At 44.7% G+C, this 144,179-nt stretch overlaps 2 protein-coding genes across 2 annotated transcripts; one reads left to right on the top strand and one right to left on the bottom strand.

Annotated features, from left to right (window-relative positions):
* The first annotated feature begins 9,479 nt into the window (after positions 1-9,479).
* MAL (mal, T-cell differentiation protein) lies at positions 9,480-16,000 on the top strand. Its single transcript, XM_014964386.1, has 4 exons — positions 9,480-9,863; positions 13,568-13,735; positions 14,090-14,227; positions 14,457-16,000. The coding sequence occupies exons 1-4, from the start codon at positions 9,777-9,779 to the stop codon at positions 14,529-14,531; spliced, it is 468 nt and encodes a 155-aa protein (XP_014819872.1). The 5' UTR covers positions 9,480-9,776; the 3' UTR covers positions 14,532-16,000.
* A 4,488-nt stretch (positions 16,001-20,488) lies between these two features.
* Positions 20,489-85,576, bottom strand: MRPS5 (mitochondrial ribosomal protein S5). Its single transcript, XM_014964376.1, has 11 exons — positions 85,498-85,576; positions 77,618-77,755; positions 65,247-65,372; positions 64,667-64,900; positions 61,579-61,613; positions 38,647-38,737; positions 34,935-34,981; positions 33,796-33,853; positions 32,239-32,301; positions 22,977-23,113; positions 20,489-21,070 (listed from the first exon to the last, which is right to left on the bottom strand). Exons 1-11 carry the CDS (start codon positions 85,556-85,558, stop codon positions 20,846-20,848), a joined length of 1,215 nt encoding a protein of 404 aa, XP_014819862.1. The 5' UTR covers positions 85,559-85,576; the 3' UTR covers positions 20,489-20,845.
* Positions 85,577-144,179: the final 58,603 nt, after the last annotated feature.

Here is a 144,179-nt window from a genome sequence, read left to right on the forward strand (position 1 = left end):
AAGAAACTGGGCAGAATCTCAGTAAAATGATCTCCCGTGGTGAGCGGGCAGAAGGCTTTCCTGGCCTCCTTGTGCAGACACAGCTTTGGTTCGGCGCAGGACAAATCCACGGTGCGGGATCCACAAAGGCAGCATCTCGTGGGTCCCCGTTCCAGAGACACAAACAGTCGCGGATGGAGAGGATGGAAAGATACACATCCAGGAGCCTTCTATTAATCTGTAAAGCACTCTGTGTGCAGAAATGATCTGTCTCGACCACTTTGAGGTCTGCCAGTGACAAAAGTGCATCCTTTCGTCGTTTCAGCAACTAATCCGGCTCCTCCAAACCCCCAGGGACATGCAGGCCTGCACCTTCTTGAAGAACTGGGTCAGTTCTGCCAGAAACAGCTCTCGGAAGCTCCCACGTTCCAGTGTTTCCCAGAGTGTTTGGTCTGTCACGCCACCGACATGTGCCGAGCGTAGGAGAACCCTGAGGAGAAGCCAGGAGCAAAGCCCGGCTGTGTGAGGGGCTGCACAAAGAGCAGCCTTTCCCCAGGGCTGAAGGAACGGGGTGACTTGATGCAGTGGTTACCACTGGCACAGGGATGTGTGGCCAGGAGGGCTTCTGCCAGCAGGGAGACAGGAACCCCACCACCCACCTCTCCCCTCTCCTCCTGGTGGCTGGAGGGGCCTCCTGGGGACAGCAGCAAGGCCAGGCACTCAACTGTGAGGTCATCTGACGTGTGAAGGAACTGTCTCTGATGTCACCCGTGCGCTTCTTGTCTGCCCACCGCAAAGGCAGAAGGACCCTGGGTCGATAACTGCGGCCCTCACTAAACACAGCCCAGAACTGGCACAACAAAAGCTGCAGGAACCATGAAAACAAACGCTTGTGCTGAACGCAATCAGGCTGGTGATTGCTGTCTGAGAAGGAAAGTGTGCCTGTGCTCCAAGAACGTGCACCAGCCCCATCGTCCCCTCACCATCTAACCGTGGCCCCAGATCAACGGGGTTTGTCACAGCAGGGTGGTGAAGAGTTGATAATAAGGGGGAGGAGGAGCAAAGAAAATCAAATCCCACTGAAAATGCATTCATTTCCTTCAGAAATTAAATCACAGTATTTGAACTCGTTACTTAAATCTCCATTTCCAGCCACAAAAACACTCAAAGAAAGAAGTTATCCAATAGTTGCTGTGTATTCAGGCCACCACAACAAAAATACGACAACAAAGAGGGGAAATGAGTGGGAAAGGAGCAACAAATCAGTTTCCTTCTCTGACAGCCTAACATGTCCAGGGCAGGACCTGCATGGGGGCTCCATCCAGCCTCCACACCTCTCACCTGACATTCCTGAGAGCAGGCTCACGGGGCTCAGTCTCCATCCAATTACAGACAGCTGATGGAAAACCGCTCCCACAGTCACGACGGGGCTGGGGTCTCGGTTAATACCCTGCTGACACGGTGCCTGTTTCCAAGGATCACGTTTCAAGGAGGATGCATGTCAATTGGAGGCACCCAGAGAATACGGCTGGGAAGGATCAGGGGTTTGGAAAACATGGTCTCTGAAGAAGGATTAATCACAGGGTGACTGGACTTGTTGTTTAAGGTCAGGAAGGGAAGGCAGAAGAGAGCTGTGTAAGGGTCTTCAAATATCTAAAAGGATGCTGCAAGAAGCAGACTTCTCCCCAGGTGCCATGTTGAGGGCAAGGAGGAATGGGCTCAAAATGAAGCAAAGGAAATGCACTTGAGGTGTTACAGAAGAAGGTCCCTTTGTATATTTCCTGTCTGCCAAATGATAATTTCATTTAAAGCTCTCTGTTTCGGGCATCGTGAGGTGCAAACCGTAGTCTCTTCTTCCCTCCTTCTTTTAACTCATGATACCACAGATCTCTTTCCAAATGCCTCTGAATTCTCCTTCCATAACACCTCAACTGCCATTTGTTGTGTTGTATGTCTTGTCTCGTGCTGTAGTGTGTTCTCCTGTAGGATCCTGTGGTTTGTTTGTATTCTGGATGACCTTTGGCTTTGTACTGTCTGTATAGTATGGTAGGGGAGATGTTGCTTTGTATTTCAGGGAGTGTCTGGATCACAGCTTCTGGATGGGAATGTGCATTTGGTATCATCTTTGATCTTTGGTATTGTATGTTTTGTTTCATATTGCATTGGGTTTTTTTCCTTGTGTGTATTGATGTATTGTATTTTATTTATTGTATTTTATCCATTGTATTTTTTTCGGTTTCTGTACATATCGATTTGGGTGGCATTTATTGTATTGTCTGTCTTTTATGTGGTATTGTAATCTGGTTTTGTATTTTAATATCTTTTTGACGAGAATGTCTTTCTCTCTTGTATCCTATTTCACATGGTGTTTCATGTATTGTATGGCTTGTGTTGTCCTGTGGAGCATTGTATCTGATCCTGTAAGAGGGTGCACTCTTTTCTAGCAGAGTCTAGGTCTTATTAGAGCACTTCAGCACGCTCCCCCTGAGGAGTTCATCACTGTGCCTGTCTGGAGGAGTGCATCAGTGCCTGGTTTTCTTTTGGAACTCTCTGTTCCAGGAATTTTTGGGGCTGCTCCAGCCTGAGGCTTTTTGGGAGGTCTCCAGCCTGGAGCTTTATTGAAGCATTTCACCTTTTTCATATTTTGAGTGCTTCATCCCATTTCTTTTTTGGAGGTCTCCACCTTGGTGTTTTGTAGAGCTGCTTTAGACTGAGGCTTCTTTGCAGCTCTTCCACCCTGGGACTTTTTGGCAGCTCTCCACCCGGGGGCTTTTTGGGAGCTTTCCACCGCAGAGCTTTTTTGGAGCCCTCCTCCATTACACTTTTTTGGAGCCCTCCTCCATTACACTTTTTTGGAGCCCTCCTCCATTACACTTTTTTGGAGCTCTCCACTCCTGGACATTTTCAGAGCACTTCACTGTCAGGCTTCTTCACAGCTCTTCACCATCTGGCTTTTTCAGAGCACTTCATCATCTGGCTTTATATTGGTGCTTCACTGTCTGTTTTTTTTAAGTACAGTTTTACCCTTGTGGGGTTTTTTTGGTAGATTCACCATCTGGCTCTCTTGGGCAGCTTCACCACCTACCGTTGTTTGGGCTGCATCACCGTGCAACTCTGGATGAGTTCATCCCACCTTGCCCTGGAGGAGTGTTGTACTGTCCTAGTGGTGTGTTTTGTTACCCAGATGAGTACAGTTTATAACAGGAGAAAGACCAACTTGATGGTCTCTGAGAGGTCTCTTTCGTTCTGCGTTTGTGATTCATGAACAGATGATGTTTTTGTCCCTACAGGAAAAAGAGCTGTGGAGAAAGCTGGTGACAAAGACAATGCTGATGAACCAAATGAATACGACCTTAACAACAGCTTGATAGGTGATGAGGAAGAGGAGTGTGAGCCTACTGATGAAGACTCTGACTGGGAACCAAGTTCAGAAGAGAAGGATAATGAAGATACTGAAATACTTTTGCAAGGAGCACATGAATTTCTTAAGACCAAAAAGGAGCTGAGGGGAACACCAGTATGAAGGTCTGATCTGTTTGTGTTAAAAAATGGATACACAAAGAGAGGAATTTCTTTGAAAAATGTTTTTTCCTCAGTGATGTAGGCACTACAGGAAGATTGTAATGGGGGCGAGGGAGTTCAACAATGCCTGTCTTGTCTATATGTATTATTTTGGTGGTTTTTTGTTTGTTGCCTTAAGTAGTGGAGCCAGAGGGTGGAGCTCTGGGATTATATTCTGTGGCAACTGAAGTAGGACTTTTTAAGGAGAGAATTCTCTCAGTGTTATGGTTTGAGAAAACCCATAACGATTTATTGTCATTTAGACAATTATTCTATCACCCCATCACCTCTCCCCACTGGGAAAGGGGAATTGTGGAACACAAAGAAATATGAGGGTTGAAATATAAATGGATTTAATAGACTAAGACTAAATAATTAACAATAGTAATAAAGAGCCAGTATTAATCCTGATACTGATATAAGATGTACAAGTATTATACTCAGCCCATTCTCTCAGCAGGAAGCCGTGCGCTCCCAGCAGGGACAGCAAATGGCGGACACTGCCAGAGCAACGGCTTCAGGATGAGGGGAAGGCCTCAGGGGTCTGGCACCAGGACAAGGAGTTGTCTGGACCCGCCGCCATCAAGGGAGAGAAAGCTACGCAGCAAACTTTTCTAATTTATATTGAATGGGACATTCATGGTATGAAATAATCCTGTTGGCCAGCCTGGGCCAAATGCCCAGGCCTTGCTCCTCCTCAGCCCCCCACCTGGCAAGGCTCGAAAACACTAAGACCTTGAATCCCACAGAGCCTGGCTGGCTATGAAGTAGATATTTTCATGAAATCAGGCACTTAAGAGTCTTCTAAAAGTGCAGTTTCCCCCAGTATTAGAAGAAAAGTTAGTCCTGTGTCACTCAACCCAGAACACTTAAGTACTTCTTTTCCAGCACCTTTGGTGTCTCCTAGTTTGAACTACACTTTTAAAGGTTATTATTGCTTCATCTTCCAGTGCTTGGAATAAATATTGGCATTAGGGAAGTCTATAGGGTTTTGTTTTTATTACAGTAGTACTTCTTTCCATGCCTGTACATCACTGGAATTGTGTTCAGGTCACAAGAAGGCTGAAATGACTGTATTTTTGCGACATTAAATGTGTAACAGACTGTGGGAAAAACTGCATCTCTCTGATTTCTAAAGACTTTGTTGGAAGATCTTGCCTTCAGGGTGTTCACAGCTTTCCTAAGTTTTCTAGAAAGAAATATAGTCTGCCTTGAGTTAAAACATTTTAGTATGTTTGTGGGCAGATGCCTGGAGCCATGTGAATTTGGCACTTTTTGTGGACACAGTCTTGAGACTCTGGTGTGGCTCTGACTTGCCTGTGACCATCTGCCCAGTCGTGGTGGAAAAGGGGCTTTTCAGTTGGTGGCACCTTGCTCTCTGCAGCTGCCCTCCAGGGCTCCGGCCAGCGTGTGTTCCGCAGCTCGGCCCCAGCATGAAGAGCGATGATGCTCAGAAGCAGCAGACCTTTGGAGCTGCCCCTCCTGCTTATGGGGGCTGCTGCACAGAGTCTTGGGCCAGAAGGACTTTCTTGACTCTGCTGTCAACAGCCTGTCCCGTTGCCCACTTGCATTTATTGTGGGTGAAGCCAATGGGGGTGCAGGGGCGCGTGTATGAAAATAAATGGGCTGAAATCCAGGAGATCAGAGGAAAGGAGGAAAGGAACCTGGAGAAGTGATGTGGAATTCAACTCCTGCAGAAGACTGATGGTCAGGTTGGCATTTCAGTACAAAATAGGAATGAAGTTGTAGCCTTCAAGATCTCATAGTGCCCCTGTGATCCCCTTAAAGACTGCATACGGTAACTTCCTGCCTTTTTAATATGGTTTTGCAATCTTGCAGCTTTTAATCTTTTCTTTTTGAATATATGTATATCCATGCTTGAAGAGGCTGAATTACATCAGAGGCAAAAAGTCTACTGTTTAGACCTGCACTTGGACAGTGTAATGTTCTTGCCAGGTCTTCAGAAAATTGGTTAAATTAAAATGGACATTGCTGCAAACTGGCATTGGACTGTATAATCTTTTGCCAATTGTGTCACAAGTTTCTCTCAAAAATTGTACATATTGAAAAGAAAAACATCATGATGGGCAACTGCTCTGCCTTTAGAGAATACCAACATCTGTTGGCCAATGGCATACTGTTTGCCAAAGTCACTTCATACAGAAGGAGTCCAATTGGTGTTTTTCGCAGAGTCTGATTATTTCTGTGACCGTCACCTTCCTCAAGCAGAAATGCTCTCTTCCTGCAGTGGTATGTGGTGAATGGCTCTTCTGGCTGCTCTCAGGACCCTTTACTGTGTAAGCAGATATAGCTTTTTATCACTGGGAGCTCCCAGTCAGATACATAATCACAAAAGCAAACTGAGAAGTAATTCTGGGGTTTGCACGATAGATCAAGTGTTCTTACCGATGCACCAGGGCTGAAAAAGTGAAGTGTGATCAAAGCAGCACACTGGAAAAGTCAAAGCCATCATCAAGCTGCTCTATACTGGTAAACTCAAGTTTTCTCTGTTTAGGTGCATTTTTCTGTTCTTGAATTCTTTCCTTAACAGCAGGATATATTTTTATTCTTCTGGAGGGATGAACTTGAAACTCCAGGATATTTGACTATTGATTGAAACTACTCCATTTGAGGTTGAGATGAGACCACTTGGGATGTTTCCCAGACCCTCCAATGTTGAGTTGCCCAGTGTTTTTCCAGTGAGCTGGGAAATACACCACAACTCGTGGGCTGAGTCTAGGGATGGTCCTGTGGTTGGGCTCACTGTGGCTAGAGTTTACTCTGTAAATCTATGGTGCTGCCTCGGGAGGAATCTCAGTGTGATCTGGATCTCAAAACCAACATGAAGTCAAGGTCTGTCATCCAATGTTCTAACGCTTGGTTGTTCATATGAAATGTGACAAACTGAAACTGTAGCTTGACACTATTAAGGTTGTTGTGAGACCTCAGAAGTCAGCCAGAGGTTTGACTTGCCAGTCTGAGATGCAAGACAGTAACTTGTAAGAAATGAAACAGAAGCCTACATCAATTTAATGAAATTGTTCCTTTCTCTGAAAGAACTCTTGAAGTAGAGTGTGAAATACAACCCGGGCATTGACTTCATCTCTCTTCTCCTCCCTGTACTGCTGCCTCAGCATTCAAATTTTGAAAAAATAATTTATTCTCTGCAGACATAATGAGGCAAAACCTAAAGCGTAGTACAGAAAGGCTGTGACTGAATATTGGGAAAGAATCTGAGTCATGCCAGCAGAAGCTGCTCCCTCCGTGGAGCCAGCTGACTTGTCTGTAGTGTTTATAAATCCTTCCTGGACAGGAGCTGTCGTGCTCCAGGCTGTCATCGGGTTACGTCTCAGCTGGAGGACACTGCTTAGTGATGGACCATCCCGTGATAAAAGAAAAAGGGTGTGGGTGGGTGGAGAAGTAACAGGGAAAAAGGAGGCAAACAGTGCTGCTTCCTCCCCAGCAAGCCACCTGAAACCAAACCAAAAGCCACTGCAATTGCTTGTAAGAAGGAAAAGGTAAAATGGTTATAATTAAGCCCAGGAGAGAGAAGCGGGGGAAATGACATAGAACCTAACATTAACAAGAAATTGGTGAGTGATGTTGCTATGAATGTGGCTATTTAAATGGTATGGGCTGTTACTTCAGACTGAGACTAATAAATGTACACATCCCTTTGTAACATGCAGAACCCTGTCTGGCATGTCCTGCCAAGGTGCTCATTGTCCTTGCAACTCTTCTAGCAAGTCCTAGTGACGGTTGTTTTTCAGATGGGTTTGATACCACCTGGGCTCAGGCACAGGCTGGAGGATCCTTCTCTTTCTGATCACAGTTTATAAAATAAGGTGGGGAGGTCCCTGAAATGGAGACTATCCCCCTCACATAATCTTCTTATTAAAAGCATTTGCTCAATTTTTCTGATTTTGGTGCTTCCCTCTGTAAGGGAAAATTTTCCCACTGTTCCTTTCTTGCACTTGATGCCCCCAGCCTCTCTGTGTCCCTTGGATTCAGGGCAGGCATTTATTCCTTTCCTCCCAGCAGAGCTCTCCCCATTTCCTGCTGCTCCAAAACAGCCTAGAGCAAAAGCATTTTCCAAGAATGTTTTCATTAATGAAGAACAAAAGTTGGAGGTTTCCTTGACAGACTTGAGAGGTGGGCCTGTGCGAACCTCTTAAAGTTCAAGTGCAAGGTCTGAGGGCAAGTGTGGTTTGGGGCAAAACTCAAGTACAAATCCAGGTTGGGCAGAGAATGGATGGAGGGCAGCCCTGAGGAGAAGGACTTGGGGGTGTCGGTGGGTGAGAACTTCTTTGGTGTGAGGGTGGTGAGAGCCTGGCCCAGGTTGCCCAGAGAAGCTGTGGCTGCCCCGTATCTGGAAGGGTTTGAGGCCAGGTTGGAGGGGGCTTGGAGCAACCTGCTCTGGTGGGAGGTTGTTGCATTTAGTGAGACCACTTCTTGCCGTGTCTATAGTCCCAACACCGGGTACACGAGCAGCCTGTCTGCTGTAGGTCCACCTGCTTTTAAAAACAGCAGTCAGGTGCACTAGTAGTATGGTTTATTTTATGCAACATATGCAGATTCTTTAAGATTGCCAGTGATAAATGCACTAAGCTGCAGAACAGCTGTGTAGCTTTAAAGATACGATTGTATCTTCACAATTGTAAAGATTGTATTTCCCAGGTGAGCACTCAGTGTGGCCGAAGGAGCAAATCTTACCAAAAAGGCATATCCCTTTTTGAGGGGGCAGGTGAGGAGGACTATCCCATTGATCTTGGGTCAATGATCTTGGGTCCCGACAATTTGGCACTGGATTCTTGTCCCTCTGTTAGGTGTGAAATCAGGGTAATATTTATACCCCTGTTGTGCAGAGTGGGCGGGTGGGACTGTGGTCAAGGCATCCTTCTTTATGGTTGCACTGCCAGTAATTGCACAAAATGTTTTTTTTTTTTGTGAAGAGCAGAACCACAGAATCACATGGGGTTGGAAAGAACCTCTGGAGATCATCTAGTCCAACCCCCAAAGAAGAAAGAATGGGACCATGTGGCCTTCACTTCATGTCTCGCTCCTCCCTGGTGCCATGGCGACACAAACCACAGGATCTTCACCCAGTTTCTGTGTCTGTTCTGGGCACCAGGAAGGTTTCAGCAATACTGAGCCTTGCTACTGTTTGTGCTTCCAACAGAGGTGTCCCTGCCCATCACAGCAGGGCTGGAACTAGATGATCTTTAAGGTCCCTTCCGACCCACACTGTTGTGTGATGCTCTGAACAAGGCCGTCCTACCTCCTGCTCCAGACCATGCATGAAACCTTGTGGATGAGAGCAGCTGCGGAAGGGCAAGCTCCGTGTGTAGGTCCAGGCTGAAATGGGTCACTGCCCCACAGCAACCTGTGTTGCCACATCGCTCCTTTTATTGGCCTGATGTTTCACGTCTCTGGCCTTAGCTTCCAGAGTTGGGTGGTTTTACTGGTTATCCAAGTGAGCACGTAAAAAAGAAGCAAACATTCCATATTATGGAGAGGGGAATGACTCACTCCCATGGACTCCAGCGTAAAAGAGAATAATAGGAAAAAAGGAAGCCAAATGGCCTGGGAAATCTCATTATTTCAGGTTTTCTTTGTTACCTTGGCAGATCCAATCTCCTTCTGAGATGACGGGAAGCGGTTCGCCCTGCAGTTCAGCTGCCCTTGTCTCGGGATGAGTCTCCATCCATGAGACGTTCCTCAGCCCCGCTGTTTGCTGGTGGCACGTCCCAGCTTGCCCTGGCCGCCAGCTGCCCTGGTGCCCGCCGCTGTGGCCAGCTCATGTTGGGTGGGGGACAAGGTGACTTGCTGTGCAAATAAAGGGGATGAGAGGCTGCCCAACTGGGTGGGTACGGCTCTTCCCCATTGTCCTCAGGCGTAAGCCAGTGCCACCCACCTCCACCCAGGGACTTGCCCTGCACGCTCAGCTCCTGTAGAGACAGCTCTGCTCCCGGTGCCCCAGGGCTGCTCTCATCCCCTGGAAACCTGCCCGTGTGGTGCCCATCGGCCACCCAGTGACCCCCAGTCACGGGGCTCGGCCACACCTGTGCCATTCACAACTGTCTTCACCTGCCAGCGGGAAGGAGGAAGAGCAGGAAGAAGGGGAGGGAAGGAGGAGGAAGAGAGAGGGAGGGAGGGAAGGAAGGAGGCTGCATTTAGCACCTACCCCTGGGCAGCTAGAGCCAGACGGCTGACGGCCACCGCAGGAGAGACTCACAATGTCCTCAGCAACTTCCTCTGCCTCTTTGCCCAGCGGCCTGAGTGTCCTGACGACTTTCCCAGATGTGCTCTTCATTCCTGAAATCGTGAGTGCCGGCTTGTCCCCAGGGAGGGCAGGGGCTGGGGCATCCCGCGGGCTTCCTGCGGCAGGTGTCGGAGGGATGGGGCCTGACACAAAGCGTGTGGAGCATCAGAGTGGATATCAGGAAATTCTTTTTACCCTGGAAAGGGTTATTAAGGCTTGGAATGGGCTGCCCAGGGAAGTGGTTGAGGCACCATCCCTGGAAGTTTTCAACAGACAGGTTGACACAGTGCTTAGAGACACGGTGTAGTAATGTGTGGGGTTTTTCTGGTATGGTTTTCTTTTGTGTGTTTTGTTTTTTTTTTTTTTTTATCAGAGTTAGGTTGATGGTTGGACTAGATGATCTTAAAGGTCCCTTCCAACCTAGACGATTCTATGTGGCTGAGGAACCACACCAGATGCCCGAGCCATAGGGGTTTGGGGGCAGCCCCTGAAGCCCAGTGTCACCCTCAAAGCCAGGATCAGGGGGGTTCTGGAGTGCTCCTTTAGTCCCCAGTGGGATTTCCATGGTGCCTCTGAAAACCTTTTGTAGTTTCCTGCTTAACAAAGCTGGAGGGGTTGCTGGTGGGTTTAAACTAGGTTGCCGAATTGAGCCAATTAATTAACTGGAAGATGATTTTAGCAGCTGATACAGGCAGAGGATAAACTGCTTGCCTGAAGTAGGGGGCAAGGGCTGGCTGTTTGCAGCAGCAGAGCTTCAGCTGGAGGTGCCAAGTGTGGGACCTGGGTGTGTGGCCAACGGTGGGTGAGCCAAGGGTGAACAAACACCTCGTAACTTCTTCCTATAGTTTAATTTCATTGAGCAGGAGGAGATTATAATCTTAATAGATTTGGCATACAGCAAAGGAGTTGCTGTGAGCACTGACTGAAAATGGAAAGTTTCAACTAAAACATTTTTCCTGTGTCCTCTGTCCCTGTCCGTGAATCCTGCTCTCCTTGAACAGTTTGAGAGGCTTTTTCCAAAGCCTGAGTACTTTCATCCAGCCTTGAGGGGTTTGGCTGAGTGCTGGAGGAGGGCACTCAGATTATTTCATGCTTAAAACTTTGCCATCCGGGACCAAATCCTTCCCTGTCACCCAACTCAGTCCACCCTCCTGGGATTTACAGTATTTACTTCGTTCTCCCCGTGATGTAGTCCCAAAGTGGAGTTGTTGATTCCAGTTTCTGAAGTACATCAGTGCCAGCAGTCAAGCAAAGAGGAACTGGGTTAAAGCAGGAATTGCCGATGCGCGGGGAGAGCCTTTGCTTCGGCTCCTCCAAATACCCTCTGGGGACTTGGTCCCTGTGCCCAGGTGTCCGAGAGCGAGGCCCAGGTTTCCTGCAGGTGCACAGAGGGTGGCAAAGTCCCTGTGAAGGTTCTGGCAGGGTAACGCTTGCCAGCCATCCTTGTTGCATTAACCCTGGTGCCCAGTGTGCGTAGGGTACCGGTGCTGGTACCGACCCGCGCCTTAAACTGTAATCGCTGCCTCCAGCGAATTTGGCAAGGCAGCTTGCTTAATGAGACAAAAATAAGCAGCCTGTCCTTGGGTTTGGGTAAGATCTGGAAATGCACATCCTAAAGGCTCAGGAACCATCGGGGCTGAGGAAGGAGGAATGCTGCAGAACCGGATCGCTCCATCTCGGGAGGTGTGGGGCTGAGGTGGTGCTGCTGTATTCTCTCCCTGTGTACAAAGGAGGTGGCTGCCTTGAATCACAGCATTCAGAAGGATAAAGAGTTTCTCAATCCTTAGTGTAATCTGAGGTTTTCTGCAGCGGGTTAACATGGTAACAAAAAAAACGACGACAAAAAAAAATTTGGCATTTCAAATGCTAAGGCAGTTGCGAAAATGCCAGCAGGTCCTTCCTGGGGCTCAGATGATTGCCACATCTGATGTGCTGATTAAGAACTACCGTTTGTATTCTGTAAGGCTGGGTTTAATTCTTGTAATCTGTTTTATTTGAAGAGCTTTCGGCACAAATGGGTAGCCAGGCCTATGCAGAAAAGGTGAAACAAGCTGAAAACAGATACTTTTGCTTTGTTAAAGGCTATTTAAAAGATAATCTTTTCTGAGACTGCTGTCCCCAACCTGCTGGGGGTTTTTATTGAAAGACTCTTGAACCCTTCCTCATTTTTATGAGTCTGCTAAACAGTAACACTGTAGAACCAGAGTCGGTAAACAAACTATGTCAAACATACTGGCCTGAATGAGAAATCACATCCTGAGAAAAGAGAAACGGGGAGTGGTAAGAAACGAGAAGTAATACTTCTTCCCCCAACCCCGTCTCTCACCCCAGCTGTGATGGATTTTCATGGAGCAACCACAAAGTTTTCTCCAGGATCTTTAGCTGCAACGCAGTCATGGTGTCACCACAGGAGTTATTACAGGGACTGGATTAGGGTTTGAATGTCAGTCTTTGGTTGTTACAAGAGGCACCACAACAGCAGGACTTTGGAAGACATATTTTCACTCAGATATTTGCAAGGTCTCAGGCACCATCATTCATTAATGTTTCAGTTTGTGTAACAGAACCAGTGAACTTTCCTACAGCTGTGGGGTAACACAAATGATGTGACACTTTTTGAGTATCATAAATCAGAGACTTTTTTTTTTTTTTCCACTTGCAAAATGCCTCCAAGGAAATGGAAGTGCCGTGATTTGTATGAGTTGGCACTTGGATGCTGGCAAAGGCTGGCCTGGGCTACACTGGCGATCAGAATGACCTTAAAGTCAGTGAGGCTCTCCTACCTCTGGAGACCTGCCTGCAAAATCAAGACCAACCAGCGATGGGGGACAGGTCCCTGCAGCAGCACTGATCTCCACACGGTGTGGGTTCAGCTGAGGAGCTCCTCATCGTAGGATGCTGAGAAACTTTGCTCCGGTTCAAGAAACAGCTGGGCTGATTTGTAGCAGAGAAAAACTACTGAGTGCTTTTTAGTGCAAAGACACCACTTGCAGCTGGGACACTTCACAGCAGTGGACATCGTGCTCTCATCATCTTGGGTAGGAATCTGCTCGTGGAGAAAGGATGGAGTCTCAATATAGCTGTCCTTTTGTTCCTCACTCCACCAGAAAACCCACAGCAAACTCCTGAGGCTGAGAAGGATGAGGTCCCAACTGCTGCCTGACCATGGTGCCGGCATAGCCAATGAAGGATGATCTGAACCGCTGGAGCAGCAATACAGGTCCCCCTTCTCAGGAGGAGCTGGGAGCCTCAACCTTATTTGCCTTCCTCAGAGAGTAAAACTGGCCCTACCACCCCTCTGCAGCCTCTTCTCTCTCCTTTCAGGGAGACATTTGCACGTGGCCTTCATTAGGGCCACGGCTGGGGCCTTCATGGGGCCACATGGCTGTGCTGTCCATGCAGGTGGAGCTGGGTCTGACCCTACTCTTTTCAGGGATCTCGAGCTCTGGGTGTGAAGCAAACAGGCCCTTCTGAAATAAGCCTCCCTCTTCATCGAAACCAGCCTTCCGAAGTGCCCCAACCGGCCTCCCGAGCAGGTGAATGGCGGTGACACCAGGAAGCAAGGCTACAGCTGGGCTTGTTCAGGTCAAGGTCGTGGGCAGATGCTCCCAGCTAAACACCCAGTGGAGGCTGAGAAGAACTCGCAGGCATCCCTGGGCTGTTGCCATCTGCAGTGCTAGTGCCAGAGGCGCGGGTGGCTGGTGGCTCTGCTCTGGACAAGCCCATCTCCTCCATGCTCACCTTTTCCCCCACTTTTGCTTGCAGATCTTTGGGGGCCTTGTCTGGATCCTGGTGGCGTCCTCGAAGGTCCCGGCACCCATACTGCAAGGCTGGGTGATGTTTGTCTCTGTGTTCTGCTTCGTCATGTCCACCGGCCTCCTGTGCCTCTACATCTGCGGGGCGCACGGGGGCAGCAGCTCCTGGGTCGCCTTGGTAAGTGGATGTGATGAACCTCAGGGCCTCTCCCCCTCCCTGGTGTCACTGGTGGACAACCATGGTAGACAACAAACCCCAAATTCCAGGGGTTTGCTTGTGTGGGTTCCTTCTTTTTTTTTTTTTTTTTTTTTTGCTTCCTAAATAACACAACATATATCCAGCTAAGTATGTGCAAACGAAGTATGCTTTCTTCAATTTAGCAACTATAGCAGCTCAAGAAACTAGGGAATAGTCTTGGGCGGGGTTTTTTTTTTTGGTTCTTTTTTTTTTTTTTTTTTTTTTTAAATTTTTTTTTTTCCCTTCGCCATGTGCTTCTTGCTTGGAAATGACTGTGTGATCCTCCTCCCTTAGGATGCCATCTGCCAGGTGACAGCGGCTCTGTTCTACCTCAGCGCTTCCGTGCTGGAAGCCTTCTTCACCTATAGCATCGGCTTGTTTTCTGCCAGCCCTCTGGTGATGACCATCTACCAGGAGAACATTGCTGCTGTGGTGAGTGCCTGGCGAGGGAGGTGAGGGCGGGGGACAACCGTGGAGGGGCCACAAGGGCAAATCTGCACCAGGAGAGGGGAGAGAAACCGGTCCCAGTCCTACTACGCATGAACGTCTACAAACATGCAAGAGTCAATAGAGATATAACGTATCACAAGGTGTTTGCTGAGTGTGGGAACTTCTAACATCTAATAAAAATTTAACTGGCTGATGTGTTTTTCCGTTGTAGGTATTTGCATTCTTGGCTACCCTGATGTACGTGATCCATAAGGTGTACTCGCTCCTGCGATGGAAATCATCCTAAGAGCCTCCTCCCCTCCCAAGTGTGTCTTGTGGTCACCCCATGAATGCAAAAATTGTGCGACGACTGCGGTTTCCAGGCTGGGTTTGGGTTTTGATTTTTGATGTATATACTATAAACAAGCAGCTTTTTATGTGGGACCATGGCAACGAAGACAAAGGGTCTGCCAGAGAAGGCAATATCCTGGTGCAATCTGTTTCCCTTCCGTCTCTTCTGGGTTGGGTACAGTTTGATGCTGGTAAAATTGGGGCCCAAATAGAAAAATATCCAGTTTTAAAAAGATAAAAATAAAAATGTAGATGGATTCAAAGTGCTAAAATCTCCCTGAACCACACCTTTATGCCCCCAGGGTTGTTACTGCTGGTGGGGGAAGCCTGGACAACCAGCACTAACAAACAGGAGTATGAAACCTGGTCATGTTAATTGCTGCCCATCCATGTGAGCCTGTTTTCCTCCCTAAACCTGCTGTGCCAAAAGAACATTTTCATGCAGTTTCCGGAAAGGCCATCTATGACTTGTGATGAGAAACGGGGGTGATATTTAACTTGCCTCAGGGCAACAGGAGTTATGGCAACCCCTGAAAGGCATTGATGAATTATGAGGCGTGAGCATAATGCCAGCAATTAATTACCGCTGCCTTATAATCACCCCCTGCAAAATACCACTGGGAAGGTGCAGGGCAGACTGTAGGAGGGTTGTAGGGATGACTGGAATAAGAGCCAAACAACTCTTTGGTGCCTGGCTGCTCTCGCACACCCCAGCACTACGTTGCTAAGAGAGATGGGTTTGCTGTGATTTTGCAAACAGACAAGAGTCGTTTCTGCCATTTTTCTCTTTGCTGTGCAGCCCTGGGGGCACTGCCCTGGGCCACGGCGATGCCTGAGGAGGAGGCACAGGCTTGGGCAGGAATTCAGAGGGCTGTTCTGGGAAGGGGAGCCTGTGCCCAGGCCAGGGGCTAAACTAACTCGGGTTAATCTCAGTGACAATGTTCACCTGAATGCTTAAATTACTCCAGAGCGTTTACTTGAGCGAGCGTGCTGGTCTGGGCTGGGATGGAGTTAACTTTCTCCACAGTAGTGAGTATGGGGCACTGCTTTGGATTTGTGCTGGAAATTCAGAGATGTTTTCGTTATCCCCGAGTAGTGCTCTTGCGGAGCCAAGGCCTCTTCTGCTCCTCACCCCACCAGTGAGGGCTGGGGGTGCACAAGGAGCCGGGAGGGGACACAGCCAACCCACGAGATGTTCCATACCCTACAATGTCATGCTCAGCAACAAAAGCTGGGGGAAGAAGGAGTGACGTATGGAGTTGTGGCATCTGTCTTCCCAAGTAACCATTAGGTGTGATGGAGCCCTGCTTCCCTGGGGGTGGACAACCACCTCCCTGCGATGGGAAGTGGTGAACGAATCCCTTGTTTTGCTTTGCTTCTGTGTGTGGCCTTTGCTTTACCTATTAAACTGTCTTTATCAGCCCACGAGTTTTCTCACTTTTACCCTTCCAATTCTCTCTCCCCCATCCCCCCGGGGGCAGCGAGCGAGGGGCTGCGTGGTGCCGTGGTGCTTAGTGGCTGGGCTGCGACAGTGAGTTAATTCAAATGGGGTTTAGACCCAAGAAAGGGTATTTTCATGTTGGAGATGCCTGACTGTAACAAACAGTGGTACCCAATTAGCCTTCTAGCTTGAGGGGCAAAAAATGCTTCCATTTCAAGTCTGAAGTTCCTGGACAATAGCAAGGACTGGAGAATGGAAAGGAAATAAAAATTGACTTGGAGGCATCTCTGTTGCTTTTTGCCTTTGACCATGGGTTTGGGTTGAAGCTTCGTAACTGCAATGTCAGGAAACCATTTTATTTTTTTTCTTTTTTTTTTTTTTTTTTTTTTTCCCTTGCTGAAAAACCAGCCTGACCTGTTTTGCTTGTGTTATTGTGGGACAAAAGCAAGCTGATATTGCAACAGAGGTGGGAAAAAAAACCACTTTTCAGAGCAGGGAGGGAACTCACAGGAGCTCTGGACAATGGCACTTGGTTCTGAAGGTTTAACGTGCACCTGTCAAAACTGGTTTCAGCATCACGTCATCATGGGAGGTGTGTGTGGGGCGGGGGGGAGGGGGGGCTGGTGCCCAGATTTGCTTCTATTGATGCCTGTGAATATAATATTAAAACACAAAGACACCTTTCTGTTTGGGTGTCTTTACAAGGGCAGACGTTTGTGGTCCTGCCCTGGGATGCGATTGCTCTGTCCCCCCTCCTGCGTGGCCAGCCCCTCTGCGCCCAGCAGCACCATCTGCCCCCTCATCCCTGTCCCTTGTGGAAACCACGTTTGCAGCCCATGTCTTGGCAGGGTTCCCGTGTCTCTTCCCCAGTTCTTTCCGCATTGCTTTGCCCTTTCATTCTCCCTTCCCTGCCACACACCAGTTTACACCAGTCTGCACCAGTTCGCCTCCTCATCTCCTTTTCTGCTGGCTCCTCCCGGGTTGCTGAGATACCTTCCCCCCCAACCCCCCCAGCATGAGCCTAACCTCGCTGTAAACCGTCCCTGGAAAAACCCAGCTGGGTGCTGCTGCCACGGGAGAGCCCATCAGCCCCACCGTGGCCAGGGAGGGGGCTGAGAGGAGGTTGTGGCCATTGCCCCATGGCCCCAGCGTAACCTGGACCAAGGCAGGGTGAAGAGCATCCACATGAAGTGCTGCAAAGCTGTGCCAGCCCTTGGACACCCTCCCAGCGTGGCCCCAACATCGACCCCCCTGCAGCTGAGGAGCTGCAGGTGAATGAGCCCCCATTCGGCACCGGGCTGCTGTGCCCCAGCATGGGACAGTGACACCCCGAGCTGTGGCTTGGTCCCACCAAGCTGCTGAACAGCACCTCGGTCCCACCAGGCTGCTGAACGGCACCTCTGGGGTGCCAGGCGAGCTGGGGCGATAGGCATGGTCCCTGCACGGTGGAAAGATGAGAAACAGAAAATGCATCGAGCACCCTGAGGTCTCCATGGTCCAGCGTGCCCAGCCCTCCCATCACCCCAATGCAGCCATGGAGACCCACCTGCCCTGGAAGCTGGGCAGCCCAAGGCTGCTGCCTGGAAAATGGCAGGCTTGAAGGGAGAGATGCTGCATGGAACTCTGAGAACCTCACAGGACCTACAGACCATCTACCCTATGTGCAGCAGTTCTTGCCCCTACAGAAAGCCCTAAGGATAGCACTGGCCTGAGAATTTGCTGTTACCCCACTGGAACGTCCCTCTCCCATGGAGAGAGCGACTCATCTGGGGTTAATTGCCTATTGCCCTGGCTCCTCAGAAGGTGGGACAGCTGGCTTTGCCCGGTGCTGCTTGCAGAGGGTCTGCCCTCCAGGTCTGTTGACCCCAAGGCACGGGTCGTCCCTGCCCACGGAGCTGCTCCCAGGTCTGCTCCATCCCAGGCTCTGCATTTGCTCAGACATTTCCAGATCCCCCCAGACTGTCACCTCATCTCCAGCAGCATCCTCTTCAGGCCATTTCATTCATCCTCCCCACCCCTGGGATCCCCTTGCAGATGTAGCAGCCCATTTAAAAAGCCACAAATGAGCCCTTTTTTTCTGAGCACTTAGTCCCATCACACTGCTAAAACCCACAGCCACCACCAGATTTCAACTGATGGTGTAACTGGAGTTTCCATCTCCAGCTTCCTCGGCTAAACTCAGTCTGCAGGCATCTACTCCAGAGAGCAGGCAATTAGACTTTAGTTAAAACCATCCCCTTGAAGGCAGGAAAAACCTCAGCTCCTGTGATAGAAACAAGATGACAGATGTATCATTCACTGACCAGGCCCAGATTGTAATCTCGCTTGCTCTTGCTTAATTAAATACCTTCTTAACAGCCATGTTTGCTGTTCCCCAAGTACTTGTATCTCGGATACCTTGTCTCCAGTGATGCAATGAGTTAGAAGCACTTCCATCTTCTCCCGAATTGAAGCAGAAGAATTTGCTTTGCCCGTTAGAACATTTTGACCAGCTCCATTCAGGAGTTTCTGGTGTTTTACCGCCTGTGAGCGAACTGTGTGCTGAACCTGTATCAATATGAATAAACTTGTGAAAATGGGAAACCCACAAAAGATGACTTCTATGAAGGGATCAGGGCTCCATGTGGGTCTGTGACAGGGTCTGATATGTGGCTGGCTGGGGCTGCCTCCCCCTCTCCACACCTGACCATGGTCCATTCCCCACCTCTGATCTCCACACTCAGACCACAGCTCCCTCCTGCTCCTTGTTCTCCCTTAGGCCAAGAGATTCAAGCAGTGAAACCCCATCTGCTTGGAGGACAGGGATGGAAATGCCTTTTTCCTGATTGATGGAAGTGCTCAAACATGAGTTATTGTCCTGATGGTCCGAGAAGAGCCCTACATCTCCTGCAAGGAGCAGAGGCAAGGCAGAGGAGTCCCGAAGACTCTCGTGGGAGTAGATGAAGTGTAGGTGGTGCAGAGACCTTGGGGAAAGAGGGAGCATGGTGGTTACCACATTACTATCTGAAAAGGCAAATGGCTCCTCATTCTGGCTCAATTCTGCCATCTCATCCCACAATGAGGAGATTGCTGGAGACCTTGACATGACCCACATCCCCACGTTTTGTGCAGCAGTGGCCTTGTATGATCTCCTGTGGCATCATCACCATTCTTAGGCCAGAACATGGGGGGCTTTTGCAGGGAAGCTGCAGGACATCTCCAAGTGTGGATGCAAACCCCTGCAACCAACACGCGCCTTACTCCTGATCCTGAGAAGAGAGAAAACGATCCACCTGCTCTCTGCAGCTCAGGCGGCAGATGTGATCCAGATCCTCACTTCAGGCTCTCTGGACTACCCAGGCTGGGGCTGTTTTGGGCCAGCGGTGGAGCCAAATCACTTCAGCTCAGTGTTTCTGCACAGGCAGAGGCAAACTGAAGGTCAGCAGCGGCAAGATTTGACTCCTTTAGCCCAAGGTTTCTTCATTCTTGATTTTGCTCAACAGTCAGATGTCAGCTAAATGTGAGCATAGACTCTCCAGCAGCAGTGTGATCTGCTGCTTACGAGGAAGCTTGCAAGCACAACACTTGGCATCCTGTGGAGGGTGGCCTATGAATTAGAAAGTTCATTAAATTCAACTTGTCTCTTTGTATATACACAACCACTGTCTTCAGAAACCTGCACTAAAATCAGTGCAAAATATTGCTCCTAAATGTCTTCAACATCAGAACTTTGAATGTAAATTCCGAGGCTGGTCTTTAGTAAAACAGGTGGTACAAGCAAAGCTTCCTTTGGTGCACACAGAGGTGCCATGAGAAGGACTCACAGCACAGAAGAGAACTCCTGAATTGTTGTATCGTCTGGATTGCTGTAACACTCCATGATAAAACACCATTTGGGTTCAGTTCCACTGTCTCTTTTGCCATGGCCAAGACAACAAGATGGAGTTGCCAGGTAGAGCATTCTGTCCTCGCATACGATTGCAGATTCTGTTTATCTTTTGGTGGGAGGCTGGTGTGTACCATGGACTTGCTTTTTCCTTTCACCCTCTGACAGCTGACCCTCCTGAATTCTGGGTCCAAGACTCTACTGTGCTCAGTACCAAACTGGCCAAAAATGAAGCTAAGTCTTATCTCAGCAGACATGCAGAGGAGAGCACCGTAAGAAAGGCTGGGTTTTGGACTGGACTTCCAGTGCCGGTCAGAACACTGCAGTATCCCACAGGGGACTGTGGGGTGGCTTCCTCAGATATTTGGGCTGCCTCATTTGGGATAGTGTTTGCACAACTCCAGCTGCTGCCCACCATCACGTTACCCTCCCTCCCCGCCCCCCCAGAAAGCACACAATTTCTACTTTCTGATTTCACAGTTCCCCCCCCATAATGAGTGAGCCCAGGGGGTGACTTGGAGAGTGCACACATTAACTCCCACCACGGCTGCTTGCTTCAAGGTCTCCCAAGACACTGGCATTTTGCAAAAGAGGCCCCACACCGAACTCATTTTGAGGATTCTTTATTGCTTTCCCATCCTTATCTTTTCAGCAGTTTCCCAAGAGCTTGTGAAGGAAACATGGGATCTGTGGATTAAACATCATCTTCAGGAATTGAGTAAATGCATGCTTGAAGACAAAGTCGCGTTCCCTGGCTGCTTCCATCCAAATGTCCCTCGTTGAACAGTGGTCAGAAGAATTGTGGGAAAGTGTTACTGAAGAGCAGCAACAGGAGCAGCAATACGAATGGCACGAGAGAGCTACTGCTGCCCTCCTCTGAAATGTGAGCTGAGACAACCTGGGCGTTTGGCCTGGGCTCTCCAAGCTGCATCTCTGAGCAGAAGAGACAGAGGGACTGAAGTTTTTACCATATTGTCCGTCTGACATTTGCCCAGGGAGACTTCTTCATTCCCTGAGCTTCTTTCACATCACTCCACTCCAGCTTTGTGTCTGGAACCTCATCTTCAGGCTCGGGATCCTCGCGGACAGTCCCTTCAGGCAATGCCACGACGATGGGCAGAGGGCCCTGCTCCTCCCGGAACTCCACCACGTAGAGACTCTTCTGGTTCGCTAACTGCTGGTGGGTCTCCTGCAGCAGGAAAGAGAAAAGACAGTCCAAGCAATGATGCACAGTGTTGGTTTACTTCAGGTCAAGCCCTACGTGGGTAGGAAAAAAAAAAAAAAAAAAGGAAATTTAATTTACTAATAAACAGTTTAAACTGCATAAAATAAATGACTCATCAGGTTCATGCTCGTGGGTTTCAAATGAGCTGATTGCATAAGCAGCAGGAATTCAGGCAACCAGATGGCACATATATTAGCATTACAGCATCATCCTCGAGGAACACGCTTCTGGAAAGTATCTGGAAAGAAAAGGCACATCCTGCTACAAGGCTGCATGTTGACATGTTCGTAACATGCAGTTTTTACGTCTTTATTTGGATATAAATTTCGCTTTGACAACAGTAAAGTGCTTATTACTGCCCTGACAGGTAATATTAGCTAATGTAATCATATGAATTTAACATTATTTTCATTATTGGGTAGCGGCTGGATTTCACTCTGGGTAGAAGGTGCCAAAATTTTCAATGTGGCATCTAGGTTTTAACAGCCATGTGCTTCAGCCTGGAGAAGAGGAGGCTCCAGGGAGACCTAATAACGGCCTTCCAGTACCTGAAGGGAGCCTACAGGAAGGCTGGGGAGAACCTGTTTACAAAGGCTGTCAATGACAGAACAAGGGGTTAATGGCTTTAAACTGGAGAAAAGCAGATTTAGATTAGACATTAGGAATAAATTCTTTACTATGAGGGTTGTGGAGCACTGGAACAGGTTGCCCAGGGAGGTGGTTGAGGCCCCATCCCTGGAGATATTCAAGGTGAGGCTTGATGAGGCCCTGGGCAACCTGGTCTAGTTGGGGGTGTCCCTGCTGACTGCAGGGGGCTCGGACTAGATGACCTTGAAGGTCCCTTCTGACCCAGATGATTCTATGATTCAACTATACCTCTTCCTTGCATACAAGTTGTTTTGTTAACACCCAGAATTTAGAGAATAAATGCCTACTGGGAACAGGAGATTTTTCCCATTCAGGCAGAGCAGTCTAGAACTACATTAAGCGCACATCTCAAAGCAATAAGCCATACAGCGGGCCTTTCTTCTATTCTTCTAGTCATACCATGGAGGACTTCTCAGAGACAACGCATCGGAAGCACACGACAGACTTCCACAAGTCTGATTAATTAATCTCAGATACTGATAAGCACCTGTAACTATCTTACTAGGCAAAGAGGACCATAACCCCCTCCCAAGGCTAAACTGAGAAGGTTGGCCAGGACAGGGTGACAGATTCGACAACTACAGCTCTGCAAGGCTGTACAGCTACACCCCCGCAGCCACCAACACGCTACGACCAAATGAGGTAACTAGGAGTTTCCTCAGGGCTGACTCATCCTAAGGCTGGTGTTCAAAGGAAGTCAGATGAAAAGCTGCATGTTGGATCTTGCCATCAACCACAGAGAGCTGGCTCAGAGACATCTCCACCGGGAGCACTCTGACCTAGACGGAATGTCACCACCTCCCTGATTTATTTCAGAGATCTTAATTATACTAGTGATAGAACCAGCTGTGATGTTCAGGCCTTAGGCAATGAAAACTCGGGATGCAGACAAACATGCAGCAGCAACCAAAGCTGGGCCACGACTTCCTCTGTCCATGATGTTTCAGATGTCACCAAAAATACTGCAAATGAAAGCCCAGAAATTCAGATGTCCCATGGTGGCATTTGGCTGTGGAGCAGGCAGAGGTACATACAGCTGCTTCTGACTGGACAAATGCATACAGCTGCTGAGGAATCATTCACACGCTGATTTGGTTTGCTCTTTGGAAAATTACTTCATTTTAAGCATAGAATATAAACTGTTTAACCACAAACTATTACAATAACAATCTTATTCTGTTCCCTGACTGACCATAGAGAACCACTGAGAGCGCAAATTTACCTGTTGTGTCAAGCCTTTAAAGAGAGCTCTGGTAACATTAATCAAGTTTTTGGATCCAGAAACCTTGGCGTACATGTCTTTAATGCCAATTAGCTTGCAGATGGTGATGATAGCTCGGTGGCAATGAAGACCATAACCTGGGGAAAAAAAAAATACAAATTAGCATTATGTGACTATCTGTAAGCACAAAACTTAGCTAAGGAAGAAGACAGAAGTAAGACCTCTTCTTAGTTGTTTTTGTTACCTAGCAGGTGCTCAAACACCTTATATCTTAAAAAATGGCAAAACCATTCTGGGAAGACCATTCTTCCCTGTCTTGCAGCCACGCTAACATAAAGATCATGGGATTTTTTATATATATACACCTTACTTAACATATTGTAAAAACAAATGACAATGTCACCACCTATAAACTCCAAACAGAAAACCATAGGAAATGCAACCAGAAGAATTGTTTAATACCACAGGTTTGGGCAGTATTCCTCAGAAGTACCACTGAGAAGCAGCTTTAGAAGAATCTTCCACAAACACACCTCACCACCCTGCGAATATTCGCTGAACAAAAGGCACTTTCTTTCTCTCACTCAGCAGAAAAATAACACTCTAGTACTTCCTGAACCGAAAAGAATAATAATAATAATTAAAAAAAAAAAAAAGCAGAGAACTAAAGCAACAAGCTTACTTCAAAGAGTACTAAAAAGAAGCCATTCCAAGGGGAGAGGATCTAAATGCAACTGGATCCCGAACAAGATCGTATTTTCTAAGAAGCAATACTCACATAGCTTCAAAACTGCTTCCTTTGCAATTTCAGGTGACCAAGTACTGAGTGACACCTTCAATAACTCCTAATGATGGCAAATCTGACCTTAAAGTCCTGGTTCACATACATGATGGAGGGATTTAAACTGGAATCCTACGGCGAAAGTTTGCCAAGCCTTGGAACAGGCTGCCCAGGGCAGTGGTGGAGTCACCATCCCTGGAGGTATTTAAAAGCCAGGCAGATGTGGTGCTGAGGGCCACGGCTTAGTGGTGGTTTGGGCAGTGTTAGGTTGATGGTCGGACTCGATGATCTGAAAGGTCCCTTCCAACCCAGACAATTCTATGATTCTGTGCCCAAGCACTGCTGCCTTCCTTCCAGAAGGACCCAGCACTAGAAGCAATGTCAGCACCTCTCATTCCCAGGGAGACTGCTGCTGGATGAGAGGTCCACAGTGCGTTCTCCAGCCTGGAATTGTGCTCAAGACTTCTATCAGACACAGAGCAGGCAGAGAAACTGGTGAGGGAAGGAAAAGGAAAGTTCAAGGAAGTCCATGGGCAATAATGCTCCAACGGAAGAGTCTCATTTACACTGGGGAAAGGGTGAGTACCCACTGGCACTGGTGTCTCTTGCTGCTCACAGGCCTTTGGGTAGCCAAATAAAACCTACCACATTTTTATTTTACTCAGGTCTTGGTAGGCAAAGCTTTGGGCAATGAAAGTGGGGCTGAAGCCGCTGCAAATTGAGGAAGGCATCATTGCACCCACTCACAGATTCACACTTGGCAGCTGATCTTCCTAAAAGGTGAAGCTGTTACCCACCTCCTGACCCAGCAGCTGCCGTTCACCAGCTCTGCAGTCTGTGCAAAGTGGAGTTATTACATTAGTGACACAACGTGAAGGACAGAGAGAGGAAATAAAGGAGGTAACAGACTCAGAGTTAAAGCTGCATTGAAAAGACAGCAAAATAGTCTTTGTATTTCTAGAAAAAGTAATTATTTCAGTGAAGCATAAGTGTTGTGACACTCACAGAATCACAGAGTGATATGGCGTTGGAAGGGACCTCTGGAGATCATCTAGTCCAACCCCCTGCCAAAGCAGGTCCACCCAGAGCAGGTTGCACAGGAATGTGTCCAGGTGGGTTTGAATGTCTCCAGAGAAGGAGACTCCACCACCTCCCTGGGCAGCCTCTTCCAGGGCTCTGCCACCCTCACAGCAAAGAAGTTCCTCCTCATGTTTAGGTGGAACTTCTTATCTTCAAGTTTGTGCCCATATCCTCTTGTCCTGTCCCTGGGCACCACTGAAAAAAGACCAGCCCATCCTCCTGACACCCTCCCTTTAAGTATTTATAAGCATTGATGAGACTCCCTCAGCCTTCTCTTCTCCAGACTAAAAAGACCCACGTCCCTCCACCTCTCCTCATAAGAGAGATGCTCCAGGCACCTCGTTATCTTTGTAGCCCTCTGCTGTACCCTCTCCAGCAGTTCCCTGTCCTTCTGGAACTGGGGAGCCCAGAACTGGTCCCAGTGCTCCAGATGGGGCCTCCCCAGGGCAGAGCAGAGGGGCAGGATAACTTCTCTTGACCTGCTGGCCACACTCTTCCTGATGCCCCCCAGGATGCCATTGGCCTTCTTGGCCACAAGGGCACATTGGTGGCTCATGGTCATCCTATTGTCCATCAGGACTCTTAGGTCTTTCTCCTCAGAGCTGCTCTCCAGCAGGTCAGACCCCAACCTGTCCTGGTGCAGGGAATTATTCCTCCCCAGGTGCAGCACCCTACACTTGCCCTTGTTGAAGTTCATCACTCATTTGCTTTCAACTTACTGTTCAAAGCAATAAGATCATCGAAAAAATTTCCATGTGTGTCTGTGGAAACCACAAGCCAAATTACAAAAGCTTGTAATATAACAACTTGTAATTTGTAGGTGAGTGGTGAGGAGAGACAAACATATTTCAATATCCACAAACACAACAGAGGTTTGCATGTCATCTGCATCCATCTCCACTGCAGGGTATTACGTTGGCTCCAATGTATAATTATAGTACATTAGCATTAATTGCAAACGGTGTCTTAGACTTGCCTGATTTTAATGGAGTTATTTTTGGAGGAGTCTAATTTTGCTCTCTTGTTCCCCAGAGAGATTTGTTTCATGTGGCCTAGCTCTATTAATCTTTAAAAATTGGTTTGTTATAGTTCTCATGTATCTTACTTAAAAGCTGAAAAGCCAGGTTATTGATTAGTCCACTCTGTGAGACAGTCTTGCTGCTGAATATACGAGGAAAAAAAAAATCTATTCCATTGCTGCATGTTTTATTGTGCCAATATGTCCCTTTTTCTTTTAACCTATAATTGGAAAAGAAACTATAACCATCCAAAGCCATTTGTTCTGCCATTTGAGAAAAAATTCTGTTTCCTATGCTACAAGACGAAGTCAAATTTTGGACACAATTACAAGTGAATCACCTCTGAAAGGCCATTTGTTAAAGTTTCATTTTCAGTGACTTAAAGCATTTCATTTCTGCTGGTTTTATGGTTGCTTTTGTCCCATCTCATCTCAATTAAGTTCTGCAGATTCGTTAATACGTGAAGCTCAGAAGCCAGAAAACTGGTCCATCAGTCACTGAACAAAATCCATTCCAAACACAAAAGCAAAGGGTTCCAACTGCAAACACCAGCTGAAGTTGTGCTCAGACATTTTTTCCTTGTCTGTGGCACCCACCCTGCCTTCCTGCAGTTAAATTCAACCAGGGCTACAGAAGTGGGCAAGGTCATTTAAATGTAACAGATTTCCTCACACTGAAAAAGATAGAAAGGTAAGCAAAAGAAATATTTAAAATGCATCCTTCCTATAATCTAACACAATCTTCTGGGAAGCCACTAACAAGAGTCTGGAAATAGAACATCCACTTCACATCCACACTAAGGGACTACTCCGAGGGAAGGTCACATTCAAATGTTCATATTATGTTACTTTTTTAACTTGGATTTTCACTTGCCTCTAATATGTAATCCTGGACATACGACACGGGGTTTCTCCACTTTGCAGGGATTAGGAATACATTCACTGAATTTCACTGAATTTTTAGAGTTGGAAGGGACCATAGAGATCATCTAGTACAACCAGATGAAGTCCCCTGCTTCAAGAAAGGAACATTTAAGTACAACAGTGCCTTTGCCTCTCCTGCCAAAACATTAGGCTTCGTTGTAGTCATTCATTGAGAAAGCTCAGTCCTATGTGCAGGAACTGGAAATAAATTGCCAGCTGTAATTATGCAAAGTGGGAGGCTTCAGCATACATAACTATACAGCTGTAACGCCAGCGGCAAACAGAAGCTATCTTTTATACTTTAAGTGAAGACAGTCTACATATGCCACGGTCTAATGTGAAAGCTATGAATAATTGTAATTTTTTATACCTATTAATTACAGCTCAGTGCTGGGCTTCACAGCCACATAAACGTATTTGACAAACTGTTTTGCATTTCCCCCTATTAATTCACATTAGGAACTAATTTACAGTGCTTACAGGTGTATCAATGTGGCTAGCAGAGCAGTCTCATGACTACTTTAGCTGTTAAAATCAAGTCAGAGATGAAGATGAAGAGCTGCCCACCCTCCAAAAGGCAGGATGTTCTGCGGCACGGATAAGCAATACCCTGAGTGGTTTCCAGAGGCTGAGACATGCTGGAAACGTCTCAGGACGATGTGGGATGGGGGCAAACACAAAGTCCAGAGCCTGCGTGTAAGCAAGGCAGTGTCTGCAAGGGTCCATGCATGGAAAAGTTGTTTTCTGGGAACTCTGCATGCTGTGGTGCCTCTCTGCAGTGCCTGCACAGTAACACACACAGCATGGGGAATCAGCGTGAGGAACTACGAGATCTCTGTGCAGTTGCAGGTCTATGGTCTTGTTGGAATCACAGATACGTGGTGGGTGGCTAACAGGAATGGAGTGCCACAGTGGAGGGATACAGGCTCTTTAGAAAGGACAGGCTGAGAAGGCAAGGAGGTGGAGTTGCCCTTTATGTGCTGGGATGCACGGACATCTGCGCTGGGGGTGGATGATAAGCCAATGGGAACTTATGGGTAAGGATTAAAAAGGAGACCAATATGGGTGACACTGTAGTGCATGTCTGTCTGCTAAAGGACACCTGATCAGGAACAACAAGTGGATGAGGCCGCCTACTTGAGCTACAGAGAGGCCTACAGAGAGAGCTACAAAGGGCCTCATGTTCACAGGCCCTGGTCTTCATGGAGGACTTCAACCACACCAATAGATGTTGGGGAAACAATACAGAAGGGCACAAGCAATCCAGGAGATACCTGGAGGGCATTGAAAACTTCCTGGCTCAAGTGACAGAGAAGCCAACAAGGAAAGGCACTCTGCTGGACCTCATACTCTCAAACAAGGAAGGGCTTGTTAGGGATGTGAAGGTTGAAGGCAGCCTTGGCTCTTCATGGATTTGTTTGGAAGAGTCCTATGGAATAAGGTCCTGGAGGGACAAGGTGGCCAAGAAAGCTGTTCATATTCAAGGCTCACCTCCTCTAAGCTCAGGAGTGGTCCATTCCAACAAGCAGGAAGTCAGGCAAAAGTGTAAGGAGGCTTGCATGGATGAATAAGATGCTCCTGGCAAAACTCAAACATAAAAAGATGATGGAAGCAGTGACAGGTTACCTGAGGAGAATACAGAGACAGAGATGCAGCTAAGGAAGCTGCAGCCCAACAGAATCTGGCAAGGGATGTCAAAGGCTACAGGAATGGCTTCTGTAAGTATCTAAGTGGCAAAAGGAAGATTAGGAAAAACGTGGGCTCACTGCCAAATGGGGCTGGGGACCTGGTGACACAGGACACTGAAAAAGCTGAGGTGCTGGAGGACCCAGGGAATTACAGGCTAGTGAGCTTCACCTAGATCCCTGGGAAGCTGATGCAAGAACTCATCCTAGAAAGCCATTTTGAGGCACACAACGTACAAGAAGGTGATCACCGGGGGAAGTCACACTTGACCAATCTTCATCCTACGATGAAATGGAGAGCTGTGGATATTATCAGTCTTGACTTCAGTAGTTGCTGAAGACTATCCATCTTGACTGTCAGCTTTTGACACTATGTCCTATTAAGATCCTCACAGAGAAGCTGATGAAGTATGGGCTGGATGAGCTGAAAATGAGGTGGATAGAAATGTGGCTGAACAACCAGGCCCAGAGGGTGGTAATCAGCAGCATGAACTCTAGAGACCAGCAACCAGTATTGTACTCCAGGGGTCAATACTGAGCCCAATCGTGTTCAACATCTTCATTAATGATCTGGCTGGTGGGGCACAGTGTTCCCTCAGCAAGTTTGCTGATGATATAAAACTGGGAGGAGTGGCTGACACACCAGAAGGTCATGCTGCTGTCCAAAGGGACCTTGACAGGCTGGAGAAATGGTCTGGCATCAACCTCATGAAGTTAAACAAGGGCAAGTGCAAAGTCCTGCACCCAGGGAGGAACTACATGCATCAATACATCCTTGGAGCTGAACAACTGGAAAGCAGCTTGGCAAAAAAGGGCGTGGAGGATCCTGGTGGCCACCAAGTTGAGTATGTGCCAGCAATGTGCCCTTGCAGCAAAAAAGGCCAACAGCATCCTGGGCTGTGTTAGGAGGACTGTTGCCAGTGGGTTGAGGGAGATGATCCTCCCCCTTCACTCAGCACAAGTGAGACGTACCTGGATCAACATGTGCCCAGTTCTGGGCTCCCTAGTACAAGAGAGACATGGACATACTGGAGAGCCCAGCAAAGGGCCATGGAGATGATTACGGGACTTAAGCATTTCTTATATCAGGAAAGGCTGAGAGAGCCGAGCCTGTTTGGTCTGGAGAAGAGAAGGCCCGGGGACACCTTATCAATATATATGAATATCTGAAGGGAGGGTGCAAAGAGGATGGGGCCAGGCTCCTTTCAGTGGTGCCCAGTGACAGGACAAGAAGCAAGGATCCAAACTTAAACACAGAAGGTACCACCTGAACATCAGGAAACACTTTTTCACAGTGAGGGTATCAATGCAAGGGAGCAGGTCACCTTTAGAGGCTGTGGAGTCTCTGTCCCTGAAGATGTTCAAAAGCTCTCTGGACATGGTCCTGGGCAGCTTCTCTGTGTGACCCTGAGCAGGCGGTTGGATGAGACAACCCCCAGAGGTCCCTTCCAACCTCAACCACTCTGGGATAGCAATTTTTACTGTGTACGCTGAATGGAAAGGCCTCACTGGGTAGGGCTACAGGAGCATGTCAGCTACAAAAGGATCCCTCTTGGGAAAGGGAGGAGGTAGTGGAGAGGCAATTTGTTTCTCAAACCTAATAAAAAAATGGAAATAAATCAGGACAACAGTCTGGTGAGGTAATACTAATCATAAGGTGACCCCGATGGTTTTTGCTTCTCAGATTCATGAGTGTAACATGGCAGCTGAGGTGGGAAGGCATGTCTTATTCTATGTTCCACTACAAGAAAATGAACCTTCCTTTACCATTTAACACTAACAGCATTATTTGTTTATATACACATGGTCAAATGTCTAGTTCAGTTCTGCTACTGCTGCTACGTGCATGTTTTTGCTGCATTATATTGAAGACTAAACCGAAGTTTCTTTTAAGCAGTTAATTTAAAAATTATAGCCCAAATTACCTAAGTTACCACCTCCAGAGCTCCTTAAATGCAGAAAAACTGCAGAACTGTAAATGACAGGACAGTCTGACTCCATGTATGTTAACCTGCAAGGATTTTTCTAGGCCCACGCTATTACTTTACTGTCACATTAATTAAAAAACCCCCTTATCCCAGAACCAAAATGTCACCGAACAGAAATTGTGTTAAAGGTTCATAGCAATTTTAGATGCTTTCAAAATACATTAGTAACTCTGAACACTAATAATTATATTCTCATATTACTAATGTGACAGTGCAGAAGAAGAATACCAGATACTCAACATCAAATAGTATGTCCAAAGTGTCAACGCTTCAGCTTACTCAACGGTTGCAGAAATTGATGAATTAAGTGGTTGAACATGACAGTGTTCTGACTGAAAAATTATCCCAAGTTTCTGACTTATTATAAGCTAGTCATTAAATGCTCTTGCATTTTACATCTTATCATGACGAAACTGAAGCGACTTCCAAAGAATCAGCCATGTATTTAAATTAGTTTTCTATTTGTATATTAAAATTAGAGGACCAATTAAGGGCGCTCTGTAGCAAACTGCATGTTTTCTACAGACCAGCAGCTACCTTTATCTGTCCTGAAAGCAAAGCTAGGCTAGAAAGTCACATCAAACCTTTCTACATAAAGGTCTAACTCAAAAGATTCATGGAAAGAGATGACCTTGTGTCATCACTGCAAGTCTGCAAAACAGAAAGACCTTAGAAGGCGAAATGAATCACACTGGAATAAGCTAACCATTAGCTCCCCAAACTACCTCACGCGGTAAAACTTTTTTATGTTGCATCCTGAAGAATGTGACAGCAGTTTACAAGGTTGGCTCTGGATGTTTCCCTGTCGCTGCAAATGACTGGCAAAGCACATACTGCAACAGCTCCAAAAGTGAGGAAAGGGGTAGCAGAGAGTCAGCAATGTGTTTCCAAAAGGTCAGTGTTCCCATGGAAGCTCTTGGAGACAGCACTCACACAGCCGAGGGACAGCGTGAGGTGGGCTGTGGATCTCTCAAAATAAAAACGTGGAGGTAACAGCCATGGCCCTCCATCAATTTCCAGTCATATGTCCTGCTGGTGCAGCCCTGCTGATGCTGGGCACGCTGAGGTGCCACACTTCACAACTACTGACAGTGATTTAGTACTGTCTTTTTCAAGTCTTTTTAATGGCAAGTACTTCCAGTGGACTAATGGCTGTAAGGGCATGTCGAAGGAGAGTGACAAGAACACACAGGGACGCAAACGTGACCAACAAATGATAAGGGAGGCAGCGATGGGAACCAAACCTGGTCAGCCACGCTAATTGATGAGAGCATGTGAAACTGTGAGAATGTTTATTCCAGCAACGTTATCCGACTGGGGACCTTGGCAATCGGGAAATGGAGGGAAATGTCTTAAAAACAGCAATTAAAAATCACTGAAAAAATAACGGAACGAGCCCCAAAGCATGCATGGAGCATATGGTGGGAAGAAAAACCTGCAGGGTTCTTCTGCCTTTGCCTCCAACATCTATGCCATTAGATTAGACTTTTCCACACCTAGGTAATTTATAGCAGAAGGAACTACACTCAGGAAGTGTGAAAGAAAAGCAGGTAGAGAGCTCCCACCAGCGTAAGAGGGTCAAACCCTAATTTACAGTAACAAAGCCATGTCATCAACGGTAGGTATTTCTACTGAAAAATAATTTATCATCGTCAACATTTAAACATGCTAGACTAGCACCAAATGATCCATCTCGGAAGTAAACAGACATTGCACAAATACAACATCAAATAAATACCAGTGGGTAATTAATAAAACTTCAACATTTCCAGGCAGCTTTAATTACCTTTGTTTTGCTTCTTCATCCGGATGGTTGTGCTTTTAAATTTCACTGTAATGTCATGGTAAACTGGAGGGGAGAAATAAAAAGGCATTACAGCTAAATTCCTCCTTCTAGACAAACTTTAGGTCAACACATTTAAGGACTACCTTTCTTTTTCAAACTGTGAATAGTCAGTTTTACTCTCCTCTGAGTTCTTTAAAGAGAAGGGTTAACTTAGGTAAATTTCTGGACTACATTAGGAATGTTTACACATCTGTGAATACTACTTTACTACTGTATACAAAACCAAGCTTAACTTGAGAAATATGAAGTGTGCCTCTAATGATCCTCACTTAGCTTTGAAGTAACCTTTAACCTTCTTCCCCATACTCAGATTTTTGAAATAACTCAGCTTTTAACCTAAGGTTTCCCCATAGGCTTCAGCATTCTTGGGATTTTCCATACATAATATTTACCATCCCAGTCTTCTTGCTTTTCTCTGCTTCAAAAGGACCCCCAAACACTCATCCTCTGGTGGGGGGCTGTTTTATACATCTGATTCAATGCCTCAGTCTCTGCATAGTGGACTCTAGCACTGCAGGCAAGGTGGCTCAGAGAGGACCTCTATGTTATGTAGAATGGAAAGCACGGGGGAAACATCACCAGTTTTTAATCAAATCCCCAGTCTGTTAGTGTGAAATAATAATGCTCAAGGAATAGACTCATGAGGATAACTGCAGTTTTGTATTTGTAAGCTGAAGTTTTATTATACTGAATATCTACACACTGCCTTGGTTAAATATTCGTAGACTCTGTAAGGTACTATCTTTCAAAATTTTTCTGAAAGATAACCCAATATTTGGTATACTGGTACCATGTCTGACATCAGAGAAGACTTGTATGGTGTCAAATTGAATTAACATGAAACATCAGACTGACTTCTCCAGCCAATGTTCTCCCCAGCTGCTGGACTCCATCATCTTACATGGACTGAGTAAACAGGGATCATCTCTGACACTCAAAGGGGAAAAGCACGGAGGAGCTCACTGTAGAGAAGAGAGGCCCAGCCAGGGTCTGACTTCCTTAACTCAAATGATGCCAGCAGAGATCTAAGCTTGCTACTGCTCCCATTTTTAAAGAGCCTAAAATACTATTAAGTATCCAAGTTATAAACATGGCAAAGGAGACTAGAAGGGAGATAAATCTCTCAATATTTTAACAACATCTCATATTATGTAATCCTAACTTCTCTTCATGGACCCTTCTTACAACTGTTGATACAATCCTGAATGAAAGGAAAGAGTAAAGCACATGTTCATTCAATAGTGACTTATTTTACTCCAGGACTGACATAATGTGTACTCTGGAATTACCACTGTTGAGCTGGAACAGGCTGGGGGTAAGGTTTCATACAGCATGCTGAAGAAACAAAAGAATGCACCAAGAATAATAAAACAATGCAACCGATCAGAAAGGTGTTAGTTAATGTCTTTTTATGCTTTGTAACTAGTTGCAACCAGTTCTTGTTGGTATATTCAGTACTAATTGAAAGTTAAAGAAGTCTAAAAAAATTATACTTACTGGTGTGGTTCTGATACAGCTCTATAAAATGCAAGCAGCGGATTGCTTTATTCTTTGCCTAAGGAATAAAAGCAGGAAACATTTTTTCTTGAAATTTTCAGTTAGGTAAACAGAAGAGAGCAACAAAGGATACTTAGGAAAACAGGTTTACCACATCTGAACGATTTACTTTATGGAAAGAAAATGTTTGCTTTAAAGAACTGGTTTCTCCTAACAGATTAAATATTTTAAAAGATTTCTCCATATAGTAACAACTTTACAAAACTTTGTGTATTTTAGAATTGCTACTTGGATAGCTTAGTAGAGCATTATAACGAAAATGAGATTAATGTAGATGGACTAGTAACATTTTGAAGTTTAAATAGGAGCCTTAATAAGGTCATTATGCATGTGTAAGGAAAAAATTCCTACAGACTGACTGTATAAGCAGATTGTATGCTATATAGATATTGGAAACAAGGGAGCAAGAGGGGATAGGTATAGGCCACAGAAAATGAGACTAGAAAGAAAATAAAGGGTGCAATAACAGAATGTCGTTGCATGGCAACTTTATTGTGCGTGTCCAAAGAAGAGCAAGGATGTTGGTGAAGGGTCTAGAAAACAAGTCCTGTGATGGAGCTGGAGGTGTTCAGCCTGGAGAAAAGGAGGCTGAGGGGAGACCTTCTCGCTCTCCATGGTTCTCCTGAAAGGAGGGCGTACCCAGGGAGGGTCAGTCTCTTCCCCCAAGTAACAGACGATGGGACAAGAGGAAATGGCCTCAAGTTGCACCAGGAGAAGTTTAGGGTGGATATTGGGAGAAATTTCTTCACAGAAGGGGTTATCAAACATTAGAACAGGCTGCCCAGGGCAGTGGTGGAGTCACCATCCCTGAAGGTATTTAAAAGCCAGGCAGACGTGATGCTGAGTGCCATGGCTTAGTGGTGGACTTGGCAGTGCTGGGTTACCACAGTTGGACTAGATGACCTTAAAGGTCCTTTCCAACCTAAATGACTCTATGATTATTTGTATCAAGATTGGCAAATCGTATACATGGACTCGCTTCTTTGCACAGGCTACAAAAGATACTATTTTTTTAAAAAAAGTGTAGGTATGAATTATTTGAGCTTGTCATCAAGCAACAAATAATTCAATCAACATACTTTCCGTAAAGCGTTCATCCTGTCACCTGCTTTCCCCATTGCAAAACCTGCAAGACAGAAAAGAGCCATTTTATTACTGAGAAATACATGAGGCAGGACGTTCAGGAAGCAAATGGGAAAAACCAGACAACTTCACAACCACCTTCAGTATCGGTTATTTCCACTCCATTGCACAGACCATACTCAGAAAATGGTTGAGAGAAAACCACAGACACCATGGAAAGTGGCAGCTCTTTCTGCTGTATCAGCTGGGGCTATGGGTTACCTGTATCCACAAACCTAATGTAAAAATCAACGGGATTGGACCCATTGGCCAACACTGACACACAAATTTCATGCAGACAGTCGAGGGCAGTGTCTGCCATCACAACCTCTCGAGAGCTTTTCTGAGCACGCAACACGCACCCAGAGATCTGGCACTTTCTAACTTGTGCACAAGAAAAATGCAAGGAAACTGTGCTATTCTTTCAAACGCACACAGAGAACACAATGGCAGTGTATTAATGCTGTGAATTCATGCAATAGATTAGAAAATACCGAAAATGAAGTCACCTGGGCAACCTCAATTCAATCATTCAGCACACTCTGATTAAACTGATAATACATTTCATGAAAAAGCTTTTCAAAGAGGAGGTAGGAAGAATTTTTTCACAGTAAAGTGTCCTTCTGCTGGAGAACTACACCTTCCTTTATATATTAAAATTTTCCTCCCCTCCAAACTGCAATTAAAATTCAGCTTGAGGCACACATCTGAACTTGAATCTTTCACTTAAATGAAGTTCTGCAAAACTGTAGTCAACTGGAAACACAGTCATCTTATTAAAGCTCCCACATACAACCCACCATCAGAGATATCTATTCAGCTCACAATAAAAGCAGACTATTTACATCAAAAAGGGAGAGGCTCTGCATATATACTGAAAGCAAGATTTTCTTTACTAGAGTCATACAGCAATGCAAATGCAATTTCCTGTATTCTGCCACCAACACAATACACACCATATTCCTACCGCCTGATAGAGGTAGTAATCCTCTATTATTTGGCTTATATTATTTGGTTTATTTACTTCACAGCTATTTACTTTCTGTTTTTTTTTAGCAAATTCTTCTTTTAATTCTGCACAGCTGTCTTATGTCTAAGACCATTTGAGGTCTCAGGGGAATTTTAATGTACATCAGTTTATATCCACAAAAGAATGCATGAAAACTATCTCCTTATGGAGAAAAACTTAGCACATTCAGGGGTGCTTCTTAAATAAAACTTACCCTGCAACAAAAGAAAAAGTCTTTAACTCCTGGTATTTGAAAACTGAGGTAAAGACAAACACTATTTCAGAGTGGCTGCATAGTTCCTTTAGGGATGCCTTTACTTTCAAGTGGTATTAGCATTGTCTTTTATAATTCTGTCTCAGAATCTGACCCATCCCAAAAGCTGGCTACCACAAGCAAAGCATGTACCATCAAATGAAGGATGCCCAATAATTTTTGTAACTGACAAAGTAGAACAGAAAATCCTTAAAAGAAAATATACTTTTCTGGGAATATCTGCTAGCCTTCATAGATTTTTTAAAAAAGACAGTGACGGTTTGAGGTTTTGTTTTTTCTTTTTTAAAAAGACAGCAACAACCACATCATGGAATGTCTCCTTTTGCTTTATCAATACATAATATTGTTAAGTATCATATATCCAGTAATACCCAATATGTAAAGAGCTGGACATACCGTATCACTGAAGTACTAATACTAATACTTTTGGTTGGTTGGTTGTTGTCTTTTTTTAAATGGGACCTGATAACTTAGAAAATTTGCAAACGTAACACGGAAACTACTTGAGGCTTCTCTACGTTGTGTTGCCCATCAACAGCAATAACTCATTCAACTAAGAATTTTTCTTGGAACTTTTTACTTGCACACAACCCCCTAAAAAGCTGCAGTAGAGTGAATTCTTTCTTCCTAATTTTGTAAATTAGGAAGAAATTCTGATCAACGAATTCTGATCAACTGAAGGCTCTTCTGGCCAAGATTGCTAAATGCTTCACCTGAAAAAAGAACTGTCATTACTTAACTGCAACATTTTCCAAACTTCTGAGGAGAGGATCATGGCGGAGCATGCCAGGTATCCGTCATCTACGTCTTTGCTGTGAGTGATCTTACCAACATCAGAAGCACTACCATGGTATCGGCTGGGATCCAGGGCTAATTAATCCCAGTTAGATGCTGCACTGAGATGTTTTGATTGCTTCTAAAGATAGCTTGGTCATCACTACCCTGGATGTATAACCCTGCTTAGAGTTCGTTATAAGGAAATCATAATTAAACTGAATGCCTCTGACCAGTATTCTCTCCAGTCTTTGACAAGAAAGAAAAGGAAAAAGGCCTCTTTTCACAGCTTGTCATAATCTTACATTTCCTTTGATTTGGCCTATTTACTCCATGCCATAGACAGCATTTCTCTGGTTAAACTTCAATTTGCTTGCTGAAGAGACCATTATAAAGAGTCATAATGGAGAAAGCTGACAAACGGGTCAAACCACTGATCACTGAAGTTACTGTAAGACCAGACTCACAGGACCCCGAGTATTCTATTTTTCCTTAAAAGTGTAAATACAGTATTTGCAGGAAGCCCATAAAATGGAATTATTTTATGATTAAAATGATATTTCTAATGATTTTAAAAATTATTCTGTTATGATAAAATAAGAAAGCTTCCTAAAGAGGCTGAATCAGAAGGAAAATTAGGGTCTTCTGATTTGACAGATTCATTACAAATTTCTGAATCAAGATCCTAGCTGAGACTACCAGTAAACAAGGCCTTTTTAACTAAAAGCAGTGATACTTACAAGGGACCCTGCTGAGACTTAGGGAGGATTTAAAAATAATAATCAACCAGATTTATACTACTTCTACTAAACCACAGAATCGTAGAATTGTGTCAGTTGGAAGGGACCTTTCAGATCATCGAGTCCAACCATCAACCTTATAAAAAACATCCAGAAATACTACTTCTACCTAGAAATACTGACATGAGCTAGAAAGTAACCCAGGAAAGCACACAACCAGTCGCACTGCACAGGCACCTCTGGGAAGAGCACATAGCTCCATTTTCTTACACCATCAACACAAGGGGATGAATAATTCCCAAGTGGTTCCAGGCACCTTCTGCAGGTGCCTGATTATTTTCTTTAACTCGGAGAGTAAATAATTACACTCTGCAGCCAGGCGCCTAAGGGCAGGTGAAATAGATGCAGATACGCATAGCTGAATACTTTCAGGCTTTGATTTTTTTTTTTTAAACACATACAGCATATACAGCAAAAAGAAACTGTACAGGAAAGTGTAGATGATCCCTTCTGGTAGGATCTACAGGTAGTTAGGTCTATCACTCTGAAGTTAAATAAAAAACATTTCTACCACTGGATAATATATGCTCTAAACCTAATCACATATTACCACTTCCAGAAAATGCTTTTTTTATACAAAACAAAGTGTCCAATTCAATATAGGCATAGTTTGATTATAAACCTTACTTTTATAGATGAAACTTAAAATTCTTAGAGGTATTTCAGTATTGCCCAGTGTAAAAAAAGGGTAAGTATTCTTTTTTTTTTCTTTTTTAAAGTATAAGAAATCCCTTTAAATCACCATGCCTCACGAAGATTTATTACAAACAATCATTAATTTGGCATCTTTTATATAGAGTAAATGCACATACCTGCAGCCCCTTTCCCATTCCCAATCGCCACTAAGGCACGTATTGATTTTTTTCTGCCTTCCTTGGCGTTCATACAAAACACATTTTTCACCTGAAGAAAAAAAAACAAACACGAAGCATCTTGTTAAGCACAGTTGAACTGTATTTTTTTTTCTTAAAAGAGAGTCAGTTTACCAAAAAGGAGTTTGGGGCCTGTGATGAAACCTTACAACACATACTGTCTGTGTCAATGGTTATCATCTGCAGTGGGACACCAGCTTCAAGGCATTAAATGTGTAAAGGCTGCAAAAACCTATTCTCAGACACAGGAGTTACTTCAGTACAGTTTTGTTAAAACATTCCCTCTGTTATGTTTAGTCACACAACAGAAAATGCTCTAATGCCACCAGCTTCACGTGTGATTTCAATCATGATGAAAAAACATGGGAAAAAATGGAAAGTGACATTAATATCTCACTGCCCCCCTCACATTTTAACATATTTTAGAAGCACTCTCAGGATCTCCTCAGGGCATGTTGTTGCTTTACATAGGTTAAAACTTGGGATTGAAATCTACTTGCAGACTCCATTACTGAGACAACAGCTGCTAAAAGCAAGACTTCATTTGGGAGAGGGGAAGAAGAACGTGGTATTTCATTCCTGGAACTAGAAATGTTTACAGAAACTCTGCATGAAATTCAAGCAGAGAGGCAAGAAAGTTATTTATTTTGGAGTGGGTGGGACAACAGAACAACAACTGGGGAGATGGGTGGCATTATGGTTAGCACTCTGGTAATCTAAATTTGCTTCTGCCTCTGCTACAGAACCCCCTACATGACTGCTTTATAGTCTCCCACCTTAAATGGTCTTAATATATCATCTGAGATCATTTTTCCATCCAGCTCCTGTTCTGATTTCCTTGGTTTGGTTTATTTATTAAAATACATGCTTATTTAAATATATAGATATATATTTTAATATATATTTTATATACTGCATATAACATATAAACTAGATAAAAATAGAAAATTTAGTATAAACACAAATATATATATACATACAAAATAATATACTGGATATTGCTTGACTGTGTTAATATCTGTGCCTCAGAGTTACCAGTCAGAAGATACAATTTACTTCGTGGTTCATTTCTCCCCTTCCTCAAACACATTGATATCAACATTCATGAAGCCTCGATATTATTTCCATAGATTACAGTTAAACATGGATTGTAAAGACATGAATTGAGCAGTGTTTCCCCTTTGCCCTATACATGATTCTTCAGTAAGCTAGGCTGGTTGTAGCACTATAAATCTAAAATATACTATTCTATAAGAGACTATAAAATAGACTATATCTAAAATACACTACTCTAAAATTCTTGGTCATGGCTTAAACATTCTTACTGAAATTCACAAAAAAACCCAAACAACCAACCCCAAAAATTCCACTGACATCACTAGATTAGGAATGAGCGCTTCTGAAAAATTCCACCTTGCTTTCATTAAAATAAAGATGCTGTTAAATTCAAAGTGCACATATATTCTAGAGAACACTTTGAAGAAATATCAGCTTTGCTAATTGCTTATTCCAAGCTATTTTTCTTTCTGCAATCTTACTGCTTACAAGAACAAGTTAAAAAACCAAGCTCCCCCCCCCCGAGATGAAAGTGTGGAAATAGGCTATTTGCAGAAAATGCAAAGTAATGATGAAAGGAAGAAGAGGGAGTTGAAGTAGAGCGATCTCTCTAGGAGCAGCAAGAGCATACTGTTTTTGATTTGTACGTGCTTGTGCCAGCCTAAATAAGTACTTGAACCAAAAAAAAAAAAGTTTACATGCATATTGTCAAAAATAAAGGATGTCACGTTTGTAGAATCTGCTCCAAAATTACTAGTCTCCCTTTCCAGAAGGTGGCAATAAAGACTCATGCCGTGAGCTTCTCCAGAAGCCTTCCCAGAACTGCACTCGACAGCTGTTTCTGAGCAGCTCAGAAGGGGAATGTGTTCAGTCACCCATCACAGCGCTGCTGCATCTCTCCTCCAACACCGTGAAGGCTGCTCAAGCTCAATAATGTGCCCAGGCAACAACCACTGCTGAAACCACGGTGTCCTTAGATCCTCCTGCCACAGCCCCGTGCCTCCCCACACCAAAGCCGTGCTCTTCTGGAGCACGCTCAGCACCGCTGCCACTCCACCTCCCATACACAGCCCATCATTAAACTGCACTGAAATTAATTACAGAATCACAGAATGACATGGGGTTGGAAGGGACCTCTGGAGATCATCCATTCCAACCCCCTGCCAAAGCAGGTCGCCCTAGAGCAGGGTGCACAGGAACGGGTCCAGGGGGGTTTTGAACTTCTCCAGAGAAGGAGACTCCACCACCTCTCTGGGCAGCCTCTTCCAGGGCTCTGCCACCATCAAAGTGAAGAAGTTCCTCCTCATGTTTGGATGAAACTTCTTATATTCAAGCTTGTGCCTTTTTCCTCTTGTCCTGTCCCTGGGCACCACTGAAAAAAAGACCGGCCTCATCCTCTTGACACCCTCCCTTTAAGTATTTATAAGCATTGATCAGTTGCCCCCTCAGCCTTCTCTTCTCCACACTAAAAAGACCCAAGTCCCTCAGCCTCTCCTTGTACAAGAGATGCTCCAGGCCCCTCATCATCTCTGTAGCCCTCTGCTGTACCTTCTCCAGCAGTTCCCTGTGCTTCTTGAACTGGGGAGCTCAGAACTGGACCCAGTGCTCCAGATGAGGCCTCCCCAGGGCAGAGCAGAGGGGCAGGATGACCTCCCTCCACCTGCTGGTCACACTCTTCCTGATGCCCCCCAGGAGACCATTGGCCTTCCTGGCCACAAGGGCACGTTGCTGGCTCATGGATTGTTGCCGACCAGGACTCCCAGTTCTTTCTCCTCAGAGCTGCTCTCCAGCAGGTCACCCCCAACCTGTACTGGTGCAGGGATTATTCCTCCCCAGGGCCAGGACCCTGCACTTGCCCTTGTTGAAGTTCCTCAGGGAAATATTTAGATATCTCTCACTTAGAAAGCTCTCTCACTTTTGTTCCAGTTGTTGGATTGAGGACAATTAATACACAATGAAAAATGTGCCACTTTCAAAGCAGCATGACCACTGAAAAGTGACTGAAACAAAGGCATAATTACCTCTATTTACTAGATTGCCACTCAAGCCACATTTGAAACCAATTTTTAAAATCTAAAAACAGATGGATGCTCAACCCTAGACACAGTGTACCTCAAATTGACTGTCTCCCTGCATCCACTATACGGTGCTGATAATGCAAATTCAGCCTTCTTTCGAGAGCCGAGGGTAGGACAGCATCTCTCAAAGACAAAACGAAACCACCTCAATCATTTATTAAGAGGAGAAAGGGGAAGCAGCAGGTTCAAAGGCAGAGTTTAAAGTGTGGAAATAGGGTCCAGTGAGAGACAGGTTATTGTGATTTCAAGAACTTACCAGCTTTAGACAAAGGCAAAAACCCAACACTTCCCTGCAGGTTTTGTTCTTGTAAAAGCGGAACAAGTGACAGACCAAGCTGGCTGCCCTTGGAAAGTCCTCCTTTCTAGAAATCATATTCCAGTCATGATTTTTAGGAACTCACCACCTCCAGGCCACACTCTTGATGCTGCTATTTTTTTTTGCTGCTCTTGTGCAGAGGAGAGTGGCTGCACAGGCTGATCCCCTCATGGCATGAGGTCCCCCGCTCCTCATACTTCTCTAAGGTGATCCAAGGTAAAACGGGAGCTGAAGGAAGAGCAATTCTCTGCAAGTGAGTCCAGAGAGGCTCAGGAACCTAACTAAAAGGCTTGGGAAGCCAGCTGGCCAAAAGAATTCAGTAGTAAACTTAGAAAAAATCAAGCCTGTGTTAGCTAGATCATAGAATCATAGAATCATTCAGGTTGGAAGAGACCCTTGGGATCATCGAGTCCAACCATCTACCCTACTCTACAAAGTTCTCCCCTACACCATATCCCTCAGTACCGCATCTAAACGTCCCTGAAACACATCCAGGGATGGTGACTCCACCACCTCCCTGGGCAGCCTATTCCAATGCCCGACCACTCTTTCTGTGAAAAATTCCTTCCTAATGATCATGTCCATATCAGCCTTCTCTTCAGCACCAAAGGCAGAGCAGACTTGCATCCCAGTAACAGAACGTCTCCCAGTGGCCACTTAAACCTACCGTACCTAAAAATCAGAAATTGTACAAGGTGGCTGGCGGGCAGAACTAGTGTTGCTGACAAGGGTGTCATATGGTCTCCCTAAAAGTACGCAAATGGTGGGCAGTGACAAGGGCAGTGCTTCAGAAGAAGGCAAATTAGTCCATCGTCTGCTATGATTACTAAGATGTGACCTTCCCAAGAATGAGCCAGTGATTTTACCAGTCCATACAGATGTTTAATGTAAGTGTTAGGGATAGCTGAATTCAGTAGCCCACCAGAGGGAAAGCTGCAATAGCTCCATCCTCCCAGGTCCATCAAGTAGCAAGGTGTTAAGGCATGTCAGGTGTGGACGCCACCTCCTACACCTCTGGGACAGGACTTTGTCCCACCTGGCTGATGGAGCTCAGCCTGGCCAGCCCAGGCTGAGGGACATGGTGGCAGGTTCCAAAAGTAGCATAGCTGAGTGTGTATCCCTGGGACACACATCCAGGAGATCAGCATGTCCAGTTATAGTCTGTGACAGACAACGTCCTGCCTTCAACAGCATCTACACACAGGATGTAGCTGAAGCTCACTATTGCAGGCCTTAACACACCATTCTCTAGATACACAAGCTGCATGTCTGCAGATCCCCCAAGTACCACCATGGCCTCTCTGTCCATCTGGTACCACTGCCCAGGCCCTCTGAACTGCTTCATGGATCTTCTACTTGCCACCTGGTCCAGCTTGGTCCTCACCAGCAAATACACACACTCCCACACCCATCTCTAAGGCACTCCACATTCACAGGTCCTTCTCAATACAAGGAACTGGTCTGGACCTCAGGCTTCCTACTTGCTGGCTAGTCCAGCTTGAAGTTTGCTAGTAAAGTACACCACCCACCCCCCTCAAAAACACCCATCAGGTTTGGGGAAGACCCTCACCTGCCGGGGTCCTGCCCCTGAGAGGTATGGCCCCTCCAAATAGTGACTCCAGGACCCTCCCTTGTCCCAGCGGCTGACACCAGAGGCCACGGGGCACCCACACCTATGGTCTGACTCCACTTGCTGGCCCAGTGTCCACCCAACACCAGTCCTCCCAAGAAGCTCTTGCACTTAAGGTTTGTTTCTTTTCTCCCCTCCCCGCCCATTATGTCTGTCTGTCAGGTCTGTGTCTCTGTATATTTTGCTTACAGCTTCCCCCTCTCCCTTACCGTCCCACTAGACCTCTATCAGACAATCTTAGTGAAATAAACACTTTCACATTCCACACACTCTCAGCAATTAGTGTGGTCGACCCGGTTTGGTTCTCATTACCACCCGCCCAACAGTCTGCTGGTCACGGTTGTGTCTCTGTATGTTCTCTTCTATGGCTTCTCCCTTATTATCCCCTTTTTACATTGAAAAGGTCCTTAACCATGCACCCATAAAAGAGGAGATGCTCTCTCCACCCAGGTACCCTCAAAGAATGCAATCCCAGTGGGCACAGACATAAACACACCTAAACAACACCTATACGCATATATACACAGCAAGCCCTGCAGATCAACACAAACAGCATTGATATAAATACAAACTAATAGCCTCATTCTACTCCTCCCTCCGGCTGACGAGGATGAAGGTCCATTAGTGGGAAATATATCTACTCCGGTTGCTGGCACTTAGACCCGCACACGTGCACACAGTAAACAAAATCTGTGCCCCAAGAAAATAGTTAGAAATTGAGTTTAATAGGAAGTCAGGACAGACTGTACTGATCCGACGTGGGCCATGACAAGACAAGCGTACTGACCAGCCCTGCCTACATGTGAGCCACCCCTTCTATTCCCTTATCCCCCTATTTTCCCACACTTGTTCTTCCCCAGGTCACCTAGATCCCTCCCTTCTTGTCCCTTTGGTTCCTGCCTTAGACACTCCACAAATCTTGGGTAATGCTGCAATGCTCTTCCCCTGCACTCTGTGATGTGTCCCCTACCCCTTGGCAATAACCCCTCTCAGACTTGGGGTGCTGTGGAGAGCCTCATCTTGACAGACATCACCTCTGGACCCTAGGGCTGAGGCTATCCCAGTACAGCCCCAGGAGGAACCAAACAGGGTGTCTTTTTCTCCAAGTCCATAATTTGAGTTCCCTTGCCTGCCTCTGTGCAGAGAAGCCACCCATGAGGTTATGGCCCTCCTGGGATGAGCACTGGCAGGGTGTTACTGCAGTGCCTCTACCTCCTCTTGCCTCTGTGCTCCTTTGTGTGCGGACTGACAGGCCTTTTATCACATACCCCAACAGTCACACCGTCTCCACCTTGGCCTTCAGCAGAATAAAGAAAGTACTTCTCTTTTGAAGAATTTGATTCAGCAGCTATAACCTCTGAGAAGCAGGAAGATTAGCCATCCTGTCCACAGCGCATCCTGTGCATCCCCAGGGACACAGTAATAGAGAAACTGAAATACAGAAAATAATCTGGACTCCTCTACCCCTCACTTGGCAAAACAGATGAAAGTTTTTGCCCAGATACTTGAAGTGTTTTTTCTATAGGCTGACTCATCACAGCTCTGGGATAAACCCCAAGTGTAGTTCTCATCCAAATTAGTAATGAGCCCAGTCTGCAGAGAAATGATCCACTAAACCATGTTTAGTGCTGATAGTTTTCCCCTGTTGCATGTGTGAAACACTTTTGTAACTCACTAGGAAAACTAATATTGTTCAAATGCCCTACTGACACAGCGTGTGACTAAATGTGGCTTCATCCTACAGCTCACATCTGAGTACAGACCCTTTGGATTAACCCCACAATAACACATGGTCAAAGCCATGCTGCATCTGAAATGGCTTTGTTTCCTTTTCAAAGGGTGATCCGTAATCATGCAGAAATATAATTCACCTAAAGCTTCTGAGTGTTGCAAATGCCAATTATTTCATCCATACAGGCTGACAGGTAAAAGAGATAAAAAGATTTTATTACTTAATCAACAGAACGAATTGAAGGTAGCATCCCTAAACTCTACTTAAAAGGCAAGCCAAAACCCTTGAGAACTCCAAGAATATCAGAAATAAATTCTAGTGCACAGGCTCTGACCTCTGATTCTTTCCCGGGAGATTTTGCTTCAGGTGCTGTCTTAAAAACTGTTTGAAATGTTCATTGTCAGTCTAAAGACACTGTCAGCATCATCCAGGGAACAGAAAACTTCCCTGTAGTTCTAAAAGCAAATCTAGAGCTCAAATACCGCAAAAGTACCTTTGAGCCAACATCTCATTTGAAGTAAATTATTACCCAGACAGTATCTTGTATAGCATATAATTTTTCAGTCAAGGATGTCAAACAATGGATCTCAGACACTGTAATTTCATGCAGCATTTCCTTTTCACAAGGCTTTTTACTGCACCTGTTGCAAAACAATGGCTAGAAAACCATTTCCAACGACTTATAAAAAGAAACAAAGGTTTTTTTTATTAAGGAATATTTTTTGTCACAAGTAGCAAGTCTATCAAGATTAATTCTGTGGTCTTAAAACAAACCTGGGGGTGTTTTGCTACTTCATGAAAAGTGGAAACTACGGCCTTATATTTTATTAACAGTCACCCTGCTGCACCTGGACAATTTATTTTTGTTTAGTGGATGCACAACAAATGACTACAGAGTGATTCAGTTATTACTCTCTCCTGTGTTCCTATTCCCTACAGATAACTCTCCACAGTTGCATGGCCTTTTGCGACAATACATTTAGAAATACTTGAGACAAAGTCCTTCATAGCATTTTGACCCAACAAACCTTTGTTTTTCTGACTTTACCCCTGCTTTCCACCTGACAACATAAAGCTGCTGTTCCTATGGCAAATCAACTCCCTGTGGCTCAGTAAAAAAATGTGAGGTACCTAGTGCCACCATCCCTGAACAGTCCCAGAAGAGAGTCCCCACACAACCAACCTTCTCTGCTGCCCTGCTGATCTTTGCCAAGGGCTGGATTCAAGTGATTGAACAAGTACAGGTGACACTCAACTGCAAGAACATAAACCTTGAAACTTCTGCTCATCTTCTCCAACTAGGAACAATGACTGTTCACTCGACTCCTACTCAGATTTTGGCTCATGCTAAGGTCTGATGTATGCTGGGACCAGCTCCATCAGGTCGAAGAGAGGGCAACACGTAGGCAAACATGATGCCCAGGAAGGGCTGAAGCCACCTGCAGCTTGCTGTCCCCTGGAGCCATCATCCTTATATCATCATCATCTGGCACCTCCTTTGGAGTACTCTGCCTCATGGCAATCATACACACCAAACTTCCAAGTGAGGTGCTACAAATACATCAGCTTACCCAAAAAAGTTTTGAAGTGGATGCGACAGCAGCTGGTCTGCTGAGGCTCTCGTGCTTCCCAGTGTGGTACAGGGGACTCCCACACCATGGCAGAGGAGGAAGGATGAACACTCTTACTTCTCGGTTGGGCAACTATTTTGCTCACAGATGCATGAGTTACAAATTATGAATTAGAGAACTTTTGAGTTAGAAACCTCACGAGTGATGAACTAGTGAATTCACACGTTAAACTGGTCGGTACGAAGGGGACTGAGTGCTCGTTTGCTGTGTTTGTTTTTCTTCCTAGTAAACTCATAAAATAAAGTTTAATTTACGGAGTAAGTTGCCCTGTAAACTTGAGCAATCCAACCGGACTGTGACAAGCACACCTAACACTACCTTGCACATGGGCAGCACAACCCACATCAGATGCAAGTGGTCAGACTCTGATCAGAAAACTGCCTTTTTTTTTTTCTGACTGGTCTCTTCAGTCTTGCTTCTCCGAAGTGCCCTGTAACAGCTGAGGTAAATGCTGCATCCAAACAGGTCTGAGAATCAAAACAAGCATACTTGAATCCAGCTGAATGTCTGAAGAAAAACAGTGAAAGAAGAAGCAAATGACCAAACTCACTTGACAGAAATCACCAGCTTTAAGAAATTAGAGGTTTTGCATTAAGTCTTGGCACGTGAGGACTCAGACTGCCACTACTATCATACAACTCTGTGAAGCGTACCCAATCTCAAGCCAATTCAACTAAGAATAAAGTCCATAAACAATACTACTGGAGATAGCATGCCAAAAAAGAGAGGATATTTAGATGAGAGCCTAGAATCTGGCTTCATTTACTGCACACTGTCTTGATTATAAGACAAAAATATTTTTTCACAAAGGTTTTCTGTAGACGTCAAAACTAACTCAATTCCTAGGAAGATATAATCCATATGCTCTTCAGAATATCCACTCAATTATCCACTCAATGCAATTTACTTTGATTGATTCCAAGGAAGAACCAGTTATTTTTACTACACAAGTGTTAAAAAAAGATCTCTTTTGTCGTCTCTACTTCCCTCCCTGCCCACACTCTTAGAAAGTAAAACCAACCAAACAAAAACCACACGAACGCCCAAAAGAAGAAACTCCACATACAGTTTTACCTACAACCTAAGAAAGAATGAGAAATAATGCTGAACTAAAATGGGAACATAAAAATGATTTTGTATTTCAAGGACCAAAAAGGATAATACCAACATCCCAGTACCCAGCTCATGATATATGATATAAAAACCAAAACAGCAGTGGACTAGTACCTGCAGAGAGCAGCTTTTGCTGTAAAGACAGTATCAGTATCTGTCGGGTTTCTTCCTTTTGCACCATTTCTCTGTACAAATAGAGTGTATCACCTCACCTGAACTTCTTCAGCGAGCCGACACCTTTCTGTAATTTAACACTCAAACACAGATCAAGGGGAATTTATTTTTTTTTTAACAATGGCAGTACCATATCCTAGCCATCTTGCTGAAAAAGTGAACTATTCTGGCACTGGAAAGGTTGCATTGACCCTGTTACAACAGGGCCATGCTTGCAAGAAATTCAAGTGAAGTTATCTTTATTAGAAACAGATAAAGAAAACAAAAAAAAGTATGAATGATCACAGAATCACAGAATCTTCATGGTTGGAAGGGACCTTTGAGATCATCAAGTCCAACCATGCACACACACACAAAAAAACAAACAAAAGAAAAACACACAACAACAAAAAAACCACAAAACAGAACACCCAACCCAACAATCTCGGCCACTAGAGCATGCCCTGAAGTGCCATGTCTACACGTTTCTTCAACACCTCCAGGGATGGTGACTCCACCACCTCCCTGGGCGGGCCCTTCCAGTGCCTGACCACCCTCTCAGCAAAGTCACTCTTCCTGAGATCTCATCTAAACCTCCCCTGCCCCAACTTCAGACCATTTCCTCAGCTCCTGTCATCATTCCCTTGGGAGAAGAGGCCAACCCCCACCTCTCTACACCCTCCTGTCAGGGAGCTGTAGAGGCCAATGAGGTCTCCCCGTCAGCCTCCTCTTCTCCAAACTAAACATGCCCAGTTCCCTCAGCCTCTCCTTGTGTGACTTGTTCTCCAGACCCCTCCCCAGCTCGGTGGCCCTCCTCTGGACACGCTCCAGCACCTCAATGTCCTTCTTGGAGTGAGGGGCCCAGAACTGAACCCAGCCCTTGAGGTGAGGCCTCACCAGTGCCCAGTCCAGAGGCACCATCACTGCCCTGCTCCTGCTGGCCACGCTGGTCCTGACACAGGCCAGGATGCCCTTGGCCTTCTTGGCCACCTGGGCACACTGCTGGCTCCTGTTCAGCCGGCTGTCCACCAACACCCCCAGGGCCTTTTATGCTGGATCAAAAGGTGGTAAGAGATCAAAAGGCAGAGTTTTCACAACTGGCAGAGGGCGACTTCAGCATTGGACAAAAAAACCCTCCAAGATCTGTCTTCCGCAAAGGGCACTATTTATAACTGTTATCTTCTCCCTCAGAAAGCTCCCCCTTGTGACAGATTCAAATGCCATGTTACATGCTTTCACGCCTTACTGATTACTAGGTCTCACTTTCTAATTTTGATAGCGCTACAAGGCAAATACTGTCCTAACACAGGATATCACGTAGCCTACATTTTTTCCTATGTTACCATGTTGATTTTGGAGAGAGATAGAAGAAAAATTCATCTGAGGATGGACGATACACAAAATGAAGCCTTCCAGTTAAGTTAAGAATGGCATATGTCAACTACAGCTGTAAATTTTAATTACCACTATTACTACATTACATTAAACACCAGTAAGCACCAGTTTACGGTTATGACATCGGTTCCATTTACTCAAATTCTTCTTATGTGTAATATATGAGCCAAACAGGAAATGTTCCTTCAGGTTGGCGGGGAAAGAAAGAAACAGGCAGCCCAAAGTTACCTACTCTAAGTAACGCAATAGTCTATAAGAAAGCTAGAAAGAAACCCAAATATTCAGTCCCTCCCACTGTCCCTTAACACTCACTCAAGGCAGCTTTTTCTCTGTGACAACTTTAGCTCTAAATTACATGAAGATCTGACCTTGTCTGTACTCGATTTTTCCCTGCTTGTAGAATAAAGTTAGCTTTTCTGTTTCTACATTATAAGAAAACACTTCAATAAGCAATTTCTCCTTTTTAGCAAGGGAGCACAGCCTTTTTAGTAGCATAATCACAACAGAAAAGGACTTTTGTATCTTTGTTCAAAGACAGTCCTTTAAAAATGCTTTCAGTTTCTTGCTGCAAAGTATAACTTCCCAGCAAACATTATTTTAATCTCCTGTACTGTTGTGAAGATAAAGATAATGAAAAGGACATACAGAAATAGCATCATGTATGCCATCTATTTAAAATAAGAATGCTAAAAAAGATCTGTTTATTTCAAAACTTGTACTTGCTATCAGAAAATTATACGACTCAATTATGTTGGGCTCACTCTGACTTTGAATGTGGAAGTTTTTGCTCCTGCTGCTATTTTTCTGCAAAAACGATTCCTCTTCCTCAGTTCACATCTGTGGCAATCTCACATAACAGTAGAGGCCCAGCCTGCTTCTAAAGGCTTTTTTATTGTTTAGATTCGATATCAGGAAGAACTTCTTTGGTGTGAGGGTGGTGAGAGCCTGGCCCAGGTTGCCCAGAGAAGCTGTGGCTGTCCCATCCCTGGAGGGGTTCAAGGCCAGGCTGGAGGGGGCACTGGATGGTCTTTAAGGTCCCTTCCAACCTGAACCATTCTATGATTATTCATTCAGATATAACAAAGCAGTGAAACTGATTTCTATAGCACATGGAACCACTGCATAGCAACTTACTTTGTTGTTTAGTCTAATGATTTTGACCGCAAATAATTATGCCAACACAGAATGGGAAACTTTGGTAAATATCTACTGTAGTATCCAAACAGTCAGTTATGACATGTCACAGCAACAAAACAGTGGCCACTTTCCTGCAATGTGCCCTTTCAAATAACTGAATGCACTGCCAACTGCAGGGCTCATTAAGAAAAAACACTTCTTTTAGTGTGGTGCTCATGCAACTTGACTAATACAAGCTGCCTCCCAACACAGACACAGCTAAAGGCGAACTCGTCCAAACATCAGAGTCAAAGCCCAGAGTGTCCAGTCCACTCCAAAAACTCCTTTATTTAAAGGAGTTTTAAAAAAGCTTTAACTCACCACAACCATCTACTGTGTGTACAGCTACTTCCCATCTAAGATGAACTAAAAAAAAACAACAACAGAAAGCTTTTCTGATTCTTCAGCATCTCAAACGAAATGACACAATGTGTGGTTTTCAAACTAAGGATAATAAATTAACTTTGCATATTAAAATAAGAATGCATAAAAAGTACATGATGCAATTCAGGAGATCTCATTAGTGCTCACGTAAATGTTCATTGTTGCATTTATCATTCTCAACATAATCTCTCAAATACTATTAAATGGGAATTTAGTATGTAAAGGGATCAGATGATCCACTTACATATGACCAGATTTTTTTTCCATTAATACCATTAAAATACCATCCTTTAAAAGCTGTTTTGGAAAGTTGAGACATATGCACATCAGAATACGCAATAAGTGGGTTCTGTGCTTCTATATCTTATTATTGCAACAACCACCTGTAACATTAAGTGCAAGTTTGCTACTCATTTTATCTTCTGTCAGCTCTAGGCACCAATGGCAAATCTGACAAGAACATATTAGAGATACTTGAGAAAACAAAAAATCTTGATACCAACCTCATTTGTATATGTTATTCATATACAGATATGTATATTCATATCTGTTTTCATATACATGCCATATAGAGCATTAAATATGAACTACCAGTGAAGGCCAGATCCTTCGATAAATATTATCTTAAGATTTAGACTGAAAACATTCAGTAATGGAAAAGATATCCCTCCTTAAGCTCACTTTAATTGGATTTGTTCTTGTGCACACCAGTACCACTTCACACAGTCTGTTGAAGACTCTGAAAAGTCTGATCTTAAACAGCAATTTAGTTTTAAAATAAATAGTGATCATATCCAAAAAATAAAATAGCTTTGTCAAGATAACAGAAGGGATCCTACAAACACTCATCTCACTCTAAGGTCTAAGAGCTGAAACACTGAAAAATTTAAAATGAAAAAAAAATTATACTTAATTCAGGAAAAATAATTACTTGGGCAGCAAGGCAAAGAAAGGTGTATAAAAAAGTTTAAAGCCAACCAACAAAAAAAAAACTGAAAAAGAAAGTATTTTTCATTTGCAAGTATGTTATCATTGCTCTGAGCAGCAGACTTTGGAAAGTGATTTTGACCTCTTCATTGTCGCCGTAAGAGAGCACTACTGAGTAGCAGACACATCCAAGACAATGTTTGCACAATCCTGTTTCAGGCCAAATGGAAGGGGAGGATGAAACACGAGCTCGGGGATGGAGGGATTCACTACATTTACAGGGAGAGGGGACTCTAGAAATTGGGAGAAGGAAGGAAACATAATTTTAACTCAGGCAGGACTAGAGCCCTTTGCAAGTTGCAACAGGACAGCATTGTTCTCAAATGCATCCGACACAGAAAGAGAACAGTTCAGCTGCTGCAGATATATATATATATACATACACACATATATATATTTGGGCTAGATTACAGACTGCTGCCAGGGAGGAAAGCACTCCTCTTCTCTCTCATCACATATGCTGGGTACAGATCTACTTTCACCTCATGAATGCGCCAGATGAATACTCCTTGGGTGCTGAGTACATCTATCTGAAGGTAGATCTGCCCTAACCTTAACAATTATGCTACTTGTAAAGTAAAATAAAGTAGAATGCACAAAGATGCCTACAGATTGAATGAAACGCACCTGAAAAGTCTTAAAGAATCACAGAAAAATGGGTTAGAAGGTTACCGATTTTCTCTCCCCACTTCCTCTTGATAGATATTTCTAATTTGTTTTTAAAAACCTCCAGTGACAGACATCCCATATACTCCCAGACAATCCATCCCAGTATTCAACTTCCTATTTGCAACTCTGTTCTTTATGTCTAAATTTCCCTTTTTCATTATTTAAATCCATTGCTTCTTATCCTTATCACAGCAGGACACGTAAAACAGCTGATCCCTTTCCCCTTTGGAGGATTTTGTAAAATATATAAACCAACTCATGACTTTTAATTACCCGATCTGACATTACAACACAACATCATCATTTTCCATGTCTCAGAAGATATTCTAAACCACTACAACGAGCAAGGATTTTGGTACCTAGGAGTAACCTAGAAATCTTTCAAGCTGCTGGATGGATTCCCAACTGATGGTCATCTCAGCCAAAAGCAGGAAGATAATCAAGGACAAAGAAACCCATTTGCTCATTTTTCAGGACAGGAGAGAACCCTCAGAGGCTTTTCTGGAGGAGAGCTATCAGTCAACGTCTGACTTGCCTCATTATTCTTTTAACTGTCAAACTGCTGTGAATCAGGCCATTCTGTTTAAGGAAATGTTTCCCATAATCTCTCCCAATTAAACAGACTTAAAAGTAACTTGCTTTCCAATAGGTTATGCTTGTACAGAGTTTGAAAGAAATGAATGCTGCTCTGTTATATTAACTTTGTTCCTACTCTTGCACCCTGTATGCAGCATTTACTAGTTACTCAAGGTCATTTAAAAGGTATTTTGTCTTAATTCTGATAAAATCTAACCTTCTGTGGCCGCATGTATTTCAATTAAGAAAATGGATAGAGTCCTATTAAAATTCTCAAATGTTGATGAAAATAATTTCTGAATAAAACACTTCTTCATGGGAAGTACCAAGGAATAGCAAAACAATTTCAAGCAAAAGGCAAGTTGACCATCATTCCAAAGACAATGACAGGGAGTTGAAAGCTAAAAACAAAAAGACAGAAATATGTATCTTATTTCCACATGACAGATGAGGTACACGGCTGATATTCAGTGCTTCTGGTTCCACACTTTATCCTAAGCCTCTAAATAAGACACCATGTAAGGGTATTATTATCAAATGACATTATATCTTTCCCTAACTTGTAGTATCTCCTCTTTTTCTCAAAAGAGACAGTGGTGGAAAATAGGCACTGATGTAGCTTTAAGGTCTCTTGCACATTTTGCATCCTACTCCTAAACCTACACATACTTCGTGTTGCAATGTATAAAAGGCAGATAAAGGGACCCAGTTCTATACATTTGGTCCTGTTCTGGACTACAATCCCACTTAAAAAGCAACTTTCTCCTTTCTCTCCAAATCAAGTAAGCACTTGATTTCACAGTTCTTTAGGCAGCAGCTCTGATTTTATTCTCAAGGGACTGGTTTGCTTTTTCCTGTCTCAAAAAGGGAGACGTCTGGCCAATTTCCAAGAAAAATGCAATCAGACATAAGGTCTGGCAAGAAAATCAATGTTTGGCATGTATGGCTTGCTGAGAGATATGCAGGACACAAGAAAGTTGCAGTCTTAACGAGATTAAAATCTGAATATCAGATTTTACTATAACCACAATGCAAAATACCTTGAGACAGAGTAACTGTTTTCAAGTGCATCCCACTAATTATGAGCACGTTATTCATTGCCAGGTTTGTCAGACAAAGGATTTAAAAGGTTTTGCAGGAAGGAAAACCAGCTGTTCCAACAGTATATGACAGTGCACGGTAGTGGAGAGAGAGAATGTGGTGTCTTCCAAAAAGGGCATCACTAATGAACTTTGATAGTGGAACAGAAGATGATATGCTGTGAGTGAAGCTAAATAGAACCTCAAGCACAGGGACTTTGGAACAAATACCTCACCATCACCAACATAATATTGGCTAAAAATACAGGCAATGTTTCACACATCTGTTTGGTAAGTGAAGCTGTAGAAATAGAAGTAAAAGTAAAGCGATGAGCAGTATCTCTAGCCATTTAAAATTGCACAACAACTCAACAGACACTTGATTTTAGTGATAAAAGGGTGTCAACATTCATATTATGCAGAGAGCTCATGTGCATCTACGGGAGTATCACAATATGTCACAGAATGTGTATTGATTCAGTTTAATACCTTGGCTCTCAGATCATGGCTAGAAATGAGAGAAGTCGTCTCTTTTTCAAAGCAGCAGCTAGACTAGTATAGTTTTTCAATAATAAAGTAGTTAAATATTAATTGCAAATGAAGATTCTGATTAAAATCCTGGAAGGAATAAAAATCTAATAAGCATCTACATCTGTAGGCAAGCAAGCAGCATGAGAATGTTCTGAAGTGACAAGTTCACATTGCCAGCACAGGGTCATGAGGAAAAAGTCCTGTTTAGTTAATTTAATTTCCTTTTATGACAAGGTCACCCATCTAGCTGACCAAGGGAAACCAATAGAAGGGGAGGGGGTGGTTTGGATTTTAACAAAACTTTTGATACTGTCTCTCACAGTACCCTATCACAGCTGGAGATGTCCATAATACCATGGGTGAACAGCTGGGTGATGGGTCGGGCTCAAAGGCTTACAGTAAATGGGGTGACATCAGGCTGGTGGCCAGTCACCAGTGGGGTTCCCCAGGGCTCAATTTTAGGGCCAGTGCTCTTTCATGTTTTTATAAATGATCTGGATGCAGGCGTTGAATGTCCGTTTGCTGATGATACTACGTTAGGAGGAGCTGTGGACTCCCTCAAGAACAGAGAGGCCTTATGGGGAGATCTGGATGGACTAGAGAGCTGAGCAATCACCAACCGTGTGAAATCAAGTGCCAGATTCTCCATCTGGGACAGGGCAATCCTGGCTATAAAGTGGGGGATGAGAGGCTGGAGACCAGCCTTGTGAAAAGAGATCTTGGGGCTTGAGTTCATGGCAAGTCCAATATGAGCCCTGGCAGCCAAAAGGACCAACCGTGCCCTGGGGTGCATCAAGCACAGCATTTTCTGGTCGAGGGAGGGGATTGATTGTCCCACTCAACACCTCACTCCTGTGGCCCCACCTCCAGTAGTGTGTGCAGTTTTGGGTACCTCAATATAAGAAGGACATCAAAATATTAGAACGTTCCAGAGGAGGGTGACCTTGTCTCAAAGGCAAAGCTTACAAGGAGCAGCTGAGATCACCTGGTTTGTACAGCCTGGAGAAGAGAAGGCTGAGGGGTGCCCTCATCGCAGTCTACACCTTCCTCAAGGTGGACAGCAGAGGGGGAGGTGATGATCTCCTCTCTCTGGTGACCAGTGATAGGACACAAGGAGATGGAGTGAACCTGCATCAGGGGAAGTTCAGATTGGACATCAGGAAAAGGTTTTTCACTGAGAGGGTGCTCACTCACTGGACAGGCTCCCCACAGAAGTGCTCATGGCACCAAGCCTGTCAGAGTTCAAGGAGCACCTGGACGATTCTCTTAGTCATATGGCTTAGTTTGAGGTAGTCCTGTGAGGAGCAGGGAGTTGGACTCGATGATCCTTATGGGTCCCTTCCAACTCCACACAGGATACTCATTACTTTACCCACAAAGCTACTGGGTTGATTTATGCACCAGACTGTTTGTGTAACAAGGTTTAATCAAGGCAATATCCAAATTTTGACAAAAAGTCCTTAGGAATTTATTTAGGGTGTGAGAGTTCAGTGGCAGTTACTGAAGGCTCATATTCTTCCACTCTGGGTGTCCAATTATGCAAAGAAAGCCACCGCACGGCAGCAGTTTCCAGGATGGCAGTGCTCTGTCATATATTCATTGCCAGGTTTGTCAGACAAAGGATTTAAAAGGTTTTGCAGGAAGGAAAACCAGCTGTTCCAACAGTATATGACAGTGCACGGTAGTGGAGAGAGAGAATGTGGTGTCTTCCAAAAAGGGCATCACTAATGAACTTTGATAGTGGAACAGAAGATGATATGCTGTGAGTGAAGCTAAATAGAACCTCAAGCACAGGGACTTTGGAACAAATACCTCACCATCACCAACATAATATTGGCTAAAAATACAGGCAATGTTTCACACATCTGTTTGGTAAGTGAAGCTGTAGAAATAGAAGTAAAAGTAAAGCGATGAGCAGTATCTCTAGCCATTTAAAATTGCACAACAACTCAACAGACACTTGATTTTAGTGATAAAAGGGTGTCAACATTCATATTATGCAGAGAGCTGATGCAGGCACCTGATGTGCATCTATGGGAGTATCACAATATATCACAGAATGTGTATTGATTCAGTTTAATACCTTGGCTCTCAGATCATGGCTAGAAATGAGAGAAGTCGTCTCTTTTTCAAAGCAGCAGCTAGACTAGTATAGTTTTTCAATAATAAAGTAGTTAAATATTAATTGCAAATGAAGATTCTGATTAAAATCCTGGAAGGAATAAAAATCTAATAAGCATCTACATCTGTAGGCAAGCAAGCAGCATGAGAATGTTCTGAAGTGACAAGTTCACATTGCCAGCACAGGGTCATGAGGAAAAAGTCCTGTTTAGTTAATTTAATTTCCTTTTATGACAAGGTCACCCATCTAGCTGACCAAGGGAAACCAATAGAAGGGGAGGGGGTGGTTTGGATTTTAACAAAACTTTTGATACTGTCTCTCACAGTACCCTATCACAGCTGGAGATGTCCATAATACCATGGGTGAACAGCTGGGTGATGGGTCGGGCTCAAAGGCTTACAGTAAATGGGGTGACATCAGGCTGGTGGCCAGTCACCAGTGGGGTTCCCCAGGGCTCAATTTTAGGGCCAGTGCTCTTTCATGTTTTTATAAATGATCTGGATGCAGGCGTTGAATGTCCGTTTGCTGATGATACTACGTTAGGAGGAGCTGTGGACTCCCTCAAGAACAGAGAGGCCTTATGGGGAGATCTGGATGGACTAGAGAGCTGAGCAATCACCAACCGTGTGAAATCAAGTGCCAGATTCTCCATCTGGGACAGGGCAATCCTGGCTATAAAGTGGGGGATGAGAGGCTGGAGACCAGCCTTGTGAAAAGAGATCTTGGGGCTTGAGTTCATGGCAAGTCCAATATGAGCCCTGGCAGCCAAAAGGACCAACCGTGCCCTGGGGTGCATCAAGCACAGCATTTTCTGGTCGAGGGAGGGGATTGATTGTCCCACTCAACACCTCACTCCTGTGGCCCCACCTCCAGTAGTGTGTGCAGTTTTGGGTACCTCAATATAAGAAGGACATCAAAATATTAGAACGTTCCAGAGGAGGGTGACCTTGTCTCAAAGGCAAAGCTTACAAGGAGCAGCTGAGATCACCTGGTTTGTACAGCCTGGAGAAGAGAAGGCTGAGGGGTGCCCTCATCGCAGTCTACACCTTCCTCAAGGTGGACAGCAGAGGGGGAGGTGATGATCTCCTCTCTCTGGTGACCAGTGATAGGACACAAGGAGATGGAGTGAACCTGCATCAGGGGAAGTTCAGATTGGACATCAGGAAAAGGTTTTTCACTGAGAGGGTGCTCACTCACTGGACAGGCTCCCCACAGAAGTGCTCATGGCACCAAGCCTGTCAGAGTTCAAGGAGCACCTGGACGATTCTCTTAGTCATATGGCTTAGTTTGAGGTAGTCCTGTGAGGAGCAGGGAGTTGGACTCGATGATCCTTATGGGTCCCTTCCAACTCCACACAGGATACTCATTACTTTACCCACAAAGCTACTGGGTTGATTTATGCACCAGACTGTTTGTGTAACAAGGTTTAATCAAGGCAATATCCAAATTTTGACAAAAAGTCCTTAGGAATTTATTTAGGGTGTGAGAGTTCAGTGGCAGTTACTGAAGGCTCATATTCTTCCACTCTGGGTGTCCAATTATGCAAAGAAAGCCACCTCACGGCAGCAGTTTCCAGGATGGCAGTGCTCTGTCATAACCAGCTCTGCAAAACGCTCCCCAAAAACACCTCCCTCCACCCTGCACCTGACCTCAAGAGTCACGGGCAGTTTCCTGCTTCGTGGGGCTCCACAGATGAGCAAAGGGGACTTCAGACCACAAGGAGCTGAAGAAGCTCTAAGATCTCACCCCATCATAAAGTGCTGCAAGTAACACGGAACTTCTCCCAGCCCCTTCTTCAGCAGCAAGATCAATACTTGAGCAAGAAAGATTTGGCCAAAAGATCTCTTATCTGGCAGTTTTGTGATGGCTCCAGCTGGAAATGGTCAATTTGCCACATCGTAGAGGGCTTTGCTTTCTAATGGATCAGTTATTTTAGCAAATACCACATCCTTTGTTTAAGTCTTTAAAAAAAGGTAAATAAAAAAACTTAGATCTTTCAGTAGCCTAAAAAACAGACTTCTGGATACAGACAGTTGGAGTAACTTGACCCCTGCTACCAGAAGTCTCACTAAAATTACAACACAAGAGAAGGGAAAATGCAAGGCTGGAGAGAAAATAATTTTTCTCACTTCCAGAGCTGCTCCCTTTCTGGATGCTGTGATTCATCTGATCCTGGACTGGGAGCAAATGAGTCACAAGAGATCTATTTCTGAAGTTATGATTCCCCCCAATAATGCTTATACTAGTTCTATCGTTTCCATAGCAACTAATGTATTTGAAATGAAAGAAAAACTAATAAGATAAATGGGAAGCATAAAATATCTCGCGATAGTGTGGGCATGCGTAGCACTGATTGTTAATGGTCTGCTTTGGAATGAGTTGCAAGTTGCTTTCTTCAGTAATGGCTTCTCCACAGAGAAGTAACATGGTTCCACGTATCTGCGTTACTACCACTTCACATTTTACCAGTAAAAAATCATTACCTTGTTCTTGAAGCAAAATCCATCTTTATCATCTTTGAAACAAGTATCTTCTCTGACCACATTTTGAGTAGTGTTTCTGTTGAAATCATTACAAATTTGGGTCGCTAAAGAACTTTCTTTGGTACCATTATGGACCTTGCCCTTTAGCTTGAAGTTTTGCCATCAGTCAGCAAATATGTTGAGTGACACGGATTTAGGAGTTAGCTAAGATAATTTCACACCAACCAAGGGATTGCATACAACCAGTTACACACTGAAAAGATATTGTATGTTTGAAAAAGGTGACAACATCATGATATGTAAGAGATTAAATATATGTATCTTCTTAACTTACCACAACTAAATTATTCTAAGGTGATTTGCTGATTTCATAGAATCATAGAATCGCTTAGGTTGAAAAGATCTTTAAAGATCATCTAGTCCCATCGTTCACCCAGTGCTGCCAAGTCCACCACTAAACCACATCCCTCAGCACCATGTTTACACGTCTTTTTCTATACCTCCAGGGATGGCGACTCCACCACTTCCCTGGGCAGCCTGTTCTAAGGCTTGACAGCCCTTGCAGTGAAGAAATTCTTCCTAAATTCCAACCTGAACCTCCCCTGGTGCAACTTGAGGCTGTTTCCTCTTGCCCCATCGCCTGTGACTTGGGAGAAGAGACCAACCCCCCCGGCTACACCCTCTGTTCTAGGGGTTGTAGAGAGCGAGAAGGTCTCCCCTCAGCCTCCTTTTCTCCAGGCTGAACACCCCCAGCTCGCTTGGCACTCCTCACAAGACTTGTGCTCCAGACCCCTCACCAGCTCCATTGCCCTTCTCTGGACCCGCTCCAGCACCTCAATGTCTTTCCTATTGTGAGGGGCCCAAAAGTGGATACAGCCCTGAAGGTGGGACCCTCACCAGTGCCTGGTACAAAGGTCACTTCCCCAGTCCTGCTGGTCACACTGTTCCTGACACAGGCCAGGATGCTGGTGGCCTTCTTGGCCACCTGGCCACACTGCTGGCTCCTGTTTAGCTGTGGTCAACCACCACCCCCAGGTCATTTTCTGCCAGGCAGCTATAGCCACTCTACCCCCAGTTCGGGGGAAGATCCTGGCACTTGGCCTTGTTGTTATATTTCATTAAATACCTAGGGCATGTGGAATGCATTTCAGCACACAGGCTGTTCTTCAAAGTATTCCAGACTTCAATTTCGAAGCCCCCGTCAGCCAGTCACAGAGTTGAAGAGTACAGAGAATTATTCTGTGAAGTTCAACCAGGAGTAAATTTATGAGATAAGCATGTAGTAGTCAGCCTAATTACTTGCAAAGATAGAAGGATTTACAGCATATACTAGATCTTATTTACTAAAAATCAGAGACAAGGAAAATATTGGAACACAGACATCTTTTGTCAGTTACTACTTTCAATTGATAGACATTTTTAAAGTGAGCTGATGCAATATAATCTGTTTAGAAATGAGGGTGGAAGCAAGACTTGCCTTAGTCCAGTCATACTGTCATCCTTACTGTCAATAAGCACAACAACAAAGTGGATGTAAAACTATGAATGGGAAATTTTGTCGGAATATTTTTCCCAGCTTCAACAGAGAAGATACTCTGCCATTCTTTTCACTGGGGACTTATGTTACACAGTTGAAACAGAATACCAGGCTAATTCCCATGGCCACAAGCCTGACTTAGCAAAGACTGGTTAAATAATTGCAAGCTAAATACAAAAGAGTGATAATTATTTAAAATCTTTGAAAAGATCTGTAATACTTACCTCAATGACTCTTGTTTCAAAATCTTCGTAAGTTTCTGTTGGCAGAAAAACAGGGTATTACATTTCCTTGTATTACTTGTCTATCAGTACAGTGTCCTATAGGTGGTATAACTTTAAAAAGACACAATTTTCATGTAATTGCAATTTAGAAATTAATGTCAACAGTAAGTAGAAAGTAAGGATAATTTGAAAAAAATGTATCTAAAGTGAGCTTCATGAGCTGCTTCTTTTTAAAAGGACCTCAAATGCTTTTTTTGCTTTACTACATTCATTCAATCTCTTTCAGAATAAGGTTGCTGAATAAACAGCATATAGCTCTTATTTACAAAGCACAGGGTTTTTTTTCATTTCTTCAGTAAAGTCAACATATGTGAAGAAAACCAGCTTAAAAATACCACTAAAATGGTAACTACCCAGAAAGTGTAATACTACTCTTGTTATAATTACAACACAGCTCCTCTTATAATTAAGAGATGACAGCTGTTAAACAGATTCATTGGGCTCCATTAGAGACCTGAACCCCCAGCTGCAATCAATAGCTCATCTTTTTAAGTACCATAAAGGCAGGGAAGTAAGATGGCAACAGTCTCTAAAGGCTGTCCAACCTAAATAAGTAGTATAGCACAAAGGAAGAAAAATAATAATTTTTTAACGTAGTATAGCAAGACATACAAATTCAATTGCTTTGTTTGAACATCACACAGAAAGCAAAGCTGACAGAAAAACAGAGACATCTTCAGAATCTGATGAATATTTTGATCACAAGCTAAGCTATACAGCCTCTCCAAATTAAATCTGAAACTTCCTTTTGGAAATCACTGCAACTTACCACTTACATTGAAGCATTTTTGTTAAATTATATCTGATACTCTTCCTAATTCTTTCTAACTGCAGAAATGCTACAGAAAATAACTATCTATGTTTGTGTTATGAAAACAGAAAGTTTTGGGTTTTCAGTGGCTGGCAGTGTAAGATGACTTCTTCCCTAAATACTGCTCTAAAACTGTAAATGAACCCTGAACTTCATATACACCGAGCAAACGCTCTAAGGGGTTACAAAATAAAAATGTAAATCACCAAATGGGTCACTTCTATTATGACCAAACTATTATCCAATATTATTCAGAATATTATTAAACTTGTATTAGACAATCAACAAGGATTCAAACACAGGTATTTCTTGAACACATATTTCTGTAAAATTCTAGAAAGGTGAGGAAGATAAAACAAAACAATACGTAGCCTCTTCAAATAATCAAGAATCACATAGCCAAACCTTTTTTTTTCTCTATCAATTTCAAATTCTGCCTAAAAAAATGTCTTTGCAATCACATGTACAGCATCATTTCTTTTGTCTAGTAACAGTTAAGGTGTTTTGCACTGTAAAATGAAGATCATTTCCACATCACACCTGTATTCAAGTTTTTTCCTCACTGTGGTAATGAAACCTAATGACCACACCAACACCTGAATATAAATTGCAAACATATTTGTTTCCTTTTATGCAATTGAGAGCACAGTTATAATTGATCTATATTTCAATACAGATACAGTTTCCTCAAATAGTGTTCTATTATCAGCTTGGCTATGGATTGAAACCTACTGACTTTCAAAACAATGGACACTGGAATAGAATTCAATGTCTTGGTATAAGAAGCAGAAGAGATAACAGATCTTTCTGTTTTCCCAATCATCTCATGAAAGATTATTTCAGTGTAACATTGAAGACAGGTATTAATTAAAGCATTTAATACTTATTTTATTTTGTGGAGTCACAGTGAGATTCTGGAGAAAGCCTTGGGGGTTGAAAACAGTATAATGGTGAAGAAGCGGGGACTTATTTCCTCACCAAACATTGCTTTAGCATTTACAAATAACCTCCAAGATGATTATAAACACAAGCATCTTGGCACAATTTAGAGATCTGTTAGTCTACAAGAAGCAGACTTCTAGCTCACAGCAGAGGATATAAATGCCAACAGGCACTCTGTTCCTTCTCAGAAGCCTCTTCAGTTGCATAGAAACTCTAAACTTGGACAAAAAATAATTTTATTTCCAACTGCAAAATACTGTTCTTTCTCTACTCATAGTAAAGGCGTAGTGGAAGAGGATCCCTCTGAAAGAATGAAGGATTTGAAAACCACAGTATGTCTCCATTTTTATTTTTTTTTAACATATTGGACGAGAACATAATTATGATTCCAAGTATGTAATTTTCCATTTATGCTGACTTCCTACAAAATGTGTTCCAAGATCCAAGCTTGCACTGGGAGACCATATTCCTGGACAAAGAGAGCTCCAAGAACGTGTACCAGCTTAACTGCTAGAATGACTGGAGCCTGAAACAGGAGTGTTAGAACACATCAACTGTCCAGCTCATTTTACTATAAAAGCCCACAGAAAGATCACAATAAACATAGAAGCACCATTAAGTGCGTCACATGAAAAAACGTAGCTGAATATGAATAACAACTCATTTTCATAGTTAATTAGTTGGGAAGGATTAGGCTTCTAGATGTTAAACAGCTACTATAGAATTTCTAGTGGTCTGAATAACAGCATTGTAAAATAAGTTAAGGTACAGGACCTTTAGTTTCACTATGATATTTAACTAGCCAACAAATAAATAAATAAATAACTCCTAGTAACTACATTCAAACTACGTCATCTTTAACCTTATTTTATTATATGAACTAGAAAACAAGGCTGATCTATCCCAGAGGTTCCTTTAAGAAACTATAAAAAACCGTAACTATATTTCATTCTCAAGACAATTGACGTTGAACACAGAAAAGTATTTCCGTACTTCAAGAGTGCTATAACATAACACAGTACTCTCATGCAGTACAACATCACACAGTCTGTAACATAACAGTCTAACAGCTATACTAAACTAAGCAGCGATTTAACAAATTTCACTTGTGTTAACTCAACAACTTCTTTGATTTAGCTGTCTTGGTTCATGAATGGGCATATAAGAAAACCATAAAATCCATTTTCAATCACAGAAAAAGTCTGGATCTCACTTTCTCCAAGCCCCTCATCGGAAAGGCTAAGTAAGACTAAGACAGATATTCAGTGGTCTTACCTCCATTAGGACCTGGGTCAGGAGGATCTAGAAGGACACCTCCCCAACACTTTCCACTCCATCCTCCCTCTCTCTTAATTTTTATTTTCCTTTTCTTCTCCCATGTATCTCTCTGCTGAACAATTTCAGACTGAATTCTCTCTCGTTCTTCTTTTTTTCGTTGGGTAACTGCCTGGACTCTCCCGCTTTGTATGACAGGAGCATTAAGACCAGGCCAGAGGAAACCAGAACGTCCTTAAAAATAACAGAGAAAAATTAAATTTTTATGCCAAATTAGGAATGAAACTCTGCACACTGGAAAAATGCAATAAAATGGAAGGTTCTCACGTTATTTCAAGTGTGGTTTATGATACAGAATTTATATTTAAAACCCAAGAATAACATTAAACAACCATATGAAGATTTTGTTTAAAAGACAAAAATATTTCAAGCAGTTCTGACATCATGGATGGATTTAATTCCATCATGGATGGAATTAAAATTAATGGAAATTAAAAGAAATTTGTCAATTTATTAAATCAAGAAACACTATACACAAAAATGTCAAGACATGTCTTCAGCCCTGTATTTGTGAATCTACCTTCACCAATCTCCTGGCCTCTATTGAGATTCTTCCTTAGCTTTTTCTTCCTTCTCTTTCCTCTTCCTTTCTTTACTCCCACGCCAGTCTCTGCCAAAGCTCCTTTCCACAGCTCATCAGCTGTCACTGAAATAAAAAAAGCTTTCATAAGTAATAGACAAGTACAGCTTATATTGGAAAGTGAAGATGAACAAAAAAAAAACCACCTTGAAATGTTAACTCTTGCTTGATCTTTGCTGGGATGTAAACTGTGGGATTACTGCCCTGCAGTGATTTCCTACGACGTGTGTATGTATGTAATACAGAGATGTGCCTCTACTCCTGATCCCTGCAATCAGACAGGCACACAGCCAGGTGCGCAGCTTTATAAGGATTTTCAAAATCAGTTTAAAGGCAAACATTCCTAAACACTAACCACTAAGGTATTAATTCCCAGGTCATTAAAAGAAAACAATTTGTTAGTAATTCAGAGCAGCAATATCTGTAAGCACTTATCTAAGGATAAATATCAGTGATAGTTAACTGGAATCACCCCTAAAAATAGTCAAGGGTTAGCCTGCTTTGAAGAGCCACAAAACACAAGAAGTTAACCAAAACCACATATCTGCATCTGTTTTCATGTTCTGACAAAACACAAGCTCCCCCTTATCGCCTGAATAAATGCAAAGGAATGGAAGGAGGAAGGAATGTAAGATACTAAAGAGCCTCAGGACAGAGCTCAGGTTCCGAGAGCTCCACACTCAGTGGCCATGTCCAGGACGTCCACTGTCTTGGGATGTTTCACCCAACAAAGGAGAGCATGACTTAGAAAGCGTGGATTTTGTAGTTAACAACAAACTAGTATTTGCCAACTGATGGGAATACAGGATATTGGAAGAGCTCGAGACCAGTCTGGAAGAGACTTTGAGCAACCTGGTCTAGTGGGAAGTGTCCCTGCCCAGGGCAGGGGAGTGGGAATGGGTGGTCTTTAAGGTCCTTTCCAACCTAAACCATTCTATAATTCTATGATCCTCATAACCTAGACAAAAACAAATTACACCAAAACGAAGCTGGTGATGTGAAGAAGACACCACAGCCAATATTTCATGCTAACCAAGAAAGTTATTGCCATGGAATACACAAGCTTCATCATTGTTATGTTTGCAGATTAATGCTATTATGTGTTTCACCCAGGGGTGATGTTACCATGGCAGTTTATATCCCTTGTCTCCTCTGATCAGAAACCGATTTTGTTTATTTAAAAGTAGACAGAAAAAAGTCAGTAAATGCTTTCAGCCAGTTTTCCCACAAGAAGTTCATGCTTTTTGGATTAACACGTGAGAGATCCTACCCCACGGACCAGCAAACACATTGGAACTGCTACAGGGACAACACGCTGAGAGACAGGAGTTATCCAGGACATCCAGAGGTCCCGCAATGTGCCCAGCCTCATTTTTGTATTGAGTTACGTTTGCATAAGGTGTGAAGCTGGCTCTTCCAAAGGTACGACGCCTGTCTTTTCAGTCAAAAATCCTTTCAAGGTGGGATGCATAACTGTGATTCTTTTTTTTGAAAAACACAATCCTGAGACAAGTAATCAAAGCTCAGTACACTGGAAAGCAAGCATACGGGGAAGGACACACAACCACACAAGTCCAGGAAGCTACAAAGTTATATTCCCTCAAGATGGACAAGAGCAAAATAGCCTAGAAAGTCACTACATACCCCAAATAACATACTGTATGAAAAGTACAACAAGCCAAAATATGTCATACAGATTTCATATGTATTACAGACAAATAGAAATTGTGCATTACAGACAAGTAGAAATGCCCACAGATTGCACATAACAATAACATTTATCACACTTCTTAACATTTAACACACCTCTTTGCCTTCTGTGAGGCAAGAATTGTGCTTGCTCCTGAGTAGGCTTTAGTCCCTGTACAAAAGAAATTTCTATTTGAAATTACACTCTCTTTTCTAGACATTCAAGTGAACCCTAATGTCCAGAGATTTATAGTTAAAAAAAAAAATAATCCCACAAACAGTTACTGCAACAAATGGCTTGAAACTAGTGTCTGAACTGTGAGCCACTAAAAAATTTCCAGCTGATTACAACAAACTGATGCATACAGCTGTGTGCTAAACGCAAACAAACAAACAAAAAATCTTCGGCTGCACAGAACTCACTAAACAGTAAAACTGCATTGCTGACTCAGCATCTTCCCTTCAAGAAAATCAAACTGTGACAGGTACTAGACTGTCTACAAGCAGTGAGTGGATATTGCCCTGAGATAACACTACGTTAAAGTTCAGTTTAGGAAAAGATGTGTGGTTAGCAGGCAATGTATGCTGCAGCTTTGGGTGTACTCAAGGGGACCACAGGCCTGCTGTTCAAGGAGGACAGGGAACTGCTGGAGAGGGGACAGCAGAGGGCTACAGAGATGATGGGGGCCTGGAGCATCTCCCTTACGAGGAGAGGCTGAGGGACTTGGGTCTTTTTAGTCTGGAGAAGAGAAAACTGAGGGGGGATCTGACCAATGCTTATAAATACTTAAAGGGAGGGTGTCAAGAGGATGGGGACGGTCTTTTTTCAGTGGTGCCCAGGGACAGGACAAGAGGAAATGGGCACAAACTTGAAGATAAGAAGTTCCACCTAAACATGAGGAGGAGCTTCTTCACTTTGATGGTGGCAGAGCCCTGGCAGAGGCTGCCCAGAGAGGTGGTGGTGTCTTCTTCTCTGGAGACATTCCAAACCCACCTGGACACATTCATGTGCAACCTGCTCTGGGTGGTCCTGCTCTGACAGGGGGTTGGACTAGATGATCTCCAGAGGTCCCTTCCAACCCCATGGAATTCTGTATGAATTGGAAGGCTGACAATCAACCATGTTAAGCGTCTTAGCTTATTCAGAAAACATTGCATAACGAGTGATTTCTTTTTCTGTTATGATCATCCTGCTAGCCTGGAAACAAGGAATTTCAATAAAGGTATTTACATTTTGCTTTGCAATGCTATTTTTAAGCTGGAAGAGTTCCCCAACTGCTGCAGTTTGTGTGGCCTCACAAAGGCTGCAAAGGGGCAGCAACGAGGAGACAAGAAGAAAGAGCTCCTGAGCTGGTAATACACTCAAAGAAAAACCCCAGCACTTTGACCTGTATCCTAAACATCTGTACGATAAAGTCACTTAACTCTGGTAGAGGAAAGCAGCAAAAGTCACTGAGTGAGGAGACTGTTTTGTACCATCTCAATGCCAACAGACTCAGCAAGATGAGGTCAGGCTAAGTCCAGTTTTGGCCTCAAGCACCACACAAATTCTGACAAAATTAGAAGCAGAGGAAAACGTCACGTTTGGTACCAGAATGCAGTTCATCTAATCACTTTATAAAAATATCATTATGTATCCTGATTTTAACAAAACACATCAGGAGCCTGCGGGGCTACAGAGCTGGGAGTTCTGTGTAAGATGGCAGATATCTCACTGATTTTAAAACAACATGACAAGAACAGAATATGGACGGGATAGGCTGCAGTCAAGAAGATTACGGTGGTGGGAACATTGCTTACGACAGACAGACAACACAGTGATGAAGAAAATAATAAAAATCTGACCATCAGCTTGGCAGCAAAGCACCAAGATGGTTGAAGAACACATACAGAGGCAGGTGACAGGTCTCGTAGAGGAAGAAATAACCCAAACAGAAATGAGGGTTACTGTAGTGCTTTCCACATTTGCAGAAATGCTCCAAAATGAAGACAGGACAGTAGGTATGCAGTCTCTTAGTGATTTGTGACCTTGTCTTTATTTTGCCTTTATAAAATGAGAGGCTGCCTGCATTCTTCCAGAGATAAAATAGACCCAGTCACGAAAGGCGCCACTCTTTTTTTAGTCAGTTACCAAAAAAAAAAAAAAAGTCATATATAAGATTTTAATTTATGACCTAGAAGAAGATCCACTACTGAATTTTGCTGAAAGCATACAAGCCGATCGCTAACAACTGCCAATAGTAAGTTTGTATTAGAGCACTCCATTCTGCTTAATCTACGTAAAAGATGTTTATAGTATTTTGAAAAGGATTTGGTTTTGTGTCTTTTTATACTATCCCTGAATTTCAGGAACCAGACAGCCCTAGACCTTACTTCAGAGGAACATGAATATTAGACTACACCTCAGTAACTCACAAGTATTACCAAAAAGGCTGTAAATCATATCAGAAAAAAAGTATCCTAGATCCTGATAAATGGAGATTGAAAGCAGATTTCTTTGCCTCCTGCAAGATGAGTTCCCAGCTTGCTTAGAATATGAACTACAGCAAAAGACAAATAGCAATAAGTTGGAAAATTGAAGGGAGTAAAAGGAGATGGAAGGATCAACTTTGTAAAACAGCTAAGTAGGCTCACTTCTAGTTACAAGCCATTTTTCCTTAAGTTTTTTTTGATGACAAATAGCCTTGTGGCAGCACAGCAGCAGAGATTCAAGGGCATTAATATTAATGACATAAAAAAAAGACTAATGAACATGGTATAATAAACATGCTTCTCTCAACATACTTATGCCCACTAATGCCATTACATCTATGCATCTGTATTACCTTCAGGAACTTAAGTTATCTTAAGGAACCTTAAGTCAGGTCTTTCAATCACTAACATTCTCTCCCAAGTTTCAGCTTGGAATACATACTTCTATTAGTAGATGAATTCTAAAAAGGTATGATATTTCAACCACTTTCCTTCTCCTGATACCAATGGTTTTGGCACCATCTCCAAACAAAACCAGGATTTGGAAAAAGTACTTCACAGACATGAAATATGAAAATGCGCCTGCAAAGGGAATGTGCTGCTTACGTATCCTATTAGAAATTGCAGGATAAATCACACAGTCTAGACTCAGCTGCTTAATGACCACAAGAAGACATTTCTTCTTGGAGGCAGGTCAAAGGCTTAACAATCAACTCCTCTAGGAGCCAAGTCTCACAAACCTCACTATACTTGTGTGCAGAGGGCATTTCCTTGACCTTGCCTTCTCTGACGAGCACATGCTTACCCAAGAGAATGCACTCTTGTGCATTACATGGGTTCAAAAGCAGCCCAACATTTCACAGAAGAAAAAAAGCCACCTAGAACTATAAATTTAAAAAATTCTGTGTCACAAATCACTGAAGTCTGTCGGGTTTTTCTAAGGAAGCATTCCTACATACACATCCAATCCTTACCTTCTTCCCATAGCATCAACTGCTGTTGGAGACAGGATGCCCAGTTTGATGGACATTCGGTCTGATGAGACAAGGTTTTTCGCATGTTCTAGAAGTTAATTTTGAACTTACTCCTCTAAGACACTACTGTAAAGCATAATTTTCATATTCAGTATCTGTTGTTTTTGAAAGACATTTCTGAAAAAAAAAACCCAATATGGACTCCATAAGTTCTTAGAAAAAACATGTTTTCCTATTACCTCACCACAACTGGAAGCTCTTGAGGAATGATTAAGAATAGGCCAAGTATTAAACAGGTAAGAAAAACAACCCACTACCCACTCTTCTGTTCTCTGACACAGCTGTGCTTTCACAAAGCTACTGCTATGGCCAACACTGTAAGGAAGTGCATCTCTGGTAAGAGCTATGAAACAGCAAAAAGTCCACTCGTGTCCCAGACAGCTTATAAACAAATTCTTCACTACTGAGAATTGCATTTCAGTGTTCCTTCTGAACAGGCAAAGCCTCAAGAGAGAGATCATTCTGGCAGTATTCATGAACAATTAGTATTAAGCCATCCTTCTCAAGCAGGATGTGCTGAGAGTCCAGAAAGATAATGAAGTCAATCATCCTACCACTTTGATTATATAGCTAATATATAATACTGGTATTGAAGTGAACACCATAATCCACTCACTTTTAAATTACAGAAGTTCTCAGTGACAATTCAACTGAAAATAATTTGATATCCCATCAAATAAGAATTTTTAACATGGCACGGATGATGAAACTAAATCAGTAAGCAGTCTCATCACTGAGGAAGAGGCAGAGCTGGATTATTCCAATTAAACTGGGTTTTATTATCTCTCCAAATAAGACAACTGCAACCCTGTTTCATCAGGGCTAACTGAAATAACCTCCAAGAGTTCTAAACATTAGGCTTTCCTTGTAAAATGGCAGTATTCTTCAGAAGCCTAGAAAGCACAATGGCAGTTAATTTTTTCTGTAACAGAACTGGGAAGAGAACAAGATTTTCTGAGCCATCTCATGTAAGTAGAAAAAATTCTCATGTCTGAGAAGCAAAGAATAATAGTGCCTTCCCTCTCAAAATTTCAGAGCCAAGGTGAGAAAAGCAGCCTAAACCTGGGTCTATAATAAAAACTTCAATACTCAGGCAACCCCAGGTAAGAAACCCTGCCAGAGCAGGCTTTCCAGTGGCAACACATACAAGAATAGCATTTCAGTCTGAAATTCCACGTTCCCTAGTAAAGCGCATATTCCCTAATATGGCATATAAACTGCATATACAATCATAGAATCACAGAATTCCAGGTTGGAAAGGACCTCAAGGATCATCTAGTCCAACCTTCCTTGGCAAAAGCACAGTCTAGACAAGATGGCCCAGCTCCCTGCCCAGCTGAATCTTAAAAGTGTCCTATGTTGGGGAATCCACCACTTCCCTGCGGAGATTATTCTTTTCCAATGGCTGATGGTCCCCAGTGTGAAAAATTTTTCTCTTGTGCCAATCGGAATCTCTCCTGGAGTAACTTGTACCCATCACCCCTTGTCTTTTCCATGTAAAAAGGGACTACAAGTTGCAGCTTACAGAACAGAACTACAGTACACAAAAATCCAAGCAAAAACTAATAGTAACATGTTAAGAGGCTATTTTAAACAGATTAGGCCTACAAAGGCAAAAATCACAGTGAAGCAGAAGCAAAAAACCAACAAGAACCAGTATAAAGAAGTTAAATAGAGCTCAGATTTTTAATGAACTCACACCCATCAATGAGACTGGCAGAACTACAGCAACAGAAGTAGCTGGCTTTTTTTTTACTCCTTTGCAAACACATTATGAAATAATATATTTCTAACAACTGAGCATAAAGCTTTTTTCTGCAGATACTGTTCAAAAACTGTCAGCTCAGTCCATACCAGCAGTTATTCCTCACAAACTATGTTTCTAACACAGCGTTTTCCTGATAGTTTTAAAAGTGGAAGACCTTAAGACTTAGCCTGTTTAAAGATACTTATCTAACTATTAACTAGTTAAAATATTAACTATTTAACTCTTTTAATAGGTTGAACCGTCTCTCCACAATTCAAAAGGGAATATTGTGCAGATGATAATACAAACAGATTTATTTATGAGAGAAAAATGGAACAACAGCATACTAATACTGGATGGATCACTTACTGCATGAAAGATTCTAAAGCAGTTTCATCAAAATCAGTGTGTTCATCCAAAATGAGAACTACCTTTGCTATTTCCTTATCTCTGAACTGCCACTGCCATCATGTAACATCACAGTTTCGTGGCTGCCTGTCTAATCCGAGTCTGCAAGCAGAAAAACATGGATCAGTAAGAAATGAGATACAGTGCTGGATTACTCTCAAGTTTCTTAAGTAACCATGGTCAAAACAGTGTTTTCCTCAACTGCAAAAAGACCCCTTACATTCTAAATGGAAGTGTATGAAGCCGAGTTCTGCTGAAAAACAAGAAGATAAAAAACTGCCCCTCCCCAGTGATGCATTAAAAAAAAAAAAGGGCTGCTTTAGCAAAACACGTGTTGCCCTTTGCAACTCTGCCTCAAGCCTCTTAAGATGTCATCTTCCGAGGACATGACCTGTTAGCTCCAGGGCCTTTATTCAGACCTAAGAAGTAGAGAATAGAAAGCATTCAGGCCAGACAGCCCACTACTGAGGGACTCAAAATTAATTTGGATAGCAGGGGGTGTCAAACTGTGGAACTGCAAGAAGCTGGACATTGAAATGTCTGAGAAAGATAATGACTACTGCAAGACCATAAAGAGGAACCTGAGTAAGAGACCAGTACCATGGGACGGATATAAAACAGTTTTAGATAAACTTCACAGTCTGAAAATTAGAACTGCACATAGATTAAATGTCTCCACTGAAAACGTAAGCTCATTTCTGCTTCTGACTGCTGGCTGGATCTCCACAATAGCACAACCTGAAAAAACATAATCTGCTAACAAACTTTCTGGCTTGTGTTTGTTTTTCCTAATACAAGGCTGAAGCTCTACCTGCCTATTCACAGAAGTTAAATAATACAATAAAAAAACCTGCAAAAGTTCTCATTATGTGGATTGCAGAAAAAAATTAGTTTAGGTGTGTTTGCAAATTTGTTGGCAGCAAAAGATGCCTATAAACTATTATTCCCATAGAATAGCATGAGAAAGTTCTGGGCAACTTCCTCAAACCCAGAAACAAACCTATTGCATTATGGTAGTACAACAAAACCTCTGGAGCTGGAAAACATTATTCTGAAAGATGCATTCATACTGCTACACAGACCCAGTGAAAAACACCACTCACCGGCAAACCTTGAGCACACTTCACAGCGCACTCGGTGTTAACAATTCGACATTTTCTAAAACTGACAATTTAGCACAACGCCAGCAGGAAGCTGCAGACGTGGGATTTTCAGGTTAGTCAGAATTCAAATCCTGAATAAATTCAGTTAGAAACCCAGTCATTAACAGACTAAAAACTTCTTAGCTTAAACAAAGAACCAAAACAGCTGTAAATTATCCTGACAAACATCTGAGAAATTGTATTGCTTTTCTAATAACAACTTAATAAATAAACAGGACCTTAACATAGCTAATAGGAGCTGCTGTAAATGCTACCATTTTCGGAAGGTTGCTGATTATTAAAGCTTTCATCTGCAGTTTGTTTTTTTTTAAATAATAAGTATTTTGAAGCTGGCCTCAGTGTCACCAGATGGATATGGAGAACAGAGATTTCAGTGAGGTTTGCAAACTAAACACCATTGGCCTGGCTCATTTCCTCAAAACAAAATGAAAAACAGAGGCCAAAGTGCCTTCACAAATGCTACAGTGCACAGTAATAAATCAAAACCAAGTAAAATAGACCATCCCATTAAGTACAATTAACTGTAAGGCTTGTAATATTCACTCCTTTTTTCCTTACTGAAAACACACATGCACACACAGGCATCCGCCTTGTAAAACGGGAAAAAAAAATAAAAGCAGCTGTATATTTGGAGCTTTTTACATCCATAATGCTGAAACATCAAAACTCTTCATATGTTACTACTGACAATGACAAGTAACTGTTAATTTGGAGTGTTCATACTGAAAAAAAAATTCTTCAAAAATAATAAAAAAAAAAAATATTTTTTTCACCCTGATCCTCAAATTAGGCATGGTAGAAAAAATGAACAAATTTAATCCAAATAAAACTCATGCAGGACTACAAAAATTTAATATAAAATATAATCAAGGAGCAGGCTTTCAGGAACCGATGTTTCCAATAAAGAACACAAACACAGAGATTTGTACTGAGTACAACTGCTTCCAGTAAGCAAAGCCTCCAGAGACAAAACGTGTCACTGTCAGTATGATTTTATACTGTTGGTCTAAAGGATTCTCCTTTGATTGTAACAACCTAGTTCTATAACCTCTGAAAAATCATCATATTCCCTATTCTGTATTCTAACCTAAGAGGAAACATCACCTAGCAACAGAGACATTAAGTTGCTCTTTTCATTTGTTCCCAAGGGTAGCTAATAGAATTAATACTGCAAGTAGGAAAGCATAATTTTTATGTAGTTCCAGCATCAAATAAAAGTCCTTTATTCTCACATACACTCAGATACACAACAGATGTTGAGAAACTTATGCTTGCTGGTTTGGATGATTGGGGTCAAAGATAACTCCTTCGGCTGGGCCATCATCAAGTCATTTCAGTATTCACGACACGTCCACGTGCCTCTCTCTGCTGCCTTCAGGAATGACATCTCAATGACATTCAACCCAATTCTGTGGCTATCGAATGTAAACACTCTATATCTCACATTTTCCTCATCTACAGGTCACCCAGATACCTACCTCTTCCATTAAACATATAGCACTTTTTATCAATGTTTCTCAACAACTGAAGCTTAAGCATCTGTTCAGGAAGTCTGGATTAGTGGGATTTCCCAGCCTGTGCGAGAGCACAGAAATGTACTGGGAACAAGGAAAATGGATCTGTCCTCCCAGACAGAACCTGGACTGAAACAGGCACAAGCAAGACATAACCTGCGAATACCAGGTCCATGGAGACACACTGAAAAAAGGAGGCAAGACTTTTCAGGGGAAGCTAAGTTATTTTTTAAACATGATCTGAAAAAACCTCAGGCCCTTCCACATCTCTAAATAAGCTTATGAAATTGATAAGTAAATGGAAACTGAATCGTTTCCCATGGTGGGGAGTATGGAAAGGAGAAAGGAGGGAAGGGCAGAAGCAAAGCCAGGCATAACAAAGATCATTTGCAATTACTTCATTGCAAACTCACTGAAATATACCACTGGACAAGAACAAAGCCCTGTGCACGTTTCTGTTAGAGCTGCAGGAGGCAGCTATCGGGCTAAGGATCCCAGACTGCCCAGGATAACTGCAATTCCTCTCATTTAATTTAATGCCTTCTATTTAAATGAGTTAAACTACTTTAAATAGTTACGTTGAAGGTACAGATGACCATATCAACAGGAGCATGTTAATATTTTTTGAAGTATGACAGAAGAGAATGAGATAGAAAAGTACAGTCACCTTTCTCAGTCGCAAAGGACTGTCATTAGGTTGACACTTCACCTGAAAATTTTCACCTAAAATGTGCATTTTTAATGTTACCACTTCTGAAGCAACTGCACTGCTACAGGGTATGAGTGATTTATACTGTTAATATCTACCTCATTTGAATTTTGAAGATTTTATTTTTTCTTCTGTAAGAGAAACAGTTCTTAGAATAACTGTCCTTCAAAATATAAACCCCTCAAATCTTCCAAATCTGACGGCCACTGTCTCTGCTGAATACATAAAGGAGATATACTGAAATTCTTCCAAGCTGTTGCATCTTATCTATTAACCAATATTTTTAGGTAGCTTGCCTAAATCTAATTTGTTTAAAATTTTCTTAAGTCAAACAATTGACTTAAGTAAACAGGATGCCGTCACAGCAAACATTTTTAATTCAGTCATCTAAGAAGACAGCTGCAAATTTCCTGGTAAAACAGTTCTCATGTAGACTTTGTGAACACAAAAACAAGAATAATTAAGGAAACACCTAACCTATAAATTGTAATCACACTGCAATCGCTTGCAGTGCTATATTTTAAATTTAAAATAACTTCTTGCATATTCTTACCTTGTGACTGCTTCAGTGCCTAGATGTTCTAAATGAATTTTTCCTGCAGTTGGCATCCTTACAAAACCATTACCACGCAGACCCTCTGGCTCACACGGCAGCCTTTTGCAGGTCTTTTGAGACCTCTCTTCCCTCAGTGGTTTAAAATCAGTCAATGGTTCAAAAATTACTGGATAAGACAAAACAGCCAGCCAGCATGATGGCTTCAACCCCATTTCTTTAGCAAATGTAAAGAAAACAAATACAATATTCTCCCACTCAGATGTTGAGAAGAACAGGAAGACATCACCAGTTCTGAAAGCCTAATTTTGCAATGCTCTTACATTTTACGCAGTACAAACAGCCAACTCTGACTCTCAAACTGCTGCGGTTACCTCCTCCAGAGATTATGTTCATGCTGTTCCTTCTCTTCCCCTGTGGGACAGGATAAGGAATCACAGAGCAGGCAGAATGGCCCATCATCTCCCTCGGTTCACAGTCCCAAGCAGGAATCTAAACAGCCAGCACTTCTCAATCATGTTAAGCACATGCGTAATTCCTTTCAGGACTGGAGGAAAATACTGCCCCCGGCCAGGCAAGCAGCAGGACATTATCAGCAGTTTTTGTTTAACACATTATTGCATTTCAGTTACTTCATTTTTGAGACAGCACAGCTTGAACAGTATCTCTTGCCTGTGGCTCAAATATTATTTGGAAAATAAACACACTATTTATATTCTCAATAAAGGAGTAGGAAACAGAGGGGAAGGTGTTTTGCCTTTCCACCCAATGACATATATTAGGTGGATTCACTGTGACATAAACCAAACCCTTGCTTGCTATTAAAAGATAATAAACTGACCCTGTGCATGCACTTCCGTCAATAGCTGTAGCTGCAACTGTAATCTTAGGAGATACATAATTAGAGTAGATACAAAAAGCTACTATACATAGATTTTCATGATTGTATCTCTCCAAAGCAAAATTTTTTTTCCTCCTTCTGTTTATTACAGATAATAACTTTAATCCAACTCAAGACTTACACGTATTGAAGAAACTGCTCCGTCTGCATTGCTGGACTGTCACATTCCAGGGGGCAGAGATGGAACACCGTGTCTGGAAGGCCCACGACAGGCTAGAATATGAACAGCAACTCCCTTTCGCTGGCACGGAAGCAAACCCTGAGAATGAAGACAGAAAGGTGTTTAGATACAGGACACCTTCTTTAAAAGAAAGCATTTCCTGCAAATACACACAGCAGAAGAAAGAAAAAAAAAAAACAAACAGTAATATTTACTCATACAGTTTAGTTTCCAAAGGGAGTCAGACTTGAACCTTCCGTCTTGAAGTGCAAAGTGAGTTGCAGGAAGGAGGGAGGGGAAATATTGCAATAGAAAATGTCATGAAGAGAAGAAGGCTAGAAGGGTTCTAACATATTGCCGCTAGAGTGGGAATATCCAAAGGGGGGTTATAAAGAAGACAGAGCCAGCCTCTTCTCACCAGTGACCAGCGTCAGGACAAGAAACAATGGGCGCAAATTTAAAAACACAAAATCCCATCTGAACATAAGAAAACATTTTTTTTTTCCCCACTGTCAATCGAACATGGTTCTGGGTAATTTACTCTAGTTGACCCTGCTCAAAGCAGGGAAGGTTTCCATCATGCTCCATCTGAAAGATGATCTCCAGAGGCTTCCAACCTCAACTGGTCTGTGTTTATGCAACTTTGTGAACCTGACTTACACTCTGGCATCCTGAAAGGTGAACGTACCTTCCCCATGGCCCTCCCTATTTGATTATTACCCAGCCAGTCAATTACATGTGCTCTGAGCATCTCCAAAACAGTTTACTTCCACAGAGCGTACACGGTGGTGCATTTTCTGCCAGGTGGCTCAGCTAATGCAGAAAGGTTGCTATTCTTTTAGCTAAAAGGAGCACATAAAATCTGCTAGGGCTCAGGTGCTTACCTACAATACTGAAAGCAAGATATACTCTCATTTATTGACTGGCACAGAGAGGTGGTTCTTCAGAAGTAAGGATTCCATATTTTTTCTACTGCTGTAATCGATCACTCCAAACACCGTGCATATTCAACAAACTAAAAAGGGCTATACTGTCTTGAAATCAATTATTCAACATGTTATTCAGAAAATTATAATTAAAAAATATTAAAAATCTATTTCTTCCTAAACTACATTAAATTCAACCTTTACAGCTAGATTTTAAAAGCAGACGATAAGCTTTTCTGTCATGTTCTGTTAGCAACCAGTATTAATAAAACAGCAATCTATTTCTTGAAGACAGGGCAATAGCTCCTTTTAGGCAAATAACAATCAGTTCATATACCTGGGGTAAAGTAGCAAGAAGTTCTAAAAAATTTCTCACAAAGTAGTCTTAAAATGTGAATTTATCCCCTTTTATTCCTATGGAAAGTTAAAGTTGACAATAAAACTCCATTATGAAACTTTTGTGGAAAACTATTAATTTTAACACAATAAAAAGCAGCCTAGAAACACAAAAGCGGAAAAAGAGGAATAGAAGATTCTTAAATATCTGGTTTAATTCCCAGAGAATCAGAACATATCACAAGTGATAGCATGAGACACACACCAACAATATGCTCGTCGCTACTCAAACACTTCTCACACTTCAAACTGCCACTGAAGGAGCAGTCCCTCCTCACCCAAACCACACAGACAATGTTAATGATAACTCTATAAGCACACACAATTTCGGAACTGTTTTATGTTTTTAATGTGCATTTAATGACAAAATGTTAATCTGCAAGACTAAACAGTTCATCTGAGAATAACTTTCACGTAAGGTATTGATCTACTTTTTGGAATGGCATGCAATTGAAGAAGTTATTTTTTTAAAAATAACACCATCATGTATCTACAACTAATTCAAAATTGCACCATGTAGCAGTATTTATAATTTCCCTTGTTGTACCTTATAATTGCCTACCACTGAAAATTGCTTCAAAATAACTTGCAAAATCAAATCCCGTCTTCTTCATGCACTTACAAAGTCTGTCATACCTCAAAGCAGCACACTTTTCCCCACTTCACATGCTTCCTGTTGGCCTATGAATGATCTTTTCCCATACATGAGTACATCTACTGATAACTTCCTTGAATAACCTTCTACAAAGACTTCACAACTTCTAGTTCTTGACAACTTCTTGAGAAAAACAAGGAAAAAAATAATCTGGATGTTTATGAGCAGATGCATTGGTTCAGGCTGGGTATTTTGTCTCCACTAAGCACTATAAACATCTGCCTGGGAAAGAGCAAAAAGTGAGTAAATACGTACAATATGGTCCTCCTTTGTGTTCCTCAGTCTCTGACTACTTTCAGTACAAATGCTTTCCTCAAAACCATGTGGACATCTTCCATCCGCAACACTCCTTGGTAAGGAGTTCTACACATCTACTGCTCACCACATAATGAACCAGATGCTTTTTAAAAATTATTATTAGTATTTTCAGCCTGTCAAGACACTCAAGACGTTAGCTCCATGGCCTACTTGTCAGATTGGAAGAGAAAGCCAATTCCTATCCATTCCACCTACGATTTAGTAGACTTCTCTCATACTTCCCCAGGAAGCCTTTTCCAGGTTGTGAAGTCCCAGCCTACTCAGCTGTTCATATGGTATTTCTCGTGACCCTTCTCGACATATATATGAATATAAATTCATAACAGAAGTTGTCAAAGCCCAGGGTGAGATCCTGGCTTCACTGAAACCACTGAAAATTCTCTTATTTTCTTTACGGATTCAATCTTTTTTAAAGTGAGAGGAACTTATACTTTTAAGACTGGCAGTGAGAAAACCCCAGTTCTGAGGTGGCAATCAAAATTCTATGCCTAGGGAAGCCCAGGGGCTGTGTTGACTGTATTCTAGACACTGAGGAATGAGAGTGTTTGGGTCTCTGAATGGCAGCAGGACAAAAGAGAGAGGAGGAAGATGTGGCAAAAAAACCCCACCCCAAACCCACACGATTCCCAAAATCTGAAATACTGAGTGCTGGTATTTAATAACGTATACCCACACACTTCTGTACGCATACTGCTACCAAGGGAATAGAGACTTTGAAAGGAGAGAGAGCAAAGAATGAGAATATTTAGGGCATGTAAGCAGGTTGAAATGTCATATCTCAATAAGACAGCATTTGACATGTAAGTATGTATAGTTAATGCATCATATCCTCATTCCCTATAAATCCTCCAAACATCCACGATGGATCTGGAGTGTTTCTTACAATAAGCTATTCAAACCTGAATTGTTAGTAAAGCAAGATACGTCATAAATGCTGGACTGATGTCTTCCCACTGGCAAAAGATATGTCAACAAAGCAGAAAAAAAAAAAAAAGGCATGCTTACTGTATTTAAGCCATGCTCTGTATTAACCTAAAATTAACTCCTCAGTGAGACTTCCCTGCTGTGAACATTACAATTAAAACCTGCTGTGACTATTAAGTGTTGTCTTTTGTTGGCTAAATACGAAATTTTATGCAGGTATATACATATATTCAGCACTAAAACTTCACTTAACAAAACCTCTATAGACCCATTTCATTTTTCTAACAATATGCAACAGAAGAATGAATCTCAAGAGAGGGGTCAACAGTCTTATTTCTGCAAACTTTAAATTCCCAATGGTTTTCTTTCAAACAGTCACCCTAGCTCATATACGAGTCTACTACTTTATTGTACCCATTTCACTATAACTTTCCTAACGTTTATTTCAATTCCCTGTTGGTTTAACATGCCACCTTTAGGAGATTTATGCGCAGGGTGCAGCATCTGTCACCACACACAATGCCCACAGTCGGGCTCAACAGCCACGTATTTGCTTTACCAGTGAATGCAGTGTACTGCAAACCTGAGCTCTAATTTATTATTTTTTTTTAAACAACTGGCAACAATTTAATAATCCCTTCTACTCCCATAATAGTTTTCCACAGGAATTAAATACAGAAAACTGTTCTTACTCCGTTCCCTACCTGAGAAAGAAACACCACATGAAGTTGGCTTCAGTGGTGAGAACTTCATTGTAAAGAAAAAAAAAAATTAAAAAGAGCTATCAAGATGCTTATTGTGTGGTTATAATTAGAACTTCAGGAAAAATTGCCCAAGTATAATTCCAGACATACACATGGGAGGCTCTAGCTGAAATAATCACAAGAAAACAGAAGATGTTCTGATTAAATTCCAAATTGCAGATCTGAAGATACCAAGCACTATTAACTTTGCCTCTAATGGGCAATAAAGTTTTGAGGAGGTTTTTTCTGTTTAACATTTCACTTGCTGCTTTTTACTCAAACTGTTACACACAGAAATAACACATTCATACAAAACAATCGCAACAGGGAAGACACTTCAGAATCATTACTATTTCTTTCATATCATCTCACAAGTGCTCAAGAGAGGCCCGCACCCTAATGAAATCTTTGCAGTGACACAATCTTTTTTTAAAAAAAAACTCCAGCTACCTTGGAAAAATCTAGATGTGAAGAACTTAACTTCTCAAGCTAAAGACCATGCATTTAAAATGCACACATAAAGGATCACTATCTACTTGGGCTAAGGATGGAACACCAAGGTAATCAAATTAGAGGAGTATTAGAGCGTCACACCCCAAAAGAAACAGACTATTTTAACAAATTATTTAGACGCAGTTGTGGCCTTTTACTTTTCCTGGTCTGCTTGCAAGAAATCTTGGGATTTTATTAGGATATACTCTGTGGCTAGACAGTGAAAATTTCCACCACTGCCCTGCTTTCAAACCTCCCTGAATGCTCAGGCTTTAACTACAATTTGACTACAGAACGGGTATCATTTCATTATAGATAGCTCTGAGGAAGAAAAGAGACCAGAAATTCATTAACTGCTTAGAGTTTGGGGTTTTTTTTTTCCAGGAGTGGAGTTTTTAGAGAACTGCAGAAGCTAAAAAAACCTGGAGAATTTTCTATAGTACATATATACTTTTCATCAGGCCCCTTGTTAGACTCCTCACTGGATACTTGCAGGCTGGTTGGCGCTATGAAAACACTTACCAATCCAAAACCTACAAGCCAGAGGAAAGCAAATGGAAGAAGAGCAGTTTTTCCTGATCCTGCCAGTTGGTACCTAGAAGAACCCACCAAATGCTACTGGGATTCACAGCTGCAAGGTCATAAGGACAACAGCATGAAAACAAAGGGGAAATACTGCCCCAAAGGCTCTACAACAATGCCACAGCAGCTGGGGTGAAAGGGGACAGAGCAGCAAAGCAGGTGGCAAAGCTACAAATGGAGAGCACTTGGCAATAAAAAAGCTAAGGCACCCTGCAATAACTACACCTACACCGCCCTAAGGGTGTGTCAAACACCTTAGTAGTATTCGCTCCTTGAAACAACTGTATAATGAAAATTCTTTAATTTTCTCATATGAGAAGCACACAGGTCAAAAAAGACCCTCAACCGATACCAAAATTATAATTCAGAAAATGGCACCCAGAAGTTTTCAGTTATACTGTATTATTTCTCATATATCAAAAGACAATTTCCCCAATTTTCTAACCACAATTTTCCAAGGACGAATTTTCAAAGTCAACTCTGATGCTTAGTGGAAAAAATACACATATTTCCCCTCCTCCTACTTTAATCTCTACTAAGAAAAATAACACATTTGAGTTTTGAAAAGTGACTGTGGAGAATTAAATCCAGAAAGAAATGGCTACTGAAGAATTAGAGAAGTCTAGAAAACAATCCTAGACTCTTATCAATTAAAAACATCAAGGATGACATAAGAGGAGAAAGGTAGAAAGAATGGGAGGAAACCAATATTTGAATTAAAAAGCAAACCACCTCACTCCATTATCTTAAGGCATATGTTACTGCCCAAGTTACTATGATGGGATAATAGGTTTGCAAAGGCACAGCCAGCTGCCCCAAACCCCGTGATAATGAGCGAGATCTGCACGCCTAAAGCCCTTTTATATTTGAAGTACATTTGCTACATGTGAAAGAGGAAAACTGCTAAGGACTGAAAACAGCAACCTTGGACTGACAACAATGCAAGTGTAAAGCTAGTTATTTCAGAAGGCATTTATCACAATTCCTGTCCTAGAAGAGAAGAACACTTGCAAGAGCAACTGGGTTCACAGTTACCAGCAAAATACAGGCTTTAAAAAAATAATCTTTGCTTAGAAAGTCCCCTTTGTATTGCTTTGATATAAAACAGAATTCATATCTAGCTCTTGTAGGACCCACAGTGATTGAGTGGAGACATCTTAAAGGTCTCTTCCAACCAAAATGATTCTATGATAAGAGAAAGCAACCTTAAGTTACATCAGGGGAGGTTTAGATTGGGTATTAGGAAAAATTTCTTCACTGAAAGCACTGGAAGAGGCTGCCCAGGGAAGTGGTGGAGTCACCATCCCTAGAGGTATTTAAAAGATGGGTAGAAGTGGTGCTGAGGGACATGGGTTAGTGGTAACTTGGCAGTGCTTGGGTTAATGGTTGGACTTGATGGTCTTAAAGGTCTCTTCCAACCGAAACAGTGTCTAGCAGACAAGGGAATGTACACAACTGTGGTGTGTTCTGATCCACACAGACACGGAGCAACTCCCACTTCTCTCCGTTCTTTTCAAGCCGATTCACATTGTGCTACAGGAGCTACTGTTAAGTCGCGCAGATGGAGCAGAGTCCTACCATCACCAAAAGCACTTTTTCCAAACTGGAACTAATACAATGCTGGGAAAATCAATGCAAGGGTTTGTAAAACACAAATACACATCTGTAAAGAAACCCACATATGGCCTCGGAAGCTCCCCGTCCTCCTGACCTCCCCATCCCCATCACTCAGCCCACATCACCCCCGCACCAGCGGGCAGCAGGCCGGAGGGCTGGAGGCTGCTCTTACCGGGTCATGTCCCAGACCTACGGGAACATGTATCACAGAATCTTCATGGTTGGAAGGGACCCTTGAGATCATTGAGTCCAACCACAAAAAAAAAAAAACCAACAAAAAAACCCCCACACAGACACAACCCAACAATCTGAGGCACTAGAGCATGCCCTGAAGAGCCACATCTACACGTTTCTTCAATACCTCCAGGGATGGTGACTCCACCACCTCCCTGGGCAGGCTGTTCCAGTGCCTGACCACCCTCTCAGGAAAGTCATTCTTCCTAAGATCTCATCTAAACCTCCCCTGCCCCAACTTCAGACCATTTCGGGGGTCGGTCTCATCTCCCAAGTCACAGGAGATAGGACAAGGGGAAATGGCCTCAAGTTGCACCAGGGGAGGTTTAGATTGGATATTAGGAAACATTTCTTCACTGAAAGAGTTATCCAGCATTGGAATAGGCTGCCCAGGGAAGTGGTTGAGGCACCATCCCTGGAGGTGTTCAACAGACAGGTTGACATGGTCCTCAGGAATATGGTTTAGTGATTTTTTATTGCTTATTTCTTATTTTTTTGTCAGAGTTAGGTTGATGGTTAGACTAGATGATCTTTAAGGTCCCTTCCAACCTAGACGATTCTATGATTTCCTCTGCTCCTGTCATGATTCCCTTGGGAGAAGAGGCCAACCCCCACCTCTCTACACCCTCCTTTCAGGTAGTTGTAGAGGCCAATGAGGTCTCCCCTCAGCCTCCTCTTCTCCAAACTAAACATGCCCAGTTCCCTCAGCCTCTCCTTGTGTGACTTGTTCTCCAGACCCCTCCCCAGCTCGGTGGCTCTCCTCTGGACACGCTCCAGCACCTGTATAGGTGTATATACGTCCACAAACATACATTCCTAGCACCCCCCTACTGCGGTAACAGCTCCGGCCTGGCCTCCCCCGGCGACAGCCTGCCCCGGGAGTCGGCCCCGCCGACGACTACCGCCTCCGCTCCCCGGGAGAGGCGCCCCCGCCGCGCTGCGCTCCGCCATCACCTCGCCACGCCGCTCGGAAGGCACCGTAGGTGCAGGCCCGGCCGATGGCCGCCGCCGCCATGCCGCTCTCTGTCCCCGCCGCCGGTCACCGTACCGAGCTGCCCCGCGCGCTGCCTGATGAGAACGCGAGGGCAGCGAGGGACCGGCTGAGGGGGAAACCAGGGCGGAGCGGCGAAAACCAGCGGCTGACACTCGGCTTAAGCCTCACTGGAACGATCCCACCGCCCCGGTCCCGTCCCGCCGGCAGCTGCGAGGGGAAGGGTCCATCAGGCAGCGGCGGGGCAGCCCCGGCAGCGGCCGCCGCAGGACCCCAACGGTCGCCCGGCGGGAGGGGTCCTGAGTTCACCTGAGGGGGCTCTCGGTGCTGTGCGCTGCTTCGTGTCCCCCCTCCCGTTCTGTACGGCCTCCCGCCCTCTCCCCCAGCGGCCTCGGTTCCCCCTGCGGTTATCATCTCCTCATTTGACTGAAGCCTTCGTTGGGCGAAGACTGGGCTGCACAGGGAAGAGTGTGGCCAGTAGGTCGAGGGAAGTCATTCTCCCCCTCTGCTCTGCGCTGGTGAGGCCACAACTGGAATACTGCATCCAGTTCTGGGCTCCCCAGTTCAAGAGGGACAGGGAACTACTGGAAAGAGTCCAGCGAAGGGCAACGAAGATGATTCAAGGATTGGAGCATCTCCCTTATGAGGAGAGGCTGAAAGAGCTGGGACTCTTTAGTCTGGAGAAGAGAAGGCTGAGGGGAGACCTTATCAATGCTTATAAGTATCTTAAGGGTGGGTTGAAGGAGGAGGGAGCCAGACTCTTTTCAGCGGTTGCCAATGAGAGGACGAGGGGTAACAGGCACAAGTTGGAACATAGGAGGTTCCACTTGAATATGAGGAAGAACTTCTTCACAGTGAGGGTGGCAGAGCCCTGGAACAGGCTGCCCAGGGAGGGTGTGGAGTCCCCTTCTCTGGAGATTTTCAAGACCCGCCTGGATGCTCCTGAGTAACATGCTCTGACAAGCTCTAGGCAATCCTGCTTCAGCAGGGGAGTTGGACCAGATGATCTCTATGGTCCCTTCCAACTCTAAAAATTCAGTGAAATTCAGTGAAAGACGTGGTTGACAGACCTAGGCCTTCATCAGCTGTTAGAGTCTGTCTGATTTGTTGCTGCATCTTCTTTTTCTGACTGTCATCTGGATGTTTGTTGGTTTATTTGTTGGTGTTGTTTGTTTTTTTTCCCTCCACAAACTTTTTGGCCTTCCTGTAGTATTCCTCACAGTTCTTTATTAGGCTTTTGGCTTTCCGCCTTTGCTGTTCTCTTTTCTTTCTTTCATGCCTCTGATTGGTGATGCTCTTTGTGTTGTTACTGCAAATGGGCAAATAAAACTTTCTAAGACTCAATTTAAAGTTCTGAAAAGCAGGCGTTCTTTATTGCGGCGCCGGGTGCACCGGAGATCATTCCTCCTGTTGTGCACACCGAATGCTGTTGTCAAATTAAAGTTATACACAACAGGTATACATATTCAATGTAATTCCAGGAAAATATTAACATATTCATTACATTTCTAAGAATTCATTTACATATTATAATAAGATTTTGGGCATGTGTAGTTGTGCCTTCTGGTGGTCCTCATTTTGAGTGAGGGTCATTTCTTTCCCAATCTTCATCTTCTTTGCCTGCCCTTTGGCTCACTTTTCATGTTGGCAAAACATTCTAACTGCCTAATTACTCATTAAAACTAATGATCTCTCAGCTACCACCTGTTTGTCAGACAATGTCCGTATTTATTGCATCCCTGTCTCAGGTCACCATGTTCTCAGGGCCACAGACATCCTTTCTTATCTTACTAAGTCCTTGAAACCATTTGGGATGGTTGCTAAAATAGCTACGTTTCTCCTCTAAAAGAAGATTCTCTACTGTTTAACCATTTATAAACTACATAAGATCTGCCTTAGGTATCAGTGTTCCTTTCTTCTTTGCCTTTGACCCATCATTTTTTTTTCATTCCCGGTCTCAGCATGGGCTTTCTTTCCGTCTGCTTTTGTGTTGCTGAGTGCTTCTGGAGGAAAGCTGGAGACCTTGGCATGAGGGAGTGGAAGTAACTCACCATCTGCTGGCACCTCTGCGTTCCGTGTGCCAGTGCCTGCAGCTCGGGGAGCGGGGTATGGATGCATTTGGGGGCTCACCAGTGTGGGACTGGTGCCAGGCTCTGCCCAAAACCAAAGCTGAGGTGAACACCAGGGTGGCTCCAGCATTGCCTGGAGCTCACAGGGCTTTCCTAGGAGTTACGATCCCTTTCCTGGTGGTTCTGTTGCCCTTTCACACGCCCAAGGTGCAGTGGACTGTGCAATGCTCCTAGTGGATGGGGGCTCAGACGAGGTGTCTCCTCACAGGCAGCTGCTTCTCGGTGGCTCTGCGTTGCTGGTCAAAGTGGCAACACGTTCATGCTTGCTGTTCCATGAATGCTGGTGGCCATTTGATCCAAAGGAGGAGGTGAGCTCCAGCAGAAGCTGTTTCCCATGTGGATTAATTTTGCCTGTGGCTTCAGAGGCTCTCCTGTGCCTGACAATAAAGCTGTCAAACTTACCTGTCTTACTCCCCTGAACTGCAGCAGCTTAAGCAGCGAATATGCTTTAGGAGCTGCTCAAGCCGCTGAGCTGGCTCAGGCAGCAGTGTTAGCAGTGAGGCCCAGCAGCTCAGCACGCTGTCTGTGCCTTCTACCCTTCAGTGCAGTCCCCTCAGCGTGGGGGCCGTCTCCTCTCCTGCACAGGTGCCTCCCACCGTGGCCACGAGGCACTGTAATACCAGTAATGAAAAGGCAAAATGCTGGGAGTTGAATTCTTGCTTTCTCAGAACAGTTTTTGGGGCAGGGAAAATTTTGCTGGAAATGATGCACAGCAGCTTTTTTCCCCTCTTATTTTTCTCCTTCCTGTGCGGCAAAGCCAGTAGAGTTGTTGGTCTGATTGCCCTCTTCTGCAATACAGGCATTTCCATAGGCTGCATTACCATTCTTCCCGATGTGCTAGTTCCAATACTAAAGACTACAATAATAGCAAACAGCTTAATTTGTATTTGTGAGCAAAAGCACACAATCTGCAATGTGTTCAGTATTTGTCATACATTCAACATATAACACAATGATTGCTTTGTACCTTATGGAACAAAAATACACTGAGAAGCTGTAAAGAAGAATTTCCTGTAGAGTGCTGACAGACCAGCTGCTGGCAGAAAATTGATGCAAGACATAATCTTCTAAACAGGATTTTTATCTTATCTTCAGGCACTTTAAATATGCCCATTCTCACAGCATTAAGATACCACATATTTCAGGACGTAACCCTGACAGTGTCACTAAGGATAAAACCAATTGGTCTCATAAATTCCTGCAGATATGTTCACTGTGGTATTTATTTCCACTTCTTTCTTTTGGAAGTAATTGTGTCATGTAGAGAATTAAACTCTCTTTTTTTTTTATTTATGCACTGAGTGATCTAATGGAAATGTCACTTTCTGCGCATCATTTACTGGAGAAAAAGAATTTGCCTTTGTTAGAAAAAAAGTTGCAGCCAGTGAAATGGCTGTTTAGCAACTGTTCCTTGTGACACTACTGCAGCTGGTCAGTGCCAGCTGCATAGGGGTGAGCGTGTTTTGTCTTGTGCCAATGGGAGTTGGTTTGTGCACTGGCCAGTCCCTCAGTAGGCTGCACAGACTAGAAAAGGTGAGAAAAAAATAATACACAGTCCTGAAAACCAGTTCCTGGAGTTCACTACCAGTTATTCAGCTTCAAGATCCAACTCAAGGAGGACAAATTTCCTCCTCTGTGAGTTATTGCAATTATTTTCCTCCCACCTCCTCAGAAAATGGACCTACATTTTTAAGAAAAGACTTTTCCAAAAGGCTAAATCATCTTGGAGCAAAACCTTTCAAGTCAGAAAAGTTAACGAAGTTCTGAATTGACTCAGAATAGTTTTGGGGTTTGGGGGTTTTGCTTAGACCCTTTTAGAAAACTCTGGTGCCATCATCTCTGAACTGTTATTATCTTCCCTGGTTGAACCCCAAGTTCTTTCCCTAGAACTGGAAATAGCTTTCTAAGTCCACCCATGTGCCCTGAGCTCCGCAGAGACACAAGTATCCTCCAGAAGACTTTGTGTTAGGGCTGGGACCCCAGGAAAGCACCCAGTGCTAGAGCTTGGTTGCTGTGCAAGATGCTGGTGTGGGTGATGCCATGAGAAGCGAGAGAGAAAGCGGACGAACTGAGCTGGTGGTAGCACCTGGTAAATGCCAGCGTGGCAGGAAAGGATGTCCACATGGTGGGGAAAAGGAGGGGTGATCAACCCAGGAGGGAGAACAACTGGTTGTTAAAACACCACAGTGCAGCCACCGTTCTCTCTGTGGTGAGATGCTAAGATGGAAATAGCCCTACTTCACAGGTATCTGCCAGGCATGGTGCTTTCAGTATCCCACTGCACTCTTGTGAGACCATATCTGGTCTGCCCAGCACTGGAATACTTTCAGCAAAGTGATGTTACCAGCTATTTATTGGCTGTCTCAGGGTAGAGAAAAATCCCATCATACCTGATAACCTACAAGAACTGAAAACAATTACAGTAAGCCTGGGCATGCTGTCATTTGCATTTTGGAGCAAACCTTACTTTCTCCATTTTTTTTCACCAGTGATAACTGTTTTACTTGGCAGTAAAGCAGATTTGAACCAGTATGAGCCATTGATGTGGGAACAGTGCTGCCGCTGGGAGGGAGAGCAGTGCAGGCTGATGATGGACCATTCAAAGGCAAGCTGCCAGCTCCAGTGGAGGATGAGTAGGGCACTTTAATGCCAGCAGACAAACAGTTCAGAGATGTGATTTTATTTAGGGTTTTCCTATCTTTGAATAACAGCAAAACCGCAATCTATCTCAATTGTTTCAGCAAGACTGATAATTTTTAACAACCGATAACATAAAAACTGTTTTTTTGCCTGGCACATTGCCTGTAAATCTCTTGTTTAAAGTTACTCCCCAAAGCATGCTTTCCTGTTGTAAAACCAGTGTCAACTAAATGCATTGTGCTGCTTTGGCTCCTTCTTGGTAGGAACTTCACCTGTGCCAGAAGAAACATCTCAAAAGAAGAAGAGCTTTGAGATCTAGTGGAGTCAAAAGGACTTCACTCACTTTGAGTCACCTTCAGCAGGGAAAAGGCTGGTGTCTTGGACAGTTTCTGATAAACAAATTTCCAGAACAGCAAAACTGGCTGTTTGGCATCGAAACTCTGCTGTCCCGGGGAAACCTGGCCAGAACTTGCTCCCAGACCTCAATGTGAAGTGAGACAGCACAGGCAATTGTGTTATATATATACCTTATAATGCCTCAGGAATATTTAGCTGTTTAGGAGCTAATGCTAAGCAATGCATTTTTACAAAGGAGTAAAAAGATCCTCCAGGTGTGGTGGAAACAGCTGAATGCCAGGGAACATGAAACCCCCTCAGGAAGAGGAGACAGAAGTTTTTGTACCCTGCCTGGGGCACTGGATAGTGAGGAACCAGGGAGCTTTCAGCCCAGATGCCCCCCTTGATCCCAGGCCTTGGTCCCACGTGGAAGAGGCTCCATTCCCAGCTTCCTTGCCAAGGGCCAGACCAGCCCCACTCTGCAAACACAGCAGCCACTTGCCAGTGTTGCCTAGGGGAGGGTTGCCAGGAGAAAGTATAATACATTCTCCATGGAAACCTGTACTTTCACGGTTTGTACATTTGCTTTTGTACGTGTTGGGGACTGACGAGCACCATCAAGGACCCTGTTTCAGGAAGGTGTCATTGACATGCCAGAGTAAGGCCATCAGCAGTGTCCATGAGGGCGTACCTGCCAGTTTGCTGCTGCCTTTTACTACTGGAGTGTTTTGGGGGGTTTCTGCCAAAACCTCGTGTTTCTCCTCAGCCAGTCAGGAGTAACTGTGGCACACCATCTCCCAGGTGGTCAGTCCTTTGCTCTGTGCCAGCAAAATCAGCTATTCCCTTTGGAAATGATACCCCTCTCCTCCTGCCTGCAGTTCAGATGGTGTGGAGGGTCCCATTCCGTAAAATTCCAGTGTGGCTACAAAAGCATATCTCTGGGACCAGAGATCAGCTGCCAAGGAGAGTAGCAAAGGCAATACAGCTCTTTGCTTATCTAGAGATGCTTCTGAAACCAGACAGCATTCAGACAGCCCAGGGAAGTGGTTGAGGTACCATCCCTGGAGGTGTTCAAAAGACGGGTTGATGTGGTGCTGGGGGACATGGTTTAGTGATGCTTTTTTTGTCAGAGTTAGGTTGATCGTTGGACTAGATGATCTTGAAGGTCCCTTCCAACCTAGATGATTCTACGGTTCTATGATTCTATGATTCAGTAATTTAAAATCTTCAGTGGGTGTCTAATATTGTAGACAACGGCTCACTGAATTGTAGACAGAAACATTCCTGGCCTGGTCAGTATTCTCTCTACGCCTCTATCCCTCTCCTCCTCTTTGTTTAGTCACAGAATCACAGAATGATATGGAGTTGGAAGGGACCTCTGGAGATCAAGTCCAACCCCCTGCCAAAGCAGGTCCACCCAGAGCAGGTTGCGCAGGAACGTGTCCAGGCAGGTTTTGAATGTCTCCGGAGAAGGAGACTCCACCACCTCCCTGGGCATCCTATTCCAGTGCTCTGCCACCCTCAAAGTCCATGGGTCTCACACTTGGCTGACCACTTGCTTTCTTCAACAGTGCTGGGTGCTTGACTTTTATTACTATTTGGCCATAAGCATCAGTTTTATGGAGGAGGCATCATGTAAATCGCGGGTGTCCACATTACCTGGGATAGGGGTGATAGAGTTACAGCAGTGGCAGTGATGCTGGGGAAACCCTTTCTTCTTCCCAATGCAGAATTATACCAGCATACATACCTAGAGCAATCCCTGCTTGCTCTGCCTCGTTACTCTTCCACTTTTGGTATGTAGGAGGTCAGCATTGGCCTTGCAGCTGCTGGTTGTGCTCGGAGTCAAGCAGGGGAATGAGGAGGGGTGCTGGCCATTCACAACAGTTAACGTGCAGTTGCACAGCGGTATTGCTAATGAAGCCGAAGGAAGGGTCATAAACAGACTTCCACTTCTGAAGGTGCCTGGGTATTTCTGCCATCGCTGTTACGAGTCTTTCAGCGATGATATTCCTTGGTACTTAATTGTTTTGAGATGGCATCTGTGAGTCCCAAAAGCCACTGCCAGGCTTTTAGCAGAGCAATGTGAAACCAGCAGGTAGCTGATTGGAAAGGTTAATGTGACTGCTGTCATCATTTCTCTGGTGTTGCTGAGGTACAGTGTTACAAGCTACACATCAATAACCTGCCAAAGTGAAAGCTGGAAATAGATTGAGGCTTTCCTGTGGCCAGCTCCATTAGGGTACACTGAATTCCAGGCAGGACAGAAGATAATTTACATGCCTCTTGAAATAGATGGTTTGAAGGCTGTGCAACCAGAAAAGTAGTCAGTCAGTTATACAGAGCAATAAACATATTGGCAGGGGCCTGGCAGGACCAGAAGGCTGCTCAAAGCTACCTGTCAGCCTGGGTAGCATTCATCTGACAGTACTGCTCCATCTTTTAAAGAAATACCCGTTTCCACTGAGATCTAAGTATTATTGCCACCTGGCATCAGTTGGATCACAGCTGATTTCTGTATGGCAGCAGCCAGAGATACAGGAGTGGTAAACAAAGCAACCGTTCAACTCTTCACATTATTTATGTGTTCTCCTTCCCATTGCCTGCAGTAGCCATGCTCCACCTGCCTCACATGGATCATTTGCTGAGCAGAAGGCTGCTATCTCCAAAAACCAGCTGCTGCCACTCAGATGCACAGTGATCTCTGGCTCTGAAGAGCTGCTGCTGGACTCCAGACTCACAGCATGGCTGGGGGACATGGACACTCGCTCTGGCAGGGTTAGTGGAGTGACCACACGCTTGGTCCTAGCGCAAATCCATCATTGCTGTTGTGCTGGCATGAGCAGACTCCCAGAGCGGGAGCTCACAGGGGGTCTGTCACACCAGGGTTCACTGCAGGTGTTCAGCGTGAGACTTCCCCAAGAGCTGATGGGAATTGGAGGTGCAGTGAGAAATCGTACAGGCAAAGCATCTGCAGTTAAGCTTGGACACTCACATCTGCAGACCTCCCCTTGCAAAGGCTGTCTTGCTAGGGCCACTGTCACAGGGTGGCAGGACATGAAACAAAGCTGCAGGCTCTTGTGTGCATGCTCGGATTCCTGCCTGTCTGGCATTTGAGTATGAACAACAAAGAACAGAACAGGCAACTTCAATTCTGGTCATCCTCAAAGATATCAATTACCCCAAAGGAAGGCAGAAATTTTGTACAGGACAACATCACTAAATCTACAGGGTCTAAAGTGGAATAGCTCCTTTGACTCTTTGGGGTCTTTGTTTTCTTTCTTTAGAAACACTCTGCAGAAGTAAGAGCAGGTAGTGCAGTGTTTGTTGTTGTCACTCCATACATATCTTTTATTGATATGGTTTAATGATCCATGCCAGACCAATAGATTATTTATTTACCTGCAGTGTCTCAATTTTTGCAATGACTCCAGGACCCTCAGGACAGCTTTCTGTTGCATATGCTTAGGTTGTTCAATAACCTCCAGCAGTCAGTGCTGGGAATACAGGTGACACAGTGCCAGCAGGTGCCACAGCTCAAGGAGTTCTCATCCACCCTGCACTTCGTCACTTGGTTTTGCCTCTTTCCTGTGCTGGTGGCAAGGATGCATTATGAGCCGGGGAACTTTACTGACTCAAAGATCATCATCTTTAGGGCTGCTGTCCAGGGCTGTCCTGCTATCTGGCAGCCAAGCATCTTACGTTCAGTTGCTTCCTATCTGCATGATTTGTTTGAGCAACACCCAGCTTGACTTATGCCCAAAGACTCACTCATGAGATAGCAAATGTAGTGAAGAACCAACCAAAAAGTCAACTGTTGTGTCAGCTGCCCGCAAAAGAGGCTGGAGTGCTAAGAGCTGGTATTGGGGGACTACTTCTGTCACAGCAACAATGACCTTGTGGCCAAGAAGGCCAATGACATCCTGAGGGGCATTAGAAAAAGCATGACCAGCAGGTCAAGGGAGGTCATCGTCCCCCTTTACTCTGCCCTGGTGAGGCTGCATCTGGAGCACTGGGTCCAGTTCTGGTCCCCCAGTTCAAGGATAGGGAACTGCTGGAGAGAGTCCAGTGGAGTCTACAAAGATGATGAGGGACTGAAGCATCTCTCTGCTGAGGAAAGGTTGAGGGACCTGGGGCTGTTCTGCCTGGAGAAGAGCAGACTGAGAGAGGATTTCATCAATGTTGAACAACATCTAAAGGGCAGATGTCAAGAGGATGGGGTCAGGCTCTTCTCAGTGGTGCCCAGTGACAGGACAAGGGACAACGGGCACAAGGTGGAACACAGGAAATTCCACCTGAACATGTGGAAAAACTTCTTTGCTGTGAGGGTGGCAGAGCCCTGGAAGAGGCTTCTCAGAGAAGGTGTGGAGTCTTGTTCTATGGAGACATTCCAAACCCACCTGGATGCGTTCCTGTCCTGCCTGCTCTAGATCCTGTGCTCTGGCAGGGGTTGGATTGGGTGATCTCTGAAGGTCCCTTCCAACCCTTATAGTTTTGTGGTTCTGTGTGATTCTGTGATGAGAGCCAGTCTGCCTTGTCTTCCTGGGGAAGACAACTCAGATCCTCCCAGAAGCCACTCAGGGTCTCTAGAAATCAGCCGTAATAAGTAATGTGTTGCCATGGACTGGGACATCTCTAGGGAATGTCAAGAAGCCAAAGGACACGTTATGACTAAGAGACTAGATGTTAGGGCTCAGAAAATGGATGCTTTCAGGCACAAAATAAATATTCAATTTGCTCAAGAGAACTTTTAAAAGATTAAAACATACTGTCATCTCCCCTTTAAAATACATTTCTAGAGAAGAGAAGTGGTTAGATTTTCTTTCTTCCCTCCCTGACATGTCAGAGTTTGAGGAAGTTTAAAATCAATGCAACATTCAAAAAATTAAAAAAAAACAAAACTAAAAACCTGCACTGTCTGCAGGTCCCATGAACTGGTGGAGGTGATCTGGGCCAGGGCAGCTGGGCCGCTTCATGTCAGGGTATGAAATACAGAGTAAACACAGGAGAACAGATATGAGTCAGGATTGTCCGCTTCTGCCTCAGACATCCCAGCTGGTGGGGGATCTCAGGCCCTTCTCCCCTGGGCACGGTCAGGTTGTAGAAGAGGATGTGAAAAGCTGCTCTGCCTGTGCTGGCCTCAGCACCTCCAACTCCCCGCAGAGCAGGAACAAACTCTTTCTGTCCCTGCTCCTGGGAGCATTCAGGGAAAGTGCTAACAGGAACAGCAGCGGTCTGTGGGCCTCTGGGACATGGCCACCCCCACCACTCAAGTACCACTCGCCCTCAGGGGCTTCATAAGACCTGTGTTATATATTGTATAATATCTTCATCAGTGACATAGCTGGCGGGATTGAGTGCACCCTCAGCAAGCTGCAGATGACACCAAGCTGAGCGGTGAGGCTGGTACGCCTGAGAGACGGGATACCACCCAGAGGGACCTGGACAAGCTCGAGAAGTGGGCCTGTGTAAACCTTATGAGGTTCGGCAAGGTCAAATGCAGGGTCCTGCCCCTGGGTCGGGGCAATCCCTGGTATCAGCACAGGCTGGGGGATGGAGGGATGGAGAGCAGCCCTGAGGAGAAAGGCTTGGATTAACAGCTGGGCATGAGCCAGCAACATGGGTCCTGGGCTGCATCCTCAGCAGGGTGACGGGGGGGATTCTGCCCCTCTGCTCTGCTCTGGGGAGACACCCCCCAGTGCTGCCTCCAGCTCTGGGGCCACCACCAGCAGAAGGACATGGACCTGTTGGAGCGGGGCCAGAGGAGGCCATGGAGATGCTGGGAGGGCTGGAGCCCCTCTGCTGGGAGGAGGGGCTGAGATATCCACCTGCAGCCCATGGCAGACTCCATGGCTGGAGAAGGTGAATGTGCCCTGAAGGATGCTGTGACCCTGTGGAGAGCCTGTGCTGGAGCACGCTTCTGGCAGGAACTGTAGCCCATGTAGGGGAGGCCACATGTGAGCAGGTTTTCTGGCAGGACTTGTGACCCCACTGAGGACCCGTGACCCCACTGAGGACCCACGTGGAGCAGTCTGTTTCTGAAGGACTCTGTGGAAAAGACCCACGCTGGATCAGGCCGTGCTGGAGCAGTTTGTGAACTGCAGCCTGTGGGAAGGACCCACGCTGAGGAAGGCTGAGAAGGACTGTATCCCATGGATTGTGCACTGGAGCAGCGGACCTCATGCTGGAGCAGGGGAAGAGCATGAGGAGGGAGGAGTGGCAGAGTCAAAGCGTGGTGAACTGACCTCAATTCTCCATTCTCCACCCCCCTGTGCTGCTCGGGGGAAGGAGGCAGAGAAATTGGGAGTGAAGTTGAGCCCAGGAAGACGGGAAGAATGGGGGGAAGCTGTTTTTAGATTTGTTCTTATTTCTTATTATCCTACTCTGTTATTCATTGGCAATAAATTAATTTCCCCAAGTTGGGTCTGTTTTGTCTGTGGTGGTAGTTGGTAAGTGATCTCCCTGTCTTATCTTGACCCATAAGCTTTTAATTGAATTTTTATCTGCCTGTCCTGCTGAGGAGGGTGAGTGAATGAGTGGCTCGGTGGGCAGCTGGTGACCAGCCAAGGTCAACCACAGGGCCATTCAGCAGGGCTGGGTGCAGCCTGGGACACCTGGCCAGGAGATACTTCCAAGCCATAGCCCAGGCATGCACGAGGCACACTTACATCCCCACAATCAAATGCAGCCATGGATGAGGCTGCCAAAAAACGTGGCAGCCAGCTCTGGGAGAGGAGGCTGGTGAGATGGGCTCCCGTGAGGCACCTGTATCTGCAATGGAATGGGCTGGGGAAGATTCACAGCACAGCCAGAACACTGCAGCCTTTCTCACACAGTCTGCTGATGTTTTCCTCCTTCTTTTTATTGCTCCCTACTTATCTGTGATTTCCACTTTTTATCTCTAACGCTGGTTTACCCACACCATGAGGTGGTACTCCTGGGGGGACCCTGGGTGATGCTGTGATGTGTTTTGATGGGCTGGGACCTCTAAGCAATTAGAGGCTGACTGGAAATCAGTGGAACAACTTCACAGCCACATCCTGTCAAGATTTGATCTAAGCAATTGCACAAAAATTGAGAACCAGTATCTCCCCATACATAATGCATGCTTTGATTTTATGCTTGCTTGGCATCCTTCTAAAGAAGCTGTTGAAATATTCCATCAACAAATGAAGATTTCAGCAGCAGCCTGAGATGGCACACTTAAGGAGAAGAAAGCAAAGCATGTGAGACGCTAGATTTTCCTGAAGTCAAGTCCTTTTCTCCCCCTCAACATTCATGTGACAGATCCTGACCTATGAACAGTCCAACCCACTGATGAGGGCTCGAAGGCCAAGGTGATGTCTGGCCTAGTTGTGGACAATGCTGTCCAGGCAGCTGAACTAACAGCAGCAGCACCTCCCGAAGGCACAGCTGGAAGCATGCACACAAGAAGGCATCACACTGTGGAGGCCAATGCTCTTTGCTTTGCAAAAAAGAGCCAAACTACAAGGCAGAAACCCAAGGAAGCCCAAAGAAGAGAAGCTACAGTCTCCTAAGAAAGGGCTTTAATTTCCATGTTGAGAAATCTCACTGGAACTCCCAACTTCAGTTAAAGTAATAGTTGTTTTTTTGCAGTGCCTAGAGCCAGTAATAAAATAACTGCTTACAGTAGCTTTTCCTCCCCTGTCCACTCCTCCCCAAGTAAAGCAATGCAATTTAAATTAAGTACGCCGAGTCATTTTAAAAAATACTGCATAGAAAGTTGCTTCAGCATTCGTAAATAACTGAAAGAGATGTTTTTAAACAGCATGCTTGAGGTGCCCTGCTCCAGAACAGCACCCACAGATTGCAGTTAGCACAGAGGGCCAAATCCTTCACTGGTGGAAGTGCCCTAGCCCCATTAACCCCACAGCTTACCTTGACCAGCTGCTTCACCTCCCTCCTCCTGCCTTGGGGAAATGCTGTCTTGTTTGCCCTACAAAAGATACTTCAGCCTCAGAGGGAAAAACTCAAGTTAAAAATAACCAAAACAAATACAATACATGAAGTCCACAGTCTGCAGTCAAGACAGGTCTTTGCAGCCACTCGGGGTGTGCAAACGCCTGCATTTTACACGAGCAGAAATGGTAGTGATGTATAAGTGTCCATCGAGTCCCACAGCTTCAGTGCCATGGAGTAGTTCAAGGACTTTAAGTGGAGCTAACCTTTTGGGAACTTCAGGGCTTGAAGTGCAGGATGGACTCCAGCAAGAACATATGGCTTATGGTGTGACTATTTGTCATTTAGGAAAGAATAGAGGTCTTCCCTGATGAAAGCACATCATGTTCTCAAGCATCTTGTTTCCAAGTAATAGCAAATCTGTGCAGAGATCGTTGTTCAGTCTCTGTCTTCCATTTGAAAGGATTGCCAGAAGAAACAGAGACCATGGAAAAAAGTCCTAGTCATTGTGTGATCATCATCCAGAAGCAAACAGGGAGTTTTGTTCTCTTTTTTTGGATGACCATTGAGAAACTATTGTTATCATATATATCCTTGCATGGGTATGACTTGGCTTCAGAAACTAGCAATTCCGTGCCAAGGGAAGTGAACTGAGGGCTTTTTGCTTTTGAGAAGCCAAGAGCAAAAGCTGGGGGTTCATTTCATTTTTTTATTTGCCTAATATGTTGCCTCCGGTGTGTGAATGAAAGGCACACGGAGGAATATCTGTTCCGTGTCAGGGTAGGAGAGGATAAACCCTTAGACTGAGTCTTTCCCTGACAAGCATTATCAATACATGGAGATAAGGATTGATTGCAGAGGTCTCAAAGGCCTTATAAGGAAGCAGGTGCCCCAACCTTATTGAACATCAGTAAAAAACATGTATCAAAAATTGGTTTGAAAATCTTCCTCTGCTTCCTATGAATGAGACAGCCCCAGACACCCATTGCAGCACAGAAAATTACAAACACAAAAACGTGTAAATACTGGAGACTTAAAACCTTAAAGACTCAAAGGGTTGCTTAAATACATTGCTAGTTTCTAACCCAGTGGACCTTCTGCTGTATCACCAGAAGTTAAATGAAAAAAAGAACACTGCTGACAAGTTAAATGATTGCTCTGTTTAAATTTATCATGAAGAGAATGCATTTTTTTTGAGTCTGTTTTAATCATCAGACCAGCCAGGAACAACAAAGGAGTAGAAACATGAGTTATCCAAGCTGCTGGCAAAACTCCGCTCCAGACTGTGAGAATGGCAGGTGTTGACCTGCAACAAGTTCACAAGAAGTTCTTGAGCTGTAGGCCTCCCTTGCAGAACTGGAAAAATATTTGTAGTGCTGCTGAAAGCCCAGAAAAACATGGGAAACCCATGACCTGGTGGAGATGAGCAATGCAAACACCATAAGGAAAACAGACCACCCCTCTCACCTCCTGAAATAATTTGAACTACCTGGTGAAATGGAGGCTGTTGCCACAGGAAGCAATTGGAGGCAGAGCCAGCCGAAGGTAAGGACTTCTCTGTGGACTCGGGAGGATGTGAGTACTCTGGGTTAAGGAGGGAGCATGGCTCTCATCATTCAGCCTGCCCTGAGGCTCCTCCTCACTCTGTCACTTCACCTCCTCAAGGGCTCACACCTACTCTGTCTCCCAGAAACACCGCACAGGACTTGGCTGTGCTCCCACAGCCAGAGCAGGGTTGGTCCATGCAAATGCCTGCTGTTGCCAAGCAAACCTGTCACCTCTCTTAAAAATAAAATCCAGGTCAGACCTGTTTTCCAGAAGATCCTTTTGACAATTACTGATTATTAATCTCATCTCATTACCCCAATCACAGAATCACAGAATGGCTGGGGTTGGAAGGGACCTCTGGAGATCATCCAGTCCAACCCCTGCCAGAGCAGGTCCAACCCAGAGCAGGTTATACAGGAACGTGTCCAGGTGGGTTTGAATGTCTCCAGAGCAGGAGACTCCACCACCTCCCTGGGCAGCCTCTTCCAGGGCTCTGCCACCCTCACAGGAAAGAAGTTCTTCCTCATGTTCAGGTGGAATTTCCCATCTTCCAGCTTGTGCCCATTTCCCCTTGTCCTGTCACTGGGCACCACTGAAAGAGTCTGGTCCCATCCTCTTAACACCCACCCTATAGATATTGCTCAGCATCGATGAGGTCCCCTCTCAGTCTGCTCTTCTCCAGGCTGAACAGCCCCAGGTCTCTCAGCCTTTCCTCTTCAGAGAGATGCTCCAGTCCCCTCATCATCTTTGTCCTTAGTCCCTTGATCATCAATCTCCTCTTTGTCTCTCCATTATTTTTGCTATATCTGATAGCACTTGCAGGTCATTCCACTCACCACCTGCACACATGCAAAATACTTAGACTCGGGAGACTCCTCCATTCTTTCTAGATTTGCTCCTGCAGAAACCAGTTGTATTTAGAACAGCTCTGAGAGTGTTTGCTTCTGTTAAGGGGAGTTGGACTGGATGATCTCATGGGGTCCTGGGCCAAATTGCTTTCCTTCCAGTTGAAATTATTCTAGTATTAGTTAAGAATGAACGCCAGTGAGCTGGACTGTCTCTTCAGCTGTTGTTTTTGGACCTGTGGATACAAATGACTAGGGCCTACTAAACAAAATGTGTTTGTCTGTAATATGAAGTGGGAAATACTTCCTCCTGCTCCGATAGATGGACAACCTCCTGGTCCGTTCCAAAGGCAGGCAAGGCAAACATGTGGTTTGGGTGAACGCGCCTCTTCTCCACCATTGTCAGTAAGTTCCATTGCCCGGCATTCAGTCTACACCATCACTACAATCTCTCTTTCACTCACTGTTCTCACAGAATCACAGAATCATCATGGTTGGAAGGGACCTCTGAGATAGACCTCCTTTCTTGTTTTCTTAAATGTATCATTTTTATTGACTGCTTTCTCTATGTGGCTTTTTCAAGCTTTTATGCAGCTTTAATTTTTAAAAATTTAAAAAAATTATTATTATTTTTCTTTGATGTCTTCATATCCCACCTGAGCAGGAGAGCTTGGGCTGAAGTTCTCTCTGGCCAGAGCTGTGGTACCAGTGTGCCATTGTGCAATTGCTGGTGTGAGTGCTACTCTGTGATCATAACCAGGCTATAATGATCTCTGTTCTTATGATCTTTGGATCATGACCAGGTGTTAACCCCTGGGTCCTGAGCCTGCATTACCTTCCATCCAAATTGCTGATACAGCTGAGAAAGGAAGTACAAAACAGCAGTGCCTTTACTTTTGCTCACTTTTAGTTTCTGTAATTGTACTCTTGGGATATTTCACTTCTGGTCTCACCAACACCTGCCATATTTGTCTCCTGAACAAAAGGAGGCTTTTTTCCTTGCATTGCAGATTACTGCTGCAGGGGGAAATTCACCCTGCCTTGGGACAGAAGTGCTGCTTACCCTGCCTAACCTGGCAGTGCCTTCATCTTCTCCCACCACCTCCTTTGCCCAAAGAGCAGGCAGGGGCTGCACAACCTCCACTGCATGATCCTCTCACAGGGAAAGGCAAGCCCAAAGCTCTGTCCTTGGGGTGAAAGCAAGAATGCACAAGTGAGTGTATTGGCTGAGAGGGGAATGAGCAGGGAACTGATTCCTGCTTCTGCTCCTGCTGTGAGGCTGGAGGGGCCTCTACAACTCCCCATTCCAGTTCTCCTCCTGACTCTCTTCCCACTCTTTCCTTCCCACTTGGACGATGAGCTGTGCAGTTTCCAGGCTCAGCCAGATGGTTGGAAGGACCCAGGACATAAAGACCAAGACAGAGAATTTGACTGTGTTCAAATTACTACCAAATTGCACAAAACTAGAGAAATGTCCCAAGAGAACATGTGTCTTCTTTTTGTGGGTTCTAGGAGTTGTGAGAAATCAGTCAAAGAAGAAAGCATCTCTTTTCCCTCTTCTCTGCCCCCGCCTGCCTCCCCCCAAACCTGGGTGAAGTGAGTTTCGAGGTGTCCGCAGTTACAGAATGCCTTCCTTATGTTAAACAAGGGGGAAAGCTAATACCTTCGGGACTGTGCAAAAAAAAATTTTGCGTATTAATATTTATATTATCCATTTTTCCCACTCCCAGCTCACAATATTGAAATTCAGAAAGCTGTTTAGCAGAGGAAGGCTGCGAGCAATAATCCCTTGAATGCCCTGTGACAGACTTGGAGTCTAGAGCTATTTCAAAGATGTCTCTATCAGCGGCGCTTCACTGCCAGTCCAGTGCTGAGAGTGCCTAAAAAGAGAATGGTCAGCATTTTCCCAGATGGCTGCTCAGCAGCACATTAAGCAGTGACACGGGAGCCTCTTGCGGGATCCCACTGCAGCTCATCACCAACACACAAAACACCATTTCACAATCCAGTGAGAGATGTCTAGCAGCAAAGTTACATTAAATGCTCAGAAGATGAGGCAAGCTCCTCATCTTGCTCTATTTTCTATTTAACACTGAACTTTGCAGGCTACGTTGTACTAACAAGGCAAAGAGTCACCAAACTATGGCAAACTATTTGTAAGGAAACGTGGGTTGATCCAGGAGTTTTCGATCTCCCTTACAAATGTCACACGTGCCCTGTATTGGTGGAAGTGGACAACAGAAAACTTCTTGAATGATTCTGGGATAAGGCTAAAATATTCCAAAATAAGATACATACCAATTAATTTTCATTCTCTGGTTTCAAAGCAACATATAGGGAAACTGTTGAAAACTGTATTCATATTATTATACTCAATTCTGTCTTGAGGTTGGGGAGGGGCCATTCTACATCTAGGCAGTATCCCAGATACCTTTAGGAATGTTGGACATCATGGTGTAATGAGGTGCTCTGTTTTTTCAGTGGATGCCCTGTGTCATAGAATCATAGAATGACTTAGCTTGGAAGGGACCTTAAAGCTCATCTAGTTCCACCTCCCACCAGACCAGGTTGCTCCAAGCCCCCTCCAACCTGCCCTTGAACCCCTCCAGGGATGGGGCAGCCACAGCTTCTCGGGGCAACCTGGGCCAGGCTCTCACCACCCACTCCTACCTGATACTTCAGTTTAACTTTTCAATAATCAAATGGATATTTTAACCTCCTCCATTGCCTTCCTATTCTGTCATGTTAGACATTAGCTGCCATATTACTTGTTAGGAAAAACAAAATCATACCACCATTTATGAACAACAGAAGTGAAATTATGACTTTGATGCATGGTGGCTGCTCTCCAGAGAGTGCTGAATCCTTTTTTTGCTGTCTAGGGCAAGGATGCAACCTCTGTATATATAGGACCTCCCTGAGTCTGCTACAGATTTTACCATTTTACCACCTGAGATCTGGCTGCTCAGCCAAAACCTAGCAGTGGAAATGGCCCGGGCCCTCCCTATCAGTCTTCCTTCCTGCTACCTGCATGGCTTGCCCCACAGCCCATGGCTGTCTGTCCCCACGGATTGTCTGCAAGCTGCTGGTCCAGCGAGGGGCTATCCCAGAGCTGCCTCCTGGCAGCAGACCTGCTGCTCCCCCCTTGCTGCAGCACCGCGTTGCTGCCCACCACCAGGACCTGCCCTCAGCCAGCTGAGAGCCCAGACGTGTCTCTGGGGTCACCCTGCCTCAGGGTGCACAAGGAATGCCACAGACACCCCAGAGGAGCCACTGCGATGCACATCTGGCCAGATGCTGGTGCAGGGAGGAAGGGGGGTGCAGAGTACTCCCTCAGCATGCAGGAGCTCCTTCCTGGTGTTGGATGACAGGATGTAGGCTGCACAAAAACCTGACAGGCACTAAGACCTGCAAAGATTCCAGTGATGGACCCAGATGGGGGCTGTCTGACACCATCTCTACCTTGGGAAAGCCGCAGAACAGACCTGCTCACGCATAAGGGCAGAAACCACATGGCTATGTAGCATAAGACATCTTGACTATTGCTTTTCTCGATGGAGATCCTGGCAATCACCTGCAGCAAGCACTGTGAGCTGGAAATGGAAGATGTGTTTCCCTGTCCTGTGCCATGCCTGTGCAGGTGGTGGCCAGGCCATTGCAATGGCAGTTGCGATGCTGGGGGTTCGAGGAGCTGAGCACAGCAGCAGGGCAGGGCAAGGAATGACAAATACATCCCTTGAAGCTCAGGGGACCAACAGATCCCAGGGGCCTTGGCTCAAATAAGATCCCCTGGGCCTGAGGCTGTGGCACAGCAGAGACCAGCTCTGGCTCTGCCATCCAACAGCTCCAGGGAGCAAAGGAACCTGCAAGAACCACTGTGGGACATGGGTCAACCCATGGAGCTGCAAAACTACCCAAACAGCCCTTGACAAAGAGAGAAGCAGCAGCAGTATGAAACCTCTGGCACCTCTGGACACAGGAGGAGAAACACAGAAGTCCAAAAGAGGAGGGCAAAATGTGGGGAAATATTGCAAGATTGCTATTTGGAAGGAGTAGGATGGAGACAAGAGCGAGAAGGCTGGCAAGTCCAGCCCTGACAGAGCTGCTTTGAAGGAGGACCTGACATGGATGAAAAGCCTGCCAGGGCCATGCAGTGGCTTCACAGGCTGCTCCCACCCTGGATGGCAGACAATCCTCCCCTGCTGTGCCGTCAGCGAGGAGGACACAGATTGAGATGAATGAAAAGCACCGACACGAGAAAAGCAATATTAGTTAAAAGGTCTTATCATACATTTAGTTAATTACTAAGCAAATTACTTTAATGCTACACGAAATACGCAGCTGTGTTTAATGAGCTGCTAAAACGCTCTCTGAGCAAACTATAATAATATAATTTTTCTCACCGAGGAAAATTGCTGCAGGGGAAAATGCATCTGTTCGCACCTAAAACGCTCTGAGTGACAGCTCCATGGCTATTATCTTTAGGGCACATGATCGTCAATTTCAGTAATATGAAATGTTAAAATATTGATGCTTGTTGCTAGTGTGTAGCCTCCAGGGCAAGCCCGGTCCAGCTGGTGACAGAGGAGGCAATTCCAGGATAGGTTAAATAAAGTCAATAAAGCTCCTTTTTGTTTTCTGTCATAGTGTGCATTTCCCTGGCCTCAGACCTGGAAACCACCACACGCTCTCCCTGGGAGTCTCTCTAGCAGGACTACATTGCTGAAAGCCCCAAATCAGACACAGCTTTTCAGCCCATAGCTGACCCGTAGGAAACAGCAAAACCCATTGACTACATACATGCAAGGAGGACAACTGCCTGTGACACATAGAATCACAGAATAGTTTGGGTTGGAAGGGACTTTTTGTTTATCTTTCCTTAGAAGAGGCCCAGTCACTTGGGAAGATAAGTCTCAGAGATGTTTTCAACATCTATAAACAAGGCCAGATATTTTGGCTGTGGCCATGTCGTGGCCTACCATGCACTACAAACGCAGTGAGAAGCATGATCTGTTGAGCACATGGTTGGGCTGGTGGTACTCAGTCTGCCTGTGATTTGTTGCCTTATTCAGAATAAAGAACCAGTGCTCAGGATATGAATTGTGAATACGTTACTCTATTTTGGGCTCAGGAAATGTATTTATCTTTTCTGATTTTCCGAACACTTCAGAAGGACCAAGTGCAAACATTCTTGCCTGCATCATTTATTGAGGAAAGAAACCACTAGCTGCAGCAAGAGCTACATCTTAGCTATGCAGTTACGCTTATGGCCTGTCATCTGCCACTAATGCCTAGGGGAAAAAGAGCAGAATTATGCTGAAAAAGAAATAAATCACCTGCGTGCCAGGGAAATCCTGATTTGGCTTGCTCAGCAATAGTGGCCAGGCCTATTAGCTCCATCTCTTGATAACCATTCTTGTTATGAGGTGGTTCTGCTTTAGGGCTCTCTGCTCGGGTTTCTATAGCCCATCTGTGAGTAAACACTCTCAATGCCAATGCTGGCAATGTTGATTGCTTCACTGGGTGCCTCTTCCTCTGCTCTGCAGGAGTCCTGGCCCCAGAATTACAACCTGCTCAGCACCAGCACTCTCTTCTCAAAAGCAGAGGCTATAGAGTGAGTCCAGCAGCTTCCATCCAGGCCACAAGTGTCCCACCTTGCCTCTTATATCATCCACTCTCCGCATTAAAATTCCACGGTGAGTTTCCATAAAGAGTATAAACATGTTTTGGAAATATACAGGGGGTCATAAAATCCCACTTCATACTCTGCACTTCTAAGTTCAGCGCTTTAAAGGACACTCATAAGATATTTTACTGGCTAATTTACTGCATGGGAAATGGCTTGTGGATGGAGCTAAGAGCTTTCTGGAGATTTTTTCCAAAGCAGGCAAGTCTCCTCTGAGCCTCTTTGATCTTCAGTAACAAGACCTCCCAGGAGACTTATAGCTCTTCCTGGCTACTGCCAGGCTAAAGAGAACAGTATTTTTCTCTCTTTTTTTTTTTCTCTTACTGAAGCATTTTGCCTTCTGGGCACAGCTTCCCTCCATAACAACCTGATTTTGCTCCTCTTTAAAAAACAGGGAGGGATGGACTGGAGGAAAAAACCCAACAAACCAGCGAAAGCTGAGGCCAGCCAAACCTCTGTCAGAGCAGAACTAACCTAGAAGGAGATTAAGGATGAGAAAGTGTCCCTAATTAGCCACATGGAGGGAAGAAGAGCCGCAGGTGGAGTGGCTGTATGCCCCGCAGTGCAGTGCAAGCCAGCAGCTACCCACACAACATGGGGCTCCCAAGTCCAAAATGGACACCCCAAGTGGGGGTACAACACAGGCAGTGCCAAACAAGCTGTCAGACGTGCCCCAGCATATTCAACTTCCATTCTTATATCACAGTAGGTTGTGTGCTAGCAGGCTCACAAACAAAACTGGCCTTTTCTGAGAAGCTGATGTTGGTTTTGCACATAAGACAAATTCTTGACGGTGTTCTCTGCACAGGCAGGGGCAGCATGGAACCTATGCACTTGGTGCCAGCATGGTTTGGGGCTGACCTGCTGGAGAGCAGCGCTGAGGAGAAAACCCAGGAGTCCTGGTGGACAATAGGATGACCATGAGCCAACAATATGCCCTTGTGGCCAAGAAGGCCAATGGCATCCTGGGGGGCATCAGGAGGAGGGTGAGCAGCAGGTGGAGGGAGGTCATCCTGCCCCTCTGCTCTGCCCTGGGGAGGCCCCATCTGGAGCACTGGGTCCAGTTCTGGGCTCCCCAGTTCAAGAAGGACAGGGAACTCTTGGAGAGGGTACAGCAGAGGGCTACAAAGATGATGAGGGGCCTGGAGTATCTCTCTTATGACAAGAGGCAGAGGGACTTGGGTCTTTTTAGTCTGGAGAAGAGAAGGCTGAGGGGGGATCTGATTAATACCTATAAATACTTAAAGGGAGGATGTCAAGAGGATGGGGCCTGGCTTTTTTCAGTGGTGCCCAGGGACAGGACAAGAGGAAATGGGCACAAACTTGAAGATAAGAAGTTCCACCTAAACATGAGGAGGAACTTCTTTGCTGTGAGGGTGGCAGAGCCCTGGAAGAATCTGCCCAGGGAGGTGGTGGAGTCTCCTTCTCTGGAGACATTCAAAACAGGCTTGGGCACATTCCTGTGCAACCTGCTCTGGGTGGCCCTACTTTGAGAGGGGGTTGGACTAGACTATCTCTGGAGGTCCCTTCCAACCCCATATCATTCTGTGATTCTGTGTGTCCACAGCCTGCTCCCTTGCTGCTTCTGCCTACTCAACAACACAGACTACAGTGGCTATAAAGAAGAGGCCTCCTCTTGACATAAATAAACCAGGCAATCCTAAGGTCCTTTTTTCCAGGATCACTTGGTCTAGTGTTTAGCCTTGTCAGATCAAACACTGGACATTGTCTCTGCTGTAGAAGTGTTTGGTTTGTACTGATGGAAGGCATTGAAAAATGCACTGGGATGCCAGTTAGGCTCCTGCAACCTGCTTGTTTCTTTGGCCTCTGCAACCACTGCAGAGCAAATCCAGTGCAACCCTGGGAGCTGGGAAAAACTGACTGAAGTGGAACTAGAGGAAAAAAATGTAGCTACATCAGGCAAGAAAAATCCCAAGCAAGGAGATAAGGTACCCGGCTTCCTTGGAAAGAAACACCTTCAGGCATTGCACTGTAAACCTTTCAAAAAGATAAGATCTTGATAGTAGATGAGGGAATTGTCGTAATGGGATCATCAAAGCTTTGAGTACAACAAACTACCTCTCTATTGACAAACCAATTCATGGGGTGATATAATTCAACTCAACCATCAGCCGTCTCCCCCAAGAGAAAGCAGAAAGGCTGCCATGACTCTGCTCTGAATGCAGTACAGCTGCTCTACCATCCCTTGGAGTGATGCTGGAGCAGATGGGTGTTCTTCATCTCACTTTTCTGCTTTCTTCCAGTGCAGGCAACAGCCCCTTGCAATAAGCACAGAGGAAGACCAAGAGAAGCACGGGCTGCTGCTCACTGCACCAGCCTTGGTCCCTCCAGCCCATACAAGCCCAGGGCTTGGATTTCCATGGCACTCATGAACTGACAAAAAGCACGTAGCTCCACAAAGCAACAACAAGTTGTTCTCGTCCCTCATGCCCAATGCAGAGATCTTGTTTCCTTTGCTCTGTGCATGGATCACAGAAGTTTATCTCCAGGCATGCAACACACACCAACAAAGGCAAGCCAGAGCAGAGAGGAGCTAGTGACCCTCTGTAGGGTCATCATAGATTTCTGCAGGTCAGCTGGATTCGTGCACTGATTTTACTGTCTCTGACTCTCTTGTTTTTATTGAAGAGAAGAGCTGCCTTTTTCAGTGTCAGTAAGTAAAATGCTCCAGCTCTGTAGAGATCTGAAAAGGAAACTTGTTTGGAAGAGAGAGCATATGTGGAAGCACCGTAAGAAACAGCAGAGCAGGAAGTCAACAAATGGTGGACATGCAGCAAGTCCAGAGAATGAGAGCAGCTGTGAAACCCAGGATGGACTATGGATAATGCCTGGGAATTGGCAGGAGGTGGCACTGGAAGGAGTGCTGGATGCACACTGTTAGCACTGGAACAGGTTGCCCAGGAAGGTTGTTGAGGCCCCACCCCTGGAGATATTCAAGGTGAGGCTCAATGAAGCCCTGGGCAACCTGGTCTAGTTGGAGGTGTCCTTGCTGACTGCGGGGAGGTCGGACTAGATGACCTTTGGAGGTCCCTTCCGGCCTGGACAATTCTATAATTCTATGAAGCACCAATGGTGTGACTTCTTCCTCTCTTGCCGAAGCAGGCTCAGGGCTGGGTTGAGTTGTAAAAGCAACAGTCACACAGTATCATGGGAGGTCTCAGAAGACAAGATGAGGACTCAGGATCTGTTGTTCCTAATGCTCTGTGTGTTCTATCCTGGACAGACATGCCTAGGTGCTTGTGAGTGTTGAAGAATGGGTGAGAAACTGAAATGTGTCCTGTTTAAAATGAGATTTGTCTTCCCCTTCTACACAGGTTTGAGTTTTGCCACAGCTCCACCAGCTTTGCCTGTCAGCTCATGGGGAGAAGTCCCTCTTCTGACAACTGGAGTTGATCGAACTGCCAGCTCTCACTTTTGGGATGATTAGTTTGGCATCTTCCCTGGGAGGGTGGTGCAGTCTCCGCAGAGGTGAGAGCTGTCAGCCAGGGAGGCTGCCAGGACTCAGCCAAAGCCATGGCTCACTGAACCTAGTGTTGGCATCAGTGCAGCTGGGATGGAGACTCCCCAGGGCCATTCCAACCAGCACTTCCAGGAGTCTAAGGTGACTCTACAGCTGCTCAAAACTATCCATCAGATGTTATTTGGAGAATGTAATTTACATTAATAATATAGGATAGCTACTGCTCTACCTTTATTCCTAAAGACACACTGGACTTCTGCTTCTTTGTGCTCTTCTCATCTGTGTAGAGGGGGACCTGCAGCTTCCTTGGTTACCAGCTGCATTAACAGCTGAATTTGGTGGTTGTGAACACTTTCTTTGGAAAGAATAGCACTGGGATTAGCTAGATCTTGCATGACAGTAGAAGGGAGGCAGAACACCAACTGTCTGGTGCACCCAGGCCATACCTACATGATGCACTGCTGGTCAGTACGTTGCAGGAACTGAATGAACTGAGACAGTGATGACAAACCCAGACAGTGTTCTGCACCCTTGAGTCGCTCCTATTACAATAGAGAAGGACTTAATGCACAAACCTGTTTGCTTTCAGCTGGCCACCAAACGCCTGTGGTTCAGTTTGGCTTCATACAAGTGGTGGTCTCCTTTAATCAACCTAAAGCAGAGAGGAACGAGCATCATTGCTTCAGTCCTGCTTTCCGAGACACACCTGTGTTATGGAGGGAACAACTTGAAATGGATGGCATTGTCAGCATCAGCATTTTTCCAAAACTTGAGGGCTAAACAGACTCTGCTTTTTGCTCCTAGACAGTTGGGGACAACTGAAGCATTAAGTATGTTTGCAGTCACCTTTACCCACCTGGGATGTTTCAATTTTTCTTCATTATTGAGGGCATTTTGGAAATGGGAAGAGCCCAATTTGCTTTCAAACATGCTGTGCAACATGGGGTTGGCTCTCTGGGCTGCCAGGGCACATTGCTGGCTCATGTTGAGCTTCTCATCCACCAACACCCCTAAGTCCTTCTCCTCAGGGCTGCTCTCAATCCATTCTCTGCCCAACCTGTATTTGTGCCTGGGATTGCCACATCGCAGGTGCAGGACCCTACACTTGGCCTGGTTGAACTTCATGCTATTTGCGCGAGCCCACCTCTCAAGCCTGTCCAGGTCTCTCTGGATGGCATCCCTTCCCTCCAGTGTGTTGACCACGCCAAGTCTGATGTCATCAGCAAACTTGCTGAGGGTGCACTCTATCCCACTGTCCATGTTTCCAACAAAGATGTGGATCAGCACTGGTCCCAGTACTGACCCCTGAGGAACACTACTCATCACTGGCCGCCAATTGGACATTGAACCATTGACCACAACCCTTTGAGTTGAATACCTTTGAATACCTTGCAGGTATTCAAACCCCAGGTATTCAAACCTCAGCTGAACATGGCCCTGAGCAACCCCATATAATTGGACCTGTTCAGAGCAGGAGTTGGACTTGAGTTTTTTGGAGCCAACCTATTTTATTCTGTATTCTGCGATGTAAGGGACAGGAAGAGGCTTGCTACTGCACAGGCGAATGAAAGCCTAAGAAAGATTTTTTTTCCTCTCTCTTTTTTATCTCCATTTCACTCACTTCTCCACAGAAAAGCACGAAGTGTAAAACATTAAATTTTGAAAACCTAAAAATACTCCAAGGCACTGTCTCATACAGCGAAAGGGTGGTGGGGTCACTTGGTCTGCCTTTTGATAGGAACTTTTTTTTTCCTCTTTTCAATCTAACATCAAACAGCTCCGTTTTGAGGCGAGACCTGAAGGATTTGTCCTCCCTGGGCCTGGCCTACTCTTGCAGCTGCGTGACGATGCGATCCGGGCGGAAGCTTCCCGGCGCTCGGTGGAAGGCGTACAGCAGGGACCCCCGGCAGCAGCAGCTTCCCTGCCTCCCCTTTTCCCACTTGCTTTCTCCACAGATCCAAGCAGGATTCTCTGCCTTTGCAGCAGGATCAGCCCGTCTTCGCATCCTTTCAGGTTAGAGGCGACCTCCTTTTAAGTGAATGTTTATGGTGTGCCCCACATGGCACCAACTGGGAGACATCACTCTGGAGCTCAGTGCTTTTCCCCAGTCCAAAGAGCTATTCGTGACTTTGGGTGACCCTAATGCCATTCATTAACTTCAGATTTAATAACCTTCAAATAGTTTCTACTTCCTCTTTACTCATCTTTTACTGGAAAAGCAGTTGCAGTCCAGCGCTACAAAGATGATGAGGGACTGGAGACTCTCTGCTGAAGAGGAAAGGCTGAGAGACCTGGGGCTGTTCAGCTGGAGAAGAGCAGACTGAGAGGGGACCTCATCAATGCTGACCTATAGCTAAAGGGTGGGCGTTGAGAGGATGGGGTCAGACTCTTCTCAGTGGTGCCCAGTGACAGGGCAAGGGGTAACAGGCCAAAACTGGAACATGACAAGTTTCACCTGAACATGAGGAGGAACTTCTTTCCTGTGAGCGTGGCAGAGCCCTGGAAGAGGCTGCCCAGGGAGGTGGTGGAGTCTCCTTCTCTGGAGACATTCAAACCAGAGAGGTTCCTCTCCAACCTGCTCTGGGTGGACCTGCTTTGGCAGGGGGTTGGACTGGATGATCTCCAGAGGTCCCTTCCAACCTCTGCTATCCTGTGATTCTGCAATTCTCAGATTCCACGACTATCAAAGTAGCTAACATGATATACATAAACACACACGTGTAATATATTATTATATTATTGCAATTGTGCATTTGTGCAATCTGGTATGTATAACACAGGCACACGTGCACACTAGCTAACGCCATGCGTCCAACATGAATGTGCAAACCCCCTGGCTTCCTACCAGAAACTTCTGTGATGAGCAGCAGCTGCTCAGTCAGCTGGCAGCACCGCTGTTTGACTTCCCCCACCAAGCAAAATGCACCGGGCCCGATTCTTCCTGCCCCTGGGTGACCCTGGGTCCACGGTTGGTGGAAAACCCACCCGATTTCAGCAGTATGAACACTGATGTACCAGGCAGAGCTCTCGGCATTTGTCAGCCAGGCTGCTTGGCAGGAATTCACATTAACAATACATTATAGTTTAATATTATGCAATTAAAAAAAAAAAAAATCAGATTTCCTCCATGAGAGAGACATTAGCACTGTAGAAAAAAGCAGCTCATGACATTGCAATCAACAACTGTTGGGGGTGGGGGGAGAATAAAGTTCACACAGGCAACATTAAATCTGTTGCCTGCTAAATCCTGAGTACTTGATTGTTGCAGTGGCAGTCATTTTCCTTTAATGTTGTTTCCTGTTATGTATTTTATTGAGCTGGAGTTTATCTCGGGCCAAAATCCCTGCGGGTCCCATCTCCTGTGGTTATTTCCCCCGAGACAGATGGGAAATGGCTGGATAACATGCCTGTTTGAGCTGTAATTTAAAACTTCCATTTTAATTGCGCCGGTGTAAAAATCCGATGTGGATACAAATGCTGAGGAGGCAAATGCCTGATGTCAAATCCTGCAAGGGCACCAGTGAGGTTCTTGGGACACCCACTACCTCATCAGCTGCTGTCCCACCTACGTAGAAGTCCTCACTGCACCCCTTGCTCGTTAAAGCCGATCAACAGCTTTCTCCTGCAGATCTCTGCATTAATCTGCTTAGCTTAATTAAACAAACCTCCAGATTCAATTAGCAGTGATAGCTAAGACTTCTGCAGATGTTAAAGCAAATGTCCTGCTGATTTCAACGCATGCCTGTCACCAGGCCCCTTCTGCAGGAATGGTTGTATCTGTTCCCTTGGTTTGCTTATTTGCCAGACCCTGGTGGGCTTGTACTCAATTAAGATGCAGCAGAGCCATCAGGAGAGGCTGATGGCTCTCCTGAAACAGCCCTGGAAACAGCTGGTGTCGTGGGTCATCTCATTGAAAGTCTCCCAGTTCCTATGTTCTTGCCCTCCTACCTCTGTTTAAAAGTATCACACTGACTTTCCACAGGGAGAAGGGCATCTCAGTGAGATTAAGGAAAAAAAACCTAATAATTCTTGACATTTTCTACTCTCGATTTCTCCAGCAATATTGGAGCCTTTGTTTTTTCCTTTCCATTCACTTTGACTCTGCTCCAAAACTACTGCTTCAATATCTGCCCAAACACATCACACATAAACCAGCCCCTGTGCACAGCCACAGGAGCTTTTTCTTTGGAGAGCTTTGGTCCCCAAGAAAAGGGACAAGCCCAGTTCCACATTCAGCCTGTCCGGTGGAGGTAGAGGGTTAGATTCCTCACTTTTACACAGTGCAAGTAATCTAGGTTTGACAATTTCATAGTCTTTTTGCTGCCATGATCGCACTGTCCTTGGTTGTGAAACCTGGTTTGCCTTTGCAAAAGCTGCATGAGATGGACCCTTCTTAAGAGGCGATTTTATTCCTAAATCCCATTAGAGCTTGGGGATGCAGCGGTTGGTCCCAGCCACTCTGACCTCCTCCTTATTTTGGCTTGCTCCTCTGCTTCTTGTTTCCACATGAGTTGCCTCTGATACTTGAGAAAACAAAGCAATGCCTTTTGGAACCTTCCTTTTAATAAGGCTGTTGGGTGCAGCTACATCACAGCCGTGGTCGCAGCTATTTCTTGAACAAGCCCTGCTCTGGAAGCACAAAACGATGGCTGTTTATTAGCAGTAGTTATAAGTGGTGTTTTGTCCCACGCTGCCACGTGCAGGGACGCGAAGGGAATCTGTTCCCTGCTGTTTACAGACTGTGCAACTGAATCATCACTGTGGGTTGTTCTAAGGGTCACCATCACAGTTGCTGGTTTAGAGAGAAAAAAAAAAAAAAAAGTCTAGAGGAATTAAGTTTAAGGCCCCTGTCTCAGTGTGTCCCCTCTTGTTTTTTTCCTTTAATGTTTTTTTCTTTTCTAGCTGAGGAAGTGACAGATGTTATTAAGTTTCCTTTATGTGAGATTTCAGGGAGTAATCACAGTGATTTGAGTCTCGCTTTCACCAGTTGCTAATGCAAACATTGGTTTTGGTTCAGTTAATTAAATGGAATTATTCTAAGATCAGCATTTACCTTAAAAGCGCTAAAACCTTCTTTCTGAATAAATGATAGCTATAAATACTCGAAATGCCCAACATATATTTTCCTCAGGAATACACAGTGTTTGCCTCTGAGCACTTATGGTGAACTTTAGCTTCTAAAATGCCTCAAGAAATGCTTTTTGCTCCACTGCAGGACTCATCTTCCCTTGCTTCTCCCATTGCTTCTATCCAGAGCTGTGCAACTGTTTGATTTTTCATTTCCCTGGCAGTTAAGAAAAAGAAACAATTTCCATTATTATTTCTGTTTTTAACTGAGGTCGCTAAAATGTAAAAATACATTTCACGTTGGCCAATGAAATTTAGTTGGAACAGGATTAAAAAATAGAAGTTGACAAGAATGCAAATTTGCATAAGAAGTCCAACACAGTGCATTAGAAAAGGCAAGATCAACATTTTCTGAGCTGCTGAGTGCAATCTGGTGGAACGGCACAGACTCTGTAGGACGTTATCGTGTCAGCTGAACCCCATTTGTTGCTTTCTGATGCTTCTGAACTAATTGCACTTCCTTCAGCCCACAGATTGTGGACCCCTGCTCCGGCCACAGACCCCATGCTGAGCTGAGCAGAATGCATGTCCTCACAGTGCCTTGTCCTGAAGAGATTTATTAACTGTGTTGAGCAAAAGCCTGGTAATTAAGGGTCCAATTAGGAAAAAAGACTGGTGCTGGTCTAGCTTTGCCCTCAGCAAGATCCTGCTAGCTGCAACACATTTTGAAAATCCGTTTCAGTGCTAATACTTATGAGCTTGATATTTCCCTGCTGTGGGGAGTGCTCAGTCCTACCCAAACCTCACACTTGAATTCTGCTTGCGTTGGCCCTGGGGTGTTGCTTTGTTCCTCAGACATACCTTGGACAATATCTCATAGGATTTTAATGGATTTTGCTCCATGCAGACATACACAGGGTGAATAGACACAGGTTCCTATTAAACTCATCTGCAACCAGGCCCCTGCAGTACGGTAGGGCTGGCAGGATCTAGCCTTTACATCCCAAAAGGGCTTTATAACATGAAGTTAATTGTATCTGATGTTTCAACTCCTCTGTTCTGTAGAGCTCATAATGAGAGTCTGGCAAACAATTTCTTCTGAATAATTTGTTGCATGAATTCAACCTCTTTCCCAGCTGACAAAAGCCTTGAATAGACTGCAATTCCTTCAATATATTCAGTGCTGCCTGAATGAATGGAAATCATTTTTCCCCCGCTTGCCCTTCTTGGCTGGGAGGTCAGTTACAAAAACAGCACTGCAGTACCCAGCTACTTCAGCATCTTTTACCTTTGCTTCTGTTAGGCTTGAGGAACCCACAACAATTTATTGTCATTTAGACAATTATTCTATCATCCGATGACCCTTCCCCACCCAAGAAGGGGAATCAGGAAAAACAAGGAAACCTGAGGGCTGAAATATAGACAGATTTAACAGAATAAGACTAAATAATTAGCATTAATAATACTAAAGAACCAGTATTGATCCCAATACCAATATAAAATATACAAGGATTATATCCAGCCCATTCCTCAGCAGAAGCCATGCCCTCCCCGCAGGGACAGCCCCTGTGGGACCCTGCGAGCGCTGGGGCTTCGGGAGGAAGGGAAGGGCTCAGGGCTCCAGCACCAGGGCAAGGAGTTCTCAGGGTGGCAGCCATCAAGGGAGAGAGAGAACTTCTCAGTAAACTTTCTAATTTATACTGAACATGATGTTCACAGTATGAAATAACCTTGTTGGCAGCTTGAGTCAAGTGCCCGGGTCTCGCTCCTTTTCATCCTTGCACCTGGCAAGGCTCAAAAACACTGAGACCTTGAAACTCACATCCCACAGCTGGCTGTAAAGTAAATATTTTCAGAAAGTCAGGCACTAAAGTCTTCTAAAAGTGCAGTTTTCCCAGGCATTAGAAGATAAATTAGTCCTGTGTCGCTCAAACCAGGACAGTTTGGTAGAGTCAGTCTTAGTTGGCCACGCTTACCCCAACACAGTCTTAGCATCTGTCAGAAGGTTTTAATGCCCCCTCCCCGCTGGCCTCTATCCTACAAACCAACCTGCAAGTAGTCATGATTGTCAGATAATTCCGTATAACCCAGCTTGGGACATGAGTGTTCCTGTCCGTGGGGCAGCCAGATGCCTCCCACCAACACCAGGGAGTGACAGAGCATTTTGGAATTTGGGCAGGGATGTGCACAGGACTTTGGCTCCACTTCCACCTTGGGGGACATAGCAAATCTGGCAGCTGCCGCATGGCCATCAAGACATTGCATGTTCCCAGGACGCTGGGATGAGCCGTACACACCAAGCAGTGTCTAGGGATGGGAAGTTGCTTGTCACATCTTATCAAGCGAGCTAGAGGTGTGTTCTGGAGCTGTGGAGCTCAGAGCGTTCCCCACACCATCAACAATCTGAAATGCAGATGGCCCTGCTTTGAACCTGCAGGCTGATAAGCTTCTACACACTGGTTTCACTCCCAGATAGAGAAATGCTTGTTTGATAGGTTTCCTCAATAAGCCAGAAGCTTTCCTACTTCATTGGCATAGTAAAAATTAAAAAAAAAAATCTGCACAGACCAGCAAACCCTCTGTCCCTGTGGAACGAGGAGAGAGCCAGCAGTGTGCCCAGGTGGCCAAGAAAGCCAATGGCATCCTGGCTTGTATTAGAAATAGTGTGACCAGCAGAAGTAGGGAGGTGATTGTCCCCCTGTACTCAGCACCTGGAGTATTGTGTCCAGTTTTGGGCACCTCAATACAAGAGAGATCTGGAGGTGCTGGAGCGGGTGCAGAGGAGGGCAACGAAGCTGGTGAAGGGCCTGGAGAATAAATCTTATGAAGAGCATTTGAAGGAGCTGGGACTGTTTAGTTTGAGGAAGAGGAGGCTGAGGGGAGACCTCACCACTCTACAACTACTTGAAAGGACATTGTAGAGAGGTTGGTGCTGGTCTCTTCTCACGGGTAATTAATGATAGAACAAAAGGGAATGGCTTCAAGCCTCAACAGGGTTTGTTTAGACTGGCCATTAGGAAACAATTCTTCACAGAAAGAGTGGTCAGAGACTGGAATAGGCTGCCCAGGGAGGTGGTGGAATCACCATCCCTGAATGTGTTTAAGAGTCATTTAGATGTGGTGTTGGGGGATATGGAGTAGGGGAGAACTTTGTAGAGTAGGGTTGATGGTTGGACTCGATGATCCCAAGGGTCTTTTCCAACATGAATGATTCTGTGATTCTATGATATGGTGGGCTGTGCGTAGCAGGAAAAAAAGTTGGTACAGAAGTCAGCATGCTGAAACCATCCCCTCCCCAAAACCCCAAACACCTATGTGGTTTTCCAACATAAGTGGTGGTCCATGGTTGGGTAACAGCCAGAGGTTCACACCCAGAGCAATACTGCCCTGTTTTCCCAGGCAAAGGGGACTGGGATTTCTGTGAGCACTGCTGTCTTCTACCTGCTTTTGAGGCAATACCAAGCACAAGGAAGAAGGAGCAATCTCAGTTTCTGGAGAGAAAGGTTCCTGACAGGTGAGCACATTTGAGCAGGGCTGGATGTACAAAGCTGACACAATGCCCCCGAGTTCAGCTGCATCCACACTCTCCTAAAATCAGCCTAAAACCACAACCTCAAATCTCATGTCATCCACTCTAGCATCTAAGCATTACTTTGCTCTTAGGGTAGAAAGAGACTTGGAACTTAGTCTTAAGTTGGCTGCAAGACAAACGTGCCAGAACTGCAAAGTCAGCCCTAGTCGATGGCTGACTGGTTGTTGGGCGTTTTTTAGGTTACGACAGCTAATATCCAAAATATCTTCATAATAAATCCTGCTGGACAGAACAGGTGGGCATTTTTCCTCTCTCAGTGCACTTACCTAAGGTCAGCCTTGGGTTATAGGTAAGAATTTGCCCTAGGATTTTTAATTCAGCTCTTCAGTCAGTGTTCTCCATGCCTGGAAGTTTTCAGAATTTGTCTAGGTCTAGAGCTGGTGACAACAGGGAAACCCTGTGCTGGAAACCCTCAGGGTCCCTTCCCACCAGCACTGCTGGGAGTCTGTAACTAAACAGAAAGACACCTCTCCTTCCCAGTGAAGACACAGCTGTACCCTGAAATGGCTGCTTTCAGGCTGTTGGTGCAAGAGGACAGCCCGTTACTGCTTCCAGAGCATGGAACAGGGTTCCCTCCCTTGCATCCATCCTGTGTTTGCCCACATGGTTGGTGATTGCTCAGCTCTCTAGTCCATCCAGATCTCCCCATAAGGCCTCTCTACTCTTGAGGGAGTCCATAGATGCTCCTAATGTAGTACCATCAGCAAACAGACATTCAACTCCTGCATCCAGATCATTTATAAAAACATGAAAGAGCACTGGCCCTAAAATTGAGCCCTGGGGAACCCCACTGGTGACTGGCCACCAGCCTGATGTCATCCCATTTACTGTAAGCCTTTGAGCCCGACCCATCACCCAGCTGTTCACCCATGGTATTATGGACATCTCCAGCTGTGATAGGGTACTGTGAGAGACAGTATCAAAAGTTTTGTTAAAATCCAAACCACCCCCTCCCCTTCTATTGGTTTCCCTTGGTCAGCTAGATGGGTGACCTTGTCATAAAAGGAAATTAAATTAACTAAACAGGACTTTTTCCTCATGACCCTGTGCTGGCAATGTGAACTTGTCACTTCAGAACATTCTCATGCTGCTTGCTTGCCTACAGATGTAGATGCTTATTAGATTTTTATTCCTTCCAGGATTTTAATCAGAATCTTCATTTGCAATTAATATTTAACTACTTTATTATTGAAAAACTATACTAGTCTAGCTGCTGCTTTGAAAAAGAGACGACTTCTCTCATTTCTAGCCATGATCTGAGAGCCAAGGTATTAAACTGAATCAATACACATTCTGTGATATATTGTGATACTCCCATAGATGCACATCAGGTGCCTGCATCAGCTCTCTGCATAATATGAATGTTGACACCCTTTTATCACTAAAATCAAGTGTCTGTTGAGTTGTTGTGCAATTTTAAATGGCTAGAGATACTGCTCATCGCTTTACTTTTACTTCTATTTCTACAGCTTCACTTACCAAACAGATGTGTGAAACATTGCCTGTATTTTTAGCCAATATTATGTTGGTGATGGTGAGGTATTTGTTCCAAAGTCCCTGTGCTTGAGGTTCTATTTAGCTTCACTCACAGCATATCATCTTCTGTTCCACTATCAAAGTTCATTAGTGATGCCCTTTTTGGAAGACACCACATTCTCTCTCTCCACTACCGTGCACTGTCATATACTGTTGGAACAGCTGGTTTTCCTTCCTGCAAAACCTTTTAAATCCTTTGTCTGACAAACCTGGCAATGAATAAAGTGCTCTTAATTAGTAGGATGCACTTGAAAACAGTTATTCTGTCTCAAGGTATTTTGCATTGTGGTCATAGTAAAATCTGATATTCAGCCGATTGTTCACCATGGTATTATGAACACCTCCAGCTGTGATAGGGTACTGTACAAGACAATATCAAAAGTTTTGCTAAAATTCAAAACCCCTACATCTATTAGCTTCCCTTGGTCAACTAGATGGGTGACCTTGTCATAAAAGGAAATTAAGTTAATTAAACAGGACTTTCCCCTAATGAACCCGTGCTGGCTATGACCAATGACTGCATTGTCACTTGAGTGTTTATTAATAACTCCCAGAGTAACCTTCTCCATAATTTTACCAGGTGCTTCACTGAGACTGAGAAGCCTGTAATTGCCAGGGTCTTCCTTCTTGCCCTTCTTGAAAGTTGGGACAACATTTGCAGCTTCCAGTTGACTGTTACATCTCTAGACTGCCAAGGCCACTGAAAAATGATGGAGAGGTGCCACAATGATATCAGCCAGCTCTTTCAGTACCCTGGGATGAATCCCATTGGGCCCCATGGATTTATATGCATCTAGCTGGAGCAGAAAGTCTCAAAGTCTCAAAGAAGTTCAGAGTCAGCTGGGAGTTTATCATTGCCCTGGTCATGGTTTTCCAACACAGGGCTCCAGGGCTCCCAGGGCCCATCATCGACGTTAAAGACAGAGCAGAAGGTGTCATTAAACATATCTGCTTTGTCTCTGTCCCTGTTTGTGAGGTGACTGACCTCATCAAGTAATGCACCAATGTTATCTCTGATCCTCCTTTTGCTGTTAACATATTTCAGAAAGTCCTTTTTGTTGTCCTTCACAGTGCTGGCCAGCTTGAACTCTAGTTGAGCCTTGGCTGCATGAATTTTCTCCCTACAGTGGCGAACAGCATCTCTGAAGTTCTGCTGTGACACCTCTCCTTGCTTCCAATGTCCCTACACTTCCTTCTCCATTGGCTTTCTTGGCCACCTGGGCACACTGCCGGCTCATATTCAGCCGTTTGTCAACTAGAACCCCCAGGTCTCTTTCTTCCAGGCAGCTTTCCAGCCACACTTCCCCAAGCCTGTAGCGCTGCATGGGGTTATTGTGGCCCAAGTGCAGGACCTTGCACTTGCCCTTGTTGAAACTCATTCCATTGGCATTGGCCCAGTGATCCAATCTATCTAGATCCTCTTGCAAAGCTTCCCTATCCTCCTGGGAGTCAACACTCCTGCTTAACTTGGTGTCATCTGCAAACTTGCTGATGTTACACCTTATGTCCTTATCGAGATCATCAATAAAGATGTTAAACAGAAGAATAGAATAGAATAGAATAGAATAGAATAGAATAGAATAGAATTGAATTGAATTGAATTGAATTGAATTGAATTTTCAGTTGGAAGGGACCTACAAAGATCATGTAGTCCAACTGCCTGACCAATTCAAGGCTGACCAAAAGTTAAAGCACCTTATTAAGGGCCTTGTCCAAACGCATCTTAAGCATGGACAGGTTTGGGGCATTGACCACCTCTCTAGGAAGCCTATTCCAGTATTTGACCACCCTCTCTGTAAAGAAACTCTTCCTGTTACCCGGTCTGAACATCCCCCAGCACAGCTTTGAACCATTCCCACGTCCTGTCCCTGGTTTCCTGGGAAAGGAGCTCAGCACCTCCCTCTCCATGTTCCCTTCTCAGGAAGCTATGGGGAGCAATGAGGTTGCCCCTCAGCCTCCTTTTCTCCAAACAAGATGAGCTCAGAGTCCTCAGCTGCTCCTCACAGGACATGCCTTACAGTGCAGATGAGAACGCAACGCTCTGTTAGGAAACTGGACGTTTGCCCTGCTGGGTTCCTCGTCTGCTCTCTTTATACACAAAAAAGAGTTCCAATGAGTCCTCCCATTTCACTGCTGTTCCATAGCCTTTTGTTAATGCAGCTTCATCGATGTGCAGGACAGGTACTGGGATTGTTCTGGCTAAGGAGAGGGAAACCCACACTTAACATCGTATCTTGGATTAACTTTGCTCAGTGTGTGTAATAACACCAGGAAACACTACAAGCCAGCAGTGTGCCCTTGTGGTGATAAAGGCCAACTACATACTGGGCTACATTAGCCAAAATGTCAAGAAACCTGATTATTCCTCACTATTTGATACTGTTGAGGCTGCACCTGGAGTATCGTGCACAATTTTGGGTTCTCCAAGATAAAAGATATCTAGCAGGGTACCACTAAGGCCATCAAGGGGCTGGAGCACATAATGGGTTTCTTTTGTCTAGAGCATCAGTTGTCTGCAGGAGGATGGCTCAGGGATGCACAGTGGAAGGACAGGGACAAGGGAAGTTAAAACTGGAAATGAGAAAAAATTCTTTCCCATGAAAGCAGTGCAATCCTGAGATGCCCTTTCAATAAGAGAAGGCCTGTAGAGAAGTCCTTGTGTCCATGTGTTTTAAACCAGAATGTTTAGCTCAAAAGTGAGGTTCTTTCCCACTGCAGAGCTTTCCTGTGCAATTACTATCTGTCGTAAGGAAGGCTGCAAACACCATTTCATTGTCATAAAGACCCATCAGTGTCTTTCATCTTGGTAGAAAGATTGGCAGGACCCTCTCCCCAGCACTGGAGCTGGAAGCAGCTCAGATATAGGTAGAGAGGTGCAACAGCCCTTACCAGAAGGAGCAGTGGAGGAGAAGGAGGAAAACGTTGGCTTTCTATTTATGAATTCCTTGCCTGAGTCCTTCAGCCCCCAGGATACAATGAATTCTGCCCAATAAAACCTGAACATACTTTTATTATTATTTTTTCATGGCAGATACAACCCTTCTGAACATGTTATACTTGGGCAACATCCTACTACAAAATTATCTAGAATGACCCCAGTCCCCTTGAGTCCAGGCTCATCTCTCTGCTGTGTCTCGATCACACCAAGCACCCCCTGACTATACAGCTTCAAAAAAATTGTAATAATACTCAAGGAATGTATATTCAGAGGTAGAAGTAACATCTGTGTTGGGATGCAGGGGCTTTTCTCCAGGCTTTCTAAATCAGCAGGGATTGCTGAAAGCCCATTAGCTACACTCATGCACCTGCCTGACCCAGGAAGGAAGGCAAAGAAGTCCAGTTTATTGGGGCTTGCAATCCAAAGTTCATCTCTGCCTCCTTGCTCGTGGCTGGGTAGAAGGGGAACAGCTTTCCCTGTGCAAGACTTGACATTAAGATTGAAGAACGGTTGCTGTGTTCAGAGATATTTTCTGTAGCAGAGCTTTGCTATGACTGATGCTATGTATTAAAACCGATTAGTATTCGCAGCAGAACAGATGTAGAAGTTTGGAGCAAAACTCTGACGTGAAAAATACAATCAAAAAAACCCCATAATTTTTAAATGCTGCTCTTTGATTCCCTCCCCCTCTCCCCCACCAAGTGTTAGTTCTGTGCTTTTGATTGAGATCCCAACCACAGCCTAGGAGGAGCGCAAACAAACAATCTTTGAGTTAAATCCCTTCTGCCAGGCAGCACAGCCAAAAGCAGTGAGCACGGATGTGCCCTTGGCCGCGGCGCCGGGGGGCTCTGGGTGGAGAGCGGGGGGCAGGAGGGATGGAGGGGTGCAGAAGGTACAACATGCCTCACGCTGCTGGGTTATGGAGGGGCAGCAGCATTTTCTTCCCTTCCTCCTGCCTGAGGGAGGCCCAGCACGGCTCCACTTCCCGAGGCTGACAACATTAAATGCAGCTATTTCCCTTGGGGCTCGACAAATTAATTTCTGCAAAAAAATGAAGCGAAAGAAAAACATTTCTCTACACAACACCAAACACGGCGACATTGCAGGGCAAAGCTGGAGCCCTCCCTGCAGCGAGCTGGTGGGGATGGTCCTGCCAGAGCCCCCACTGCAACCTCCCCGGGATCACCAACCCCATTCTGCAAGCAAAGCCAAGGATGCTTAAGGGGATACAGGAGGCAGAGCAAGCTCCATCTCCACCTTTGAACAGAGGACTTTCCTCCAGAAAAGTTCATTAACACTTGAGAGACCTCTGCTCTCATCAGAAGTTTTAATTAATACCACCTAATTATTTTATTACAATTGCAAAAGCCGGAGCCAGTGCTCGGAGGCTTTGTGCTCGGCGGCCTCAGATGGGAGAGGCATCCATACTTGGCAACCAAAGCCTATCCTTTTTTTTCTTATTCAGGCAGGTTTTTCAACTCTACTTTATAACATTTTCCTCCTCAAGCTTCCAGAAGCCACTGCTCAGCAGGAGGGGGCTGTGACAATGTCCCCAGACACAGCCTGGCACAAATTGGTGTGGGAATGGGTTCAGGACAAGGCACAAAGACCAGGCTAAAAGATTACAACCTGACTACGTGACAAGTACAGCTCACTGCTGCTTAGTGGTGTTATCAGCGCCGATAACAATTTCAGATGACCAGGAGACTACCTGGAATTACATATAATTAGATACATGTGTGTATAATAAATGTATAATAGATAACATAATAAAAGCAATGGGCCATTTAGTTAACTTACACAGCAAATATACCCCATTCAAAAAAGTGCATTTTAAGTGCATTTAAGAAGTGCTGGACAGACAATTTCCACCACGCAGGAGATGCTAATGCTTCAATTCTTAGTTTAATTATGAAGTGGAAAGAAAAGGCGGCATTTCAACATTGCTTCTGGAAGACGAATTCCCCCTCCCACCCAAATTCTTTCAACTGCCTTGAAGGTGTGGATGTGCAAAAGTCACGTCGTGGTTTTTGTCACCTAAACGAGGTAATGGAGTGTGGGTTATGGAGTACATTAGTCTCAATGAAGAATATAATATATTGCTGCAATCATATCAAACCCATATTCATCAAAGGATCACATACAACTTCATTTATATAAAAGGAGAAAGGCGGAGGAATTGGGGGAGGGGGAACTGCTCCTTGCTTAACATCTCCTTTGCATAGCAATGTTCTCTTTTCTCTGGTTGCAGCCTTACTCTGTGCGTTTTTGATCCACAAGCACTTTCAGAAGGGAAAGAAAAAAAAAAAGAAACGTTTGTCCTAATTCCCAGGTCCCTCTGCTGGTGTGCTAGTGAGGGACACCAGAGCAGGAAGGGTGGTGAAGGGGATGCTGTGGTCAAGAGGGACGTTTCCACCTTTGGCTGTTCCAGGGAGCAGTGGTGGAGCACCAGCTGTGCTGGGCAGGTTGTGTGGTGGGGTCCGAGCTCTGCTTCTTTGAAGGCTGCTGAAAAGCTGGAGAAAATCCAGAAAAGGACAACAAGACTTGGCCAGTGGCTGGAGACGATACTTCATGAGGAAAGGGAGCTTGTTCTGCTCCAATTATTGAGGAGTGTGAGGTGACTGGATTTAGTGCATGCAGCCTCCAGGGGATACAAATGTTGAAAGGGGCCTTTTTTTTAACTGAATGGGGGAAGAAAAGACTACGTTTCTGGCAGTGTCTTGGGATTGGGCCTCGGGGTTTGCTTTACCCACTAGCAGATTATTGAGACCAGTGCAAAGCGAATGTATTTGGCTGGCTGAGTGCTGTGGGGAAAGCAGGTCCCACCGAGTGGTGCCCCATGTCCCAGCTCTTGGAGGAGAAGTAGAACCAACGAGCTGGGATGCAGGGGAGACACCCTGCAAGGGGCAAGCTGGGGGTGGAAGACAGGTGAAAGGACCCAATGGCACTGTGCCTCACCATGGCAGTGTCTGCCCCTCTGCCTCCACACACAGGACACCCAGGGGCAGTGGTGGGCCATGCCAAGACCATGAGATGGATGCAATGACTCTGCACAGAAACATAGACATTTTTGCAGGCCTCCAAGAGGTGGCTGCAATGTGAGCCCCAGAAAAGCAGAGCTTTGACATCTGGGGCTGCCATCTCATGCTCCTAGATCTAAATTCACTTAGAAGAAGCCCATCTTCAGCCATAGCTGGTGGACTATGCTCTTGTATCTGTTCTGGCTGAGGTGCTGGAGGTCCCAGGCTGGGAGTCAGCCTCTTACCATAGATACATGCAAACATCTCGTCACCTGGAACAGCAGCACCATAAACCATCATGAATAGACTACCATTTTTCTTCTCCCACTCTTTTAAATTAGTACAGAGCTCTGTATCAGTTTGCTTGTGTTGGCAAATCCTGAACTGCCATGGGATGCTTGGAGTGGGAGCGGGGGGGTGAGAAAACACCCACCTGTGTTCCCATTGAGAATGCATCCCAGTTCATGTCCCTCTTTCCTGGCACCACTCAATGAGGGTGCCAGACCTGCTCTACTGAGTTAGAGATTTGAGGGGCAACCCCTTGGTACGGCATGCAGCAAGCAAACCTGGCTTCAGCCAAAGAGGGGCAGGACCTGCCTGAGAATGACTTAAGTGTGGCTCCTTGATTTTTTAATGCCTTTTCTAAGTCTCTGTGCTCCGCTCCATTTTCCCCATCCCACCTCAGCCTTCTAAACCTAAGTGGGTTTAAATGACAGCCTCAGGCCACTGCTTGTGTTTTAAACCCATTATGTAATGCTTAGATACCATGATGACAAGTGCATTTTAGATTTGGATAAATACACCAGAATCACGTTCTTCTGCTATGCAAGGTGTCCTTGAAAAGCTTATGTTCTTCAGCCTTTCTCTCTGAATAAGACTGCCACCTCTTCCCCTTTTGCACCAGAGCAGTGTTTTGCAGCCTCTAAGCACAAGGCAGCTCTACAAGATTGCAAAAAAGAGCAAGCCCATTTCCAGGAAGCGTAGAGGTAATTGCACTGGAAAATGTCACAAGATCCACAAATTGAGAGAACTAGATGTCAGCTTAGTTTGCAGCTATGAATGTGCAAGGAGGGAGAATCTATTGTAGTCTTTGCAATGGTGTTCAATATCTTAAGTTAAATGCCCGTCAAGTAACAGGAGGAAGAGAGGTCCAAGAACATTTCCCTGAAGCGACTATAAATATAATTGGCTGTAATTATGTAGCCCTTTCTACTGTGATAGTGGCTTAAAATGGCTTTAGTCTACCTGAGAATCAGGTTAATGGATTTTGGCTTTAGCTCACATATCAGTTTTCAAAGAGCTGCTAGATTATTGTGTTTATTTGGGTTATCCAGAGGTGGATGAGGACCCCACTGTGCTTCGTGCTGTGTGAGGACAGAAGCACCCCAGGGCAAAAAACCACTCCAGATGCAAAGAGCCCAGCATCTCAATGCACTGCTTGTCCTCCTATGAAACAGATTCCTCTTCCCTCGAAACATGGCTGGAGTGGGCAAGGAAGGTAGCAAGGCATTACTGTTTTTATTAAGAATGCAGGGAGAATATCCATAGCCAATGGACACACTGTTGTGTAACGATGATCCAGATGACATCTTGTGGCTAAGCTTTTGTCAATGCACTGCTTTGATTTAATAGGGCACAATCTGTTTAGCTGGAGCATTTGGCTCCTAGGTATACGAGCCTGGGAAATATCTGAATGTTAACCTCCACATTTCTGTCTGCTTTCTAAACTTGTCTGAATGCTCAAATACATGCTTGAAGATGCCTGTTCTTATTCCAGATGGCATCTCATTGGAAACAGTCATGCCCAATGTGTGCAGATAGGCTGTGATGTGTGGAAATGTTTACTAGGCAACCATAGGTCATTTGGCTCCTCCGGCTGCTGCCGAGGGTCCAGCACTGCCCCTCCTAACCAAAGGGAGATGCTCAGCTTCTCCGCTCGGCTCCCGTGGGGCTGTGGACAGCCACAGACACATTCAGCCATGCACATTGCTGGTGGTGGCCATCAGGCACATCTGGATCACTACGTATCACAGGGGACTACGTGTAGTAGTGATGGGAAGGTATTTGCTCCATGGGCAACACATCCAAAATCTGTCTCAGTAGACTTTCCGCCACCAGGGTGCATTTGATACGTGATAGGAGCAAGTCATATTGAGGCAGGTGAGCACACAAAAGCCCACCTTGTGCTGGAGGTGCAAGGTCTCTACTCCACACGTGTGACCATGAGGCTAACAGGCTTCCTGGCTTGACACAGACTGTACAGTTCCACATTACTAAAGTTTAGGGCTGCTCCTGTGTGACCGGAAGATGTAGGAAACAAATTTAATTGACTTTCCATAGAGCATGCATTCCCAGGGGCTCCAGGAGCATTTGAACAATATCTGCTCTGAAAGCCCCAGAGCTCTGGGCACAGCCTACCCCACGCATGGATGAGTAGCCACCTCTGCATTGTAATTACTCCTGTGACAAGAGTAATATATCAGGCCATTTAAGAAGGCAGCTAGGGATTCCCCTGGATTTCAGCACACTTTGAAATTAAGTTTCGGGTAACTCAGGTTTGCACATTTTTTCCATTCTTAGGGGCAATTACAGGAAAAGTGTAACAAGAGTGATTTGCCCCAGGTATTTGAACTCTACTATTTTTATAATACCAGGTATTTCCATGTCTTACCCAGGGTCAGATTTGTTCAGGTCATTATGGCCTGACCTTGGCACATTCCAAGATTTTTTCCCCTATTATTATTATTTCCTTCTCTACTGTTTAAAGAAATTATCCATCCACTTTAACAAACCACTCAGTTAGAAAAGTTGGACATATTTTAAGAGCTATGTGGCCAGGAGGGTTTTTCCAAGGTGCTCAGGTATCTGCTAGAAGTGTTCCAGCAATAATAGCTGTCAACATGGAAAAATGCTAACAGCAAAATGCTAAGATGAAAATTTAAGATATATAGAGGGGAAGATATTAATTTTCTGATTCACTGTCAGAGGTCCTTGTTCAGTCTCTCTCTCGTGGAAATGTTATTGAGTGAGAAAGGTTACCAGCTGAGACAAAACCATGTGGGATTTGCTCCCTTTCTTTCTTTGCTGTGGAAAATAATGGGAAAATAACTTAATGGGCCCTGACTGCTGCAGCAGGATCTGACCATCTCCTGCATGAGGCTCCCACTGTGGAGACCACCGGCCTGGGACTGTGCAGGAGCGAGGATGGGAGTAGGGGGGCTCCGCCAGGTCCCCAGCTCAGGTCATGGTTCCTGGACAGTGGAGAGTTGTGTGCCTTTGCTATCAGGGGATAAATCTGCTGCAATCACTAGGTTTGCTCGGTACCCAGCAGACTGCCCTCCCAGCTCATCTCATCTTGGGTCTTGTTTGCTCCCCTCCCTGCTCTGGCTCCCCGAAACATTTTCACTCTCTGCAGGCTCACCATCTGTTGGAGCTATTCTTCTGTGCACGGGGATGAAGACGATGGTTTTTCAGTTCTCCCTGTGGACTGTCTCCAGGAAAGGCAAGGAGCTGAAACTGTAATTCAACCCAATTTCATCCCTGAGTTGGAAACTCAGGCAGCCTTTATTGCTCTCTGTTCTTCTTTATGATTTAAGCCTGGATCTTGTAAAGGTAAATACAGGTCACAGTTCCTTTGCTTTTGGCCTAGAAAGTATTCTACCAGTAACAAGCTAATGTTATCACCTGGATCTTGAGATCATTAATATTGTTATTGGTTATATATCTATATATAATTATCATAATAATTCTTAATTTATGCTCTCGCAGCATTGAAGGTCAAGCAAAACCTAGCAGCATAAAACAAACAGTTGCTCTTCTGAGACCCCAGCTGTGCAGCTGAACTCTGATTTACTGTCAACATCCAGCCTGAAATTTTACCCTGGTGAGTGCTTGGCTGTGCACCCAGGAGTTAGATGGAAGCCTACTCAGCGCAGCTTTGCTGAGCTGCAAACACCGATTCTATAACACAAATTGGGTGAGCTGTTTTGAAATCAGGGTGTCAGTGCAGGAGAGGCTCGCCAGCCCATCGGAGCTAGAAGAGTCTGATATGGTTCAGGCAAGGAGTAGGCAAGGATTGTAACTCATCCCTTGCTGTGAGCCACTGGCTTTTGTCTTGCTTTCCTTGGGGCTGATGGAGCCCATGCAAATTTGTCTTGTGAATCACACCTACATTTTTTTATTAATTTCCAAATTGCATATACGACAGAGTGAAAAACTCATATGCAGTGGTATGATCCAAGAAGCCCCCTGGGTTTGCCAAGCAAAAATCAATTTTCTACCTACAGAACATGCGTAAGGAAGAGTGATGGTCTCAGACCTGCACACACTGAGGATGGGACTCAGCACGCAGGCACAGGACCTTGGGTGGCAGAAGGAAGTGGGATGGTGAGCAGTGAAAAGGTATTGCATCTCCCAAGAAACCCTCAGGCCCCTGCTCAGACCTCCCAGGTACACGGAACGTGCCCCACAGCTCTCTCACCCTGTGAAGGCACATGTGCAACTGCAGGGTGACAAAGTTCTGGGGCTCAAAGGTTTGTTTATGTAATGTTCTCCCAGTGCAGGATCTTGCTTTCTCCTTACTGCTCTCATTTTCTAGTGCCTTGTGTGAGATTTACGGCCCCCAAACAGATGGGATTTCAGCTCTGTGCCATCCCTCCTCTTAACTCAGAACTGCTGTTGGGGCTTGCATCAACATAAGCCACACCACAGCCATCTGTAGCCTCTGCAGCCCGTGTACGGTCTTGGTGGCCCATGGACACATGGCCAGCCCAGCCTTGCCCTTCCAGGTCCCAGCAATATTACGCACAGTGGTAGCCTCTACTAATTTCCCAAGTGCTGCAATCAATTTTGGGGCCCTCACGATAAGAAGGACATTGAGCTGGGGGCTGCAGTCTCTCAGGTGGAGGTACCATAGAGCTGCAGCAGGACACCCTTGGGCATCCTTCAAAGTGGTAGCAGTGAGTGGAAGCACCTACTTTAGGAGGCTAAGACACCACAATTAAAGTGAAGCAATTACAGCAATGATTCTGATTTCAAACCAGCTTCAAACTTAATTCTCATTGATTTTAGTCTTACCAATCAATCACGGAGAGGCAGTGGGGTCGAAGATGATGGGTGGTGAGATGAAATCAGTGTCCATCAAATGGACAGAGCCACAATAAATTACCAATTAATGTCAGCAAGCTAAAAATGTCAGTGATTAACCCTAGAGAGTGCACTTGGGAGCTGTGAAATGAGAGTCGCAGTAGCAGGGCAGCCAGTTATTAATGTGATGTGGCAGCAATCAGAATGGCCTTATTGTATTGAGGCACTCCCTTGCGTGTGGATTGTGGTAGCTGACTTGTCAATGGCATATTAAAAAAAAAAACAACGAAAAACCAAGAAAAAACTCCACAAAGCAAACAAACAAGCTTCATTGTAGAGACTGTGGATTGTAACAGACGAGGTACAAACACAATGGCTTCAGATGTGACCCTAGTTCAAGCTGCTGTTGTGACATATGAGCCCACCCGTGTTAGCCCATGGAGGGAATTAGCAGGCTTGGTTGTCACTGGAGCCATCATGTCCTTAAAAAGGCTCAGGCTTTAGTGTCCCAATGAGTTTATTTTCCATGGGAAACTGTATTTAACCTCTTTTCTGGCTTGTTCTGGTAGGACGGGACCTTGTTCATTTTAACAGAAACTACCACGAGTGCTGTTTCTCTGCGAAGTCCCATCAAAGAAGGTGGGAAAAATAGTGCTAACCAGCTGCACAGGAGAGCTTTCCCACATGGGAGGTGCCAGTACCTTCTCACTGCTGTTCATATCTCACCAGGGCCACCAGGGGATAGTCCTTTCACGTTCCTCACACGTTGCCATCCAGCAGCCCCTTCATTGCAGACCCATGGAGCCCATGGAAAAAACCAACAGCAAGGAATGGCTGCAGGAATCTTCTTCAGCTGCAATCAGAAACATCCCCGTTAAGCTCTTCTAGCCAGACCCGGAGAGGTGGGGAATCCAACATGGCCAATTTTCAGCTTTTTAACACAAGGTATTTCACTTTCTCTAATGTTTTAAGACTTTTCCAGACAAATAAGCACACTCTGATGGGAACAGCCAACCACGACTACTAATTAGCACTGCGAGGAAGAACATTTTTCTCCTATGGCGGGATTGAGATAATGTAATCTATTACAAGCAAAAAGGGTACATTAACTAATCGAGGTGAGAAATGACTGTAGAGTTATTTATTAGCTGTAGGTGTTACACAAGCAGAGCAAGAGTTGTACCAAGTCCAGATCTGACTGCTAGAAAACTGTTTAAGCCGTTAAAAGCAGCAATGCAGGGGTTTTTTTTAATAGCAGATAATAGACTGAATGCCTTATAATCATACAGAACGTTCAAGAGGCTGTTGCACTGATGTGATGCAGAGAAGGCCTTTGATGGGGAAAGGAGGCAGACACGTTTCTGATCTCATCTGCCATGGGATTGCCAGGTTCTGCATCTCCCATCAGTCTCGCTCAGGCAGAGAGGCTGAGGGAGCCCGACTCCCACCCGCAGCTGTGCTGCTTGGCTGCCAGCCCCCATTGAGACAGCTCGCCCAGCCACGCATTCCAGGGAGGAGAAATCACAGTGCTCGACTGGAAAAAGGGCTCTGGAGAGGAGCAAGGGGAGGAAGCAGCAGGTGGAGGAGCAGAATAGGGCATGAATCCTTGTGAAAGGCTGGCAAGGGGAGACAGAGACAAAAAACAGGGAGGGATGGGGCTTGCTGGGCTCCTCAAGGCTTTCACCTTCACAGAATCACAGAATCTTCTAGGTTGGAAGGGACCTTAAAGATCATCTTGTCCAACCGTCAACCTAACTGACAAAAATAGACACCCACACAACAAACAAGAAGCATCACCATCACTAAACCATACCTCCCAGCACTACATCAACCCGTCTTTTGAACACCTCCAGGGATGGTGCCTCAACCACCTCCCTGGGCAGCCCATTCCAATGCCTGATAACCCTTTCAGGGAAAAAATTTTTCCTAATATCCAGCCTGAACCTCCCCTGGTGCAACTCGAGGCCATTTCCTCTCGTCCTGTCGCCTGTGACTTGAGAGAAGAGCCAGAATCACAGAATCTTCTAGGTTGGAAGGGACCTTAAAGATCATCTTGTCCAACCGTCAACCTAACTGACAAAAATAGACACCCACACAACAAACAAGAAGCATCACCATCACTAAACCATACCTCCCAGCACTACATCAACCCGTCTTTTGAACACCTCCAGGGATGGTGCCTCAACCACCTCCCTGGGCAGCCCATTCCAATGCCTGATAACCCTTTTAGGGAAAAAATTTTTCCTAATATCCAGCCTGAACCTCCCCTGGTGCAACTCGAGGCCATTTCCTCTCGTCCTGTCACCTGTGACTTGAGAGAAGAGACCGACCCCCACCTCTCTACACCCTCCTTTCAGGGAGTTGTAGAGAGCAATAAGGTCTCCCCTCAGCCTCCTCTTCTCCAGGCTGAATAACCCCAGCTCCCTCAGCCTCTCCTCATAAGACTTGTGCTCCAGACCCCTCACCATCTTTGTTGCCCTTCTCTGGACCCGCTCCAGCACCTCTATGTCTTTTTTATGGTAGGGGGCCATGGCAGCTGGTGATGGTAAGCAGCCCATAGAAATGCAGGAAAATCAGGGTCACGTAGCCCTTTGGATGTGCTTTGAGAGGTGTTATGGCTTTGGGAGAAACAGATGAGCTCAAAGCTGTGTGCTGCAGGAGCAAGCAGGGCAAGGTCAGCACCCAAGGCCCAAAGGCACGTGTTATTCCTGCGGGCAGATGGGGCACTCCAACCAGAGGACATACAAATCTAGTCACCTCACCATGTTCCTAGCTCCTTAGCAAATGGAAAATTTCCCTCCACACTGACTATCCAGAGAGCAAGAACGCTGCTTTGTCCAGCTTGTACATAAGAAGGAGCGTTGCTGTCTCTCCTCTGTTCCTTCCCTCCCAGGACTTCCTCTGAGGCTCAGCTGCACGTTGACTCAAGCAGTGGTTGTTGGGTGGGTTCTCCTTTGGGTGGGCTCTCCTTTGGCTCCCTGGGGACTGGCCAGCGCAGTTGTGGGAAGAAGCAAGAAACAAATGGCTCAAACCACATCCTAGACCCCTGTCTTCCTGTAGGTCGGTAATGGCTTTGCAGAAGTGCTTTCGGATGAAAGTGGCCCTTCACAAAGAAACAGTTGGGCTTGGAATTAATATAGGAACTAAGAGAGAAAAACCCTGCACCTTTCTTGTTGGATTTTTGTGTTTAATGCCTGAAATTTAACTGCACAGAAGCAGGTTTTGGCTGCCTGCAGGCTTTTTAGACATAGCGTGGAAAGAGGCTTTCTTTCTCATGAGATCACGATGCACACCACGTGGTGTTAACACGAACAGCTTCCCCTGCTCCTCAGCCCAGCTGTGCATTAGTATCTTTTCCCTAACCAGGGCAAGATGTCCAACTCCTATACCTCTCTCAACAATTACCAAGACTAGCGTTTCTAATAATATCCAGCCTTGAATTTTTGATGGCAGATTTCAGAGGGATTTAATATTACAGCTTGGTTGTCAGATAAAGCTAAACCCTTAAACAAAATATTCCTGCTGTCTTAAACCTTTCTGAAACGCTCTCAGAAATGTGCACTGTGTATTTTTCTCAGTATTTTTCATTACATGAAGAAGTTACTCTGCCTTCCTGCAACAGCGAGTAATAGAGATTTATTGTGTTTGGTGGCTATTAATAGTCGTAGCATGTTATCACACGGAGCAACCATGAGCAGTCACAGTACGTAACAAACGGAAAAACAGTGTAAATGGTGACACATTAAATGAAAAAACAAGGCTCCATAACTCCCAGCTATAGTCTGGTTCCCGTAGCAGAGAGCAGGCAAGCTCAGAGGAGCCTTTCATCATTTCTTTCCTTTCTTTGACGTGATATAGGTTTAAAGCTTATCATAGTGACAGGAACCTTTTGCTAATTAAACCACTTTGTAAAAAAATGTTGTGGTTTTGACCGAATTGACCAACCAGAATGACAGATGGCTCCTCCCTCCCCCTCCTAAGGAAAAGAAAGGAGAGGAAGAGGGGAAAAAAAAAATTATGAGTTTAGAAAAAGACTAAACTGCTTTAATGAAAATATAAATAAATAATGAAATAATAATAAGAAGAAGAAGAAAAAGGAAAAAATAAAATAAAATAAAATAAAATAAAATAAAATAAAATAAAAATGTATACAGTATATACAAAACCGTATCAAGCTCCCAGGATGACGATCACATCACCAGCAGGCGCAGGGGAAAGTCCCAGGCTGGACTCGGTGATGGACAGGAGCCGGATTCCGGATCTGGAGTCAGGAACACTTGGATCGGGATCAAAGGCAGACGAACAGACAGGGTCCTCCTTGGATGTCGGCCATTGAAGGAAGAGAATTGACCCTTTGATCCCTCAGCTTTTATACTGAGCATGATGCAGATGGGATGGAATACCCTGTTGGTCAGTTTTGGGTCACGTCTCCTGTCCGTTCCTCCCTACAGGTGGGACCCCTCTACGCTTTTCCATTTCTGACCCTCCAACGGGGCAAATAACAAATTTACCTGACCTTGGTTATTATAGCAATAAGTATAAGCAGGGGCCTCTCTGCTCACCATCCCTTGGTACAATCAGGTCTTATCACTGTGAGAGTGAGCAGTTTCTGAACAATATGCTGTTAATTTCAGAGTTTAGTTAGTTAGAAGAGGCCCAGCTAAAAAAGTAAAATCACTGAAGAGAAAATTAGTTCTGTTTTACCTCAAACCAGGACAAAAAATTAAACCACTTGTTTGTGTTTCTAGTCCCTTCCCCGAGACGGTTGGCGACACACAGCAAGCTTTGCGCCCCTCAGTTGTCTGCTCTGCAAAGAGCCTCAAACTCAAGCAGTGCTGGAGGTTATCTGCGCTGAGGTCTGCTTCCCTGGGCAGATAAAAAAGGAAAGAAACTGCAGGGAATTTTCCTATTATCCTGCTACATGAAGATGGAGAAACACAAATGGGCCAACTTCCTAGAAAAAGCTGTGACGCACAGAAAGATTTTGCAGGCTCCCTGTTACTAAATTTGTCATGTTGTAGGGCTGTCAATAGATGCCAAAATTATCATGACATGACCTATTGCTCAAAGTCTTCGAGATAGAAAGCATAGGTAAGCTTCCTCAAGACCAGATCACTAAAAAAGTTTTTGCTATTTACTAAAATTTTTCAGTGTTATTTTGACAGAAATGCATTCTGGGGTGAAAGGTGACCTTCCCTACATCCAAATGGCTCTTGGGTGTAGTGTACTTTGCCAGGCTTTCCTTGAAACATAAGCAGAGCCTTTTTCATGTACAAGAGCGGTTTCAGGTCTGTAGGATATAGAAGCTGCACTTAGCAATTTTGAATTCAAAATTTTATCAGGGTTTCTTAGGTCATTTTGGTAGTATGGTGGAACATTGTGTTTCCTTGAGAAGGAAAACTTTAAAATAAAAAATAAATTTATGACAAAAATGCCTTTTCAATACTCTCTTGTAAATGAATACTCTGGGAATTGCATTTGCAAGCTGTTCCAGTCAGGAATATAAAGCAAGATACAGCTTAAACTGACAGTTTTCTACAAATGAAAAATGAGTTTGGGCTGTCTTGCAGTATATTCTGAAGGAAAGAAGTCTGATACCACTTTGTAACCTCCAGTTATCTGAGTTTTATAAAAATCCTGCCCTCTTGGGAACTGCCGACCTCTGCCCCGCCACTTCTGCCCACAAGCAAGTCCCACTGCTCTTGGGGTTCTTCATGGGCAGGTCATATTTTGCTTCTTCCTGGGTTAAAGCCACATTTTCTCTGTCTCTTCCCAGACCAGCTTTTCCAATTCTTGGCTGGTTCTCTCGACTTCCTAGGGTTCTTTTTCAAGAAAATACTCCCCTTGTGTGCATAACTTTGGCTGGGCCACTAGGGAAGCATTACCGTCTCCAAGCAGATGTCAAGATTTACATTTCAGCCTGCCTTATTCTTGTGACAGAAGGATGCAGCCAAGTTTCAAAGCTTCCCTGAGAGCATTTGTGCCATCAGTGGTGCACTCAAAGGAGAGCCTTCAGCCGGTGCACAGGGACTCGTCACTGAGCTGAAGCTAACTCTGCTGAATAACTGTTAAGCATGTTTTTTTCAGCTTTTCGGCTGGTTTCAACAACTTGAGGGGGCACGATTCAAACACGACTGTAAGGACACTTTGTGTCTGAAGATGATCCATGTCTCCGTGTATCTGCTGCTAAGCTGCTGAGAAATAAACTGATGTTTGATGCTCCATTCCCTTCTCAGTCGTGGAGAATATTTTGGAGGGTAAATCAGGCTGCTCTAACGGGCTTCACTGAGATGTGTTCCCTTTGCTCCCCCCATTGACTGAGCAGGGGTCTGTAGGCCACAAATTCTGTCCTCAGTCAAAAATACTGCATGGGTGGAGGTCTTCAGGACAGAGTGGGCATGCAAGGAGGCTTCTTACAGAAACCGTGGCATGTTTTCAAAACTGTGGCTTGTGGTGAGGTATGTGAAACTCCTCCCTGCCAGGTCAAAGAAATCACAGTCCTTTGATCAAAGAGTTCCACTTTGGAAGGAGGGGCTTGGTGCTCTCTTTGAACGCATAGCAGCTTTGCCTTGAACACTGTGTGTGCACATAGTGCTGCGTGGAATTTGGAGAGAAAATGTCCAACTCCAAACACCTTTGCTCCTGTCCTCTTCCCAGGGAAAAGCGTAAGTGTTGGTCTGTGCTGCTTCTCTCACACTTTCCTCCCAGGGAAGCTGTGGAAGCCCATGTAGCATGGAGGTCCAACAAGGTGCCATCCTTCACTGCTTATTGATTTGTTTATGGACACTGGGGAGCAAAATCACCAGGAGGTTTATACCTTTGTGATATTCCAAAGAGAGAGGTTGGACTAGAGACCCACCAGTACTGGGAATCCATGAAACTACGTCCATCCCATGGGCCACAGAAGTGACCAGGGTGGAGAGACCCTGCATTTCCCTCTGTGCGGAGGCTGCTGAGCAGCCCAGGAGTCCACACTGACGTGTGTCTCTCTCTCTGTTGATTGGAAACGCCTCCTCAGCTTGCCTCTTGCAAATGCTGCATCTGTTGGGAAATGCAGCAGTCAGAAAAGATACCCACCATGCCTGAATGGATTTCACTGGGGCTTGCGGCAACTTCACCGCAGAACAAGGAGCACAATTTGACATATTGCAAGCTGATGGAAAAGCTCTCTGGGCAAAGCAGGCCAGGGGAGAGGAGAGGAGAAGGGTTGCTGAAAGGGCCTGGGGCTGTGGTGGAAGCGCTGTTAGCTCCAGTGAACCACGACTGAAGAGGGAAGAGAGGGTCAAACAGAGACTCTGGGTACAAATACCCTCCAACACACCCCATGGGACTTTCATCCTACACAAAGCCATCTACGTCACTCCTTTATGTGGTCTCCTGCTGGTTAAGAACTGCGCTGGTTGACCTGTGGTCCCTTTCAAACCTTCTCTCTTCCCAGTTTGAGCCTCTTCAGCCCTGTGAACCAGACATCACCCCACCCCAGGCCCTGCCACATCCTGAGACCTTCTTGTCCCCTTCCCAGCAGCTGTCTTTCCTTTTTTTCCTTAGACCTACCCCACAGCTGTCTTTGAATGCCAGCCTCTGAGCTTGGTGTCAGCACCCTTCTTTGTCACCATTGCTGCCAAAGAGGTTTTCCTCTGACTCTGATTCAGGACTTTTTCTCATCTTGCATGGGGAAGAGGACAGTCTCTGAGAGGACCCTGTACTACTTTACTCACAAGGCACGAAAACTGGGGGATTTGTGCCATTTGGTTGGAATATAAGATTCTATTTGACTCTCAGAAGAGCTGAAGATTTGGAGTCCAGAGGAGGCCATGAAGATGATCAGAGGCCTGGAGCACATCTCCTGCGTGGACAGGCTGAAAGAGTTGACTCCAGGCTGTTCAGCCTGGAGAAGAGGAGGCTCCAGGGAGACCTTATAGCAGCTTTCCAGTACCTAAAGGAGCTACAGGAAAGATGGAGAGAATTCCTTATAGGGTAGTGATAGGAGGGAGAGGGATCAGTTTTAAACTGAAAAGGGGGGATTTAAATTAGATTTTAGGAAGAATTCTCTACTGTGAGGGTGGAGAGATTGGCACAGGTCTCCTGGAGAAGCTGTGGCTGTCCCTTCCCTGGAGGTGTTGAAGGCCAGGTAGGACTAGGCTTTGAGCAACCTGGTCTAGTGGGAGGAGGGTTGGAACAAGATGATCTTTAAGGTCCCTTCCAACTCAAACCATTCTACGATTTGTGAGCAGGTCAAAAAGCAGCTTTTAATCCTGCTGCAACCAGAGATAGAGCAAGGCCAAAACAGTTTATTTCCACCAGCACTTTTCTATGGCTAGTAGTTTTCACTGTTTGTATTCATAATTGGAGAACTATGCAGATGACACTCTGCCATATCCCCGTGCTCACAATGGGGAGGGACACTGTTAGTACATAAAGCTGGGCTTCTAATTAACACTTGCTTCTGAGCATTGCAGGATTGTAAAAGAGCCATCACTTACAAGGTGGCAGACACCACACCAGGGCCATGAGCCGCCAGGGGCAACCATTGAGTCAACTCCTTCCTTGCAGCGTCTTTGCAAGGCACCAGGCACAGATCTCCCAAGAGCGGGGATGCGTTCCTGCAGCCCCCTCCTCCTCAGTTCCCTGTCAGATGGAGACTGCATCTGTATGGCAATGCACCAGCAAAGCTGGCAGCCAAGAAAAGAGTTGCTAGGCAAATCTGAGCAGTGGGTGGATTTTCACATCCTGCAGTCACCTGGACTACTGCGTGCAACTCCAGCTCTCTCCCCCCAGGGCTCTCAATCCCTTTTCTCCACCCCTGTGCTCCCCCTTACCTATTTTATGGCAAATCTCTAAGACTTTTCATAATTTTATTCCTTACCTTTCCCCATGGGACAATCTCATGGGATAACGCAGATGTACAATGAATAGTGGCAACTTACAGTGCTTCAAGAAGACGTCAGCTTTCCCCAAGCAGAAGTCAACCACACATCTATAGGACACTGAGTTGATGAAAGGTGGGGGTAAGTCCCCTGAGAGAGACCTAATTGTGAGACACAAAGCCCCACCAGTACAACCTGGAGTGGCTGAGCCCCATGTGCTCAGCAAGCTGGTGACACAAAAGTGGCACTGGCCCCTGCAGGTGCTGTCCAAGGAATAAACCTCCTGCTGCCAGAGTGTAATCTTTTTGGTATTTAGCCACCAAAAGCTAAATTGTGAGAATGCAGTATTTATAGTTAAGATGCTATTTGGGCATTGTATTTTTTAACAAAACCAGTGGTACCAAGACCCTGGCTCCATCCCTGGCAACATCTAACCAAACCAAGGCAGGAGGGTTTTGTACAAATCATAGGATCAAAGAATTGTTAGAGTTAGAAGGGACCTTGAAGGTCATCTCGTTCCAATCCCCTACCCTAGGCAGGGACACTTCCCACCAGACCAGGTTGCTCCAAGCCCCGTCCAACCTGGTCTTGAAGTCCTCTAGGGGCAAGGCATCCAAAACATCTCTGGGCAACCTGTTCCAGCATCTCACCACCCTCACAGCAAAGAATTTCTTCCTAATGTCTAATCTAAATCTCCTGTCTTTCAGTTTAAAACTGCTACCCCTCATCCTATAGCTACACTCCCTGACAAAGAGTCCCTCCCCATCCCTCCTGTAGGCCTCCTTTAGGTACTGGAAGGCTGCAAGGTCTCCCCGGAGCCTTCTCTTCTCCAGGTGGAACATCTCCAATGCTCTCAGTCTGTCCTCACAGCAGAGGGGCTTCAGCCCTCAGAGCATCTTTGTGGCCTCCTCTGGACCTGGCTTGAGCAGGTCCATGTATTTCTCATGCTGAGGGCCCCAGAGCTGGACACAGTACTCCTGGTGGGGTCTCCCCAGAGTGGAGCAGAGGGTTAGAATCCCCCCCCTCCTCACCCTGACGGTCACACTTCTTTTTGCAGCCCAGGATGCTGTTGGCTTTCTGGGCTGCCAGTGCACAAAGCCATGCTCAGGCCCACCTGGGTGCTGGCCATCCCTCCAAGCTGCAAAAGGTAGAGCCTGGTAGACCTTAGCCTATGTCGTCTGTAGCTTGGGCCAGGTCATGGTGAGGTTCCCTGAATGAGCTTTACTGTGGAGGTGTGCTAGCGATTGAATTGCATCCTCTCTGATGGGGAGTTGGGGATGAGTGGGAATCACAGCTGGTGTCAGAATTTGTGAAGGGCAAAGGACATGTATGGATGGAAACCATCCAGCCTATTAGAACAAGAGCACCCTACATTAAAACCACTGTGACTTCTGGCCTGGGGATAGAAAGCCAAAGGTGAGCCAGGGCAATTAAAACCCAGTCATTGCAGAATAACTGAGCAGGGATCACATCCTGTCAGTCCTGGCTTGTTTTTCGGTTTATTAGCGTGAACGTAACTGAAGGGAGAGCTGGAAGAGCTGTGGTAGAAGGTTATTTGTAGACCAAAATTTGTAGACCAGCCAAAAAAGAAGAAAATTTGTAGGAGGGGTTCGAAAGATGGGAATCGACTTATTTGTTCCAGGCGCAGTCCTGGGGCTCAAGAGGGGGCTGCAGACCAGAATAATACACTTACTTCTGAAAGCACAGGTTCAAGAAAAGGACACCCCCCCTAAATGAAGAAAAGCTTGACAGAATAACACACATTTGCTTTGTATTACACAAAAACTTTTTTTCCTCCCTCCATTTTTGCATTATGGAGATTTTTGCCATCCCAAATGCCCTTTGGAAACCAGGGTTTCAAAAGTTCTAGAAGACTTTCAGCAATTTTCCAGAGTCACCTGGACCAGGCCTTGGACTGATGGGGCCGATGCCAAGAGCTGAGAGCAATGAGATGTTGGGCTGGCCGGAAAGCCCTCCCTTACTGTGTCACTCTGCAAACTGGAAACAGAAATAGGAGAGACAAAGGGGGAGGATTCATACGCTCCTTTAGACAAGCCACGTGGGGGGAAACTGATGGCCCGGCAACCACACTGCTCTGTGGGCACCAACACTGGCTGCAACCCATGTATCCCAAAAGTTCCCAATGCCAGAGAAGAGAATTTAAAAAAAAAAAAAATAGAAAAAACCAAAATTGTATTTTGCTAGATCTGAGGTTATGTTTAGCACCATGGCTGGTGGGGGAAAAAACCCAAAAAAGTCCAAACAGCTTTAATAATAGATTTTGGAGGACTTTGGATTGTCAGAGACATTTTCTAGTGACGGTTTGTCTGAATCATATTTGGCACTGGTAATATACCACATCTCCTGTCATTCTTTTAATTGCTTCAGAGCCTTTTAAAAGAGCATTTTAAAAATTAATTAAGAACACCTCTGATTTCAGACCAAGCATGAGAAAATAAAATATCCTTGCTGCTGCATTTAAAGCGGCAGATTGTCCTGGTGCTGCAGACAAGCCTCCTGAAAAATCCAGCATGCCAACACCAGAACAACCCCCAAAGATAACTTAATTTTCAATCTATTTAAGGGCTTGGGAAGGGAAGTGTAACATTTTTGAATTTAAGGAAACAAAGGACCTCAGTTAACTAATTATGTTACCAAGATTCTGCGTTAAATGGATTGGTTCCACGCTTTGCTGATTAAAGCTTGGAAAGAAAATAAAGCTAGGCTATAGCTGGTGGTAGTCTGCGGCAGAAATCACTTGCAGAAGATTTCTTGTGTGCAAAACTGGAGGATATGAGCTTTTTCGGAAGTCAATAGAAATATCAAAGTTTTCAGATATACATTAGAGCTGAACAAGTTGCTGTTTTTTTACCAATTTATTTGGTGAATTCACCCCTCTGCCTAACATCTGAACATTCTGTGGCGTCTAACGGTCATATTCATGCAATTTATTCAGAGGCAGATTTTGGGGTCAGCAGAAACGTGTTACCTGCTCTAACCTCAGCTGTGGTGTTGCTTATCAGAGGTCAGCAACGTCCTGGTGGGATAGGTGTGAGAGGGACTCTGCACAGAGACTCACTTTGGATATATGGACAGGTAAACATGGTTATTTCACCAAAAAGTGTGTGCGTGTGTGTGTGCACGCACATGTGATGGGGGCTGCAAAGGGCCTAATGAGGACCTCAAATGGTGACATCCCAGCCTTATTCCATCTCACATCTGGATGCAGCAACAGGATTGGCTGGACCAAGGGTGAACAGTGGGAACCCAGAGGGGAAATCTCATGGGTTCACTGGGTAAATATTTCACCCTTGACTCCTGGCAGGAGGTTGATCCACAACAGTGAAGTGGTGCCACTGGAGAGGTGCATGGAAGATCATGCTCCATGTGGTCATCAATATACTGTGTAATAAAGTCTAACCAGGGACCCTCAGCACCAGCAGTGACAGGTGATTCTGAACCCCCTAAACTGAGCTCATTGGAAGTGAATGTCAGTAACTTCTGGTAAGATACAAAAAGGTTAATGGGGTGGGAATGGTGTTAGGGAAGAAGGAAAGATTGTAGAATGAGCAAGATAACTTAAATACACTTAAATTCTACTCACAATATAGAAAAATTTCCAAAGAAAGGCCATGTAGCATTGAAAATCATGTGTTGTAAACATAAACACTTTTATTCTAGGGATTTATTCTCGGCAGGAAGGGATCGGGGGATGTGGGGGGTGGGGTGTCTCTGGTCCAACCTCTCAAAGCAGGGTCAGCTTGAAAAGGAGCTAAGAAAAAAAATGCATTTGAACCCCACCACAGTCAAGTCAAGAGTATGCTGTTTTGAGAGGAGGAGAGCGTTTTACGTGAAAGCAGTACGACAATACCTATTCCCATCAACTATGTTCTCACATGCAACTATTCCCATCAGCTTAAGCAGGAGACTGGCTCACTGGGAGATGTTCTCAGGA

Source organism: Calidris pugnax, unplaced genomic scaffold (assembly GCF_001431845.1).
Source record: "Calidris pugnax isolate Ruff unplaced genomic scaffold, ASM143184v1 scaffold219, whole genome shotgun sequence".
Classification (NCBI taxonomy): domain Eukaryota; kingdom Metazoa; phylum Chordata; class Aves; order Charadriiformes; family Scolopacidae; genus Calidris; species Calidris pugnax.

Bases quoted from the DNA above. Each gene is read 5' to 3' on its own strand.
- MAL (XM_014964386.1), top strand. From the start codon at position 9,777: ATGTCCTCAGCAACTTCCTCTGCCTCTTTGCCCAGCGGCCTGAGTGTC. The intron at 9,864-13,567 runs GTGAGTGCCGGC...TTTTGCTTGCAG, and splicing joins TGCTCTTCATTCCTGAAATC to ATCTTTGGGGGCCTTGTCTG. The intron at 14,228-14,456 runs GTGAGTGCCTGG...TTTCCGTTGTAG, and splicing joins AGGAGAACATTGCTGCTGTG to GTATTTGCATTCTTGGCTAC.
- MRPS5 (XM_014964376.1), bottom strand. From the start codon at position 85,558: ATGGCGGCGGCGGCCATCGGCCGGGCCTGCACCTACGGTGCCTTCCGA. The intron at 64,901-65,246 runs GTAGATTCACAA...GTTATTTTTAAG, and splicing joins AGGCCAGGAGATTGGTGAAG to GACGTTCTGGTTTCCTCTGG. The intron at 33,854-34,934 runs GTATGTTGATTG...TTTATTCCTTAG, and splicing joins GGATGAACGCTTTACGGAAA to GCAAAGAATAAAGCAATCCG.